General features: G+C 46.8%; 1 long non-coding RNA gene across 1 annotated transcript; it reads left to right on the forward strand.

Annotated features, from left to right (window-relative positions):
- Positions 1-66305: 66305 nt before the first annotated feature.
- LOC141156839 (uncharacterized) lies at positions 66306-121008 on the forward strand. The gene is made up of 3 exons (XR_012247721.1): positions 66306-66826; positions 112847-112967; positions 120983-121008. It is a non-coding gene; the product is annotated as an uncharacterized lncRNA (long non-coding RNA).
- Positions 121009-121896: the final 888 nt, after the last annotated feature.

Here is a 121896-nt window from a genome sequence, read left to right on the forward strand (position 1 = left end):
CCAGATAGTCACTGCGGCGGAAGAAATCCTAAATGGCTTTCATAATTTTTATAAATCTCTATATAAATCCCAAAGTACCCATAATAAACTAGAATGTCTCTCCTATTTGGCAGATCCTGATTTTCCCAAATTGAGTAACTCACAACAATCCCTTTTAGATGCAGATATCACTTTAGAGGAAATAAATGCAGCCCTGGCAGATATGGCCTCAGGTAAAGCTTTGGGCCCTTATGGCCTACCACTAGAACTCTATCTTAAATATCAAAGGGGCTTAATGCAACATCTTTTAGAGACTTTCTCAGAGGCGATGCAAAGTGGCTCTCTGCCTGAATCCTTTTATGACGCCAATATTACTGTTCTTATAAAGGAGGGGAAGGATCCTTTGGAGTGCGGATTATATCATCCTATTTCATTGTTAAATGTGGATTACAAAATTCTCACAAAAATTCTAGCTTTGAGACTTAATAAGGTGATACTTTCAGCTGTCCACCCGGACCAAACAGGCTTTATGCCAGGAAGAAACACTTCTATTATTAATATTAGAAGGGTACAATCAATAGCTCAATATAGCTCTTTGATACCAGGAAATGATTGGGCCTTGACTTCACTGGATGCGGCCAAGGCTTTTGATTCACTAGAGTGGCCGTTCTTATTTGCCTGTATAGAGAAATTTGGTTTTGGCCCTAAATTTCGGGCCTGGATTCAAATATTGTACAAGGCCCCTAAAGCCAAAATGACGATAAATAATTTATCATCCACATCTTTGTCATTGGAAAGGGGAACCCGCCAGGGATGCCCTTTGTCTCCGGCTTTATTTGCTCTGGCAATTGAAGCTCTGGCTATAAGATTACAATCATCTGAGGATATCAGTGGGATTACAATTGCAGACAGAACTGATAAAATTGGTTTATATGCAGATGACATGATAATTTTTATGGACAAGGTTAAAGATACCCTCCCATCTGTTATTTCTACTATTTCTACTTTTTATAAATTGGGATAAATCTTCTCTTATGTCTTTGTCGCCCTCTCCGAATACTGAATTGGAAATGTTATCTCCTCTACCTTTAGTGTTATGTTTCAAATACTTGGGAATTATAATTGTAAGGAATGATAGAGAGGACCTATCGAGTAATATTCTTCCTTTATTAGAATACGCAAAGTGTAAATTTTCCTTGTGGGGGAGATTACCGCTATCAGTGTAGGAAGGATTAACTTAATTAAGATGATCTTACTCCCTAAATTCAATTACATGTTACAACATACTGCAGTACCAGTCCCTACAAAATTTTTTACATCTCTTAACTCTTTGATGTCTACATTTATTTGGGGAAGTTCCAGACCAAAACTGAGGTTGTCTACCCTTCAAAGGCCTAAAAATATGGGAGGAGCAGCTTTGGCTGACTTCCACCTATACTATTTAGCAGGTCAGCTTAAAGCGATCCGTAGTTGGATGCCTGACTCCCAATTACCTAATTCTGAGAACCATTTGGCACAAGTATTAGGCACAGGTTGTTTATTGGGTTTTCTAGAATTAAATAAATCGACCCCCATTAAGTTGCTACCCTTACATAGATTAGCGAGAACGGTATGGAGACAGGCAAAGAAAAGAACCAACTTTACACATGTTATAGCTGAAATGCCTAAATGGGGTAATCCGTTTTTTGAGACATTAATGGAACATCCATCTGCCCCCTTTTGGATAGCTAATGGGGTCTGTGTGTTGAGAGATATTTATGAAAGATCTATAATGATGTCATCTGAACAGGTGCAAAATAAATTCAAGGTTCCAAGAGTTCAATTCTTCAGGTATCTCCAATTTAGGAATGGGCTTAGATCTCATTTACAAAACTATGAAATAAATCAAACTATTTCCTCATTTCCCTTAATAGGAATACTTAAATCTCAAGGCCCACAAGGTCTTTTATCTAGCTTGTATACATACAGTACAGACCAAAAGTTTGGACACACCTTCTCATTTAAAGATTTTTCTGTATTTTCATGACTATGAAAATTGTACATTCACACTGAAGGCATCAAAACTATTAATTAATCTTGAAGGAGTTCCCAGAGATGATTAGCACTTGTTGGCCCTTTTGCCTTCACTCTGCGGTCCAACAAACCGGATGGAATAGCATGCCGCTGCAAGATGCTGTGGTAGCCATGCTGGTTCAGTTTGCCTTCAATTTTGAATAAATCCCCAACAGTGTCACCAGCAAAGCACCCCCACACCATCACACCTCCTCCTCCATGCTTCACGGTGGGAACTAGGCATGGTTTGGGGTGAGCTGGACCGCCGAGTGAAGGCAAAAGGGCCAACAAGTGCTAAGCATCTCTGGGAACTCCTTCAAGATTGTTGGAAGACCATTTATGGTGACTACCTCTTGAAGCTCATCAAGAGAATGCCAAGAGTGTGCAAAGCAGCCATCAAAGCAAAAGGTGGCTACTTTGAACAACCTAGAATATAAGACACATTTTCAATTGTTTCACACTTTTTTGTTAAGTATATAATTCCACATGTGTTAGTTCATAGTTTTGATTCCTTCAGTGTGAATGTACAATTTTCATAGTCATGAAAATACTGAAAAATCTTTAAATGAGAAGGTGTGTCCAAACTTTAGGTCTGTACTGTATGTGGTAACCCATTTGACATGTTTACTTTTATATGTCATTCTTGAAGTATATATATATGTTGATGTGCTATCTCTTGATGTTTTCCGACACCAAATGTAATATATAATTGCTTATAGAATTGTTTAATAAACAAATCAAGTTTAAAGTTTTGCATACCCGTCCGTCTGGTCCTCTTCTTCCACTGCTTATTCGCAGCAGGATTTTATTACTGACCTACCTATATCTGCAGGCAAGACTGTGGTTTTGGTGGTTGTAGATAGGCTCAGTAAAATGGTTCATTTCATCGCATTACTGGCACTTCCGAATGTCAAAACTCTTGCTCAGATTTTTATTAATGAGATCTTGAAGCTTCACAGGGTTCCCTCCGATGTGGTGTCGGATCGGAGGACCCATTTTTTTTCTAAGTTCTGGAAAGCTTTCTGTACTCGATTGGGGGTGCAGCTGTCCTTTTCCTCTGCCTTCCATCCTTGGGTATCTTACTACTGTTGGCCGAGTTTGCTATTAATAATCATCGCCAAGAATCTACCGGCAGGTCACCGTTCTTGGGTGCATACGGTTTCCATCCACAGTTCAGTACTTTTAGTGAGGGAGGGGCTTAGGGAGTCCCTGAGGAGGAACATTTTGCTTCGTTGCTCTCTACTGTTATGGGAGATAGGTACAAATGTATGGCTGACAGGAAATGCTCGCCAGTTTCGGACCTAAGTGTGAATCACTTTGTGTGGTTGTCTACAAGAAATATCAAGTTGTAAATTCGTTCCTGGAAGCTGGGACCTAGGTTTATTGGCCCCTATAAAATATCCGTGGTCATTATCCCTGCAGCGTTTCGTCTTGAGTTACCTCAGGCTCTTAAAAACCACAATGTGTTCCACAGGTTTCTGCTCAAGAGATATGTAGAACCTCTTGAGTCCTCTCCCCTGCCGTCGCCCCCAATCATGGTTGATGGTAATTTGGAGTTCCAAATTTCGAGGATTATTGATTCTCATCTCCAGCGTCGTTCCCTACAGTCCTTGATACACTGGAAGTGTGACATGCAGAAGTAGTGCTGTTGCTTCAAAAGCATCCAGCAACTATTAGAAATAACACAAGCACAGGAGACAGGAAGTGTTATGCTTCAGAAGCATCCAGCTACTAGAGGGGTTAACACATTCACAGGAGACAGGGAGTGTTTTAGCAGAGCCCCAGGTTGATTGTGGGGAACTTGTTATTGTAGTCTGGCTGAAGCCGAAGAGAGAGGTGGTGTGTTATCTGTATCTGACAGAAGGCAACTGAACAGGATTCAGATCAGGAGAGAAACTAAACACAGGTCAGATAAACTCCCTGAACTAACAGTATTATCGAGCAGGAAGATAAGAACTGGAAGGAATTGTGTCATAGGGATCATCTCCCTCATCAAACCCTCCTCCCCTCCATCTCCACGCAGGATAAAGAATGCTGTGTACTATTGTGTCCTTGTGAAGGAAAAGCCTGTGGTTGTGAATGCATAGAAGTGTGCTGCTAAGAGATCTAATCTGTGCTGAATTATGCTACTGAAGTGACTGACGTTACTGTGCCTCCTTTATTAGAATGTACTATAATGAAGATTGTTGCTGTAATATCACTGAATTGCACTGGCCATGCTTCAGATTAAATTCCACTGTTAAACTGTTGAAAAAGACTCTTGTCAGATGTGTCTGGTCACCAATTGAATCTATTGTGTGCCTGAGAGAAGCTGCAGCCTATGGTCACCCTGAGTAACGGGTCCCCCAGGATTCCAACGAATTCATGAAACCCGTCTCGCCCTATCTGAACATAGCGGTGTGCGTCTAACAGAAGGGTTATGGTTCAGAAGAAAGGATGTGGGTTTCAGCATCAGAGGTGATGAATGCCCCTAGGCTGGTTCGTTTATTTCATGCCTCTCATCCTGAGAAACCTGGTCCTGAGTGTCCGGAGGCCACTCGTAGAAGGGGGGTACTGTCACAGGTGAGTCAGGTGTGACAGACAGTCGTTTTGAATCCTGCTGTAGAAGATCATTGCCCTTGGCTCTGCTGGCACCTTCTTGACCTTTTCATCTCTGTAGTGTAGTGATATCCTTCTCCTTTTAGGACCTAGCAGTGACCTCCACCTTCTGCTGCTAATTGACACACCCTTGCTGGATGTTTAAATACCTTCAGTCTCTCCTGAAAGTTGCCATGATAGCTTTATTTTCCTCTGTTCAGGCTTGAAGTACTGGTAGTCTGTTATTGTCTTCTTCGAGTTCCCTTGGAGGATAGTGTCACGCACAGTGTAGTAAAGACAAAGTGCGACACAAAGGGATGAGGGGAAGGGAGCCGAGACACTAGAGAAGGCGGGAAGTGGAGACCTCCTAGACTGATCTGTAATCACCCTGTCTCCCCTACCATCCCTATATTGTTTGCGCATCAATCGCCGCACAGGAACCTATCCCTGTATTTCCTTAGCGCTTGGCCCTGGATAGGGAAGGTGGGGGATGAGCACTAGTCGATCCCCACTGACAACTAAAGACATCAAGGGGAGACAGACACGGGGGGAAGTAGCTTATCTTTAGTCGACTTCAGAGAGATGGCATACATGTTCTCTTAGCACCAGACAGGAAGTAAGAACTGCACTTGCTCCAAGCCTTCACAAGGGGTCATGTGAATATCACCGGCACCTCCCTCTAGCAACAGCCAGTATTTAAACATCCAGCCTGAGTGTCAATTAGGAAGCCACTGGGTCCTAGAGTGAGACGGCTAAAAATATGTATGTAATGCCAAACGAAGAGATCTTCTGCAACCAACTGCAGGATGACTGTCTATCACTTCTGACACACCTGTGACAGTATCACCCCACCTCTATGAGTAGCCTCTGGACACTCAGGACCAGGTTTCTCAGAATAAGAGGTGTGGAATGAGCGAACCAACCTGGGAGCATTCACCTCTGATGCTGAAACCCACATCCTCTCTTCTGGGCAATAGCCCTTCCAGTGCACCAAGTATTGTAGGGAACGACTTTGGAGACATGAATCTACAATTCTCAAAATCTGAAACTCCAGATTACCATCAACCATTATTGGGGGCAGCAGTAGGTGTGAGGGCTCAAACGGTTCCACATATTTCTTGAGTAAGGACCTGTGGAAAACATTGTGGACCTTAAGGGCCTGAGGAAGCTCAAGACGAAACACTGCTGGGTTAATAACGCCGTTTATTTTATAGGGACCAATAAACCTAAGTCCCAGCTTCCAAGAAGGAACTTTCAACTTAATATTCCTGGTAGAGAACCACACAAAGTCATTCACATTCAGGTCCGGACCTGGCAAGCGTTTTCTGTCAGCTATGCGTTTATACCTGTCTCCCATGATTTTTAAATTACTCAGAACTCCCTGCAGAGAGTGACGAAGCAAAACGATCCTCCTCAGGAACTCCCAAAGCTCCTCCCCCGCTAAACGTACCAAACTGCGGGTGGTAACCCTATGCACCAAAGAACACTGACCTGCCAGTGGATTCTTGATAATGATTATTAATGGCAAATTCTGCCAGCGGAAAGTAGGATGCCCAATACTCCTGATTTTCTGTGACAAAACACCTGAGATAGGTCTCCAAATTCTGATTGAGACGCTCGGTCTGTCTATTCAACTGAGGGTGGAAGGCAGAGGAAAAGGACAGCTGCACCCCCAGTTGAGAACAGAATGCCTTCCAGAACTTGGAAACAAACTGGGTCCTCCGATCTGACACTACATCAGAGGGAACCCCGTGAAGCTTCACAATCTCATTTATGAACATCTAAGCAAGTGTCTTGGCATCTGGAAGTGCAGGTAATGCGATGAAGTGAACCATTTTACTGAACCCATCTACAACCACAAAAACCACCATTTTGCCTGCAGAAACCGGTAAGTCAGTAATAAAATCCATGGACAAGTGTGTCCATGGCCTACTAGGGATAGGTAGCGGAAGAAGAGTACCAGACAGATGGGTATGCGAAATCTTAGAACATGTGCAAATACTACAAGCAGATACATGTTCAATTACATCCCGATACAACACTGGCCACCAAAAACGACGAGAGAGGAAGTCCGCCGTTCCCTTAACTCCTGGATGACCAGCAAGCACAGTTATGATGTTCCTTAATTACTTTGCGGTGCAGATTAGATGGTACAAATTACCTTCCTGAAGGGCAGGAGGCAGGGACGTCCCCCCCCTGAGCCTCCAACACGCCACCCTCCAGTTCAAGATATAATGCCAAAATGACTACTCCCTTCTGTAGTATTAGGACAGGGTTCTCATGGTCACCGCCACCAGGGAAGCTCCAGGACAAAGCATCAGCCTTAGCATTTTTGACCCCTGGACGAAAAGTGACAACAAAATTGAACCTAGTAAAAAACAGGGACCATCTGGCTTGTTTAGGGTTGAGATATTTAGCTGACTGGGATATGACAGGTTCTTATGGTCAGTAATAACAGTAATAGGATAGACAGTCCCGTCCAACCAATGTCGCCATTCTTCAAACGCCAATTTGATCGCCAAAAGTTCCCTATTACCCAAGTCATAATTTCTCTCAGCCGAAGACAATTTTTAAGAAAAGAAGGCGCATGGATACCATTTACCAGGGGACGGACCCTGAGACAACACAACCCTAACCCCCACATCCAATGCATCAACTTCCACAATAAAGGGTTGAGAAATATTGGGTTGACTGAGTATAGCTGCAGTGGCAAAATAATTCTTTAAGGAAGAAAAAGCCTGGAGGGAGGCATCTGACCATTTGGAAAATTCAGACCCCATCTTAGTCATGTCAGTAAGGGGTTTCACAATTACTGAGCAATTTTGGATGAATTTCCGGTAAAAATTAGTAAAGCACAGAAAACGTTGTAGATCCTTCAGGTTCTCAGGACGGTCCCAATCAAGGACTGCACGGATCTTATCCAGATCCATCCGAAATGCCGAAGATGACAAGTACCCCAAGAACTGCACCTCCAGAACAGCGAAAAGTTTAGCATAAAGTTTGTGATCCCTTAATATCTGGACCACCTGTTTAATATGCCCCAATGTGTCTCAAAATCAGGTGAGTAAATTAAAATATCGTCCCGATAGACCACTGCAAAACTCCCCACCAAATGATGGAAAAAATCATTTATGAAATGCTGGAATAGTGCAGGTGCATTGGTCAAACCGAAAGGCATAACCAGACTCTCAAAATGCCCTTCAGGGGTACTGAACGCTGTTTTCCATTCGTCCCCTTCTCTGATTCTAACCAGGTTGTAGGCTCTCCTTAAATCCAACTTGGAGAATACCTTAGCTCCTACAATCTGGCTGAACAAATCAGGAATCAGAGGAAGAGGGTATGGATCTCGGATGGTAATTTGATTTAATTCCCGGAAATCTAAACAGGCCACCATCTTTTTTCTTCATAAAGAAGAACCCTCTCGCCACAGGTGAAGATGAGGGCCTAATGTGTCCCTTTTCCAGACTCTCCACAATGAAATCCTTCATGGCTTGTCTCTCAGGGCCAGAAAGATTACACAGTGTGGACTTTGGTAGTTTAGCTCCGGGGGTCAGGTTAAAAGGACAGTCATATGCACGATGAGGAGGCAAATCCTGACACCCCCTCTCAGAAAAAAACGTCTTCAAAAGCAAACAGAAAAGCAGGTAATATTTCTGAAGTTACAGTAGCAAGGGAAATATCTAAACAGTTCTAATGGCAGTAATCTTCCCATTCAATAATCTCCCTGGCTTGCCAATCCATCAACAGATTATGTTTCACCAGCCAGGGAAGGCCCAACACAATTGGGGTGGGAAGACTGTCCAAGACATAGCAAGAGATTATTTCACAATGAACTGACCCTGCCCTCAGTTTTACATTATGTACAATGTGAGTAAATGCTTTCTGTGCAAGTGGCACTGAGTCGATGGGGAAGATGGATATAAGTTTAGCTAACGTACAGCAAGCAAGACCATGAGTTTTCACAAACTCAGCATCAACCATGCTGACTCCGGCTCCACTGCCAAGGCATCTTTCAACCTTTCAGTAAGATTCTCACAAAATTGACTTCTAAGAGCTGAGTCATTCAATTTAGAATCCCTTGCCCATCTACGGAATTCAGAACTGTACGTCCACACTGACCGATTTCCCTGCTGAAGGCGACGTAGCCTAGACTCAGCTAAGGCGATTCGGTCAGGGTCATCATAGATGAGGGCCAGAGCCCCGAAAAAAACATCTGCAGACTGGAGACAAACCGAATCCTGCGGTAACGGACGCCCATGATTGAGGATCTTCCTACAGTAGAGAGATCACAATTCCAACCCGTTGCTCCTCATTTCCAGAGGAGTAAGGACGAAGTTTAAAATACAGTTTGCACGCCTCCTTGAATACAAAAAAACTTGTCTCTACCTCCTGAAAACCTGTCCGGGGGGGGGGCAACCTTGGGTTCAGGCTGGACAGGACTACCTGCAGAGACCCTTACATTAGCGACCTGTAGCCGGTGATGCTGTTGCTGAATCTCATCACGGAGGTCATTCACTTCCAGAGACAGACTGCGCAGCCACTCTGCGAGCTCAGCAACTGAACTCATACCAAGGGAGAAAGGAAAAAAGACAACCACACCCGAAAAAAAAAACACACAATTAGGCTGTGTGCTCATGATGCGTTTTTTAATAGTTTCCGCAGCGTCAAAAATGCTGCAGAAACACTTAAAAAAAACGCATGGTAGAAGGCCTGCCATGTTCTCCAATGATAATCCGCATGTGCTGTGCACATGCCGCAGAAATTTCCGCTGCGGATTATCATTCCGGAAAAAAACCCAGCACTACCAATTATTTTGCGGAAGTGCTGCGTTTTCGCCACCATTGACTTGAATTGAAACGCATGGATTACGCATCACTGCATATGTAGATGCGCATTCCATGCGTTTCAATGTGCAGATGGTACCCGGGTCTAGAGGACAGGAGACTCTCCTCCGGACCCGGGTACCATAGAACCTGTGGAAAAAAGAATGAAATAAAACATAAATATTATACTTACCTTCTGATGGCCCCCGCTGCGCTCGTCCTCCCTTGCCGGCAGATCACGGTGGACTGAAGGACCTGCGCTGATGTCATAGTCATGTGACGGCAGGTCCTTCAGTGTACCGCGATCTGCCGGCAGCCAGGACAGAGCGAAGCAAGACTGCGGGGGCCATCAGAGGGTAAGTATAGATTTATTTTTTTATTTTTAACCATTCTTTAAGGTCACACTACAGTGGTGGCCAAAAGTATTGGCACCCCTGCAATTCTGTCAGATAATACTCAGTTTCTTCCTGAAAATGATTGCAATCACAAATTCTTTGGTATTATTATCTTCATTTAATTTGCTTGCAAGAAAAAAACACAAAAGAGAATGAAGCAAAAATCAAATCATTGATCATTTCACACAAAACTCCAAAAATGGGCCAGACAAAAGTATTGGCACCCTTTGCCTAATACTAGGTTGCACAACCTTTAGCCAAAATAACTGCAAACAACCGCTTCCGGTAACCATCAATGAGTTTCTTACAATGCTCTGCTGGAATTGTAGACCATTCTTCTTTGGCAAACTGCTCCAGGTCCCTGATATTTGAAGGGTGCCTTCTCCAAACTGCCATTTTGAGATCTCTCCACAGGTGTTCTATGGGATTCAGGTCTGGACTCATTGCTAGCCCCATTAGAAGTCTCCAGTGCTTTCTCTCAAACCATTTTATAGTGCTTTTGGAAGTGTGTTTTGGGTCATTGTCCTGCTGGAAGACCCATGACCTCTCAAGGAGACCCAGCTTTCTCACACTGGGCCCTACATTATGCTGCAAAATTTGTTGGTAGTCTTCAGACTTCATAATGCCATGCACACGGTCAAGCAGTCCAGTGCCAGAGGCAGCAAAGCAACCCCAAAACATCAGGGAACCTCCGCCTTGTTTGACTGTAGGGACCGTGTTCTTTTCTTTGAATGCCTCTTTTTTTTTCCTGTACACTCTATGTTGATGCTTTTTCCCAGAAAGCTCTACTTTTGTCTCATCTGACCAGAGAACATTCTTCCAAAACGTTTTAGGCTTTCTCAGGTAAGTTTTGGCAAACTTCAACCTGGCAATTTTATGTCTCGGGGTAAGAAGTCGGGTCTTCCTGGGTATCCTACCATACAGTCCCTTTTCATTCAGACGCCGACGGATAGTACGAGTTGACACTGTTGTACCCTCGGACTGCAGAGCAGCTTGAACTTGTTTGGATGTTAGTCGAGGTTCTTTATCCACCATCCGCACAATCTTGCGTTGAAATCTCTCGTCAATTTTTCTTTTCCGTTCACATCTAGGGAGGTTAGCCACAGTGCCATGGGCTTTAAACTTCTTGATGACACTGCGCATGGAAGACACAGGAACATTCAGGTCTTTGGAGAAGGACTTGTAGGCTTGAGATTGCTCATGCTTCCTCACAATTTGATTTCTCAAGTCCTCAGACAGTTCTTTGGTCTTCTTTCTTTTTTCCATCCTCAATGTGGTACACACAAGGACACAGGACAGAGGTTGAGTCAACTTTAATCCATGTTAACTGGCTGCAAGTGTGATTTAGTTATTGCCAACACCTGTTAGGTGCACAGGTAAGTTACAGGTGCTGTTAATTACACGAATTAGAGAAGCATCACATGATTTTTCAAACAGTGCCAATACTTTTGTCCACCCCCTTTTTAAGGTTTGGTGTGGAATTATATCCAATTTGGCTTTAGGACAATTCTTTTTGTGTTTTTTCATTGAAGACAAATTAAATGAAGATAATAATACCAAAGAATTTGTGATTGCAATCATTTTCAGGAAGAAACTGAGTATTATCTGACAGAATTGCAGGGGTGCCAATACTTTTGGCCACCACTGAATATAAATCCATGCCGTTTGCATGGATTTATATAGTGTGACCAAGTTGACAAGCACTTTCCAAGTGATGCTAAAATCGATTGGAAAGCGCTTGTCAACCCGCATGCGGAAATGCATGTGAAGAACGCTTCACATCCGCATGTCCCTGGCAGGAAAAACACATGTACAATCCGCATGTACAATCCGCATGCGTTTTTTTCTGCCAGGGAGATGCAGAAACGCTCAGGAAAAATCCGGAGCATTTCTGCATCGTGGGCACATAGCCTTAAACCCAAGTGTCAAGTTGTTGTTTTTTCTCTAAATGTGCACGGCCGATGATAATGTCACGCAAGGTGTAGGAAAGACTGAGTGCAACACAAAGGGAAGGGGGAAAGGGAGCCCAGACACTAGGGAAAGGAGGAAGTGGAGACCTCCTAGGCTGATCTGAATCATTCTGTCTCCACTAACGTCCCTATATTGGTTCCTCACCAATCGCCGCAAGCGAACCTAAACCCTGTATTTCCCTAGCGCTTGGCCCTGTATAGTGAAACGGGGGATGAGCGCTAGTCAGTCTCCACTAAACACTAAAGACAGCAAGGGGAGACAGACACGGGGGAAGTAGCTTAGCTTGAGTTGACTTCAGAGAGATTGCAACACATCCTCTCAGCTCTATGAGGAAGTAAGCTGACTGAAACAGCTCAAAGCCATCACAAGGGGTCACATGTGAATATCGCCGGTGTGCAGCGCTGGAAGCCCTACCCTGGGAGACGGGGACTCGGAGACGGGTCCTGTGTTGTAGATGGGGTGCAGCCGCGGCCCAGACCCGCTCCGTGCCCTGGGCCGTCGCACTAAAAAGGATGGTATGGGCTTATCCGGGTTGAGTGGCTGATCTCGACGACGCCACCTGTGGCACCTGGTGAAGGCCACCAGCTCTGCTGCAGTCCGCTGAGGCAGGGTGTTATTGCAGCCATCGTTGTTACTACTCCCCACAGGCGGAGCAGGGCCTCAGGACAGAGGACCAGGATGGAGGGGGTAGTAGTCTAGGAGGTCTGGTGCTGCGTAATGCGGTGTAATGCAGAATAAAGAGTCCGGAGGCCATAGGGGTTAACTTCCAGGGTTTTTTACTCACGGTGGAGATTGCGGTTGGAAGGCTTCTCCCTGCTCCTCGCGGAGTTCTGTGGTCACCAGAGACGAGGGGTCCGGCAACCTCCGAGTAAGTCCAGTGTTCAATCAGGACCCCGCACCAGAGTGTTCCTAGACTTCAGACCGGGTCCTTTCCTGTCTGTGTGTGTGTGTAGATAGGCCGGGTCTCCCTTTGAACTTCACTCAGAAAAAGGGTACGGGTGGCAGTTCCGCTCTTTCCGTTACCCGGTGGGATCCTCAGGGCCTACCAGACTTCCCTGACCAGGACGTAGAGTGGCAAGGTCAGGTGTCGGGGGCTGCTACCCCTCTTGCTGTCGGAATCCCTCTGAATAAATCAGGTTGGCGAGGACAGGTGGCGTATACCGCTTCATCTGCATCCCCCTGGGATCCATTTGCGGTGGAGCTACACTCCTAAGCTCCGGGCCTTCTTGGTCATGGTCCTTGACCGGGCTGAGACATACATTATCTGCAACCTGCCCCTCGACCCCAGGCCAGGGTACGGGGGCCGTGTCTCCGTCCTCTGCAGGTCCACACAGGATCCACGCTCAGGGAGGAAGGTCACGATGAAAGAACGATCAAAGAACCCAGAACCAAGATGGCTGTGTATTAAATATGAAATTTAAAGTGTCACTAAAATGTGAATCCTCCACCCTCACCCACTAATTGGTTCCCCTATCTCTTGGTTCCCCAGTCTCCCAACTTCCAGCAGGGGCAGCACCTAGTGCTTACTAGCCCCCTCTGGTGGGAGAAGTGTGGTGTTGGTTGTGGAGGTAGGGTCCTGACCATCGCACTTTTCTTACCTCAGAGGAGGAACACTACACCCCATTAAAGAGGTGCAGCATCCCTGTGGCGGACGAACCCTCAGGGGCGCCACACCGGCACTTCCCTCTGGCAACACCCAGTATTTAAACATCCAACCAGGGTGTCAATTAGCCGGAGGGAGGTAGCCACTGGGTCCTATAGTGAGACAGCTAGGAAGGTGTCTATAATGCCAAACGAAGAGATCTTCTGCAACCAACTGCAGGTAGACTGTCTGTCACTTCTAACACACCCGTGACAATTATATGGGGCCCATTCTGTATGGAGCATTATATGGGCCCATTCTGTATGGAGCATTATATGGGGCCCATACTATATGTAGCATTGTATGGGGCCCATTCTGTATGAAGCATTGTATGGGGTCCATTATTCTGTATGGAGCATTATATGGGGCCCATTATTCTGTATGGAGCATTATATTGGGCCCATTATTTTGTATGGAGCATTATATGAGGTTCATTATTCTGTATGGAGCATTATATGGGGTTCATTATTCTGTATGAAGCATTATATGGGGTCCATGTTTCTGTATGGAGCATTATATAGGGTCCATTCTGTATGGAGCATTATATGTGGTCCATTATTCTGTATGGAGCATTATATGGGGTTCATTATTCTGTATGGTGCATTATATGGGGTCCATTATTCTGTATGGAGCAATATATGTGGCCAATACTGTATGAAGCAATATATGGGGACCATAGTGTATGGAGCATTACATGGAGCCCATTCTGTATGGAGCATTGTATGGGGACCATTATTTTGTATGGAGCATTATATGGGACCAATTTTTCTATATGGAGTATTAAAAGGGGCCCATTATTCTGTATGAAGCATTATATGGGGCCCATTATTCGGTATGGAGCATTATATGGGGGATATTGTTCTGTATGGAGCATTATATAGGGCCCATTATTCTGTATGGGGTATATGGGGAACATTGTTCTGTTTGGAGCATTATATGGAGTTTATTATTCAATATGGGGTATTATATGGGGTCCATTATTGTGTATGGAGCATTACATGGGGTCCATTTTTCTGTATGGAGCATTATATGGGGTCCATTATTCTGTAGGGAGCATTATATAGGGTCCATTATTCTGTATGGAGCATTATATGGGGCCCATACTGTATGGAGCATTATATGGGACGCATACTGTATGGAGCATTATATGGGACGCATACTGTTTGGAGCATTATATGGAGTTTATTATTCAATATGGGGTATTATATGGGGTCCATTATTGTGTATGGAGCATTACATGGGGTCCATTTTTCTGTATGGAGCATTATATGGGGTCCATTATTCTGTAGGGAGCATTATATAGGGTCCATTATTCTGTATGGAGCATTATATGGGGCCCATACTGTATGGAGCATTATATGGGACGCATACTGTATGGAGCAATATCTGGTGCCCATACTGTATGTAGAATTGCATAGGGCCCATTCTATATGATTCATTATACATTATTCTGTATGGAGCATTATAGTGGGTCCATTATTCTGTATGGAGCATTATATGGGGTCTATTATACTGTATGGAGGACTATGTGGTGCCCATAATACTGTATGGAGGACTTTGTAGTGCCCATAATACTGTATGGAGGACTTTGTGGGACGGCTTGTATACTTTTTTTGATCAAAAATAGTTCACTAAGTACCCTATATTTATTATGCAACTTTCCTTTACATTTATATATAATGATGGTAGGGTATTAGATATATTTTTGTCTTTTGTAGGTTTTGCTTCTTTTTGCTAGTGTGAACATGCTCCTATTTCTTGCATGTCTACCATCTTAGACCTCAGTTCACATTGCTTGGTTTTTTGTATGGAGGACTATGTGGTGCCCATAATACTGTATGGAGGACTTTGTAGTGACCATAATACTGTATAGAGGACTATGCTGTCCGGTCTCAAATTAAATCTTTTGAATCCCCCCAGGGCACACACTGTGCGGTGCGAGGATTCGCCGGTTTCTGAACTATTGTAGAATTTACATTAGATATCACTCAAGTAATGTAAGAAGTGACATCTTTACATTGTACTATATATATATTTCTGCCGTATCTGTGCATCATGAACCGTGGTATGTGTTAAAGGGGCCCGCTGAGATGCTTTTGCCCGGGGCTCACGAAAACCTGGAGCCGGCCCTGAGTCACAGAACACAATTCAGACACTTCTCGACGTACTCTGTTTCTGGCCAAAGACAGGATGGAATCAGAAGGCCTCACTTCTGCAAATAGACCCTACTGCTTGGCTAAACCTTTAGACATGTCATAAATGTCCAAGGTAAGAATAACCATTCAACAGGAATTTGTCACCAGGTTTTTGCTGCCCCACCTCTCCTGTTGATAAAATAGTAATTTCATCAAAACTGCAGCAAACAGCCCAGTAAGTGGTAAGTGATACATCATTGGAATCAGGGTTTCTGCCCTACATCAAGGAGCTCTCAGATGGGGTAGTAAAAACCTGGTGACAGATTCCCTTTAAAGAAAGTGTATAGAAACAGTAAAGTCAAAATCTGTGATTCAACTTTGCACAAATATGCTCGAGGGTTAATATCATTCCAAATCCTGATAAAATAGAAGATGCAGCAATAAAGAAATCTCCGTCACTTTTATTCCATGTTGCAGTAAAAAGTAACAAGAAAACAGGAGTCTCTGGTCACTCCAATATTTTTTGGTAATTAAACCATAGTCATGGCTGAGTGCAAACTCCTACACACCCCTATACCTTTTATTATGGCAAAGAAAAAATCATAATCTATTATATTACAGATATTAAAGGGAATCTATCACCAGGATTTCATCAACCAAACTATGTATATGCACGAGGCTCTTTCAAAGACAAGTCCAGCAGTACCTTTACATGGTAAGTCCGTTCCTCCGTTCCTGAGAAATCAGTGTTTGAGGCTCAAAAGTGATTTGTAGATCTGAAGCCTCTGTCACTCCAGCTCTATTCCCCGCTCAGTGCAGCCTCCGCCTGCTTGACTGACAGCCTCTATGCTGAGCGACTTCAAGAAAAAGAAGGTGGCGCTGGGCAGGGAATAGAGCTGTAGTGACAGGCATCAGATTGACATATAGCTCTTTAGCCTCATTTACATATCAAATCAACACTGAGTTCTCAGGAACGGAGGAATGGACTGGCTGTGTAAAGGTATTGCTGGACTTGTCTTTGAAAGAGCTGCATGTGAAATGAGGATAGGTGGCATAGGTCATCAATATAAGACTGATGAGGGTCCTATACTCAGGGGTGAATACATATCTGCTCACAATGTTTCCGTTTTTAGTTATCTTCTTAGTGGTGACCACTAGATGGCAGAATAAAACATAGTTTGATCCCACAACTTTACAAAATATGCAAAATTTTAAAGGGAACCTGTCGGGCAATTCATGCTGCCCAAACAATTTCTGCCAGGTGTATTTTTCTCTGTGTTTTACAGAGGACATACTTGAAAGATTCAGCTGGCGACCAGGGCATGAGAAGAGATTATTTCAGTGCTGTGTCTGGCTGGTAGAAGTACAGCCCCTGATGGCTTCCCCAGTGCTGCTAGTGGTGATTGGCAGGACATCACCTGCAGTGGCCTTGGGCAGATCCTCTAAATATACAGTGGGTACGAAAGTATTCAAACCCCTTTAAATTTTTCACTCTTTGTTTCATTGCAGCCATTTGGTAAATTCTAAAAAGTTGTTTTTTTTTTCTTATTAAAGCACCCCATCTTGACTGAAAAAAAAAACAGAAATGTAGAAATTTTTGCAAATTTATTAAAAAAGAAAAACTGAAATATCACATGGTCATAAGTATTCAGACGAGTGATGGACGAGCACTAAAATGCTCGGGTGCTCAATGCTCGGGTCGAGCACATTGGAATACTCGGGTGCTCGACCCAAGCAACGAGCCCAATGTAAGTCTATGGGAAACTCGAGCATTTTTCAGGCAGCTCCCCCACAGCGGTCTGTAGAGGGACTAAAAATTGCCTAAATCGATGGGAACAGTGCTCAAATGACATGGGAGCAGCATGGGGAAGACCCCTGGAAGCATTTCTGACTCCAAGGTCACTTCTGTCAACAACGTTGTCAGAGTATTACGCCACTTTTACGGACTCACAATAAAACATACAAAAACGAAAACATAATGGATTTTCCTGGGAAATATGTTAAGGAACATCCTTTCCAGGGTAATGACTAGAGATGAGCGTTGTTCGACTCGAACTGTTCGCCAATCTCAAATTCGAGCTGTTTTGGGCGGTGTTCGAGCCGTTCGGCGAACACGAACGATTTGAAAAAAATTCGGCTGTTCAAGGTTATGTTCGATAACTGTTCGTGCACCAAAATCATAACTGGATTTTTTGTCAGTAATGATGAAAATTAATGTTAATACGCAGTTTGAGTGTACAGCGGGGCGGGGGGGAGGGGCAGGGGATGGATCTCTGCAGGAATAATGAAGATCTCCATTTTTTTTTTCTCTTTCCCGCATTTACAGTGGGGAGGTGCAATCTGTCAGCCTATCAGCAGCGCACACACGGAGCGAAGTGCTTTTTTTCACACAAGCAAGGGCATGTGTCATTGGCAGTGTATGTCACATGTCCTTGCCCTATAAGACCCAGCCATTTTCCCCGTCGCCACCATTTTCTCACTGCTGCAGCTGCGTGTTAGACGGCACCGCTGTTGCTGTGTGCGCTATACCTTGTTAATTTCAAGCCAATTTTCGCACAAATCTACAGATAGCTTGGGAGTAGGGAAGAGTTGTGATTGCAGTCCTTTTAAGGACTAGGTTACAGAATTTCCTACGACTTTTATCAGGCAGGTCTGTGCTCTTAAATAGATAGGTTGGGAGTAAAGACTAATTGTAATTGCAGTCCTTTTCAGGACTAAGTTACATCAGTTCCTATCAGTTTTTGCCAGGCAGGTCTGTGCCAGTGCTGTGCAAGGTTTTTCACAGCATTTGGCTGAATCTAGCAAAGCTAATCCTTTTTGGCCTATTGCAGAGTGTGTTAGTCAGTGGAGTAGCATATCTGTGTTGCAAGCTACACCACCTGTGTATAGAATACCAATTTTTTTACTGCACCTAGTGAAGTAAAACCTTTTGGGCATAGCATCATTCTATTAGTCCATCTATACTGACCTCCATCAGGTTGCAAATTGAATATAATTTTTTTCTGCATCTAGCTCTGAAAAAAAATTTGGGCTTCTAGCAGTGTGTGGGACTTGTTCTATTAGTCCATCTATACTGACCTCCATCAGGTTGCAAATTAAAAATAATTTTTTTCTGCATCTAGCTCTGAAAAAATATTTGGGCTTCTAGCAGTGTGTGAGACTTGTTCTATTAGTCCATCTATACTGACCTCCATCAGGTTGCAAATTGAATATAATTTTTTTCTGCATCTAGCTCTGAAAAAATATTTGGGCTTCTAGCTGTGTGTGGGACTTGGTCTATTAGTCCATCTATACTGACCTCCATCAGGTTGCAAATTGAATATAATTTTTTTCTGCATCTAGCTCTGAAAAAAAATTTGGGCTTCTAGCAGTGTGTGGGACTTGGTCTATTAGTCCATCTATACTGACCTCCATCAGGTTGCAAATTAAAAATATTTTTTTTCTGCATCTAGCTCTGAAAAAAAATTTGGGCTTCTAGCAGTGTGTGGGACATGGTCTATTAGTCCATCTATACTGACCTCTATCAGGTTGCAAATTGAATATAATTTTTTTCTGCATCTAGCTCTGAAAAAAAATTTGGGCTTCTAGCAGTGTGTGGGACTTGGTCTATTAGTCCATCTATACTGACCTCCATCAGGTTGCAAATTAAAAATAATTTTTTTCTGCATCTAGCTCTGAAAAAATATTTGGGCTTCCAGCAGTGTGTGGGACTTGTTCTATTAGTCCATCTATACTGACCTCCATCAGGTTGCAAATTGAATATAATTTTTTTCTGCATCTAGCTCTGAAAAAAAATTTGGGCTTCTAGCAGTGTGTGGGACTTGGTCTATTAGTCCATCTATACTGACCTCCATCAGGTTGCAAATTAAAAATATTTTTTTTCTGCATCTAGCTCTGAAAAAAAATTTGGGCTTCTAGCAGTGTGTGGGACTTGGTCTATTAGTCCATCTATACTGACCTCCATCAGGTTGCAAATTAAAAATAATTTTTTTCTGCATCTAGCTCTGAAAAAATATTTGGGCTTCCAGCAGTGTGTGGGACTTGTTCTATTAGTCCATCTATACTGACCTCCATCAGGTTGCAAATTGAATATAATTTTTTTCTGCATCTAGCTCTGAAAAAAAATTTGGGCTTCTAGCAGTGTGTGGGACTTGGTCTATTAGTCCATCTATACTGACCTCCATCAGGTTGCAAATTAAAAATATTTTTTTTCTGCATCTAGCTCTGAAAAAAAATTTGGGCTTCTAGCAGTGTGTGGGACTTGGTCTATTAGTCCATCTATACTGACCTCCATCAGGTTGCAAATTAAAAATATTTTTTTTCTGCATCTAGCTCTGAAAAAATATTTGGGCTTCTAGCAGTGTGTGGGACTTGTTCTATTAGTCCATCTATACTGACCTCCATCAGGTTGCAAATTGAATATAATTTTTTTCTGCATCTAGCTCTGAAAAAAACTTTGGGCTTCTAGCAGTGTGTGGGACTTGTTCTATTAGTCCATCTATACTGACCTCCATCAGGTTGCAAATTCAATATCATTTTTTTCTGCATCTAGCTCTGAAAAAAAAATTGGGCTTCTAGCAGTGTTTGGGACCTGTTCTATTTGTCCATCTATACTGATCTCCATCAGGTTGCAAATTCAATATCATTTTTATCTGCATCTAACCCAGCCAATACTTTTGGCCTAATACCACAGTTTGGCCACTCAGCTATGCTCGGTTCCCATCCATTGTTTTTTGTGCACACAACTCCAGAGTTGTGAATTAGTTAACCACCAAAATGAGTGGAAAAAGGCCTGCTGCTGGTGGAAAGGGGAATAGGCATGTTGGGAAGAGGAAAAAAGGTTGTGTCCATGGGGTAGGTGTTAAAGCAACAGTAACATCTGCAGAAGAAAGACCATCTTCCAGCCAAACTAAAATGTCTACTTCTTTTAGCGGACAATGCGATAAGATCCCTTTCTTACAGCCACGCCAATTGCTACAAATTCCAGATGAGGCACAAAAACAGCAGGTGCTTCAACGGATATCAAGTGCTCCTTTAAGTGGGCTCTCCTCCACCTCAACTTCAACATCACAAATACTCCAGTCCTCAGAGGTGTCACCCCAATCGCACTTGCTTCTTCACAGCTCCCAAATCTCCAGCTGCCCATCTGAGTATGGGGTAGAACAGATGGTTGAGTCTGCAGAGCTGTTTACTCATACTATAGCCTGGGAATCAGAGGTCGGCTCCAGAGCTTCTGTGAATCCAGACGAGGAAATAATCTGCACTGATGCCCAGAATCTTTATGAGTCGGATCCAGGACCAGACGCAGAAGGTTCTGACCATAATGTAGACCCTCATTCCCAAACTGTAACTCCTGTTGGTGGAGACAATGAGGAAGACGATGATGAGACTCAAATACCTGATTGGAGCGACAACTTTAGTTTTTTGTCAGGGCAGGAACAGGTTGGCTCTGAGGACGACGGGTGTGATAACACACAGGGTGATGATGATGAGGTTGGAGATCCCACTTACTGTCAACCCACAGTCAGCCAAGAGATGAGGTCAGCAGAGGAGGTGGAGGAGGATGCTAGTGACGACGAGGTCAGGTTGCGCCTTCCTGGACAGAGACGTAGTACTGGAAGCACGTCAACAACTGCATCCTCAAACACAACTCTGCCTCTGACCACAAGTCGTGGTGGCTCTTCAGGTCGCATGGGTGCTAAGCCTTGCATAGCCTGGGCATTTTTTCAGATCGATAAAGATGACCCAACTTGTGTTATCTGTAACATTTGTCAGCAAAAGCTAAGTAGAGGCCAAAAAATACATAGTTTGAGTACTTCATGCATGAACCGGCACATGGACATGAAGCATAAGTTGCAGTATGAAGCTCACTGTGCTACAATGTGGCCTAGCCGGCCGGGCCAACCACCGTCTGCCACATCTTGTGCATCCGCGGCCTCTTCATCCTCTGTGACTGGGGGGACAGCAGTCACACCTGTTTTGGGACGCAGACCTGCCACCTCTTTACCCGCAACAGCCAGCGTGATTGGCAGGTCATCATTTTCTTCGGAGGTGGTAACACCAGCTGGTGTTGAGCGCTGTCCGACATCGATAGCACCACCTTTGGATCAAGGCAACCTAACATGTCCGCCTGCATCTTCCTCACAGACCGGCAGTTTGCCGGGGACACCCTTATCAACCCCGTCTAAGCACAACAGCCAGCCCTCGGTCCCTCAGATGTGGACAAGTAAAAGACCATTTCCTCCTAGCCATGAGAAAGCTAAGAGGTTGAATTTCACCATCTGCAAGCTCTTGGCTACAGAAATGCTGCCTTTCCGCCTGGTGGACACAGAGGATTTTCAAGAACTTATGTCCGTCGCAGTGCCCCAGTACCAGATGCCCAGTCGGCACTACTTCTCAAAGAAAGGTGTGCCTGCGCTCCACCAGCATGTCGCACACAACATCACCGCTTCTTTGAGAAACTCTGTGTGTGACAGGGTGCATTTCACCACAGACACTTGGACGAGTAGGCATGGACAGGGGCGTTACATGTCGCTGACTGGGCACTGGGTAACTATGGTGACAGCAGGACAAGGGGCTGCTGTCCAAGTCTTGCCATCCTCACGAGTTGTGCATCAATCCTCTTTATCTCAAAGTTCCTCCACTGCTTCTGCCTCCTCAATCTCCTCTCGGTCCTCCACCTGCACCCAAAGCCTGTCTGGTCATGCCACAAGCTTTCTAACTGCACAGAAGGGATTCTGCACACCTCCTTACTATGCTGGCAGTAGGGCTCAACGTCATCAGGCGGTTTTTACTTTGAAATGTCTGGGAAATGTGAGTCACACAGCTGAGGAGTTGTGGTCAGCTCTTGGGAACCAATTTCATGAATGGTTGTCTCCACTGGACCTGAAACCAGGGAAGGCCGTGTGCGACAATGCTGCAAACCTGGGTGCGGCCCTTCGCCGGGGCAATGTCACACACGTGCCTTGTATGGCTCACGTGTTGAACCTGGTTGTCCAGCAATTTTTAGCCCACTATCCCGGACTAGATGGCCTTCTGCAGAGGGCACGGTCGCTGTGTGCTCACTTCCGCCGTTCGCATCCCGCAGCTCAGCAACTTACATCTCTACAGAAGTCGTTGGGACTGCCACTTCACCGGCTAAAATGTGATGTGCCTACCCGGTGGAATTCAACTCTGCACATGTTGCAGCGACTGTGGCAGCACCGACAAGCCCTGGTGCAATACGTTCTGACGTATAGCCTGGGCCAACGAGATCCAGAGGTGGGGCAAATCACGCTGGAGAAGTGGTCTCAGATCAGGGACCTATGCACCCTTCTGCACAGTTTTGAAATGGCGACGAAGATGTTTAGTGCTGACGATGCCATTATCAGCATGACTATTCCGGTGATTTACATGCTGGAGCACATGTTAAACAGAATTCGGAGTCAGGTGGTGGCACAGGAGGAGGTGGAGGAAGTAGAGGAGGAAGAGTTGTATGCGGAAGGGCTAACATCTGCAAGGTCCAGATGGTCGGCAGCACCAAGGCGGCAGGCATTTGAGGGTGGGGGAGATGGTTTTACCAGGGCGCATGGTAGCAGCCAAACTAGTGAGGAAGGTGCAGGTGCCCAGGAAGAAGTGGAGGACGAACTGATGGAAGACTCATCAGATGAGGGAGACCTTGATCACATTTCTGTTGTGCGAGGTTGGGGGCAGAGGACAGAGGAAGGAAGCATGATTGTTACCTCGCCACCAACACAACAAGGACTTGGTGCTCCTGGATGCGCAAGACACATGAGTGCCTTCTTGCTGCACTACCTGTAACATGACCCTCAAATTGTGAGAATTAGAAATAATCCTGACTACTGGGTTGCCACACTGTTAGATCCCCTGTACAAAAGTAAATTTGCAGAAATTATTCCTGCCATAGAAAGGGATGCACGCATGCAGGAGTATCAGCAGAGACTGTTGCAGAATCTTACATGTGCTTTTCCACAAAACACCAGTGGTGCATGTAGTGAATCTCACAGTTCCAACTTACCAACCATGGGACCGTTGAGTGTTCAGCACTCAAACCGTAACAGTAACACAGTATCTGCTGGTAACATCAATTTTGCGGAATCATTTCACCACTTTTTTAGCCCATCCTTTGCAAGGCAACAGGAGACAAGAAGTCTGACACATAGTCAACGCCTAGAGACTATGGTACAGGAGTATCTCCAAGTAAACATTGAAGCCATGATTGTGTCACTGGACCCTTGCTCTTTTTGGGCTTTCAATCTGGATAAATGGTCGGAGCTCGCCACTTACGCCTTGGAGATCTTGTCATGCCCTGCAGCCAGCGTTCTGTCTGAACGTGTGTTCAGCGCTGCTGGTGGTGTGCTGACAGATAAGCGCACGCGGCTCTCCACAGATAATATAGACAGACTCACGTTCATAAAGATGAACAAATCATGGATGGGCTTTGTAGCAGTGTGCAGTACTGATTCTATTAGGCCATCTATACTAAGCTCCACCAGATTTAAAATTACTAATCATGTTTATCTGTATCTTGGCTGGAAAATAATTTGGGCTTTGTAGCAGTGTGCAGTAATGATTCTATTAGGCCATCTATACTAAGCTCAACCAGATTTAAAATTACTAATCATGTTTATCTGTATCTTGGCTGGAAAATTATTTGGGCTTTGTAGCAGTGTGCAGTACTGATTCTATTAGGCCATCTATACTAAACTCCACCAGATTTAAAATTACTAATCATGTTTATCTGTATCTTGGCTGGAAAATAATTTGGGCTTTGTAGCAGTGTGCAGTAATGATTCTATTAGGCCACCTATACTAAGCTCCACCAGATTTAAAATTACTAATCATGTTTATCTGTATCTTGGCTGGAAAATTATTTGGGCTTTGTAGCAGTGTGCAGTACTGATTCTATTAGGCCATCTATACTAAGCTCCACCAGATTTAAAATTAATAATAATTTTTAGCTGCATCTAGCCCGGAAAATAATTTTGGGGCTCCTAGATGCGCAAGACACATGAGTGCCTTCTTGCTGCACTACCTGCAACATGACCCTCAGATTGTCAGAATTCTAAGTAATCCTGACTACTGGGTTGCCACACTCTTAGATCCCCCACACTCTTTGATCAACCTTTTCATTTTAATAAAGAACAAAAAAATGGTCATTTTTTAAATTATAAGCATTAGCAGGTTATTAGAAACTGAAATCAAACAGTTTTCAACTCAAAACTTTATTCTAGGTGATGTTACATTTGCACATAGGACCCCTTGTTCGAAAGGAACTTCTGAATTCTCTCGTCCATTGAATTTGTCAGGTTTTGGATGGTTTCTGCTTCAATTGTTTTGCATGAGGACAGAATACCCTCGCAGAGCTGTTGCTTAGATGTGAACTGCCTCCCGCCATCATAGACACTCCTTTTGATGATGCTCCAGAGGTTCTGAATGGGGTTGAGGTCAGGGGAGCATGGGGGTCACACCATAAGTTTGTCCCCTTTTATGCCCATATCAGCCAGAGATGCAGATGTGTTATGTGCAGCATGAGACGGTGCATTATCATGCATGAAAATGATCTTGCTGTGGAATACACGGTTCTTCTTCTTGAACCATGGTAGGAAGTGCTGTTTTGAGAAACTCCACATACATTATGGAGTTCATCTTTACCCCTTCAGGGATCCTAAAGGGGCCGACAATCTCTCTCCCCATGATTCCAGCCCAAAACATTACTCCACCTCCTCCTTGTTGGTGCTGTAGTCGTGTTTGCGTGGGGTGTCCATCAACCAGCCATCCTCCACTCCATCCATCTGGACCATCGAGCGTTGCACGGCACTCATCCGTGAACAAAACAGTTTTGAAGTCAGTCTTCATGTATTGTTTGGCCCACTGGAGCCATTTCTGCTTGTGTGCAGTGGATAGAGGAGGTCGACAGGATGGCTTACGCACAGCTGCAAACCTCTGAAGGACCCTGCATCTTGTTGTTCGGGGGACGTTGGAGGCACCAGCAGCTTCAAAAACTTGTCTGCTGCTATGACAAGGCCTTTTTGTCACTGCTCTTTTAACCTGACGTAATTGCCTGTAGGAAAGAGTCCTCAATTTGCCCTTATCAGCACGCACACGTGTGTACTGTGAATCAGCTACATACTTCTTGATTGTGCGATGATCAGGATGAAGTGTCTTGGCAATGTTGATTGTAGTCATGCCTTGACCTAAACACTCCACAATTTGTTGCTTCTCAGCAGCCGACACATCCTTTTTCTTTCCCATTTTGGCAGAAAATGTAGGCTGCTTAATAATGTGGGACAGCCTTCTTAAGTAGACTTGTCTTTCATTGGACACACCTGCCAAACTAATTAGCACAGGTGTCTGCAATTGCTTACAGTGATATAAAGAGCCCTGACACACATCACCATCAATGAGTTTAACTGACAAACAAACAAATTCTTCCCATATCACTCCTAAACACTTTTTGCATAATAATTTGGAACACAGTGTACATGTGCTTTTCCACAAAACACCAGTGGTTCACGTAGTGAATCTTACAGTTCTAACTTGCCAACCGTGGTCTGTATGGAGTTGTTCAATAAAGGGCCCAAAATTAAGATAACATAGACGGGAGAGGTCTCTATGAATAGGAATTCCAAAGTATTTGATACCCTGTGAGGGCCAGGCAAAGGGAAAGTTGGACTGGATGGAATCCTGTATGGATTTGGGGAGGGAGACATCGAGGGCCTCAGACTTCGCTGCATTGATTTTAAATATGACCATGTAACAAAGTGATCTATTTCAGCCATAACAGCAGGGATGGATATATGTGATTGAGGGATATATACTAGGACATCATCAGCAAATAGAGAGCACTTGTACTCGGTGCCTCCCACCTCAATCCACCTAATATTGGGGTTATGGCAAATTGATGAGAGCAGGTGCTCCGTCACTAGGATGTATAAGAGAGGGGACAGAGAACATCCCTGCCTTGTCCCATTGGTGATTATGAAAGGTGATGAAAATGTTCTGATGCGCCCCCTGGGCCTTGGGCACCCGGAGCCGGACCCTTTTTGGTGAATGCTGGTGGTTGTAGTCTCCGTGGCGGCGACCCGGTTCCGTGGCTCAGGGCGGTCAAACCAGTGGCGGAACTATTTATGTGGTTTTGATGTTTAAATGTCCGACTACGCCACCCGTGGATTGCGGTCAGAGTGAACCGCCGCTGCAGGGCAGACCGCTGAGGCTGGTGTTGTGGGTGCAGCAGAGCGTAGTATAACTCCCCACGGGAGGAGTATAGCCTCAGGGCAGTGTATGCGGAGGATGGGGGTGATGGTGCAGGGCAGCAGCAGTAACGACACGGAGTCAGTGATGCAGTCCAGGGCCTTTACTCACAGTTCTTATTATCCAGACCACTTCTGCAGGTAACGGCTGCCCACGTCGTACTGTGCTCACCAGGTGAGGGGCTCAGACAACTCCCAGATAACTTTGGAGCGCTTCACAGGACCCCCTTTGTGTGTCCTTTGTCTGGCCTTTCTTACCAACGCTTCTGTCCGGCTGCCTCGGGCCTCCTCTTGGTAAACTTGGTGCCAGTTTCCCTGACCCTATGTGGTGCCTTCCTAGCGGGTGTAGCGAGGGGCTGCGCCACATAAAATGTCACAGCCTCCGGTTTCTAGCTGAGGGTCATTTCCCGCCTCCACTAGTTTCGGGGACCGGTCTCCCCCTTTGGCCTGACCCCTCCACGCAGGTGGATTCGGGCGTGCGGTGGCGACTCGCCCGTCCGCACCCCTGGGATCCCTTCGTTCCTCATTCCTGGAGCCTTCTCCACTCCTCTTCCTTCCTTCTCCCTCTTCCAGGCCTGGGCCTCTGTTACTAGGCCCGCCTCCGGAGCAGAGCTCATGCAGAGCCCCTGCTCCCTGTCACTTCTGCTCAGACTTCTCTGCACTGAATTAAGATGGTGCCCACCTTTTATACTCCCTTCTCAATGCACCCAGGAACTGCTTCCTCCCTGCTCCTGCACTACAGGGTTCCCCTTCCTCGGTGTTCCCTCCCCCCACTCCAGCCAGGGACAGGGACTGTCGTGCCCATCTCAGGGGCATATTGGTCGCCCTGCCCCACGGCAATGTGGTGTAATGCATGCAGGTGTCGGGGTCCTGATCCACACTCCATCCTTACCTGAGAGTGAGATATCACACCTCTGGGTGAGGTGCAATACCTCTGTAGCAACCGAGCCCTCGGTCCAACCCCCCTGCTTTCAGCAGGGGGTTGGACCAGATGACCCAGGAGGTCCCTTCCAACTCTACCATTCTATGATTCTATGATTCTAGTTCCATTTATCTTCAGCCTAGGTGACGTATTGCGATACAGGGCCGTGATTTTGGCCATAAAAGGGTCCCCTAGACCCTTACCCCAAGCTTTTTAAGAGAATAATATATGGCGTGCCAGGAGACTCTATGGAATGCTTTCTCAGCATCCAACGAGAGTATCTAATTACAAATTTTTAACTGCATCTAGCCCAGGAAATACTTTGTGCCTAGTAGCAGTGTCTGCTAGTCAGCGGATTATCCCAGCTGTTAAGCAAGCTACACCACCAGTAGTTTGGACACTTAATTTTTTCAAAGGAAATGCTTCGGGACCCCGGGATACTCAGTGAAGAGCATCAGGAGGCACCCCAAGGCATAGGGGCTGGGACTGGCGGTAGGACGCCTTGCGGTGGACCGCCGAGCTCGATCCTTATAAAAGCTTTTTAACTGCAGCAGCTTTAGTGGACGCTACTGGAGCTGGAATTACGCGGCTGCTGGCATGAGACTTGCCCTCCAATAGATCCTTGTAAAAGGATTTAAAGTGTATTCATTCAAATTAGAGAGACAATTTAAATTAAAAAGCTTAAAGCTGCCTCCACCACAGGGGGGCTCGCTCGACCCACCAGCGGACAGGCACCAGTATTGGGAGAGGGGGGCTGGCCGTCAGGGTCCACCGCAGCTCTGGCACAAACCCGGCGACACGGAGGTGGCACGGGCAGGAACGGACTGGCCGTGTCGGCTTCTCACTTTTTGGATTTTAGAAGGGCATGACATGCCTATATCTGTGTCTCCCCCTCCTTTTAATCCTCCACCTCTTTTCTTTTCACATGACTATATGTACTTGTCACTTTTCCATGTGTTAGTTATGTCTTCTGAGCAGTTTGTCAGCTTTTGGACACCTTTGAAGGTGTTTTCTATGTGTTTCTATGTGTTTTTGTTTGCCTGCCATTGGTTTTAACGGTGTTCGAAGGTGTTCGACGAACAGTTCGACGAACAGTTCGGCGAACACAAGGGTGTTCGACGAACCGAACCAAACTCGAACACTACGGGGGTGGCTCAACACTAGTAATGACTTGTATATAAAGCAAAATAAATAACCAAAAACAAAAATGCTCCTCCACACCTCGGGCTATGTTCACACGTAGCGTTTTTGATGCGTTTTTGCACTTTTGCATTGCTTTCAACCGTGACAAATGCATTCACCAGAAAATGTAATTTTAACATTTTACAACCTTATCTGGCCATGTGGTGTGTGAGACATGATCAGACACATCGTGTTTCATTTATGAATGATGGACTCTGAAAGTCACAAAGCCTATTTTTATAGGGCCATCAGGCGGCCTTTGCTATTCTTAAAGGGCCAGCAGTCAGCCCTCACTATTCTTAGAGAGCCATCAGCCGGCTATGTTTTATTGTTCCCATTACTAAAGAGTGGGTCTCCTATCCTGTTATTGCATATGCAGTGAGTGGCAGGGCTACCCAAAATTTCCTGATGCTGCTACTTGAGAGTGTGCAACGAGAGGTGCAGGGCAGGAGGCATCTTCACATGCACCATGGACAGGGGATTGGCTTGCATGCACAACAGCGAAGAAGCAATGGTGCCACCCGCAGACACTGTTACTGGACCCTTGGGTTCGGCCCACATAGTCGGGTGCTTTGCTCCCATATGCCTGATCATGCAGGTGGTGGTCAGGCAGGTTGTTTTGCCACCCCTACTGATGCTGTCCTGGCAGGTGGTGCAAATGGCCTTTTTGGGATTATCAGCAGAGTCTTTAAAAAATAACCAGACTCGGGAAGACCTAACAGTTGTACTGGCAACTTCCTTAGTGTTGGCGTTATGGGGAATGGTTGCCTGCCTTCTGTCTGCGGCCACCACACTGCTTCTTCCTGCCTGTTGGGGTGCTCTGCCTCCCTCCCCCTGTGTACTGCTGTCCTTGCTCTGCATGTCCTCCTGACAGGTTGGGTCAGTTACTATATCATCCACCACCTCGTCTTCCACTTCCGCACCTTGGTCCTCCTCCTGACTTTCTGACAATTGTGTCTCATCATCGTCCACCTCCTGTGACACTTTCCCACCGTCGCCTTCGTGTGAACGTGGCTGCTCAAATATTTGGGCATCGCTACATGCGATCTCCTCTTGCCCCGCTTCAAGTGGACCAGGCGAGAGGCCCAAATCTATAAATGGAAAAGTGAACAGCTCTTCGGAGTGTCCAAGTGTGGGATCAGTTGTCTCTGGGCACTCGGCATGTTGGGAGGAAGGAGGAACAGGGTGAGGAATATGCAGTCCAGACTCATGGCTACTGAGACTCGACCGTGTGTTAGACAGGGTGGTGGTGGTGATGGCTAAGTGACTGGAAGCATTATCCACTATCAAACCAACAACCTTTTGACACTGCCCTGGGTTCAATAGTGGTGTGCTTCGGTCCCCTAGGAATTGGGACAGGAAGGTCGGGCGAGATGATGTGGGTGTTTGTTGTGGCACAGTTTCAGCTTGCCCACGGCCTCGGCCTCTGCCTCTGCATGCACCATCACCATCACATCCAGTTCCCTGTCCCTTGCCACGCGCCTTGCCCATTTTAAATGGATGACAATATCTTCCACGCTCACTACAAATGGCTGAATTTGGAGCAAAGTTATATGTAATCCGTGTGATGGAGAAACCACAGTTTTAAATACCTGGCCTGTAGGTAACTATTTTGAACAGCAAACCGGTGTCGAAAACTTTGCTGACACACTGAAAAAAAATTAGAATGGAGGCCAGAAATGGCAGAATTTTCAGAAAACGTATATGTGACCCGTGTGACGGACAAACCACAGTTTTAAATACCTGGCCTGTAGGTAACTATTTTGAACAGCAAACCGGTGCCAAAAACTTTGCTGACACACTGAAAAAAAATTAGAATGGAGGTCAGAAATGGCAGAATTTTCAGAAAACGTATATGTGATCCATGTGACGGACAAACCGCAGTTTTAAATACCTGGCCTGTAGGTAACTGTTTTGAACAGCAAACCGGTGTCAAAAACGTTGTTGACACACTGAAAAAAAATTTGAATAGAGGCCAAAAAATGGCAGTATTTTCAGCGCAATTATATGTGATCCATGTGACGGAGAAACCACAGTTTTAAATACCTGGCCTGTAGGTAACTATTTTGAACAGCAAACCGGTGTCAAAAACTTTGCTGACACACTGAAAAAAAATTTGAATGGAGGCCAAAAATGGCAATATTTTCAGCGCAATTATATGTGATCCGTGTGACGGACAAACCACAGTTTTAAATAGCTGGAATTTTAGCACTGTAATATGGAAAGGACCTGACTGTATTCTGCAGTGCCAACAAGCAAATGGCGCAAAAAAACAGTGTTCTCTGGATTGTTTTTTAAGCAAATAATGAGGATTAAGATCCCCAAAAAATTATTCCTGGCCCCTGAAACCTGGGCCTTTGTCTAGAAATATCTAACAGCAGCCGAAGGCAGAACTGGAATGGAGCCTCTTCTGCTATATGCACTGCAGTCTGCTATATACACTGCCTGCCTGCCTATATACACTGCCTGTCTGATATCTCTGCAGATGGATTAGTCCTCAGAAGGACTGTTTGTTGAGATGAATATGTGTAATGTACTTGTTTTCTCCCTACACTACCTAATACACAACTAAATCTCTCTCTAGCTCAGCAGCACCTCTCTCTATACTGTCTGATTGCGGAGTAGACTGACAAGCACAGCGGCGCCAGGTCTGATATAGACATGATGATGCTGTGCGGCCAGCCACTCACTGTAATGCCACAACCAACATGGATGCGGCATTACAGTGAGTGGCAGGCAATCCTTACATGTTGATTGGCGCTCTAAAGAGCGCCAAACATGCAGGGAGGGGACCCGAGCATCCACCCAAGCATCTCGCAAGTACTCGGCGAGCTCCGAGCATTTCGAGTACTGAGATGCTTGGGCAAGTACCGAGTACTTGCGAGTATGCTTGCTCATCACTAATTCAGACCCTTTGCTCAGACACTCAGATTTAAGTCACATGCTGTCCATTTCCTTGTGATCCTCATTGAGATGGTTCTACTCTTTCATTGGAGTTCAGCTGTGTTTAATTAAACTGATAGGACTTGATTTGGAAAGGCCAACACCTGTCTATATAAGACCTCACAGCTCACAGTACATGTCGGACCAAATGAGAATCATGATCTCAAAGGAACTGCCAAAGGAGCTCAGAGACAGAATTGTGGCAAGGCACAGATTTGGAAAGGTTACAAAATAATTTTTGCATTACTCAAGGTACCTAAGAGCACAGTGGCCTCCATAATCCTTAAATGGAAGAAGTTTGGGACCACCAGAAGTCTTCCTAGACCTTGCTGTCCAGCTAAACTGAGCAATTGTGGTAAGAGCACCTTGGTAAGAGAGGTAAAGAAGAACCCCAAGATCACTGTGGCTGTACTCTAGAGATGTAGTAGGGAGATGGGAGAAAGTTCCACAAAGTCAACTATCACTGCAACCCTCCACCAGCCTCTGCTCAGTCTAAGACATATGAAAGCCCGCATAGAGTTTGCTCAAAAACACATGAAGGACTCCCAGACTATGAGAAATAATATTCTCTGATCTGATGAGATGAAGACAGCACTTTTTGGTGATAATTCTAAGCGTTATGTGTGGAGAAAAAAAGGCATTGCTCATCACCTGCCCAATACAATCCCAACAGTGAAACATGGTGGTGGCAGCATCATGCTATGGGGGTGTTTTTCAGCTGCAGGGACAGGACCACTGGTTGCTATTGAAGGAAACATGAATGCGGGCAAGCACAGAGATATCCTGGATGAAAACCTCTTCCAGAGAGCTCTGGACCTCACACTTGGCCAAAGGTTCACTTTCCAACAAGACAATGACCCTAAGCACACAGCTAAAATAACAAAGGAGTGGCTTCAAAACAACTCTGTGACCATTCTTGACTGGCCCAGCCAGAGCCCTGACCTAAACCCAATTGAGCTTCTCTGGAGAAACCTGAAAATGGCTGTCCACCAATGTTCACCATCCAACCTGATGGAACTGGAGAGGATCTGCAAGGAAGAATGGCAGAGGATCCCGAAATCCAGGTGTGAAAAACTTGTTGCATCATTCACAAGAAGACTCATGACTGTACTAGCTCAAAAGGGTGCTTCTACTCAATACTGAGCAAAGGGTCTGAATACTTATGGCCATGTGATATTTCAGTTTTTCTTTCTAAATAAATTTGCAAAAAGTTCTACATTTCTGAGGGGGTTTCAGTCAAGATGGGGTGCAGAGTGTACTTTAATCAGAAAAAAATGAACCCTTTAGAATTTACCAAATGGCTGCAATGAAACAAAGAGTGAAAATTTTAAAGGGGTCTGAATACTTTCCGTACCCACTGTAATTGTTCTGAAACAATGGAGCATTTCAGAAAAAAATATACCTGGCTGCAATCGTGGAGCCAGGATCTGATTCATGCTGTCTGCGGTTTGGGCAGTATGAATCAGATAAGAGGTTCAAATATAAAGTATTTAGTATGAAGACATATGACGCGCCCCCTGGGCCGTGGGGTACTCGGTAGCCGGGCCGGTCGGTGCTGGGGGATGTCACAGTGGCAGTGGCCCGCTACGTCACCCAGGGCGGTCAATAAAAGGGGATTATAGCTTTTATAGCTTAATGTTCGTGACGCCACCAGTGGTATGCGGCTATATGGAGCCGCCGCTGCGGAGCAGATCCCTTGGAGCTGATGGTGATGCAGCAGAGTTGGTTCAGCTCTCCACAGGTAGAGCTAAGCTCCAGGGCAGTGCAGTGATGATTAATGAGGTAGATGTTGCTGTGCAGTGTAGTGCATGGGATGGCGCAGATAATAATTCTAGGACACAGTGGGGTGCAGTCTTCAAGCTTTACTCACAGTTGTTCAAGACTCCAGGTTACCAAGGCCAGTGTGTAACCTCCCACGTCGTCCTGCGTTCACAAGGAAGGACAGACAGCCATAAAGGGGTGGCATGCACTGGCTTGCCATTCAAGCAGAGCCAGTAAACTTTCAGGGCACCAATGACCCTTTATCCTCACTTCTGTGCTTAACCACTGTGCCCACCCCTGATTGATGTTACATTTACAACATCATTGAGGCTGGCCACCAAAGCCGATCCTGTTCACCACCATGAGGTTTTACATCCTCTATTAGTTAAAATGAGTCCACATTCACTTGGCTGCAACTTCCACTTGACTCCTAAACCGCAAAGCTGTGACGGGTTATAAATTCCAAGCCACATATGACACTTTTAGTCTTTTCATTTTTATTTTATAATTCACTTTGGTAAACTTACAAAGTTATTGCCCCATGCAAAAGGCAAACTTGGCAAACCTCCGACTCACAAAGAGTCATCCTACAGCACTCAGGAGACGAAAAAAAAAACTGTGGAGGAAATCTCTAGGGAACCATGGCTGAAGGATTGCCCTTCCCTTGGGCTTAGAAAGTTAATGTTAATCTTAACTTTTTATAGCCATGATAAAATTGGATATGGTACAAGATATACAGTGTCTAATTAAAAGAATACAATAAAGCATTCCTCAATATACAAGTTATGGTTGAATAAAGTGTTGTAGGACAGTAATTATAATAGGGCGGGTGATGTTTCCTCCAGTTCATCTGGTGAGAGAGAGAGAGAAAGAAAGACAAGTCAGAGAGATACCTCCTCTATGTAAGCTCCACCCTCCTCACAGTAAGACAACAAATAATACTGTGATCCCTCCTCTTAAAGCAGAATCACTCTTGCTTAAAGTCTGCACAGCTATACAAACAAAATTGCAGGCGTTAAAGATCCACCCCTCCCAAAGTCATGTCCCCCTCTGCTTAGTGCTCCGGGGGTTTCTTTCTCACTCCTGTACTCATATACGGGCTTTGTTGTTGACGCGACCAGGGGATGGGGATGACTCGGTACCCGGGCCTTTACTTGGTTTGGGGATGTCGCGGTGGTCGGCTCCCGGGCCCGTACCCTGGAGTCACTCTTGAAAAAGGATATTGGAACTTTGATAAAATAAATAAGTAAATAGTTTGTGACGCCACCTGTGGTTTCTGGTAATTTGTACCAGCGCTGCTGCAGACCTCTGAGGCAGTTGATAAGGCAGCTGGGATGGAACGGCTCCCCACAGGTGGAGCGAGCCTCAAGGCAGGGTAGAGTTTGATGGTGGGTGGTGATGCTGGGACCTGTAGTGCAGGTGGAATAGCGCAGCAAGAGTAACTGACAGAGACAGGGGATTCGCTTCAATACCTTTACTGGTGCGGATGTCAGGTACGGTCCAGGGTACTTAGTAGGATGGGTGCACTTCAGGACTCCTCCCCAGTGAGTGGGTATAAGGCCTCCTGGTCTGTGTTTCCCTCTCTCTAAGCTCCTGGCCAGCCTGCAACTGGGTCTAGCTTATGTGTCGTGCTGTTCCTTCACCTGTCGCTTGGTAGTAGGACCTTCTGCTGGCAACCACTATCCCTGGTAACGTTGGGGCCTTCGTGGTTCCTGGTCCTGTTAAGGGTTTAGCTTCAGGTCGGCCAGGGACTTGTAGTCCTCCTGGTATGCCGGTGATCCCTACTGGGTATAAAGGACCCTGTAGGCGCGGACCCGGTGTCCGGTTTGTATCTTAGGGTGAGCCTATGATGCTCCTCTGCCCCCTCAACTCCTCTCTCCTCTCCTCTTTGCCGTCGGCCACACTCGGGGCCCTCAGAACTCAGCAGCAGACGTGCTGCGTCTTCGCTGCTCTCAGCGTCAGCACGCTCCCAGACTCTCTGACTCTGTCTGACTGACTGAACTGCCTGGCTTCACCCTTCATATATATATCCCTAATGGGCTCCCTCTGGTGGTATGAGGCGGAAGGGTGGAGGTGTTTGTATGTAGTGAGGGCCTCTTGTGGAGAAGTCCATCCATACACACTGGGTCCTGTGGTACCTGTGAACAGCAGGGCGCCACATTCCCCCCTAATACAATTCAGTACTCCCAGACTGAAGCATTTTGTAAAAATAGGTTAACAACAATAACAAAAATAATTACATTTTCTTATATAAAACACCCTTCTTAGAGTCTCAGTGTGATCCATTTCTGGTGTCCATCTCACTTGTGAAGGTGTAACAAGTGTAACATGAGGGACCCGCCAGAAAACCCTCAACGTAGGCCCTGGGCGTGGCTACAGGGCATAAGTGATCCAGGTGCTGGACCACGTCTTCGGCCACACCAAACGGGTTTTTGTTCTGTGGTCATTTAAGGGCGCACTTTGATAAGTGCAAATGTTTACAGGAACAGTTTTTGGCTGCTCACAGTCCTCAGTCTACAAGTCTTTGTACCCTGATGAGTAACTAAATGCACACATATTATTGATAGTTTTTATAATAAATAATAGGCAATACCCAACTGGGTAACTATTTACATGGTAGACACTTCGTGCTTATTCCCTAAACCTGGCAGGGATTTGTCCTTGTGTGCTGCGTGTGGACCTTCGTAGCACTGGGGTGTCACTAGTGTCTGTGCATGCACTCTCTGTTAATCTAGCAGGTGTACGTGCTGGTAGATTAAAGAACTGCCTTAATCTCTCTATGGGACTGGCAAGTACACTGTCCACTGGGCCGTCAGGCTCTGTCTCAACGGGTGATCCTCCTCTTACTGGGGACTCTTCGTGTTCCTGAGCAGGTTCTTCTAGAGCGCTCACAGGTTCTTCTTGTGGCTGATAGAAGTGTATTACGGGTATAATCACTGCTGCATCAAGTTGAGGTCAGTCCGCAGAGAAATCTCCTAGAACTGTGTGAAGCACATCTTCCTTGGGTTCTTCTGGTGCTAAAGGAGGTACTTCTTCTTCCGTTGTCTTCAGTAGACTTGGGCACACTTTCAGATTGTCTCTTGAGACTGTTGCAGTTGTTTTACCTCCATCTTTGCTAATCTGGCAGGTTTTACTGTTGTCAAATTTGGAGTTCAGCACTGTGTAGGGCTCTCTTTCCCACTGGTCATCAAGTTTGTGACCTCTCCTCTTCCGCTTTAGCACTATCTCTCCAGATGCCAAGGGTTCTGCTGGTGCATGTTTATTGTACTGTTCTTCCTGTCTTTCCCTTACTCTGTTCAGACTGTCTTCGACACAGGCCTGTACTCTCCTGTACTGCTCTTGCTGATTTGTATCCTTCAGTGGACATATCTGCTTCTGGTTCTACCACTCCGAGTTCCAGGTCCATGGGCAACTTTCTGGGTCTTGCTCTCATGAGGTACGCTGGGGTACAATTAGTAGAACTCACAGGTATGTGATTGTACAGATCTACCAGGTCAGGTAGTTTGTCTGGCCACTGGTTCCTTTCTTCCAAGGGTAAGGTTTTCAGCAGATCTATGACGATGTTGTTCATTTTCTCACACAAACCATTGGTCTGAGGGTGATACGGCGTAGTCCAGATCTTCTTGCACCCATACAGATGACAGAATTCTTTAAACAGCTCAGCTTCAAAGGCAGGGCTTTGATCCGTCAGCACCTTATCCGGGTATCCATGGGGCCTGCAGAAGTATGCTTGGAACGTTCTTGCTGTAGTTTCTGCTGTCAGGTCCTTGACAGGGGCTACCACCAGGAACCGGGAATAGTGATCCACCATGGTCAGGGCATAGGAGTAGCCTGACCTGCTGGGTGACAGCTTGACGTGATCCAGAGAGACAATCTCCAGGGGCTGGGTTGTTTTGATGGACTGTAAGGGTGTTTTCTGGCTGCCATAGTCTTTCCTTCTGAGGCTACAGGGCCCACAATTCCGGCACCACCTTTCTATGGAACTCCGCATTCCAACCCAGTAGAACTGGTCCTTCAGCAGGGTTTCCAGCTTCTTCCAGCCAAAGTGACCCGCTTGATCGTGGTAGGCCTCTAACACCATCTGGATATCTGTCCTGGGTACAACAATCTGCCACACCATTTCATGGGTCTTGGAGTTAACATATCTTCTGCACAGCTTCTCTCTGTAGATGAACAGCCGGCTTTTTTCATTCCACAGGTGTTTGGCTTGTGGGGGAGCATCCTTCTCCAGGTGAGAACCTTCCTGAGTGATCAGTCTTTTGATGAGGCTGACAACCGGGTCACTGTCTTGAGTCTCCTTCCAACTGTGGTGGGGTAGAGGATTCAGTGTCCTTCCATGACGTCTTCTGGAAGCATGCTGTTCATGGACAATTCCATTTCTATGGAAAGCAGGCAGTTCAATTTCTTCGAGATCATCAACTTCATCCTCAGTGTCTGACTGGTGGGGCATTCTTGACAAGGCATCAGCATTGGTATTCTTGTGACCTGCCCGGTACTTGATTGTAAACAGATAATTCGACAGTCTTGCCACCCAACGCTGTTCCATGGCTCCCAACCTGGCTGTCTCCAGGTGTGTCAAGGGATTATTGTCAGTAAAGGCTGTGAATTTCGTTGAGGCTAGGTAATGCTTGAACCTTTCAGTGATAGCCCAGACCAAGGCCAGGAACTCCAGCTTGAAGGAACTGTAATTCTCCGGGTTCCTCTCAGTAGGGCGAAGCTTCCTACTGGCATACACAATTATCTTTTCTCTGCCATTTTGCTTCTGGGATAACACAGCTCCCAGTCCCTCATTGCTGGCATCGGTGTACAGCAGGAAAGGCTGGCTGTAGTCAGGGTAAGCCAGGATTTCTTCACCAGTCAGGATTTCCTTCATTACTGCAAAGGATTCAGCCTGTTCTTTCCCCACTGGAATGGGGGACCTTTTCCTCTTTTGGACTGTCCTACCAGGAGGTCTTGTAGAGGTGCTACCTTTTTGCTATAGTCCTTTATGAACCTCCTGTAGTACACGACCAGTCCCAGGAATTGCCGTACTTCTTTGATGCTTCTCGGTTCAGGCCTCTTCTGGATGGCAGTGACCTTCTCCGGGTCTGATGCTACTCCCTCCGAGCTGACTACGTGCCCCAGGTACTGAACCTTCTGCTTGAGCAAGTGGCATTTAGAAGGCTTTAGTTTCATCCCATACCAGGACAATGCTTTAAATACCTCCGCCAGGTTCATCAGATGGTCCTCATACGTCCTCGAGTACACGATAACGTCATACAGGTACAGCAGCACTGTCTTGAAGTTCCGATGTCCCAAGCAACATTCCATCAGCCTCTAGAACGTTCCGGGTGCATTGCAGAGTCCAAACAGCATACTGTTGAACTCGCACAGTCCCATCGGGGTGGTGAAGGCCGTCTTCTCCCGGTCTTCCTCAGCAACAGAGACTTGCCAGTACCCGCTAGTGAGATCCAGTGTAGAGAAGTAATTGGCAGATTTTAGTGCAGCCAGGGATTCCTCTATACGGGGCAAAGGGTATGCATCTTTATGTGTTATGCGATTAATCTGTCTATAATCTAAACACATCCTCATGCTACCGTCCTTTTTCCTGACCAGGACCAGGGGAGCTGCCCAAGGGCTACAGCTATCCCTTACTACCCCTGCCTTTTTCATATCACGAAACATTTCCTTGGCTTTCTGATAATGTGCTGGTGGTATGGGTCGGTAACGCTCCTTAATGGGTGGATGGTTACCGGTGGGTATGTGGTGTTGTACCCCATTAACCCTTCCAAAGTCAAGTGTGTGTTTACTAAACACTTGTTCATATTCCTGAACCACTCTGTAAACACCGTGTTTCTGATGGACAGGAGTGGCGTCAGTCCCAACATGGAGCTGTTTACACCAATCCTCCAGCTGAGCTTCAGAGTCGTTGTCCTCCACTGCATCTGGTGGGGTCAAGGATTCCACTGTGTGTATGGCATCATCATTCACAGTATACAATCTAGCAACAGTGGCATACCTAGGCAATTGACTTTCTCCTCCCCACAATTTAGGAGTCGTACGGGCACCCTCCCATTGCGTACGTAAACTACCCCTCTAGCAGTTAGGAGTGTAGGTCTGTGCTCTGAGCTAATGGGCTCCACTACCGCCTGGTAGTTCTGTCCCTTGAGACCTATTGCTGCCCTACACCAAATCAGCATCTCACTCATTGGGGGAATCACAATGGGTACCGGGTCTGTCACCCGAACCTTACCAATCTCACCACCTGTTAGCTTTACCTGTTGCTGGTACAGGAGGGCTCGAATTTCTCTCTGGAGCACCTTCCTCTGCCCTGGCTTAGCAGTGTCAGCAATCTGTTGGAGCAAAAACAACACTTCTCCCAAACAGTTACCAACAATATTTGTACCAAGTATCATATACAAGTCTGTATCACCAGGGTTAGATTCTATGACAATTAGTCCTTAGTCCTTTAGTTCCACTCTCCTCGCATTCACTGTCACGTCCTTAACCCCTACTAGGTTAAGAGGAAGGCCGTTAGAGGCATACACAGAGAGGTTCGGGGCTGGCGGGTGGAGTTCATCTATGGACCAGTACCTTTTGTAGAGGACATCAGGTATGATGGTTACCTGTGAGCCAGTGTCCAGTAACGCAGGTGTTGCTATGCCGTCCAGCATGATGGACAGGAAAGGCCTTCCTCCTACGAACCGGTGGTACCAGCTTGATGGGCTTGGTTGATTTACTCCTGGGTGTCGGCCCTCGGCCCCAGGGTTTGACCGTTTAAAGGACAGTTCCGCGCGGTGTGGCCTGCCTTATGGCAGCAGTAGCAGATGAAATCTCCTGGAGGGCGACCTTGGTTGTTGGTCCTCCCACGGGGTTGCGTTGTCCTCCTACAGGGTGGTGTCGTCCTCCTACGGGGTGGTGTCGTCCTCCTTCTTCTCCTCATCCAGGGGACATCCTCAGTACTGTCGGCGAGTAGGATCCTTCCTTCCGGCTCGGGCTCCGCCTGTAGCTGCAGGGTGCTCAGGACAGTGGCCAGGGTTTTACTCAGCTGACGCACTTCAGAGCACAGGTTGTCCAGCTCGCTAGGGGGCACTGTTTGCATCTTTGTTTCAGCCGTTAATGAAGGAGCAGTGGGTGCTGCGGCCACTGGGGTGGCCCCACCCTGGTAACGCTGGATAGCAGTATCTGTTGGTTCCAGGGGCTGCAGACCCTTAATAGCCATGTCCTTCAGGGCGTCAAAGGTGGCATTTGGATGATCTAAGGCCCACCACCGTACGGTTCTGCTCTCTTCCTGGGACCTCAACCCCCGGATGAATTGTTCTGTCAGCATTTTATTCTCATCTTGTATGCTGGCTGGACTAACCTGTTTCAGGGCCTGCAAGGCTTCCTGTAAGCACCAGGCGTAGTCCCGGCTACTGCCCTCAGGTTTCTGGGTACAGTGGTAGAACCTCATCCGGAGATCTGTCTCAGTGCTGTTTTCAAACACAGTTTGCAGTCTCTTAAAGATAATGGATACTGATTCCTGGTCTGCGGCTGGCCAGGTTTCAACTTCCCGCTCTGCAGCACCAGTCAATTGTCCCAGCACAACAGCGGCTCTCTGTTTACCAGTCATTGAGTACATATCCAGTACACCGCGTATTTTCCTTTTGAATCCAGACAGGGTGTCTGGTTTGCCGTCATACTGGGGAAGCCATTTTGCTCCAGGGATATACGGCAGGGCCATGGGTATCAACAGAGTCATGACCCCTGCTGGTGGGGCGGCCGCTCCGGCCTGAGCAGCTCCGGGCGCAAGTTGAGCATCGGGAGCGTTATCCGGTGCTCAGGCGGCTTGCTGGTCGACGGCCATGGTTGCGCCCCCCTAGTAAACCATAGCCTACCTCCTGTTTCTTTAATCGGGTAGGCCGCAGCTCTGCAGAAGACGGTCTCCTTCCAGGACCTGACGCTTCCTGGTGCTGTGTCAGAGCGCGAGGCGGGGCTTGAGCTTCACGAACTTCCAGCAGTGACGGCTCTCTGATTTCTGTGGTTACCCCCCTCTTCTTCCCGCGCGGCGACTCGAAAAAGGCGGGCAATGGCGGTAAACAGCGGCAATTGGCGGGAAAACTTCACCACGGTATGTGACACAGTTCTTTAAGGCGCACAGTACCCGGTGGCAATGGGCACGAAATCCTGTTCGTGACGCCAGGAAGAGTATGACGCACCCAGGGGATGGGGATGACTCGGTACCCAGGCCTTTACTTGGTTTGGGGATGTCGCTGTGGTCGGCTCCCGGGCCCGTACCCTGGGGTCACTCTTGAAAAAGGGGATTGGAACGTGGATAAAATAAATAAGTAAATAGTTTGTGATGCCACCTGTGGTTTCTGGTAATTTATACCAGCGCTGCTGCAGACCACTGAGGCAGTTGATAAGGCAGCTGGGATGGAACGGCTCCCCACAGGTGGAGCAGGCCTCAGGGCAGGGTAGAGTTTGATGGTGGGTGGTGATGCTGGGACCTGTAGTGCAGGCGGAATGGCGCAGCAGGAGTAACTGACAGAGACAGGGGATTCGCTTCAATACCTTTACTGGTGCGGATGACAGGTACGGTCCAGGGTACTTAGTAGGATGGGTGCACTTCAGGACTTCTCCCCAGTGAGCAGGTATAAGGCCTCCTGGTCTGTGTTTCCCTCTCTCTAAGCTCCTGGCCAGCCTGCAACTGGGCCTAGCTTATGTGTCGTGCTGTTCCTTCACCTGTCGCTTGGTAGTAGGACCTTCTGCTGGCAACCACTATCCCTGGTTATGCTGGGGCCTTCGTGCTTCCTGGTCCTGTTAAGGGTTTAGCTTCAGGTCAGCCAGGGACTTGTAGTCCTCCTGGTATGCCGGTGATCCCTACTGGGTATAAAGGACCCTGTAGGCGTGGACCCGGTGTCCGGTTTGTATCTTGGGGTGAGCCTATGATGCTCCTCTGCCCCCTCAACTCCTCTCTCCTCTCCTCTTTGCCGTCGGCCACACTCGGGGCCCTCAGAACTCAGCAGCAGACGTGCTGCGTCTTTGCTGCTCTCAGTGTCAGCACGCTCTCAGACTCTCTGACTCTGTCTGACTGACTGAACTGCCTGGCTCCACCCTTCATATATACAGTACAGAACAAAAGTTTGGACACACCTTCTCATTTAAAGATTTTTCTGTGACTTTGAAAATTGTACATTCACACTGAAGGCATCAAAACTATGAATTAACACATGTGGAATTATATACTTAACAAGAAAGTGTGAAACAACTGAAAATATGTCTTATATTCTAGGTTCTTCAAAGTAGCCACCTTTTGCTTTGATGACGGCTTTGCACACTCTTGCCATTCTCTTGTACTGCCGCGCATGCTCAGTACTGCTCCATTTACAAAAGGAACTTAAAACCCCCATTCTCAGGATCTCTGGATGTGTCAGCAGCCTGACCCTTAGCAATTAAGCACTAATCATTTATGCTGTAGATATGTGATAAATTTTGTTCATGGGACAACCAAAGAAATAACTATTACTGGAGACATTGCAAAAAATGGCTTTACCGTAGGATTTTCACAGTATCTTGATTGATTGATTACATTGTATTTGATGCCCCGTTGGATTGAGGTGAGAGCTAAGTACAGTGAATGGTTAGATTTGAATGTACCAATTACATATAGATGTACGAGACGCGCTTCCTTAGTCTGACCTTTCTCTGACCCATAGTCCTAATCTCTGTTGCATCCTATTAGGATGAAAGAAGCCAGGCTCGGCCCTCAGCTACCAGCCATATCCATCGCCTTGTACAACCTGGATAATCACTTACATTTTCTGGCAATGAACAGAAAAGGAATTGTGCCAACGTGGGTAAGTAGCATGTCAAATCGAAATCCAGCAGGCAAATTGTGTCATCTTCCTGGATGCTAATTCTAATACATGTGAAATAATATTACCTTTACTTACCGACTCCAAATGTCGCCTTTAATAGTAACAAATCTATCTTGATTTCACCTTGCAGAAACAAAAAGAATAAGAGTGGACGGCTATTGGGCTTTGCATGCATTAAATATCATATCCGATATAGAGGGGTGGATTTATACCTTGTGCCTGTGGGGATGCATTTTGCTGCACTTTTAAAGAAAACTGAAGCAGAAAAAGCATCATATGTGAACCTACCCTTACAGGATCAAGAACAGTGAGGCAGATTTATCAATACTGTACATATGTGACAGGTTGAAGCTGCACTGGTGATTTAGAATCATCCAGCATCTGGAGGGGTTAACAGAGTTGCAGTAGACAGGGAGTGGTCAGCCCTGCCCCAGGGGAGACTGGGAAAGTTAGTCAGTTGGTGTGCTGGAGGGTCTACAGAGAAGATGCAAGTCTGGACACCGGGCTAATGGAGGTGCTGAACCTCTCTGGCTGTGAGGGCAATCTAGTTGGGAGCAGCGACTGTCCAAAGTGGAGAGCTAATAAGGAGAAATCTGTTTTGCAACAGGAAAGGAGTGAGGGCCATGACTAAGGGCCGGATTAACCCTTAGGCTATGTGCGTTCATTATTTGATTGCAGAAATTTCTGCAAGGTTTCTGCATCTCTTGGCAGCAAAAACACTGTGGCAAAAACGAGCGTTTGAAGCAATTTTTGTGTGATTTTTTTTTATGCTTTTTTATGCATTTTTGTACAGGATTGAATGCTTTTTGGAGCTAAATAAAGATATTAAAAAAAGAAATGTGAGACGTCACTTTAACCCTTGGATTGCTGTCAGACCTGGGGTGAGCATATTGGTTAATTTAAATGATTAAAGAATGTGTCTGTTTTATTTCAAATAAAGTGTTTTACTCTCAGTGTGTGTGTTTTATTTAACTCTTTACTTAGTAGTCTGGCTGACACCTCTTCATTACTAAAGCTAGGGTTAGGTGTCAGTGAAAATCTGCTACAGAAATTGACATGCTGCGGGTGAGTTTGAGTATGTGCCCATGATCAGGAAATGCTGTGGGTTTTATGCAGTGTCAAACCTGCAGCAGCTTGATGTTACAGCATAGTGGATGGGATTTCTAGAAATCCCATGTCCACTATGCGTGCATCTGAGGCTGCGGATCACCCCCGGACACTGACATGCGACATGTTTGTCAAGACCGCAGCATGTCAATTTCCCTTGTGGAGTCACTAGTCTCCGCAACAGAAATTTGACCACTAAAATGTATTGAATGTGGTAAAGCTGCATGTTTCAGTGAACAAATGCTGATTTACCCATGTTCAATAGAACGCAGCATTTTGGATGCAGCAAAAATATGCTGCGTCCAAAGCGCTGCTATGTCCGGATCGTGGGCACATACCCTTAAATTTAAAAAAATGGCGTGGGCTCCCGTGTCATTTTCATAACCAGCAGAGGGAAAGCCAACCACTTTGGGCTGATATTACTAGCTGGGGAAGGGACCATTAGCCAATAATGTTTTTTGGCTTTTAATAACAGCCCACAGCTGTTTGCTTAGCATTTACTGGATAGATTACAGGGGGACCCCAGAAAAAAATTGACATGTGGTCTCCCTATAAAATCTAACAAGAAAAGGCTAGGCAGACAGCTGCTGGCTGATATTTGATATTAATAGCTAGAGAAGGGGCAATGGATCTTGGCTCCCTCCGAGGCTAATAAAATCAGCTCTCAGCCGCCCCAGAAATAATGCATCCATAAAATGCGCCAAATCTGGTGCTTAGCCTCCTCTCTTCCCGCTTGTCCTGTTGCTGTGGCAAGTGGGGTAATAGGGTTGGGGTGCATGTCAACCTTGTATTGTCAGCTGACATGAAGCCCAGGTTAGTAATTGAGAGCATCTAAAAGACGGTGCCAGTTAATATTAATTAACACTAACCCCATAGTAAAGTTTTTCAAATAAAGACATGGCCAGAATAAACTCTTTTATTTTAAATAAAATTCCACACAGTTTTAATCATTTATTTAAAAATAATAAAGTTTTAATCATTTATTTAAAAATAATAAACACCATATACTAATGCCTAATGCCCATTCCGCTGATGCCATTGTCAACTGTAGAAAAAACAACAACCATATCCCTCAACTGTAATGACATAATCTAGTGTCCCACAACGATCTGGGTCACTTCTACAGCAGTCATATCAGCAGTCAATGGTGTGACTGCTGTAGAGGACATCTCTCTATACACTGACAGGAGTGTAATCACTCCTGTCAGTGTATAGCGCTGAGCTGCTGGGAGTGAGGTTACTGGAGTTCAATCAGCTGCGAAAATGCACCAAAAATGTGCAGTGTGCACATAGCCTTATGTCCCCCCCGCCCACCTCACTGAAAAGAAGGACTGTAGTGTATGGACATTGTATGGAGAAACGTGATTCTGTGTGATGGAATTAATCCTGAATAAAACCACTGTGATTAACTTCAGCCTGGAACCCTGTCATAGCTGTATGTGCCTGGAGGCTGATATACCTCATGACTGTGGAAGCACTGATTAATGGTCTCCCTGAGTAAGATTCCTCCAGGATTTCAAAGAATTCATGTTTTTTTGTACTGCCTCTATATACCTATTGGCGTGCATGCAACACATATTGTAATTACATACTAAATTGTGCAGATTTTGATACAGCTCTTGCTGCTGAGTTAGCATGCAAAATAAAAAATAATGTTTTACTTACCTTTCTTGCGTTTTCTGTGACTCCCTTTTGCCTGGTCCTCCACTGTTCAATGTACAGCGCAGCCTTCAATGTGAATATCTCCATTGATGTGATCCACTGACTTTTATCACTAATCACTAGTGATGAGCGAGCATGCTCGCTACTGCTCGGTGCTCGCCCGAGCATCTCACTGCTCGAGATGCTCGGTGCTCGCCGAGTATTTCCGGGTTGCTCGGGCGGGAACTCGGGTCCCCTCCCTGCATGTTTGGCGCTCTTTAGAGAGCTAATGAACATGCAGGGATTGCCTGCCATGCACTGTAATGCCGTAGCCATGTTGGTTGTGGGCATTACAGTGATTAGCTGGCCACACAGCATCATCAGGTCCATATCAGACCTGGCGCCGCCATGCTCGTCACAGTCACTCCGGATCAGACAGTGTAGGGAGAGCTGCTGCTGTGTCAGGGAGAGATTTGCTTGTGTATTAGGTAGTGTAGGGAGAAAAACCGTACATTACACATATCCATCTTAACAAACAGTCCTTCTGAGGACTAATCCATCTGCAGAGATATCAGGCAGGCAGGGTGTATAGGCAGGCTGTGTATATAGCAGACTGCAGTGCACATAGGACAAGAGGCTCCATTCCAATACTGCCTTCTGCTGCTGTTAGATATTTCTATACAAAGGCCCAGGTCTCAGGGGACAAGGAATACTTTTCTTTGGATTTTAATCCTCATTATTTGCTTAAAAAGCAATCCAAAGAACACCGTTTTTCTGCGCCATTTGCTTGTTTTGGGAGATGTGCTGCTGCGTCAGGGACAGATTTGCTTGTGTATTAGGTAGTGTAGGGAGAAAAACCGTACATTACACATATCCATCTTAACAAACAGTCCTTCTGAGGACTAATCCATCTGCAGAGATATCAGGCAGGCAGGGTGTATAGGCAGGCAGTGTATATAGCAGACTGCAGTGCGTATAGCACAAGAGGCTCCATTCCAATTCTGCCTTCTGCTGCTTTTACATATTTCTATACAAAGGCCCAGGTCTCAGGGGCCAGGAATACTTTTCTTTGGATCTTAATCCTCATTATTTGCTTAAAAAGCAATCCAGAGAACACCATTTTTTCTGCGCCATTTGCTTGTTGGCAGTGCAGAATACAGCCAGGTCCTTTCCATATTAGAGTGCTAGAAATCTAGCTATTTAAAACCGTGTTTTCTCCGTCAAACGGATCACATATACGTTGTCAGAAAATACTGCCTTTTCTGGCCTGCATTAAAAAATTTCCTTTAGTGTGTCATTGAAGCAATTCACCGCAGTTTGCTGTTCAAACTACTTACCTACAGGCCAGGTATTTAAAACTGTGTTTGCTCCGTCAAACGGGATCACATATACGTTGTCAGAAAATCCTGCCATTTCTGGCCTCCATTAAAAATTTCCTTTAGTGTGTCATTGAAGCAAATCACTGCAGTTTGCTGTTCAAACTACTTACCTACAGGCCAGGTATTTAAAACTCTGTTTTCTCTATCACACGGATCACATATAAGTTCGCTCCAAACTCAGTCATTTGTAGTGAACGTGGAAGATACTGTCCTCCATTTAAAATGGGCAAGGCACGTGGCAAGGGACGGGGAACTGGACGTGATGGTGATGGTGCATGCAGAGGTCGAGGACAAGGCCGTGGGCAAGCCAAAATTGTGCCACAACAAACACCCACATCTTCTCGCCTGACCTTCTTGTCCCAATTTCTAGGGGACCGCAGCACACCACTATTAAACCCAGAGCAGTGTCAAAAGGTTGTTGGTTGGATAACGGATAATGCTTCCAGTCACTTAGCCACCACCACCACCCTGTCTTCCACACGGTCAAGTCTCAGTAGCCGTGAGTCTAGACCGCATATTCCTCACCCTGATCCTCCTTCCTCCCACCATGCCGAGTACCCAGAGACAACTGATCCCACACTTCGACACTCTGAAGAGCTGTTCACTTTTCCATTTATAGATTCGGGCCTCTCGCCTGGTCCACTTGAAGCGGGTCAAGAGGAGATCGCATGTAGCGTTGCCCAAATATTTGAACGGTCACACGAAGGCGACGGTGGGAAAGTGTCACAAGAGGTGGACGATGATGAGACACAATTGCCAGAAAGTCAGGAGGAGGACCAGGGTGTGGAAGTGGAAGACGAGGTGGTGGATGATATAGTAACTGACCCAACCTGGCAGGAGGACATGCAGAGCGAGGACAGCAGCACACAGGGGGAGGGAGGCAGAGCACCCCAACAGGCAGGAAGAAGCAGTGTGGTGGCCGCAGACAGAAGGCAGGCAACCATTCCCCGTAACACCAACACGAAGGAAGTTGACAGTACAACTGTTAGGTCTTCCCGAGTCTGGTTGTTTTTTAAAGACTCTGCTGATAACCCCAAAAAGACCATTTGCACCACCTGCCAGGCCAGAATCAACAGGGGTGGCAAAACGACCAGCCTGACCACCACCAGCATGATCAGGCACATGGCAGCAAAGCACCCGACTTTGTGGGCCGAACCCCAGTGCCCAGATACAGTGTCTGCGGGTGGCACCATTGCTTCTTCCGCTGTTGTGCATGCAAGCCAATCCCCTGTACATGGTGCATGCCAAGATGCCTCCTGCCCTGCACCTGTCGTTGCACACTCTCAAGTAGCAGCATCAGGAAGCATGTCCATGTCCTTGTCCCAGCTCAGTGTTCAGTTGTCCATACCCCAGTCCTTGGAACACAAGCGCAAATATGCAGCCAACGCCTCACAGGCCACACTACTAAATTCTCACATTTCACGACTGCTTGCGCTCGAAATGTTGCCTTTTAGGCTCGTGGAGATGGAAGCATTCCACAACCTGATTTTGGCTGCCCACCCCTCGGTCCTCGGTCCCCAGCCGCCACTATTTCTCCCGGTGTGCCATCCCAGCATTACACAAGCACGTGTCCCGAAACATTAGCCGTGCTCTCAACAACGCAGTTACCGGTAAAGTCCACCTAACCACGGACACGTGGACAAGTGCTTGTGGGCAGGGACGGTACATCTCGGTGATGGCACACTGGGTTAACATAGTGGAAGCCGGGACCCAGTCGGACCTTGGGACAGAACACGTCCTCCCGACGCCAAGGATTGCGGGCCCTAGGTCAATCAGGGTTGCCCCCACGGTCTACAGCTCCTGCACCTCATCCTCCTCAGCCTCCTCCTCCTCTTCAGCCTCCATCTCCGAAATCACCACATCAGTCACAAGCTGGAAGCACTGCAGCACTGCCTCGGCCGTGCGGCAACAGGCTGTGCTGTAGCTAATATGCTTAGGTGAAAAACCGCACAATGCTGAAGAGTTGTGGACAGCTCTGAAAGAGCAGGCAGATCTGTGGCTCATACCGCTGAGCCTATAGTCAGGCATGGTCATGTGTGACAATGGCCGGAACCTGGTGGCGGCTCTGAGTCGAGGCGAGCTCACACACGTACCATGCCTGGCCCATGTGCTTAACCTCGTGGTTCAGCGGTTTCTCAAATCCTACCCGGAGCTGCCGGATCTGCTTGTTAAAGTACGCCGCCTGTGTGCCCATTTTAGAAAGTCAGCCACAGCTTCCGCCGTCCTTGCAGTGTTTCAGCAGCATTTGCAGCTTCCGGCTCACAGACTGGTGTGTGATGTCCCCACTCGTTGGAACTCTACGCTGCAGATGTTGGGAAGGATTTGTGAGCAGAAGAGGGCAGTTGTTGAGTACCAGCATCAACAAGGCCGTCGGTATTCAGTTCAGACTCCACGCATAAGACCTCAGGAGTGGACATGGATGTCAGACATACAGTACAGACCAAAAGTTTGGACACACCTTCTCATTTAAAGATTTTTATGTATTTTCATGACTTTGAAAATTGTACATTCACACTGAAGGCATCAAAACTATGAATTAACACATGTGGAATTATATACTTAACAAAAAAGTGTGAAACAACGGAAAATATGTCTTATATTCTAGGTTCTTCAAAGTACACAACTTCAATCCAGCAGAGGCAGGGGAACACTGTCAAAGTTCTGGGAGAGTTTTCTCAGACCCTCCCATCGCACAGGCCCTGAGGCGCGGGGTACTCTCACAAGGAGTGCAAAGTTTGGGAAGATGCTGAGGGAGTACCTTGCCGACCGTACCAACGTCCTCGTGATTCCTTTGTGCCTTATAATTATTGTGTATCCAAGCTGGATACGTGGAATGAACTGGCTCTCTATGCCTTGGAGGTCCTGGACTGCCCTGCCGCCAGCGTTTTATCAGAGCGGGTTTTTAGTGCCGCTGATGGAATTATAACTGATAAGCGCATCCGCCTGTAAACTGAAAATGCTGACAGGCTGACTCTTAAAAAAATGAACAAGGGCTGGATTGGGCAAGACTTCTCAACACCACTGAATGATAGCAGTGTAACATAAACTCAAATCCAGTGTCTTTTCTTGGGAGGTGTATTCCCATGCACACATGGGTATATGCTTGCTGATTTTGTCTATTTGCTCTTGTTCTCCTCCTTCTCCTCATCCTCCACCACCATATCATCAGGGTGATCCTGGTCCGTGATGCAACACCCACATAATTTTTTTAAAGGGTGTTTATGATGCCCGTGAAAAAAAATTTTTATACAGTATGTTCATGTATACCCCCCAGGGGTAAATGTTTGTCAGCCCATACACTTAGTGCATGGGCATTACAAGTATAGGAGGACCGCTCCTTTCTAATGGGAACATTCTTTTATGAGGCCCTCCTCCACGTCTCTTCCAAGGGGCATTGAAGTGCCTTCAAATTTTTGGCAGCCCTTGTAGTCACTGGATACGCAATAACACTATAGGAGACCCACTTGTTAATAATGGGAACAACAAAGCATAGCCGGCTGATGGCTCTCTAACAATAGCTATGGCCGACTGCTGGCCTTTTAAGAATAGTAAGGGCCGTCTGATGTCCCTGTAAAAATAGGCTTTATGACTTTCAGAGTCCCTCCATCATAAATAAAAAAGGATGTGTCTGATGATGTGTCACACACCACATTGCCAGATAAGGTAGTAAAATGTTAAAATGACATTTCCCGGTGAATACATTTGTCTTAAAAAATAACGTAAAAAAACCAAAATAATAGGATCTTTCTTTAGTATAAAAAACAGCGTCACCAATTTAACCTCAATGTAATCACATTGTTCAGCTCATGCACCTCCTCCTCCATCTCCGAAATGACCACAACAGTCACAAGCTGACAGCACTGCAGCACTGCCTTGGCCAAGCGGCAACAGGCTGTGCTAAAGATAACATGCTTAATGCTTAATTGACAAACCGCCCAGCGCTGCAGAGTTGTTGAAAGCTGTAACACAGCAGCCTGATCTGTGGCTCTCACTGCTGACCATACAGCCAGGCATGGTCGTGTGTGACAATGGGCGGAACCTGGTGACGGAGAAATGACAGCCGGGGTAGATACGGTTTTCCTCTATGCCAGCCCTTTCACCGAGCTAAAGAATATGGCTGTGGTGAAATACAACTCCCACTGAGTAGCTGTTTCAGATTGAAAAACATTGTGCCCACCAGAGGATTTGATTCTAAGGGCTAACCTTTCTCACCCGCTCAAGAGCCCCATAGCAGCTGCAAAGTTAGCGCTATCGTGAACTCTCCTGAGGTAGAAGCCAAGGCACACCGGAGGATTCTCTGGTGGGACCGTCCAACCCTGCTGAGAAGGAGTCCTGGCTAAGAAAAGTGTGTGGGAAGGTTCCTGGACACTCTATGGCAGCTTTTTTACTGAGGAAGAAACACACGCAAACACGGGGAGAACATACAAAGTCCTTGCAGATGTTGTCGTTGCTGGGATTTGAACCCAGGATCCCAGCGCTGCAAGGCTTCAGTGCTAACCACTGATCCAATGTGCTGGCGTTCACCCTCTAATATCTAACAGGCTGGAGAAACTTGCACCTACTGGTACTCTATCTTCATCTCCTTTGTGAGAAAATGTATTTGGGCAGCCACTAAGTCTATCAAATAAAATTCCTGAGAAGGAAATTGGGGATGGCTTTGCTACTGGTACTGGGGGCAGTGCTAATACCATGGCGTCGTACCATAGTTTGCTGGAAATATTCCAGGCTGGTAGGAGGCAAGCAAATTCCCACAGAAAAGTACCAGCAGTAATGTTCAGGCCACATTTCAAGTGCAAGCAGCTTTAGAGGACTTCCTGGGAGAAATGACACACAAGGTAGATACGGTTTCCCTCTATGCCAGTCCTTTCACCGAGCTAAATACAACTCTCAGCCAAAAAGTTGTGGACTGGCTCCGTACCGTCCCTGGCCACATTCACCTGTCCACATGTTTGTGGTTAGGCGGTCCTTCCCAGTAAGTGCACTGGGGAGGGGACGGGTAATGTTGTGGGACCCGTGCTTGTGGAAGGCGGAGGCGATACCGGGAAATATAGTGGCGGCTGGGGACCGAGTATGGACACTCGGCCGCCGCCGGCATGAGGTGGTGAAAAGCTTCCACGAGCCTAAAAGGCCACATTTCAGGTGCAAGCAGCTGTCAAAAATTTGGCAGTATAGTATTGCAGCCTGTGGGTGGGTGGCTGCCTGCATACTTAATAATAATAATAATAAATTTTTATTTTTATAGCGCCAACATATTCCGCAGCACTTTACAAATTTTAGGGGGGACTTATACAGACAATACAGAATACGCATATCTCATATCGAAAGGAGTGAGGGCCTTGCTCGCAAGCTTACAGTCTATGAGGAAATGGGGGAGACACAAAAGGTAGACTGTACATATATTGTATAATGCAGCCTTGATATACTAAATAGGATAAATAATACATGGACTGGTCGCCTGCCAGTATGTGTACAGTCCTGACCGAGGCTATTAAGTGCATGGTTGGTATGAACCTGAAATTGAAGAATATTTTAATATACAGTACAGACCAAAAGTTTGGACACACCTTCTCATTTAAAGATTTTTCTGAATTTTCATGACTATGAAAATTGTACATTCACACTGAAGGCATCAAAACTATGAATTAACACATGTGGAATTATATACTTAACAAAAAAGTGTGAAACAACTGAAAATATGTCATATATTCTAGGTTCTTCAAAGTAGCCACCTTTTGCTTTGATGACTGATTTGCACACTCTTTGTCTGCTCTCTTTTTATCAAGAGAGCAGACAAGCTGAAACTGTCCAGAAGAGGAGGCTAAAGAAAAATCATGGAAGAAGCCAAGGATTAGAACCTGGAAGAACAAACTGGAGCAATTGGTCAGACATAGAAACTCTAGGTAAAGAGGTCAAAATAATGAGCAACCAGAAACCAGAAACAAGGATACAAGAACCAGGAAGCTAGACTCCATTGACTGGCTGGGAGTCAAAACCAGGAACAAGGTAGACCAGATACCGCACAAGACACCGCAAACAAAACCAAAAAAGAACTGATCTGTGCAGGTTGAATTGTCTCATGGGCCGAGGATCGCATCAACAACCCTAAACACCAGTGAAAACAGTTCCCTTGTATGTGCGTGTGATGATCCCTCTGGAGCACTTTTCCCTAGGTGGCCATATACTTCCAGCTTCTGAGAAACCTTGCTGATGTCAGGACAAGAATGACTCCAGTATATAAGAATCAAGTATCTTTTATTGATAAACTTGATTAAAAAATATAATACAGTTGAGGCTGCAGAGGCTTGGGAACTGCTTTGACAGGCCCAGAGCATTTTAGTCAAATTTACATATTAATTAAAACAGCAACTTTTTAGTCAGTGAGCAACAGATTGAGTAACTAAAGCTATGAGTGACATTATCTTTCAGAAACAAATGAGAGACTTGGCACGCAAAGGTTGCAGTGAATAAAACAATATTTATTGGAAATCCTTTTATTTGTTAACGTTTCGGTCCTGAAATTGGACCTTCATCAGAACTGTAGAAAATACATAAAAAAGGACAATAATAAGTGATAACAACATGTACATATTTACATATACAAAAAACTTGTCTTTCGCCCGGGATTTTATAAAATGCAGGATACAACGATAATTCACTGTTGGATGCTGTTTTTTATATTTCTTAAGGAACAGTAATTTTCCATACACTGATACATATCAGAAATAAGAATTTCTATAACGTTAAAGGATATCTGAAAAAGGATGGTAGTGATAAAGATATCCTTTCAGATATCGAGCTGAAGACGTCAGACTAGACATGCTACTTCTTTAAACCGCTTGGTGTTTTTAGAAATGTGAAGAGATTAAAAGTTGTTGGAAAAACTGAACATTGCACAACAAGTAGAATTTACATAGAAATGCATATGTTCATTCTTTTGAACATTTTTTTCCAGCCAATTTCCGTGAACGAATCCACCGGAAAAAGACATTGTGTGCACATAGCCTTTCTGTAGTTTTTATGTGTTTTTGTGCTGTTTTTGAACTAAGGCAGAAAAGCGGCAAAAAATTTGCTGTAAAATAAAATGCTCTTATAAATTAAATTCACCCTTACTACTGTTGATAAAATGCATCTCAATACTCTTTGCAATGCTCTGTTTTAATAAACCAAGGCAGAAATATCAGGGGATTTTCTTTGGATTACCATGGCTGAGTAATTTACAGTATAAACAGTAAAATTTAATTATGTTTTGGGTACTCTGCAGATTTTCACTATTTACAAGTTAAAAAAAAAAAGATGAATATCTGAGCGTATCCTGCCGACTTTGTGAATTATATATTGCAAATGCTGATGCTATAATTGATTTTGCAGGTGGGGTGGAGATTGAAGACCAGACTGCGGCATACATGTAGTGCGCTCAGCACATGACACAACAATTCAGGCAGTACACATTAGTTTTCCAATCTAATTTCTGTTACCTCCCCAAAGCAAAAAAGCTAATTACACTGCACAGTACACAGCTGGGGCTCGAGATTATCCAGGATCTCTGTAATTACAGCACATGCCTTAATTTAATATCCAGCTTCATTATGTATGCATTATCCATTGTAGCCACTGCATTATTTAAAGGGGTTGTCCGGTCTAAAATGAAAAGTCTGCAGTTACCCTGTGTGACTGCAGACTCTTGAATCCTCCCGCGCACGCAGTGTGCGCTGCGAGGATTCGCTGGTTTCTGAGCCAGGAACGGTGGTAATGTATGTGATATGCATGCTCCTGGGCAGAAGCCATCTAGTGGGTATGGCCTCGTTTCACACAAATGTATAGAGCGAGGATGCGCCCATTAGATGGCCACACCCACTAGACTGTGGCACCCACTGGACGCCTGTGCCTATTAGATGGCCACACCCACTAGACTGCGGCACCCACTGGACGCCTGTGCCCTGTTTATGGCCACACCCACTAGACAGCGTCACCCACTGGACGCCTGTGCCCTGTTGACGGCCACACCCACTAGAAGGCTGTGTCCACAGGACAGCCCGCCCACTAGACGACCGCGTCCACTAGACGACCACTCCCATTGGACGGCCGTGCCCACTAGAAGGCTGCATCCAATGGATGGCTGCACCCACTACACCACCGCGCCCTCGCTCAACCCACTAGACAGCTAGACACAGAGTGACTGTAGGCTTTTCATTTTAGACCAGACAACCCCTTTAAGGTCTCGGGATAATAATTGCCTTGAATTGCTTACATATACCTGAAAGAGGTGACTTTCATTATTTTGCAGCTCTTTATCAGGCTACGTTCCCACAGTGAGCTTTTGGTGAGTTTTTGATGTTGCAGATATTCTGTACCATTTCTGCACCTATTAAGTAAATTAGGTTACTTGCATTTTTTTTCATTGTGTTTTTGAGTGCGTTTCTTTTACATGCGGTTTTGACGCTGTGTTTTTTGTCTCTTGTTGGTATGTTATGTTATAATTAAAGCTGCCTTGTTTTTGATACTTCCTGGTTTTTGACAAAATTTTATTGATACAGTCATGTGTGGATTACACGCGCTTTTTAGCTTTTAATGCGATTCCGCCAAGGAAACGTGCTAAAAACAAAAGTGTGTTTTTTACCTGCAGAATTTCCACATCTAATGCAAGTCTATGGGGAGAATCTGCACAGAAAACTCAGCGTACCCTCAAGAGAAATTGACTTGTTGCGGATTTTAAACACGCATTGCAGGTCAGTGTACTCTGAGAAAAAAAAAAGCCCAGTGGGCCTGTGAAGTCTATAAATCCCATCCACTCAGCTGGAACTGTAAGATGCTGTGTTTTTGACGCAGCGTAAATACACAGCGTCAAAAACTCATCATGAAAAAACAGGCTAATGCAACTTTCTTTTCTGGGAGAGATGAGCAGATCTTTTAAAATTTGAATTTGCTTACTATATTAAATGTTCTCCCAAAATTTGATTTGTGAATAAATTTGCACAAATTTCAATACTGCAAAGCTTGTAATTGCTTTGAAAATACTGTACATGTGACAGAGAGAGAGAGGGAGATAGGACCCCATTGATCATAACAGCTTACACTCTACAGGTTTTTGCTACACCATCTGAGAGCAGCATGATGTAGGGATAGAGACCCTGATTCCAGCGATGTGTCACTTACTGGGCTGCTTGCTGCAGTTATGATTAAAAACAGTTTTCTCTGCTGCAGATCTACCAGTTCTTTAAATGCTGAGCCCTTCATGGGTATTATACCAGAATGGGAACATTATACCAGGATAGGGGACATTATACCAGAATGGGGACATTAGACCAGAATGGGGGACATTATACCAGGATACGGTACCCTATACCAGAATGGGGACATTAGACCAGGATGGGAGCATTAGACCAGGATGGGGGCATCAGACCAAGATGGGGGCATCAGACCAGGTTGGGGACACTATACCAGAATGGCGACACTATACCAGAATGGGGACATTAGACCAAAATGGGGACATTAGACCAAAATGGGGACATCATACCTGGATGGGGATACTATACCAGAATGGGGGACAATATACCAGAATGGGAGTATTATACCAGGATAGGGACATCATACCAGAAGAGGGGACACTATACAAGAATGAGGTTATTATATGAGGATGAGGACATTATACCAGAATGGTGGATGACGCGCCCAGGGGATGGGGACGACTCGGCGCCGGGCCTTGTTGTTGCCTAACCTTGGGGGATGTTGCGGTGGTCGGCCCCTGGGCCCGTACCCTGGGGTCACTCTTAAAAGCAAAGGGATGGGAGAAGGTGTATAGGAAAGGGGGAATTGTTCGTGACGCCACCCATGGTTTCTGGTGAGGATCACCAGTGCTGCGACAGTCCTCTGAGGCCGGTGTTCAGGCAGCTTAGTTGGTGCGGCTCCCCATAGGTGGAGCGGGGCCTCAGAGCAGCGTAGGAGAAGGGATGCAGGACAGAGGGGACCCAGACGGGTCAGAGGAAGGGTAGAAGAATAGGCACGCACACCGGAGTTCACTTCAGTACCTTTACTGGTGGTGTTTCAGGCACGATCCAGGGCACTGTAGGGTGAAGGGTGCATATCAGGACTCTCCCCAGTGAGCGGGTGTGGGGCCTCCTGTTTCTTGCCCTTTCCTGATAAGTTTATGACCTGCCTGGAGCTACGCCTAACTTGGTCTCTGTCTTGCACCGGCTGACCTGGTGGTAGGGCCTTCTGATGGAGATCACCGTCCTCGGTCTCTTGGGCCTCCGTGACTCCTGACCCTGGTATAATGGTCAGCTTTTGGTGTTCCTGGGACATATAGTTCGCAAGGGGTTCCGGTAGTTTATGCTGGTCGTAGAGATCCCTGCAGACACGGACACGGTGTCCGGTATATGGTCTTGGGGTGAGTTGACTAAGCTCCTCTGCCCCCTATGTAGCTCGCTTACTCCACTTACCTTCGGCCACGCTCGGGGCCCTCACTAGGCTTCACACTGGCAGTACGCCTCGCTACTCTTCACCGCTCTTACGGCGTCGGCACACCTTAGGCTCACTAACCTGAGCTCAATGAGTCTGGGCTGGACTGCCAACCTCTCTGGCTGCAGCAGGCTAACTTTCTCACAGACTTCACTCTCTGTGGACTCCAGACTTCTTACAGACTAGACTGAACTGCCTAGCTCCACCTTCCCTTTTTATATCCCTATCCGGGCTCCCTCTGCTGGTCTGAGGTGGAAGGTGGAGGTGTGTGAATGCTATGAGGGCCTCTTGTGGAGGAATCCGTCCATGCACCCCTCTGGGATCTGTGGCACCAATGCGCAGCAGGGCGCCACATTCCCCCCTAACAAAGCTCAGTACTCCCGGACTGAAGTAATTTTTATAACAGGTAACAACAATAACAATAACTCTTCCCTTTATGGGAGGCACTTTGCTTAAACGTTACATATAAAACATTATAAATAATAAATAGATATGTACAATTCGATAAGCAACCCAGAATTCAAGTCTCTTCCGGTGAGGTTCCCCGACAGGATGTCCATCTCACAGGGTAGAGTACTTGGAAGCTTGAGGGACCTGTCCAAAGCAAACCCTCCACGTAGGCCCTGGGGTGGCTGCAGGGCATGGCGATCCTGAGTTGGACCTCCGCTTGTGCCACACCAGACAGGTTTTTGTTCTGAGGTTACCTAAAGGGGCACTCCAGGGAGTGCAATTATTTACAAGAAGCAGTTTTTGGGCTGCACATTGTCCTCAGCCACAAAGTTCTTGATGTACCCTTACGGGTAACTAGAGGCAACAAGGGAAAGTGTCCATTTCACTTAGATTGTCCATTAGTAAGGCAAAACACAAGTTAAGAAATTCATACATGAAAATACACAATATAATACCCCAGGGGCAATTATTTAAACTGTCAGAGTTTCCTTCTTTACTCTCTGTATCTGACAGGGGTCTGACCTCGTGTGCTACGTGTCGACCTACGTGGTACTGGGATGCGTGAGGCACTAGTGTTTGCACTACCTCCCATTCTGTCAGTTCTAAGTGTTAGGGAACTGCAGGGTTGCCTTAACCTCTCTACAGGACTGGCAAGTATACCATTGGCTGGGCCTTCTTGCCCTGCTCCAACCGGGGATCCTTCTTCCGGGGATTCTTCTTGAGCAGGCTCCTCTGAAGCACTTACAGGTTCTACTTGCTGTGGAGGGTCTTCTGGCTGTTGAAAGAAGTGGATCACAGGTATTATTACTGCTGCTCCTAGTTGAGGCCAATCTGCCGGGAAATCTCCTAAGTCAGTATGGAGTACTGCTTCTTTAGGCTCCTCCGGTACGGTGAGAGGCACTTCTTCTTGGGGCTTTAGCAGGTCTGGACACAACTTCAGATGGTCTCTAGATACCGGATACCGTTGCAGTCGTTATTCCTCCGTCTCTACTAATTAGGCAGGTCTTCTTGTTATCAAAACTTGAATTTAACACAGTGTAGGGCTCTCTCTCCCACTGGTCATCAAGTTTGTGATTTCTCCTTTTCCTCTTTAACACCACTTCTCCTGGTGTGAAGGGTTCTGCGGGCACACTTTTATTGTAGTGGGCTTCCTGCTTGTCCCTTACCCGAGTGAGACTGTCTTCGACACAGGCCTGTACTCTTCTGTACTGCTCCTGTCTGGTCGTGTCCCAGTCCTCAGTGGACATATCTGCTTCTGGTTCTACTACACCAAGCTCCAGGTCCATGGGCAACTTCCCGGGTCTGGCTCACATGAGATATGCTGGAGTACAATTGGTGGAACTCACAGGTATGTGGTTTTACAGATCTACCAGGTCAGGTAGTAGGTCTGGCCACTGATTTCTCTCCTCCAGTTGTAAGGTCTTCAGCAGGTCGATGACGATGTTATTCATCTTTTCACAGAGACCGTTGGTTTGGGGGTGGTACGGTGTAGTCCGGATCTTTTTACACCCGTACAGATGGCAGAACTCCTTGAACAGTTCGGCTTCAAAGGCTGAGCCTTGATCTGTCAGCACCTGCTCCGGGTATCCATGGGGCCTGCAGAAGTATGCCTGAAACGTCTTTGCCGCAGTTTCTGCCGTCAGATCCTTGACGGGGCGACCACCAGGAACCGGGAGTAGTGATCCACCATGGTCAGGGCATAGGAATATCCTGACCTGCTGGGTGACAGCTTGACATGATCCAGGGCCATGATCTCCAAAGGTCGAGTTGTCTTGATGGGTTGCAGGGGCGCCTTCTGGCTGCTGTAGTCTTTTCTTCTGAGGCTACAGGGTCCACAATTCCGGCACCACCTCTCAATGGAACTGCGCATTCCTACCCAATAAAACCGACACTTCAGCAGGGTTTCTAGCTTCTTCCAGCCAAAGTGCCCCGCCTGATCGTGGTAGGCTTCCAACACCATCTGGATGTCTGTCTTGGGCACCACTATCTGCCATACCATCTCATGGGTTTTGGGGTTGACGTACCTCCGGCACAGCTTCTCTCTATAGATGAACAGCCGGCTTCTCTCATTCCACAGCTGCTTGGCTTGTAGAGACGCGTCCTTCTCCAGGGAGGAACCTTCCTGGGCTATCAGTTCATTGATACGGCTGACAACAGGGTCGCTGTCCTGGGTCTCCTTCCAGCTGTGGTGAGGCAGGGGATTTAACTTCTTACCGCGATGCCTCCTGGAGGCTCGTTGCTCGTGGACCATTCCATTCCGATGAAAGGCAGGTAGTTCAAAGTCCTCCAGGTCATCCACTTCTTCTTCAGTGTCCGACTGGTGAGGCATCCTGGACAGGGCATCGGCGTTGGCGTTCTTGCGGCCCGCCCGGGACTTAATAGTGAATTGGTAGTTTGACAGCCGAGCCATCCATCGTTGTTCCATGGCTCCTAGCTTGGCTGTCTCCAGATGAGTCAAGGGGTTATTGTCAGTGAAGGCAGTGAACTTACTGGAGGCTAGGTAGTGCTTGAACCACTCGGTGATGGCCCAGACCAGGGCCAGGAACTCCAACTTGAAGCTGCTATAGTTCTCTGGGTTCCTCTCGGTCGGGCGGAGCTTCCTGCTTGCATAGGCGATCACCTTCTCTCAGCCATTCTGCTTCTGACTCAGTACAGCTCCTAATCCTTCGTTGATGGCATCAGTGTACAGCAGGAACGGTTGGCTGTAGTCAGGGTAGGCTAGGATCTCTTCGCCGGTCAGGATCCCCTTCATCACCTCAAAGGATTCAGCTTGCTCCTTACCCCACTGGAACGGGGGGTTTCTGCCTCTCCCGGACTGTCCTACCAGGAGATCTTGCAAAGGCGCCGCTTTCTTGGTATAGTCCTTCACAAACCTCCGGTAATACCCAACTAGTCCCAGGAACTGACATACTTCCTTGAGGCTCTTCGGCTCCGGCCATTTCTGGATGGCAGTGACCTTCTCCGGGTCTGGTGCTACTCCCTCTGGACTAACTATGTGCCCCAGGTACTGTACCTTTCACTTGAGCAGGTGGCACTTTGAGAGCTTCAGCTTCATCCCATACCGGGACAGCGACTCAAATACCTCCGCCAGATGCTTCAAGTGGTGCTCATACATTTTGGAGTACACTATCACGTCGTCCAGGTATAGTAGTACAGTCTCGAAGTTGCGGTGTCCCAGGCAGCACTCCATCAATCTCTGGAACGTTCCGGGGGCGTTGCAGAGTCCAAACGGCATACTATTGAACTCGCAGAGTCCCATCAGGGTGGTGAAGGCTGTCTTCTCCCAATCCTCCTCAGCAACAGCTACTTGCCAGTACCCACTAGTGAGGTCAAGGGTGGAGAAATAATTTGCAGACTTTAAGGCAGCCAGGGATTCCTCTATACGTGGTAAAGGGTATGCATCTTTATGTGTAATGCGATTTACTTGTCTGTAATCTACACACATTCTCAAGCTTCCGTCCTTCTTCCTGACTAGAACTAGGGGAGCTGCCCAGGGACTACAACTATCCCTTACTACCCCTGCCTTCTTCATGTCATGCAACATCTCCTTCGCCTTCTGGTAGTGTGCTGGTGGTATAGGCATGTAACATTCTTTGATGAGTGGATGGTCACCTGTGGGGATATGGTGTTGAACCCCCTTAATCCTCCCAAAGTCAAGTGGGTGCTTACTGAATACCTGCGTGTATTCCTGAACCACCCGGTGTACACCCTGCTTCTGATGGGCAGGAGTGGTGTCTGTCCCAACATGGAGCTGTTGACACCAATCCTCCACCTGGGTTGCCGGGTCATTATCCTCCACTTCATCTGGTGAGGTTAAGGACTCCGCCGTGTGTATGGAGTTGTTATTTACTGTGTACAGTTTGGCAACAGTGGCGTAGCGTGGTAATCTAACCTCGTCCTCCCCATAGTTTAGGAGGCATACGGGCACCCTCCCATTGCGTACATCCACTACCCCTCTGGCAGTCAAGAGTGTAGGTCTATGCTCCGAGCTAAGGGGCTCTACTACCGCCTGGTAGCTCCGTCCTTTGAGACCTATTGCTGCTCTACACCAAATCAGCATTTCACTCATCGGGGGAATCACAATGGGTACCGGGTCTGTCACTCGTACATTACCAATCTCACCACCTGTTAGCTTTACCTGTTGCTGGTACATAAGCGCTCGGATCTCTTTCTGGAGCGCCCTTCTCTGCTCTGGTCTGGCAGTGTCAGCTATCTGTTGGAGCAAGAACAACACTTCTCCCAAACAGTTACTAACAATATTTGTGCCAAGTACCATATACAAGTCTGTATCATCAGGATTAGTCTCTACTATAATTAGTCCCTGGTCCTTCAGTTCCACTCTTCCCACCTTTACTGCCACATCCTTAACCCCGACTAGGTTAAGGGGGAGGCCGTTTGAGGCATACACGGAAAGCTTTGGATCTGGTGGGTGAAGTTCGTCTATGGACCAGAACCTTTTGTAGAGGACATCAGGCATGATGGTTACCTGAGATCCTGTGTCCAGCAGAGCAGGTGTCGCGATGCCGTCCAGCACAATGGACAGGAAAGGTCTTCCTCCCACGAACCTGCGGTACCAGTTTGATGGGCCTGAGGGGTCTACTCCTGGGTGTCGGCTCTCGGCCCCAGGGTTTGCTCGTTTAAAGGACAGCTCCGGATGGCGTGACCTGTCTTGTGGCAGCGGTGGCAGACAGGGTCCTTCGGCGGGCAGCATTGGTCGCTGGTCCTCCCAGGGGGTGGCGTTGTCCTCCTCCTCCTTCTCATCCAGGGGACATCCTCAGGGCTGTCGGCTAGCAGGATCCTTCCTTCGTCCTCGGGCTCCGTCCGCAGCTGCAGGGCACTCAGTACAGTGGTCAGGGTTTTGCTCAACTGACGTACTTCAGAGCGCAGGCTGTCCAGCTCACTAGGGGACGTTGCTGGAACCTTGGCTTCAGCAGCCACCGGGGAAAAGGTGGACGCTGCAGGCACTGGGGTGGCCCCACCCTGGTAACATTGGATAGCAGTTGTTTCCAGGGGCTGCAGTCCTTTTATAGCCATGTCCTTAAGGGTGTCAAAGGTGGCATCTGGATGATCCTGGGACCACCAACGTACAGTCCTGCTCTCCTCTTGAGACCTCAGTCCCCGGATAAACTGTTCCTTCAGCATTTTATTTTCATTATTGATGCTGGTTGGACTAACCTGTTTCAGAGCTCGCAAGGCCCCTTGTAACCGCCAGGCATAGTCCCGAACACTGTCCTCCGGTTGCTGAGAGCAGTTGTAGAACCTCATCCGGAGGTCTGTCTCAGTACGATCCTCAAAGGCAGTCTCTAACTTTTTAAAGATTGCGGACACTGACTCCTGGTCTGCGGCTGACCAGGTTTCTACTTCTCGCTCCGCAGCACCAGTCAATTGTCCCAATACAACAGCAGCTCTTTGCTTGCCTGTCATAGAGTACATGTCCAGTATACCGCATATTTTCCTTTTGAATCCAGACAGGGTATCCGGTTTGCCGCTGTACTGGGGGAGCCACTTCGCTCCAGGGATGTACGGTAGGGCCATGGGTATGACAGGGGTTACAAGTCCTGCTGGTGGAGCGGCTGCCTCGGCCTGCTCGGCACCGAGCGCGGGTTGTACATCAGGACGGTTAACCGGTACTCCGGCGTTGTGCTGTTCTACAGACATTCTGGCGCCCCCCTAGCGAACCGTGGCCTACCTTCTTTTCTTTTCTTCCGGTAGGCCGCAGCTCCGCAGGTGATGGTCTTCTTTCAGGACCTTGCGTCGCTTGCGTCCTACGTCAGAACGCTCACCGGGGCTCCTTCCAGGACCTGGCGCTTCCTGGTTTGACGTCGAGGCATGGGGCGTGTCCGGGACTTCGCGCGTTTCAGCAGGTACGCCTCTCAGTTTCCTGCGGTTACGCCCTTCTTCCCGCTCGGCGGCACAACAATGGCGGCGATCTTCGCCACAGTTAAATACACAGTTCTGATTAAAGGCGCACAGTACCCGGTGGCAACGGACACAACACTCTGTCGTTGCAGCGGGCATGGAATCCTGTTTGTGACGCCAGGAAGAGATGACGCGCCCAGGGGATGGGGACGACTCGGCGCCCGGGCCTTGTTGTTGCCTGACCTTGGGGGATGTCGCGGTGGTCAGCTCCCGGGCCCGTACCCTGGGGTCACTCTTAAAAGCAAAGGGATGGGGGAAAGGTGTATAGGAAAGGGGGAATTGTTCGTGACGCCACCCGTGGTTTCTGGTGAGGATCACCAGCGTTGCGACAGTCTTCTGAGGCCGGTGTTCAGGCAGCTTAGTTGATGCGGCTCCCCACAGGTGGAGCGGGGCCTCAGGGCAGCGTAGGAGAAGGGATGCAGGACAGAGGGGACCCAGCCGGGTCAGAGGAAGGGTAGAAGAATAGGCACCCACACCGGAGTTCACTTCAGTACCTTTACTGGTGGTGTTTCAGGCACGATCCAGGGCACTGTATGGTGAAGGGTGCATATCAGGACTCTCCCCAGTGAGCGGGTGTGGGGTCTCCTGTTTCTTGCCTTTTCCTGATAAGTTTATGACCTGCCTGGAGCTAGGCCTAACTTGGTCTCTGTCTTGCACCGGCGGACCTGGTGGTAGGGCCTTCTGATGGAGATCACACTCCCCGGTCTCTTGGGCCTCCGTGACTCCTGACCCTGGTATAACGGTCAGCTTTTGGTGTTCCTGGGACATATAGTTCGCCAGGGGTCCCGGTAGTTTCTGCTGGTCGTAGAGATCCCTGCAGACGCGGACCCGGTGTCCGGTATATGGTCTTGGGGTGAGCTGACTAAGCTCCTCTGCCCCCTATGTAGCTCGCTTACTCCACTTGCCTTCGGCCACGCTCGGGGCCCTCACTAGGCTTCACACTGGCAGTACGCCTCGCTACTCTTCACCGCTCTTACGGTGTCGGCACACCTTAGGCTCACTAACCTGAGCTCAATGAGTCTGGGCTGGATTGCCAACCTCTCTGGCTGCAGCAGGCTAACTTTCATACAGACTTCACTCTCTGTGGACTCCAGACTTCTTACAGACTAGACTGAACTACCTAGCTCCACCTTCCCTTTTTATATCCCTATCCGGGCTCCCTCTGCTGGTCTGAGGTGGAAGTTGGAGGTGTGTGAATGCTATGAGGGCCTCTTGTGGAGGAATCCGTCCATGCACCCCTCTGGGATCTGTGGCACCAATGCGCAGCAGGGCTCCACATGGACACTATACCAGATTTGGGGCATTATACCAGAATGGGGGCATTAGACCAGGATGGGGGACATTATATCAGGAGGAGGCCAAGGATGAGGGAAAATGTTATAGCATGTGGCCCAGGATGGGGGTCATTATTACTAGAAGGGGCACAGAATGGGGGAGGGTATAACAAGAAGGAGCAAGGATGGGGTCCATTTATTACATGGGTTGCAAAAACATATGTCTTTATAGGATCTAGAACGCTACAAGGGCCCATACATCTGACCAACATGCGGGAGATGGCCCAGGCCCATCAGACTCTAGTTACACCACTGTGTACAACCACAATGCATGATCCAGTGCGCCCCAAAAGAGCTAACCTTTCCCTCCTAATCACAATTGTCCAAACATTTAGAAAAGAACTTTACACATTTATTAATTATTTATGCTATTTTTTTTCTGTGACTCTCCCGAGTTTTTTGGAAGATTTGCTGGCTCTAAACTGCAAAGAAAAAAATGTGAGTTACATCTCATGGTAACAGCTACGACATATTAGAGCCATTCTATTACACCCATTCCGCCTGGAGGGAGAAACCAAATGATCTCATCAAATAAATCACATGCATCATTTTGCTTGGATCAGGAAGTAGGACACAATTACACGTATCAATACAAGAATCGCTCAGGGACATTTCAGCACCGCGGACAGCAGACGCAGCGGATAGACTGTACATGGGTAAAAATAGAGCTTGCAGGCGTAATATTCATTATGTGGAAGTGACTACGCTGCACAAAATCCACCTGGATGTCTGACTGGCCAGTGATGCAAACACCAGTGGGATAGATAGGGGTCTGGTTTATGTACACGTGAAATGCTGGCATACGTCCCCGGGTTTGTGTATTGATGATTAGGTTGGTCGCTTGTGCTTGTGATAGGGTGATTGAAGGCCTTGCTCAGAGAAAGGGGATGATCTCTCGGCGTTTCTAATATTATTTCACTTCATTGGACAAATCCTAATGTTGGGGGAGGGGTGGAAACAGCACATTCCCATGTTTCTGTCTTCGGTGGATGTGGAAGCGGCTGTATACAGGAGGCTGCTCTCACCTCCCTGGCAAGAAGAGAAGCAGCAGACATTCTATAGATGCAGGTGAGGACCACATCTCATGAGGAAGCTGAGAGCCTGAGTGAGTTCATTTGTCTCTGCTTGTTTCTTCCACCATTATTTCATCCCAGCTTCCATTCTAACTGCTGTGCACCGATAGTGACATCAACCATTCACATCTGGCCTTATGCATTCACCAGACCCTTGTTACATGCATTTGCAGCATTATGTAGCCCCCCTCCCCTTGTAGCTATGCATCTGGATGTGTGTGCAGCTTAGGAGCTTGTGTGTTTTCTCCCAAATTAATAATTAACCTACTTAATTTGTGAAATGGTAAAGCAACAACAAAAAACAAAGTAATTATTGTGATTTCTGGATGAAATGTGTATGACAAATAGAGTTCTTGAGTGTAGTCGTTGTAGCAAAGATCGATACAAAGGAAGCGTGTGCAAAGGAAGTATGGTCTGGGCATCAGGAATCAATGGCACGGATACCTTGAGAGTGTGGAGTTTGTCTTCGATTTTCACATTCTTTCTTATTCCTTTGGTTTCTTTCATACAGATTTAATTTAACGGAAACAGCATGAACTGAAATCAAATGCACATTTTAGGCTCTTTTCTGTTTCAAGGCTAAAGATACCTTCAGGGGCAATTATTTGTTTATTTATTTTACTTAAGGAGTAAACGTTATTATAATTTTTATTTCATAAATCAACTGTACATATTAAAATAAGAATCATTGTGATATAGCTTATCAGAGAAATCTGCTTCTTTCACCTCCTGGATTGATCTTTCATCCTCAATTCATGGATAAAATCCGTATTCGATGAAGACAGATTTTCTGATTACGGAGACAAGTGATGACAGTTTGTGCTTTTGAACTTCTATGGAGTGGAAAGGGGGGAGCTAAAGACATACACAGACATTCTGCTGCAAGATCACCTGACATGACAGCTACAGTTCCTGCATAGAACTTTATAAGCACCAACTGTCATCTCTTTTCCCAATATCAATAAAAGACCACAGCCCCACTATCAGTATTTGATCAGCATTCAGTCAGTATTTTTTCTCAGGAGTGGGAACCAAAACCAGGTGAGGAACAATCAGAGAAAAGGTATAGTAGAAACAAGTCACCAATTCTGCATTTATCACCCACTCCTGGTTTTGGCTCCCACTCCTGAGAAAAAATACTGACCGAATACTGATAGTGGAACCTTGGCCTTACTGACAATCCATCAGTGAGCTCTTTCTGATTGGGAGTTGGTAACCCTTTTATCTGCCTTTAAGTAGGTGCACAAAACCATTTTCTCTCCATCCAAGTGAAACTGTCCGATTATTCCTATTCAGAGTTTGATCAGGGCGGCATAATTTTTTCTCAAAGGTGGAGAGAAAATAAAAAGTATCTCCACCTTCTCCATTCCGTCAGTCTGTGAAAATCGAACCACACTCAGATGTCACCCAAGTGCGGTCTGTTGTTTTCCATGGACCCGTAGACTTGTATCGACGACTCTTGATCCAACACCCGTGTCAAATTCGGACATGTTATATTTTTTCCTCTGACCACCTGGTCGGAGAAAAAAATCAGACATGTACAATCCCAGAGAGTATCATAGGTACGAGTGCTATCCGTGAAAAACACAGATAGCACTGATCCGATATAATCCATTGTGTGCAATAGTCCTTTTAATGAGTTCCTCTCAATTTATTTATGACCGTAGGCCACATCAAAGGAGAGTTGAACCATCAACTAAAAGTAGTTCAGAAAACAAGTAAGGATTACAAACGAGTTTACTGACGAATTCTTAGTTATCTCATTCTGCAGCTGGCCATGAGCAAGGAAACAAACAGCCTAGTAAGCCAAACGGTATCAAATTTTGAATGAAACCAAATTGTAAAAATGATTTTTAGCCCAAAATACATGCACTTAAGCAAAGAAATTGTCCCAAAGTCGTCTCTATCCTATAAGACTCATATTTTTTTAGCTGTTACTTGAGTAAAATAGTACGCCAATTTATAATTCCAATCTTGGTGAACCATAATTTAGTCAGCAATGGCTAAAGATTTCCAAAACATTAGATGTGTAGGCAATTATGTCGCTCATCAGTCATAGAGATGTTTTCATATGAAAGTTATATCCACAAGCAATGTATTTTTTTTTATATTTGTTTATTCTATCTTTTTTTACCTCTTTTTGATACCTATAAGGAAATGAGCTGCATTATCAGACACTGCCGCATGTATGGATATGGTAAAATGTTGGAATTTTGAACATTTTGCAAGACACGTTGCGAGTCCTGTGGGCTGACTCCCACCCACCACTCATTGATGGCTTATTGTAAGGATAGGTCAGCCATGCATATCCCTTTAAATCTTCAGAAATACAAAAGGAAAAGTGATTCCAAAAAAATAAAGCAACTTGCCTCTTCCCTAGTTATTATTTGGGAAGACACTTATTTTTCTGTTCCTTCCTTATGGACCAACGAATGATTTTTGCTCACTATGTCAAGGAGCGGAGTCATAGCACCCCTTAAAATGTGGGTCACCTTTGACTGCTGTCCCTTCCCTTTTGGGTCAATATTAGCCCCATGTGCCTCATTTTTGGTGCATATGATATGACCATAAATAACTGAATTTTTTAGTTATTCTGATCCTATAAAATTTAGGTTTATTTGGTAAGTATGGACTGGGAATCATGAGAATATGACTTTAATAATGTTGGTATATGCAACAGTTGTGGATTTCTTTGTTTGTGTGAAGGAGGACTTTATGCTGATCTGACAGTAGATTTCCATGTTGTGTAAAGTTTCCTTGTTTACTGTATTGTAAAAGAAAAAAATGTCTCTCTAGTACTTTCTGTTTTGTCCTTACTTCCTGGTGCAGTACTGCGTGACTGTGCGTTTTTTCCTTTACCTCATGTTCTGAGAAGTAAAAGCTTGTTATCCCATGTAATCTGCTCTGTGAAGTTTCTACTGCAACTGTGGGTATCCAGAAGCTGTGCAACAAATAAATCATGAGAGCGCTCTAAATGCACGGGTCATTTATACGGGTCACTTTTATATTCTGCTTTACCCTTTCAATGAATTGATGCTGTAAGTTCATGACTCTCTACCAGGGTTCATTCCTCTCCAGTGGATATAATATAGAATATGTATATCCTCCTTACAAGCTGCGGATTCTTGTGAGATGTTTCCGTGCTTCTTCCTGTGTTCCCCGAGCATCAGTATGCATGGCCAGATTTGCGTAGCTGAAGCCTGTAGGCGGCGGACATCCTAGTGCCCAAAGCCGTACTCCATGCCCTCGTCACACATGATGTATAGAGATGCAGCGTGGTGCTTGCTCCTTCACGTCACTGAGCAGAATATGCTCTTATCTTCCCACACACTCCGTCCACATTCAATGCAGCTTACATCGCTTTAATCAGTTCCCAGTGTTCACTCTTCTCCGCTGATTAAATGAATGTACAAGTGGTGACTCTGCCTCCATCTAAGCCCTCTAGGCATACTGTAAAATAGGAATTATGTATATGGCCCTTGAAGAATAACCGTCATTTTAATATGTTTTTATTTATTTATTTTATAATTCAATAGTTCACGTGAAAATAAGCAACCTGATAATATATCTTATCAGAGAAATCTACTTCTTTCTCCCCCCTAAATTGAGCATTCATTTTCAAAAATTCTCAATTCATGGGTGAAATCTGCTTTCAGCCTCACTAACCCCTTCATGCCGCGGCGCTTTTCCGTCTTTGCGTTTTCGTTTTTTGCTCACCTTCTTCCCACAGCCATAACTTTTTTATTTTTTGGTCAATAGGGCCCTTGTAAGGGCTTGTTTTTTGCGGGACAAGTTCTACTTTTGAACGACACCATTGGTTTTACCATATGATGTACTGGAAAATGTGAAAATAATTCCAAGTGCGGTGAAATTGCAAAAAAAGTGCAATTTCACAATTGTTTTTTTTTATTTACCATGTTCACTACATGGTAAAGCTGACCTGCCATTATGATTCTCCAGGTCATTACGAGTTCGTAGATACCAAACATGTATAGGTTCTTTTTTATTTAAGTGGTGAAAAAAAATCCAAAGTTTGTTAAAAAAAAAACAACGCCATTTTCCGAGACCCGTAGCGTTTCCATTTTTTGGAATCTGAGGCTGGGTGATGGCTTATTTTTTGCGAGCTGAGCTGACTTTTGGGGGTAGATATGATGTTTTGATTGCCTGTTATTGTATTTTATTGCAATGTTGAAGCAACCAAAAAAATTTAATTTTGGCATTCAGATTTTTTTCTCGTTACGCCATTTACCGATCGGATTAATTCTTTTTTTTATATTGGTAGATCGGGCAATTCTGAACGCAGCGATACCAAATATGTGTATATTTGATATTTTTAATTGTTTTACTTTGAATGGGGCTTACACTTTTAGATATTTTTTATTTTTTTCATATTTTTAAAAACTTTTTTTTTTTTACTTTTTACCTGCTTCAATAGACTCCATTGGAGACTAGAAGCTGCGATCATCAGATCGCCTGTGTGTAGCAGGAATGCTCACTTTCTGTGAGCGCTGACCGCTGGTTGGCGCTCATAGCATCCTGGCAATGACAACCGCAGGGGTCTCCTGCAGACCCCGGGTTGTCATGCCAACACATCGGCGACTTGCGGTCATGTGACACGGGAGCCAATGTGCGCGACTAGTGACGTCCTTCCGCCACAGCCATGTTAAATGCCACTGTCAGAGATTGACAGAGGCATTTAACATGTTAACATCCGCAGATGGATCGCAATTCCACCCACGGCTGTTAGGGGCACATGACAGCTGATCAGATCAGCTGTCATGTCCCCCGAAAGGTGCATGCTCAGCACCGGAGCCCACGCCAAAGCGGGAGACTTGATATGCGCTGTACATATATGTCGTGAAGGGGTTAAAGAGACAGGAAATGACAGTTAGTTCTCATATAGTTCTATGGAGAAATTTAATATCGTGCAACAAAATTTCTGCCTGCCTCTAGCTCTATCCTCCTTCCCTCCTCTCTCCATAGAATCTTAAAAACATCAACTATCTCCCATCTCAGTAATGGAAAATCACTCAAGGCAGATTTTACAGTTTTTACCCATGAATTCAGAGTGAAAAATTAATCAAGGAAGTGAAAGAATCAGATTTCTCTGATAAGATTTCTTAGAAAGTTACCGTACTTTGCGGACTATAAGACGCACTGGACCATAAGACGCAGCCCTCCTCCCAGCCCAGGGCCCGTAGCATTGCCCCACTCCTGCCGTCGCCTGCTTCCTGCCTCCTATGACCCTGCTCCACCATCACCACCCCCCCGGTAAGCTACATTCGGACTATAAAACGCATCGCCATTTTCCTCCCAAATTTGGGGGTGTCCTGTTGTCCGCAAAATACGGTACTTATTTTCATGACTCATTATATTGATTTATGGAATAAAAATTAAAACGACAGTTACACTTTACATAAATGTTTTTGGGGTTAAAAATTATTTTTGCAATCGGGTTTCATTAAATTTTTGTTGCAAAGTTTGCATTTAAATGGCCTTTGAATTTTACAGTCTATTACCGGCAGCAGAATGAGTAAAGGCCCCTTCACACTTAGCGACGCTGCAACGATCCCGACAACGATACGACCTGTCAGGGATCGTTGCTGCGTCGCTATGTGGTCGCTGGTGAGCTGTCAAACAGGCAGGCTCACCTACGATCAGGGGAGCAGCGACATCGTGGAAAGAATCTTTCCACGATGTCCTGCTCCTGGTTACCAGCCTGCTGAAGCAGGAGCAGGCTGGTAACTATGGTAAACATCGGGTTACTAGGGGCACACGCGCTCCTAGTAACCCGTTGTTTATCATGGTTACCACTCTGCTACAGTGAGCGGGAGGTTACCGCTCACTTTAGCAGGCTCGTAACCATGATAAACAACGGGTTACTAGGTGCGCGTGTCTCCCTAGTAACCCGATGTTTACCATAGTTACCAGCCTGATCGCTGCTCCCGCTGGTCACACACAGCGATGTGTGCTGACCAGCGGGAGAGCAACGACCAAAAAATGGTCCAGGACACTTTGCAGCGATCAGCGACCTCACAGCAGGGGCCTGATCGCTGCAAAGTGTCACACATAGCGACATCGCTGGTGAGGTCGCTGTTGCGTCACCAAAACCGTGACACAGCAGCGATCTCGCTATGTGAGACGGGGGCTTTAACTGAGAATCTGTCAGTGAGCTCATTTTGACAGTCTTGTGGGAGGGTTTTAGATCTTTATGTCTTTCTTTTCCGGGCGCCTCTTGGGTATGTCCACACAACGTCTTTTAAATTCAGGTAAACCTTGCAAGTTATTGAAGCAGAAGACACTTCAGTAAACTCTGGCTTTTTTGTTTGAGATGGGGGGGTTAGTTTCCTGTGTGTTTTTTCCAATTATCTTTGCCACTGACGGTTTTTGGAGGATTTTCCCATAGTTTTTAATGTGTTTTTTTTACTGTCACTTTCTGGCTGTTTTTTTTTTCGCTCCATTGAATAACGAAGTCGAAAAGCACCAAAAAAAACATCCAGTCGTCTTCTGGGCATTTTGTGACTTTCATACTGACTTGTATTGTAAAGTTCAGAGCATCTTCAGACACCATGTTGAAAACACCAGGAGAATGAACAGGTCACTTCTAACCACTTTTTATTTTTTTTTAAGAAATCTGAAGTGGTTGAAAGATGTTCAAAAGCTGAGGATGTGCACAGCGAGAGGGTTGTTACATAGAAATGCAGTTATGCGTTATTTTAAGAATTTCCTGATTGCTTTTTCAGGCAGTTTCAGCAGCAGAATCCACCTGAAAAAGCCACTGTGTGTACACAGCATTTAGCTGATTTATGACCACAGACCACATCAATGCTGAAGGTGCCTGGAAACAAAGAGTCAAACAATGCAACATTTTTAATAAATCCCAATTGCAAAAATAATGTTTAGCCCCAAATATGCAACCATTTAATTAAAAAAATAAATAAATAAAAAGATCCATGAAGGTGGCCAACCTCTTTCTTGACTTTTGGCATACATGTACTTCAACAGTCGTGTCCCTGGCTTTGATGCGGGCTCGTATGCCGTGCCTGCATCTTTCTCCGCACTTGATGGCTGATTTTGTATGGGTGCGTGTGAGGCGAGTCTCGCTGCCAATCACAGCACGCTGTGATTGCTTTCTCATGCCAGATCAGCATGAGAAAATAATCGCTGATCTGCATCGTCCCGTAGTATAACATTGGGCCGAGTAATATCCAATAAAACATCGGATAGCAAGCTAATGTTATCCTAAAAAAACGAGAGACAGGTACTAATAAATTATACATGAGTCAGTCATAATTTTAACAGTATTAAAAGTCAATATAATAATAGCCCATAGTACAAACAATCTGCAAATAACTAGAATTTATTAGCTTAGGTTCAGAAAAAAAGTCCTGAAGCTATGTGCACAAAAGTACATGGACAGGTGATAAACCAAAGACGATCTATTCAAAAAGATATATTAAATGCTAAAGGGTTATGACAGCCTGTAAAAATTAGCAGGCCCAGCTAAATACATAATAAAACTAGGCTGACATACTTAACTATATGACTCAATGTGGACCAATCAAACGTGCGCCCCAACGTACGTTTCACCTATCTTCTTCAGGAGTCGTTGTGATGTGTAATTTATTAGTACCTGTCTCTCATTTTTTTTAAGATATTCCTTGCTTAAGTGTATGTATTTCAGGTTTTTAAATACAGTATACTCAATAAAAGTTAAATTTTATTTATCTTTGGAAATATATTGTGAATCATTAAACATTGCATTACAATACAAATAAACCTGGTGGAAAAAAAATCATCTGATAAAAAAAAACACAAAACAAAATCACTTGCATATAAGGGGAAAACTACCACACATGAAAAGCTGACAAACTGTTATTAAGAGGTTAATGCCATGATTATGTCCGCTTTCATGCGTTTTTTCCGCGCATATAATTAGCTAAATCCAATACAGGGTCCAACTACAGAATTGCTATACATTATTAAAGTTGTTGTCATAATTAAAGTTCCGACATAGTTGCATAGTGAGAATTCCTCTCTGATGACCCCAGCGTGTTGGATAACGAGAGTATTTTGATTGGATGATCTTGACCTCTTTCAGCTATCGCTGCTTTTCAACAAACCACTGGTACAAGTCCCCAGACACAAGACAAGCTCGTGATTGATGTTATAGGAACGCTGGCATTTGTACCTTTCACTTCCTATCATGTGCCTGACCGCTTTCTCAATCCTCCTCTTCGACTTGCCCCGCTCGGAGCTCACCAGAGACCGAACAATCATTTAAGAATTTCTTTGCAAGCTTTCAAAAACATCATAGTTAATTTTCAACGCTACGCTACCATTCCTCTTACATTTTTTTACATCCACACTGGGATTTGTAGACCAGTACAAATTGGAGCAGCGATACGTTGCGTATCCTTACATGACGACGTAGAAATGCTTCGTTTGTCCTTCAGAATTCTTGATAATATTCTATTTTGCGGACCAGTTACCTGAGCTGTTACACAGAACACATAGACACCTGTACCGTAATGTACAAGGGCCAAAAACGTTATTACAATAAATAAGCTAAATAAATCCAAGACAGAAAAGTCATTATCGATGTAAGGGACTTTTTTCAACTTTTAAGCAAGGTGAGTCGTATCGTGCAGGGAGGTGCAATTAATCAGCAACCCCTCTTTTGACCTGGGGCGACGTCTTCTTCAGGTGGATTCTGCATGGAATCTGCATAAAAAGTGCAGCAAAAAGTGCCCCATAAAATAAACATAATGCACAGCAAAAAGACATTGCTGTCCAAGTGTTCTGTCTTATTTCACGCATTTTAAAGGGAGCCTGGTACGTGAAAAAACGCTATTAACCTACAGATATGGGTTAATCTGCAGGTTAATAGCATTCTGAACCTGCCCGGCGCCTGCACTTAGACCCCGCTGCCGGGAGGAAATGAACTTTATTCTTCGGGAAGTTGTCTATGGTGTGGGTTCAGTCACCGCTCTGTGTATAGACAGCGGTATCTGTAACTGTGCCACCGGCACTGACTAACAGCCAGCCCTAATACTGATCCTGCTGTCAGTCACTGATGGGGGCTCGGTTATATCCGTTGCTCTCTATACACAGAACGGTGACTGAACCTGCGTCGGAACCACCCCCGTGACTGAATGCCGAATGCTGCCGGGGGGAATAAAGTTCATTTTCTCCCGACAGCGGGGGTCTAAGTGCAGGCGCCGGGCAGGTTTAGAACACTATGAACCTGCAGATTAACCCCATATCTGTAGATTAATAGTGTTTTTTCACATGACAGGTTCCCCTCGACTGCTTCATGGTTCGGCTTAAGAGTGAAAGATAGCAGCGTTGCCAGAACCACTGCAAGAACGGCAGCAAAACCACCAAAAAAGCCACTTCAGCAAAACGACCGCCAGCGTCTTCCTGAAGTGGCGTGGCCTGGGATCTCTAGGTATATAAAATAGCCTTATAAAACCAACGTTTCGCTTTGTTTCTATGTGTAGTTATAAAGATCAGAGGGAAGAATTTTTTTTGTCTTTTATACTGATATAATAATTAGTAGCATTTTACGTCTTACACTTCATAAGAGAATTGTCTTAGGGCAATAATTCTCCTTCCAATGCAGACTATTAACATTTTTTTTACAACATGAGTCAACCGTTTTCTCGTGATATAAAACAGTCATCTCCTGTCTCTACCTTGGTTAGTGCCTGTTAAATGCAATCCTCTTTAGTTATGAGAAGACGAGTCAGTGAAAGAGGGTCTCCTCGTATCCACAGCAAATGGAGCTAAGAGATTTGTCCTGATTTTCTGCCCCAATGATTTCGCTCCAGCAATGAGAAATACCCATTTTCTACATTTACTCCCTTTAAAAAAAAAATCACTCTTACTACAGATGGGTAACCATTTATGCCAACATCCATAGGGTTACAAAGGTCGTACTTGCACCAAAGCCCTAGAACTTGTGCGAAGTCATAAACTAAACTACTGCAGAATAGCAGTGTGTAGTCCCTGTACTCTAACTGCACTTTTATTGTTATATAACTGTGTGCATTACCCCTGTGCTGTATCCTTACTGCATTAATTGTCCCTGTTATATGATGTGTTTATTACCTCCTTACAGTGACATCACTGTGTGCATTACCCCTGTGCTGTATCATTCATGCATTAATTATCCCTTGTAAGGTTGCGGTGTTCACACCGTGCAGTAACTGAGGCAGTGACCCAAACAAGTCCAACATAAGCAGCTTTTATTCAGCAACTCACGAGTAAACAGAAAGTCCTCCGGTTAACACAAGCCCTTAAACAACGGTTGCCGGGGGCAACGGCTGAGCTGGGCCGCTCAGAGCCTGACAGGTGCAGAGTCTTCCCAGGCGTGGGTTCAGCCACACTCAATCCTGCTGAGCTTTCCTGCTATGCTCCTAGCAGGTTCCAATACAGAACAACACTAATCCTTAGTGCAGGGTTTTTAAAGGACCTGTGGCAAGAGCCACTGGAAAACCTGGGTTGGAGGGAGGAGGCCGCCCCACTGCCTCCTGTAGCCTCCCCCAAGAAATGAAGGCCCTGCCGGGTTTTACTTAATCTGCTTAGCCAGATAGCCTGACCAGGTCATTGCTCACCTTCATTCCTACATTGCAGCCGCAGGTGAGTTTGTGACTGCAATGCACTCCAATGGATTTAATAGGTCTCTGTACACATTCTGGGGAATATATAACATCCCTCGTATACGAACCCGGTCACTGCCTCACATATCCCCCCCCCCCCTCTGTTCAAACTTGTGGGGTTGAACATTTGCCACCATACAGGGTGCCCGGGACAGGGCATCCGCATTTGCCTGCAACTTCCCAGGGCGATGTTCTACAGAGAAACTGAAATTTTGCAGTGACAGGAACCACCTGGTGACTCGCGCTTTTCTCTCCTTGGCATTTCTCATCCATACCAAGGGTGAGTGGTCCGTCACCAAGCGGAACTGACGCCCGAGTAAATAATAACGTAGTGATTCCAAGGCTCACTTAATAGCTAAACACTCTTTCTCTACCACGCTATAGTTTTTCTCTGCAGGGACAAGTTTTCTACCCAAGTAGGTGACCGGGAGCTCTTCACCATTCACTTTTTGTGACAATACTGCCCCTAGGCCTACCTCCGAGGCATCTGTCTGTACAATGAAGGTTTCCTTGAAGTTGGGGCTGATGAGGACCGGCTGTCCACACAGGGCCAACTTCATGGACTGAAAGGCTTCTTCTGCCTGAGGGTTCCACCGAACCATTACCGTTTTTTTTCCTTTCAAGAGATCGGTCAGGGCCGCCATTCTCCCAGCAAAATTAGGTATAAACCGGCGGTAATACCCAAGCATGCCAAGGAACGCCCTCACCTGCTTTGTACTTGACGGTTTAGGCCAATTTTTTATGGCCTCAACTTTATTGATTAGGGGCTTGATAACTCCTCGGCCAATGACATACCCCAAATATCGGGCTTCCTCTAGCCCTATTGCACATTTTTTTGGGTTTGCCGTTAACCCTGCGGCTCTGAGAGAATCCAGCACTGATTGTACCTGGGATGGATGCGTATGCCAGTCGGTGCTAAAGATGATAATATCATCTAGATACGCGGACGCGTACTCCTGGTGAGGCTTGAGCACTATGTCCATCAACCTCTGGAATGTAGCCGGGGCCCCATGTAACTCAAAAGGTAAGACCACATAGTGATATAGACCCTCCGGAGTTATGAAGGCGGTCTTTTCCTTCGCCGATTTCGTGAGAGGTACCTGCCAGTAACCCTTGGTGAGATCGAGCGTGGTAAAGTACTGGGCCTGCCCCAGTCTCTAAATCAGCTCATCCACCCTGGGCATTGGATAAAGGTCAAACTTCGACACTTCATTTAATTTTTGGAAATCGTTACAGAAGCGTAACGATTCGTCTGGTTTCGGAATCAGTACGATGGGGCTAGCCCACTCACTCCGTGATTCCTCGATGACGCCTAACTGGAGAATTTGTTTTACCTCAGCCGTGATGGCTTGCCTCCGGGCTTCGGGTACCCGATACGGTCTCATTCGCACCCTTACCCCAGGTTCGGTGACAATGTCATGTTGGAGAACTGTAGTCCTACCTGGTAGCTCTGAGAACACGTCGGTATTCTGCTGCACCAGTGAGCGAGCCTCCCGTCGCTGCTGTTTAGTGAGAGCATCACTTATCCTGACCTCTCCCCGGACGCATCCCTGGCTGAAGGTAGAGAACTCTCTGGTGATATGCCCAGAGTGACGTCTGTAACTAAACACTCTCGATCTTTCCAAGGTTTTAGCAGGTTTACATGATAAAGCTGCTCAGGTTTTCTCCTTCCAGGCTGATACACCCGGTAATTTACCTCCCCCACCTCTTCTCGAACCTCATATGGCCCTTGCCACTTGGCCATGAGCTTACTCTCGGATGTGGGTACCAGTACTAACACCCGATCGCCCTTGTTAAAATACCTGACCATGGCTCTTTTATTATATGTGTTCCTCTGGGCTGCCTGGGCATCTAACAGATGTTCTTTCACGATGGGCATGACCGCCGCAATCCGGTCCTGCATACTAGCCTCGTGTTCAATTATACTCCTATGTGGAGTCGGCTCTTGTTCCCATGTCTCTTTGGCTACGTCCAACAGACCCCTAGGTGTCTGTCGTACAATAACTCAAAGGGAGAGAACCCTGTGGAAGCCTAGGGTACCTCACGGACGGCGAACATCAAATAGGGTAGCAACATGTCCCAATCCCTTCCGTCCTTAGAAACCACCTTTTTTAACATGGACTTGAGGGTTTTACTGAACCGTTCTACTAGCCCGTCGGTTTGAGGGTGGTACACCGAGGTGCGCATTTGTTTAATTTTAAGCAGTTTGCACAGTTCCCTTGTCACTTTGGACATAAAAGAGGTCCCCTGATCCGTCAAGATCTCCTTAGGTAGTCCAAGGCGACAGAACATGGCAAACAGCTCCCGTGCAATCAGTTTTGCCGAGGTGTGGTGTAGCGGTATAGCCTCCGGATACCGGGTGGCATAGTCGACGACCACCAGTATGTGTTGGTGGCCACGAGTGGATATTACAATGTGCCCTGCCAAGTCCATTGCAATCCGTTCAAAAGGTACCTCTATCACTGGCAGGGGTACCAATTGGCTACGGAAACTGGCGGTGGGTGTGGTCAACTGACATTCGGGGCAGGATTCGCAGTACTTTTGGACCTCCGCGTAAATCCCCGGGCAAAAGAACAGCTGCAAGATACGCTCTTGCGTCTTTTTAACCCCTAAGTGTCCACCCAGCAGTTGTGTGTGTGCCAACTCCAGAACCGCCCAACGGTACGACTGAGGTACCACTAACTGTTCCACGACCTCGTCTACCCTATAGAGCAACTCACCGTTGACTACCATGCGTGGAAATACAGTATCTGCACCGGGATGTGGAGCTATGCCATTTACCTCTAACACCCTTTCCCGCGCCTGAGTCAGAGTAGTATCCTGTAGCTGAGCTGTCCCAAACGTGCCCCGGGACACTTCCATCTCGGGGATCGATGGGGTCTCCTCGACCTATCCTGCCAGCACCTCTAGGGGAAACCTATCAGGGTCACACTCTGTCCCTAGGTTGGACACTCCTACGGCAGGTAGCCCTGACTCGGCTTCGTTGGGTACAGCGCCTGTAACACATTTTACCGGGGGAGAGTGGATTTTGTTTTTCCAGAGTCCAGAACAGGGGCAAGTCTCTTCCCAACACAGTCCCATAGGGAAGAGTTTTTACCACCCCCACCACATGTTTTATGTCTCCACATGGCGTGGACAAAACTACCTCCGTGGTTGGGTACTCTCGGAGGTCCCCATGGATACACACAATCCCGACTGTCCATCCACTGGGGTTGTCTCCTGCCACCAGCGACCCATGTACCAAAGTCACTAGGCTCCCTGAATCTAGGAGGGCCTCCGTGGGGTACCCATTAACCAGTACCTGGCAGAGTTGGGGTTCACTGTCCGGGGGGGTCGGCGTTCGCAGTGCAGATGGCCTGGGCATACATTAAGACCCGGCGGTTATGCCCGCAGTCCATGGGTTCCGTAGTCAGGGGGCAGTTAGCAACCACATGTCCCGGCCCCTGATACCGCCAGCACCTAATGGTGGAGGTACTGTTAGGTCTTATGACCTTTTGGGAGGGAACCGGTCTCCTGCCACTCTCATTCTGGGGTACCCCTTCAGCACGGGTACGGTGCTGACTGTCCTCAGCAGAGGGACGCGACCCCTTTCCCGGTTCCTGGGTTGGCAGGGATCGGCGTGACATCTGCGAGGGGCTGAGTCCCGGATAAAGTCCTGAGTAGCCGAGTAGCGCTCGATCAGGCTGACTACCTGGTCGAGTATGCCGGGGTCCCCTCTCCCCACCCAATGTTGGATAGCGGCTGGCAGAGTCCTCACTAGCCGGTCAACCACCACACTCTCCACCATCTGGACTGGAGACAAAGTCTCAGGCTGGAGCCACCTCTTTACCAGCTGCAGGAAGTCATAAGCCTGAGACCGGGCAGGTTGGGTCTCCACATAGGCCCATGAGGCCGTCACGTATGTATTGACCCCCAGTCGGGCAAGGATATCATCTTTGAGCTTCTGGTAGTCCTGGGCGTCCTCCTGACTGAGGTTGAAGTAGGCCTTTTGGGCATCACCGACCAGAAACGGAGCCACCACTTCTGCCCACTGGCCAGCTGGTAGGTTTTCCCGCTCATAAATGGTCAGGAAGGCTTCCACATCGTCCTCCAGTCCAATCTTCCTCAACGCTGAGCAAACTTTGTCCCCGGCCTCGCAACGTTCTGGGGCTGGTGCTGTAAGCGTCTCCCGCAGGTCAGCAATTGTAACGGGTCTGGGAGGTGGAACCTCTGAGCTACGATACAAAGGGGCAGTCCTTGTAAGGAAGCGGGTGGCTCCCAGGGTAGGCGGGCAGATAGTCACGGCAAGTGACGTGGACAGTCTCTGGGTAGAAGGGCAGGAGGTCACGGCAAGTGACGGGGACAGTCTCTGGGTAGAAGGGCAGGAGGTCACGGCAAGTGACGGGGACAGTCTCTGGGTAGGGGGGCAGGAGGTCATGGCAAGTGACGGGAACAGTCTCTTGACAGGCGGGTGGTCACGGCAAGTGACGGCGAAGCCTCCAGATAGGCTAGCAGGCGGGTAGCAGGTGGACGCTCCCAGGTGAGCGGGCAAGAGTCTCTGGACAAGCAGGTGGTCACAGCAAGTGACGGCAAAGCCTCCTGGTAGGCTAGCAGGCAGGTAGCAGGCGGACGCTCCCAGGTGAGCGGGCAAGAGTCTCTGGACAGGCAGGTGGTCAGAGCAGGTGACAGCAGAGCCTCCAGGTAGACTAGCAGGCAGGTAGAAGGCGGACGCTCCCAGGTGAGCGGGTAAGAGTCTCTGGGCAGGCAGGTGGTCACAGCACGTGACGGCAGAGCCTCCAGGTAGGCTAGCATGCAGGTAGCAGGCGGACACTCCCAGGTGAGCGGGTAAGAGTTTCTGGGCAGGCAGGTGGTCACAGCACGTGACGGCAGAGCCTCCAGGTAGGCTAGCAGGCAGGTAGCAGATGAGCGCTCCCAGGTGAGCGGGCAATCAGATCCATAGACAGACTGGCAGGGCTGGTAGGCAGACTGTCGGACCGCAGGAATGCAAGTAGATAGACAAGTATCAGGCAGGTATCAGGCAGGAATCTGGCAGGTAACTGGCAGGTAACTGGTAACGGGACCTGAGGGCTGAAGCAGAGTGATAGACTATGCAACAACATTGCTCGGGCACCTCCATTTTGGAGGAGGTGCCTTATATATGGTGAGGTCCTCCGGCCATTGGCCGGGGACTCCTTAGGACGGCGCGCGCGGCCCCTTTAAGAGAGGGGGAGCGCGCGCGCCCTAAGCGCAGTGGCCGGGAAGCAGCGCGCGCTGCCAGCAGAGCGGGAGGAGGACGCCGGGCACGGAGCGGAGAGGTGAGGGGAACAGCGTCCCTGCCTAGCAGGAGGCAGGGACGCCGACACTACAGCAATCTGTTGCAGCAAGAGTTCATTTGTTTTTTGTTGCTGCTGGTACAGTAGCTGCTGCTGATTATGCTGCTGTTCCCGCTGCTGCTGTTGCCGCTGAGACGGCAGCTGCTGCTGCTGGGTAAATACCAGCTGCTTTAACAGCTCCTCCATTTTGTACACGGGGTGGGGCTGAAAGGTGGCAGGCCGGATTTTGGTCATGCAGCTGCCGGTGGGGTATGCCTCAGTCACAATGCCCGCTTTCTTCACCAAGTTGTTAGGCGGCGGTGTTCACACCATGCAGTAACTGAGGCAGTGACCCAAGCAAGTCCAACATAAACAGCTTTATTCAGCAACTCACAGATAAACAGAAAATTCCTCCGGTTCGCAGCCGGGTTAACACAAGCCCTTAACCCCTTAAGCCCCGCGGGTGGTTTGCACGTTAATGACCGGGCCAATTTTTACAATTCTGACCACTGTCACTTTATGAGGTAATTACTCTCGAACGCTTCAACGGATCCCCCTGATTCTGAGATTGTTTTTTCGTGACATATTGTACTTCATGATTATGGAAAAATTTCTTCGATATCACTTGCGTTTATTTGTGAAAAAAACGGAAATTTGGCGAAAATTTTGAAAATTTTGCAATTTTCAAAATTTGAATTTTTAAGCCCTGAAATCAGAGCGATATGTCACACAAAAGAGTTAATAAATAACATTTCCCACATGTCTACTTTACATCAGCACAATTTTGGAACCAAAATTTTTTTTTGTTAGGGAGCTATAAGGGTTAAAAGTTGACCAGCGATTTCTCATTTTTCCAACAAAATTTACAAAACCATTTTTTTAGGGACCACATCACATTTGAAGTCACTTTGAGAGGTCTTTATGACAGAAAATACCCAAAAGTGACACCATTCTAAAAACTGCACCCCTCAAGGTGCTCAAAACCACATTCAAGAACTTTATTAACCCTTCAGGTGCTTCACAGGAATTTTTTGAATGTGGAAGAAAAAAATGAACATTTAACTTTTTTCACAAAAATGTTAATTTAGACCCAATTTTTTTTATTTTCACAGGGGTAACAAGAAAAAATGGACCCCAAAATTTGTTGTGCAATTTCCCCTGGGCACGCAGATACCCAATATTTGGGGAAAAAATACTGTTTGGGCGCACGGCAGGGCTCGGAAGGGAAGGAGCGCTATTTGACTTTTTGATTGTAAAATTTGCTTGAATAATTAGCGGACGCCATGTTGTGTTTGGAGAGCCCATGTGTGCCCAAACTTTGGAGCTCCCCCACAAGTGACCCCATTTTGGAAACTAGACCCCCCAAGGCACCTTTCTAGATGCATAGTGAGCACTTGGAACCCCCAGGTGCTTCACAAATTGATTCGTAACAATGAAAAAGTGAAAAAAAAAAACACTTTTTCATTTTTATGAATCAATTTGTGAAGCACCTGAGTGTTCCAAGTGCTCACAATGCATCTAGATAGGTGCATTGGGGGGTCTAGTTTCCAAAATGGGGTCACTTGTGGGGGAGCTCCAATGTTTGGGCACACAGCGGCTCTCCAAACGCAACATGGTGTCGCTAACAATTTGAGCCGATTTTCCGTTAAATTTGTTAGAGGACACCATGTTGCATTTAGAGAGTCCCTGTGTGCCCAAACATTGGAGCTCCCCCACAAGTGACCCCATTTTGGAAACTAGACCCCCCAAGGCACCTATCTAGATGCATAGTGAGCACTTGGAACCCCCAGGTGCTTCACAAATTGATTCGTAACAATGAAAAAGTGAAAAAAAAAACACTTTTTCATTTGTATGAATCAATTTGTGAAGCACTTGAGGGTTCCAAGTGCTCACTATGCATCTAGATAGGTGCCTTGGGTGGTCTAGTTTCCAAAATGGGGTCACTTGTGGGGGAGCTCCAATATTTGGGCACACAGCGGCTCTCTAAATGCAACATGGTGTCTGCTAACAAATTTAACGCAAAATTTTCTCAAATTGTTAGCGACACCATGTTGCGTTTGGAGAGCTGCTGTGTGCCCAAACATTGGAGCTCCCCCACAAGTGACCCCATTTTGGAAACTAGACCCCCCAAGGCACCTATCTAGATGCATAGTGAGCAGTTGGAACCCCCAGGTGCTTCACAAATTGATTCGTAACAATGAAAAAGTGAAAAAAAAAAACACTTTTTCATTGTTATGAATCAATTTGTGAAGCACCTGGGGGTTCCAACTGCTCACTATGCATCTAGATAGGTGCCTTGGGGGGTCTAGTTTCCAAAATGGGGTCACTTGTGGGAGAGCTCCAATGTTTGGGCACACAGGGACTCTCTAAATGCAACATGGTATCCGCTAACAAATTGAATGGAAAATCGGCTCAAATTGTTAGCGGACACCACATTGCGTTTGGAGAGCTTCTCTGTGCCCAAACTTTGGAGCTCCCCCACAAGTGACCCCATTTTGGAAACTAGACCCCCCAAGGCACCTTTCTAGATGCATAGTGAGCACTTGGAACCCCCAGGTGCTTCACAAATTGATTCGTAATAATGAAAAAGTGAAAAAAAAACACTTTTTCATTTTTACGAATTAATTTGTGAAGCACCTAGGGGTTCCAAGTGCTCACTATGCAACTAGATAGGTGCCTTGGGGGGTCTAGTTTCCAAAATGGGGTCACTTGTGGGGGAGCTCCAATGTTTGGGCACACAGGGACTCTCTAAATGCAACATGGTATCCGCTAACAAATTGAATGGAAAATCGGCTCAAATTGTTAGCGGACGCCACATTGCGTTTGGAGAGCCCCTCTGTGCCCAAACTTTGGAGCTCCCCCACAAGTGACCCCATTTTGGAAACTAGACCCCCCAAGGCACCTTTCTAGATGCATAGTGAGCACTTGGAACCCCCAGGTGCTTCACAAATTGATTCGTAATAATGAAAAAGTGAAAAAAAAAACACTTTTTCATTTTTACGAATTAATTTGTGAAGCACCTAGGGGTTCCAAGTGCTCACTATGCATCTAGATAGGTGCCTTGGGGGGTCTAGTTTCCAAAATGGGTTCACTTGTGGAGGAGCTCCAATGTTTGGGCACACAGGGACTCTCCAAATGCAACATGATATCTGCTAACAATTTGAGCCGACAATTTGTTAGCGGATATCATGTTGCATTTGGAGAGTCCCTGTGTGCCCAAACATTGGAGCTCCCCCACAAGTGACCCCATTTTGGAAACTAGACCCCCCAAGGCACCTATCTAGATTCATAGTGAGCACTTGGAACCCCAGGTGCTTCACAAATTGATTCATAAAAATGAAAAAGTGTTTTTTTTTTCACTTTTTCATTTTTACGAATCAATTTGTGAAGCACCTGGGGGTTCCAAGTGCTCACTATGCATCTAGAAAGGTGCCTTGGGGGGTCTAGTTTCCAAAATGGGGTCACTTGTGGGGGAGCTCCAAAGTTTGGGCACAGAGGGGCTCTCCAAACGCAATGTGGTGTCCGCTAACAATTTGAGCCGATTTTCCATTTAATTTGTTAGCGGATACCATGTTGCATTTAGAGAGTCCCTGTGTGCCCAAACATTGGAGCTCCCCCACAAGTGACCCCATTTTGGAAACTAGACCCCCCAAGGCACCTATCTAGATTCATAGTGAGCACTTGGAACCCCAGGTGCTTCACAAATTGATTCATAAAAATGAAAAAGTGTTTTTTTTTTCACTTTTTCATTTTTACGAATCAATTTGTGAAGCACCTGGGGGTTCCAAGTGCTCACTATGCATCTAGAAAGGTGCCTTGGGGGGTCTAGTTTCCAAAATGGGGTCACTTGTGGGGGAGCTCCAAAGTTTGGGCACAGAGGGGCTCTCCAAACGCAATGTGGTGTCCGCTAACAATTTGAGCCGATTTTCCATTCAATTTGTTAGCGGATACCATGTTGCATTTAGAGAGTCCCTGTGTGCCCAAACATTGGAGCTCCCCCACAAGTGACCCCATTTTGGAAACTAGACCCCCCAAGGCACCTATCTAGATTCATAGTGAGCACTTGGAACCCCAGGTGCTTCACAAATTGATTTATAAAAATGAAAAAGTGTTTTATTTTCACTTTTTCATTTTTACGAATCAATTTGTGAAGCACCTGGGGGTTCTAAGTGCTCACTATGCATCTAGATAGGTGCCTTGGGGGGTCTAGTTTCCAAAATGGGGTCACTTGTGGGGGAGCTCCAATGTTTGGACACACAGGGGCTCTCCAAACGCAACATGGCGTCCGCTAACAATTTGAGCCGATTTTCCATTCAATTTGTTAGCGGACACCATGTCGCGTTTGGAGAGCCCGTGATGTGCCTAAACAGTGGAGCTCCCCCACAAGTGTCCCCATTTTGGAAACTATACCCCTCAAAGATTTTATTAAGGTGTATAGTGAACATTTTGAACCCAGAGGTACGGCACATTATTTGTTTACATTAGGTCATCATATTGAATAAGTTTTCATTATTCTTGAGCGCAAGTGCTCGCTACTTGAGTTTGCATCGGGTACTCAGGTATGCACCATGTACAGCGTGTGCTCGAGTGACATGCTCGAGTCCCTGCTCCGCATGTTTCACGGTTATTAGACACCCAAAAAAAAACATGCGGGGATCGCTCGTGCATGGCAGGCAATCCCCGTAAAGTTTTTTGGCCGCGAAGCATATGGGGCAGAGACTCGAGCATGTCACTCAAATACCCACGATACTAAATGCATACCAGAGCACCCGATGCAAACTCAAGTAGCGAGCATTTGCTCTCAACACTAGTCGCCATATCGTCATCTTTTTTTCTTACTTTTGAAAAAAATCCCAACCCCAGCCCTAACCCTAGCACAACCCTAGCCCCAGCACAACCCTAGCCCCAGCACAACCCTAGCCCCAGCACAACCCTAGCCCCAGCACAACCCTAGCCCCAGCACAACCCTAGCCCCAGCACAACCCTAGCCCCAGCACAACCCTAGCCCCAAACCCAGCCCTAACCCTAGCCCAATCCTAACTCAAGAGTTTATTTTTGACGCCGTTCCTTGTGCGGTATAAGTGATTAGACGACTTTATTCTTCGGGTCGGTGTGATTACAGCAATGCCAGAATCATATGGGGTTTTTATGACTGACAGCTGTCACACACTAAAAGACGCATTTTTTGTAAAATCTAGTTTTTGCATCGCCATATTTTGAGAGCTATAATTTTTCCAAATTTTGGCAGACAGTCATGTGACGGCTCGTTTTTTGCGGGATGACTTGACGTTGTTATTGGTGCCATTTTCAGGCACGTGACATTTTTTGATCGCTTTCTATTCCGATTTTTGGGAGGCAGAATAAACAAAAACCAACAATTCAGGAATTGTTTTTTTTTTTTTTTTTTTATTCTGTTCCGCGTGTGGTAAAATTGATGAGGCAGCTTTACTCTTCGGGTCAGTACGTTTACAGCGGTACCACATTTGTATAATTTTTCTATGTTTTGGCGCTTATACACAATAAAAGCTATTTTATAGAAAAAAATATTTTTTAGTATCGCTTTATTCTGAGAGCTATAACTTTTTTATTTTTCGGCTGATGGAGCTATATGGTGGCTTGTTCTTTGCGGGACGAGATGACGTTTTCAGCGGTATCATTTTTATTTATATGCGTCTTTTTGATCGCGTGTTATTCCACTTTTTGTTTGGCGGTATGGTGATAAAGCATTGTTTTTTGCTTGGTTTTTTTTTTTTTTTTTTTACCGTGTTCACTGAAGGGGTTAACTAGTGGGACAGTTTTATAGGTCAGGTTGTTCCGGACGCGGCGATACCAAATATGTGTACTTTTATTGTTTTTTTTTTATTTTTTTTATAATAATATTTATTGATGGGTACATTATATTTTTATTTTTGGTGTATTATTTTTTTTATTTTTTTATAATATTTTTGCACATTTTTTTTTTTTTTTTTTTTTTCCACTTTCACACAGTTTATACACTTTATTACTTTGTACCACTCTGGGACTTTCACTTTTTTTTTTCTGATCGCCTGCATGGCACAGGAATGGAGCACCATCCCTATGCCATGAAGGCTGTCAGAAGTGCACAGTGTGAAGATTGCTTGGAGATGCACTGCGCATGTCCAAGCAATCTTCCTGCTCTCTGGTGACCCGGATGTTGTCATGACGACATCGGGTCGTCATGGCAACACCCGGGAAGCCTTTGCAGACTGCGCTGGAAGCCGGAAGAGGAGGTGAGTATCGGCGATCACCTCCCCTTGCCCCCGCAATGCCGCGATCGACTTCGATCGACTTCGATCGCAGCATCGCGGGGGTTAATGTGCTGGGAGCGGTGCGTGACCGCTCCCTGCACATAGTACCGGGTGTCAGCTGTGACAATCAGCTGACACCCGGCGGCGATCGCGCCCGCACAGCCTGTGTGCGCGCGCGATCGCCATGACGTACTAATACGGGTCTGGCTCTTAAGTCCCAGGGCACAGACGCGTATTAGTACGTCAGATGTTATTAAGGGGTTAAACAACGGTTGCCGAGGGCGACGGCCGCGCTGGCCCGCTCAGAGCCTGACAGGTGCAGAGGCTTCCCAGACATGGGTTCAGCCACACTCAATCCTGCTGAGCTTTCCTGCGATGCTCCTAGCAGGTTCCAACATAGACACCACTAATCTTTACTGCAGGGATTTTAAAGGACCTGTGGCAAGAGCCACTGGAAAACCCGGGTTGGAGGGAGGAGGCCGCCCCACTGCCTCCTGTGACCTCCTCCAAGAAATGAAGGCCCTGCCGGGTTTTACTTAATCTGCCTTAGCCAGATAGCCTGACCAGGTCATTGCTCACCTTCATTCCTACATTGCAGCCGCAGGTGAGTTTGTGACTGCAATGCACTCCAATGGATTTAATAGGTCTCTGTCCATATTCTGGGGAATATATAACGTCCCTCGCATACGATCCCGGTCACTGCTTCACACCCTGTTATATGACGTGTTTATTACCTATCTACAGTGACATCACTGTGTGCATTACCCCTGTGCTGTGCAATTACAGCATAAATGATCCCTGCTATATGACATAGATGTGCTTATTACAGTAACATCACTGTGTGCATTACCGCTGTGCTGTGTCATTACTGCATTAATTATCCATGTTATATGACATGTGTTTCTTATTCATTATTGTCACATAACTGTGTGCATTACCCCTGTGCAGTGCTACTATGCATTAATTAATCCTATTATATATGACATACATGTGTTTATTAACTCTTTATTGTGACACCACTGTGTGCATTATCCATGTATTTCCCTCTGCTGTGACATTACTGTGACCTTTTGCCATTAGCAGTGATATCAGTACATAACATTATGTACATACGTATTAATTACGCCTTTACAATGATATCACTCTGTGTATAACTCTTGTGCTGTGCCATTACTGCACTACTGATATCCCTGTTATATGACATACATGTATTTATTACCTCTTTATTGTGACATCACTGTGTGTATTATCCCTTTGCTGTGACATCACTGTGTGCATTATCCATGTATTATCCATTTGCTGTGACATCACTGTGTGCATTGTCCATGTATTATCCCTTTGCTGTGACATCACTGTGTGCATTATCCATTTGCTGTGACATCACTGTGTGCATTGTCCATGTATTATCCATTTGCTGTGACATCACTGTGTGCATTATCCATGTATTGTCCCTTTGCTGTGACATCACTGTGATCTTTAGCCATTAGCAGTGACATCAGTACATGACATTATTCTCATGCTATGAGATCACAGTGTAAAATAACCTGTGGCATAACTATATTATATTATTTATTTTAGTTATTTTACTCACTTATATAGCGCCATTAATACCGCAGCGCTTTACACACATTATCATCACTGTCCCCATTGGGGCTCACAATCTACACTCCCTATCAGTATGTCTTTGAATTGGCATTTTTATTGTGATGTCGCTGTGTGCAGTGTGAAGGTGACGTTACTTTAGGCACATGCTCCTGCATAGAGACATCCCTGTATGCATTTTCAGGTGTGAATCCATGAGGTGCAGAGGTTGCCGTTGTTTTTGTGAACTGGCGCCTAAACTTGACAAATGGTTCTTCTACCATACACAGATATACTCACACAGGTTTTTTTAAGTCGATTTTGGAGCAGATTCTGCTCCAAGCTCCACATCAAAAACTGCTTTAAAAAACGTTTTAAATACGATTTTTCTTGATTTAAATGGGAAAACTACGTAACCGTTCACACAGGCAGTTTTTTTCTACAACATTTTAAAAATTGTGCCACACTGAAGTTTGTATCCTTTAAAAATGAACTTTTAATCCACTCAACATATGCAAATGAGTCAACTCAGAACTAGTCCATGCTTCCCCAGATCCTTTCATTACGTTCCCCCTAGGCATTATTGATTGTCCTTCGTACAATCCAAGTCATGGTAGGACCGCCTGAAATTTTGCACATGCGCGCCATGTCTTCCCTACCGGCAGTATGGAGGATGACAATCACACCAGGGAAGCGTGATTAGAAGATCTAAGGCAGGGGTCTCAAACACGCGGCCCGCGGGCCGCATGCGGCCCCTGAGGCTGCTTTATGTGGCCCGCAGGCACAGACCCCTTGACGATCCCGACCAGGTCCAGGAGGAGCCGCCGACAGCAGCGCTGCATTGCCACACAGAGACTGTCTCCCAGCACTGCATTTCCAATGTCAGCCGCCGGCCAATCAGAGACCAGCAGCTGATATCTGCGTGTCGGCGCAGCGAGTATGACGTCATTGCCATATGCAGATGTCAGCTGCTGGCCTCTGATTGGCCGACGGCTGACATTGAAACTGCTGTGCTGGGAGACAGTCTCTGTGCGGCAATGCAGCGCTGCTGTCGGCGGCTCCTCCTGGACCAGGTCGGGATCGTCAAGGGGTCGGACTCTGTGTTGCCTGCGGGCCACATCTGCAGGAAGGACGCCGAGGGAACGGAGGACAGGTGAGAATCATCTTTTTTTTTTTTTTTTTTTATGTGTGTGAAGAACAGCACAGGGGGCACATAGCCACAAGAGGGGACCTGGATGGGGCACAGAGCCACAAGAGGGGACCTGGATGGGGCACATAGCCACAAGAGGGGACCTGGATGGGGCACATAGCCACAGGATGGGGACCTGGATGGGGCACATAGCCACAAGAGGGGACCTGGATGGGGCACATAGCCACAGGATGGGGACCTGGATGGGGCACATAGCCACAAGAGGGGACCTGGATGGGGCACATAGCCACAGGATGGGGACCTGGATGGGGCACATAGCCACAAGATGGGGACCTGGATGGGGCACATAGCCACAGGATGGGGACCTGGATGGGGCACATAGCCACAAGAGGGGACCTGGATGGGGCACATAGCCACAAGATGGGGACCTGGATGGGGCACATAGCCACAAGAGGGGACCTGGATGGGGAACATTACTACAAGATGTTTGCCATTATTACTATATGATGCTAATTGTAAGACAATATTACTGAATGTGGCCAATTGGGGGAAACAAAATTGTAAAAATCAAAAAAATAAAAATAAAGCATGAAAAAATATTGTGCACTAAAAATGCTGTTTTATATGTAAACTAAAGTAAACACAAAAAAGTGCACGTTTATTATCGCCACATCCATAACGACCCAAGCCATAAAAAAATAAACACGGCAAAAATGTTCAAAAGGTGTATACAAAAAAAAATGGTATCACTAAAAATGTCACATTGAACAAAGAATGCGGCCCCCCAAATTCAAATTTTTTCCATGTGCGGCCCATATACCCAGCCGAGTTTGAGACCCCTGATCTAAGGCAAGAACAGTCTGGAGGAAACGACGCCCCACCGGACTAGTCCTGACTTATTTCCATACAACGAGCTGCTAATTAAAAGCTCCTTTTTTAAGGCAGAAACGTTACTGTGACGCTTTATTAGAACACATCAGCTTCTCTTTACATAATGCTTCTGCTAACAAGTCATCTTGACTTCAAATTATTGTACAATGAGTATCTAAATAATAAATAATTTAAATAAAATAGTAAATTCAATACTAAATAATAAATGTTGTAGCATTGGACTGATTGCTTATACTTGTTACAGAATTCATAGCCAGTTAAAGGGGGTAACCAGGACTTTTATTTTTGCGTATGGGGTTAAGAACTAGCAGGCAGGCAGTTTTTACCTAACTGCCTGTTCTGCCCGCCAACAATTTCGGACACAATCGGCTCCTGTCGGTGATTCTCCTGCTTCCGCTGACGTCATGTGAACAGAACAGCGTCTTCTCTTCCGCTCTGCTCTGTCGGTGTCATGCTGATTGACAGCCAGCTCCCTGCTGCTTGAGTGCAGAGAGCCAGCTGTCAATCAGCATGACATCTGTAGTGATGCCCCATCAACAGAGCAGCTCAGAAGAGGAAGAGCTGCTCTGTTGACAAAAGGTGAAATGAAGCGGGGAAATCACCGGCTGAGCCAGCAGAGATCGTCTTCATAAAGAGGTATGGGGCCTGTTCTTAGGCCTATACACAAAAAATAATAAAAGTCCTGGCTATCCCCTTTAAACAGAAACTTCTTGTTGATTTCGGCTTGCGTGGCTGGTATAATTTGATATATTATGTATGTGCTAACTAAGGGATATTTTGACTTCTTGTAATCCAGGAAATTAATTTCTTTGAGGCATCAATAATTAGATGATATGCCTAGCCAAGCAGTTCTCAATATAATTGTACAAATCGTGACGATGTATAAGACAGAGGCATCTTGAGAACAAGCGAGTGTCTTTAGTCTCACTAAGATACTTTTTTCCTTGTGCCGATCCAATAAGATGTAGGGAAACTTTACAGAAATAATACCTGGGGAAAAACAGTAAAGGGGTTATCCTCAAACAACAGTCATCACTTACCCCTGGAAGTCTAACCCCTGAGACTGCACCATCTATGAGAATGAAGGTCTTGTGCCCCTTACAGGAATCTGAGCAGTAGTGTACATGTATGACCACTGTACTATCTATGGAGGCGGTGGTCACACATGTGCACTACTTCTTCTATAAACCTATTAAAAATGGATTGACAGGTGGGCTTCTGTGCACTGCCACTCCATCACGAGGTCCCCCCATTCTTGTGATTGTTGGGAATTCCAGTGGTCATATATTTATTCCCTATACTGTGGAAAGGTGATTTATGTTTGCTGGATGCCTGACATTGTGTCACATGGAGGGGAGAGCTGGCAGAGGTTTTCTCCTTTTGAAAAACATTAATTAAATAGATGATTATAACACATCGCCTGTATATAAAGACGTGGCTTGCAGTGATCTTTGGCTGCAGTTTATATAGAAATGTTCCCAGAACTGCTTCTATGGAGAAGAGAACTGCACTGCAGAAGAAAAGGGGATGGCAGCGAGCAGAGGAATTGGAGGAGAAGTACATTAACCAGGCGTGCGCTGGGGAAGGACTGGTGTTAGCGGGAAGGTCATTGAGGGGATGCAGCAGTAGCCTAGAAAGGATATGATTAGAGAATGTTCAAGCATTTTTCTTACATTTTTCTTAAAGCAAAGATGAGAAAAGAATTACGGTATTTTTTTTAAAATGTTTTTGGAACGGGTGGAATCAAGAGTTATACAGATGCATTACACCTGTGAAACTTTAGACCCCCATACAGATTAGATGCTAGCTGAACCCGTCAATTTTGGCAGAACCGGGCGACCATTTAATGTGTAGGGGGCTCTTAACTTCCCAGACAGATGATGTTAGGGGAGAGAAGGATCTTGACATTACAATTTCAACGTCCGATCCTTTTGTTTTCCAGAAAGGATAAGACATGTGAAGGGAAGTTATCACCGATCCCAAGGTGCATTCCTTTTTTTCCGAAATCCCCATGAATGGAGATGCTGTCGAGCATGCGCACTGCCACGATAAAAGTGCCCCGTTCTACCGATTGGTGCTGTCGGACTCCCACCAATCAATAAGTTATCCCCTTTAGTGTGGATAGGTGATAATTTCTCTTCACCAGAAAACAATTTAAATTATCCTTCAACCAAACAACTATGTGACTCGCCCCCTGGGCCTGTGCTGCTGCTGCTGTGCAGGGGGAATACCCGGAGCCGGATCGCTGGGGGTTGTAGTTCTCCGTGGCGATGACCCGGTCCGTGCCCAGGGCGGTCAAACCAGTGGCAGTCTATTTGTATGGTAATAAGTGTCCGACTACGCCACCCGTGGATTGCGGTCAGTGGGGACCGCTGCTGCGCTGCAGACCGCTGAGGCTGATGTTGTTTGCGCAGCTGAGTATGGGTTGACTCCCCACGGGAGAAGTATTGCCTCAGGGCAGCTAATGTGGAAGATGATGGGAGTGATGGTGTGAGGGTCCCAGTGCTAATGGTGCTGGAGCGGCAAGGAATCACAGAGACGTGAGGTGCGGTTCAGGGTCTTTACTGATGGTACAAGGCGGACCCTCCCAGGAGTACTGGCTAGTATAAGGGGCCTGGTCAGTCTGCGAGCAAGCAGGAGTTCCCCTGGCCAGGTGGAGTTGTAGGCCTCCCCGTTAATCTGCACTCTTCCTGGCTACCTTGCTGTCAGCGGTTACAAGTAGCCCACGTCCCTGAGTATACCGTGTGGTGCTCACCCGTATGGCTGGTGACTTGGGGCCTTCTGTTAGCCTCCGCTCCTGGATGGCGGCGCTGGTCCCTTCTCTGTGACTGAGCCTCCGGGCTTCTATGGCCAGAGGACCTGGAATCCCCTGCCGGCTGGTTTCTGCTGCTGGGTGTATATCAGTCCCCACAGCCTTGGACTCCTGTGTCCGGCTTTAGTATCTTCGTCCAGGGCAAACTCTGCTCAGCTCCAGCCCCTGGACTTCTGCTACTGCTCCTACAGAGCTCCTGTTCTTGCTTTCCCTGTGTCTGGAACTGAACTCCAGGCTCTGACTGACTCTAATCCCGCCCCAGACCCAGTTTAAAAGGGCAGATTCCTCCCCTCCCAGGTCTGGGCGGACCGTGTTGCATGTTTAGGGATCCTGACCAGAGAAACCTCCCACTTGCTTTCAGACATAATATCTCTATTACTGTGGCAACCAGACCCCTGGGGTGTCACATTCCCCCCTAGTAAATTTTAGTACTCCGGGACTAAACACATTTTTAAAGAAATATAAATACAAGGTATAACAATAATAAGACAACATATTTACAAGAAGCTTTAGTCTGTAGAGGTCACGGCGTTTCCGTGACCGGGTGTCCATATCACCCAAGGTGAAGTTTATGAAACAAAGGGGGTGTCCATGTCACCCAACAAGGCAAAGTCTTGGCACAGAATAGGGGACCTGTCCAAAGCAAACCCCTTGCGTTGTCCTTGGGCGTGGCTGCAAGGCTGGAGCTAGCTACTTTGGGCCGCAAGTAGGCCACGCCAGACAGGTTTTCTCTTCCGCGGCCGTCTTCGCAAGAGGCACCAAGGTGCAACTATCTACAAAACTGTTCCGGTTATCCAGTGTCCATAACCTGTTAGTCCAAATAAATCTGCAGGGTAACTGAGAAACATAATTAGTAACAGGCAACAAACATAAACCATAAACATTTTTCAATAAACAGTCAACTTTACAGTGCATTGGTTTAGATTCTCCAGCGAGCGGGCATCTGACCTCTAGTGACTCTAGTGGACCTACGGAGCTCACTAACTGGTTCTGCACTACAGGGTGTAGGAGGTGTTATGGGCAAGCTGGGCAGCTTTCTGCGCACTCTTTGGCTCACTAGAGGCACGGCAGGCTCACTAATAGCAGAGGGTTGATCCTCCTGTACTGCTGGTGTGGACTCTTCTGCCTCTTGGGCCGGCTGCTCTTCCAGCTCTACCGGTTCCTCTGTAGGCATTTGCGGGGCTGGCTGGAGAAAGGTGAGGACGGGTACCACGGCAGCGCCGTTTACTTGTGTCCAAGACCGGGGGAAGTCTCCGAGTATGGTACTGATCATTTCTTCCCTTTCCTCTGCGGGTTGAGGGTTTTCTTGATCTTCTTCAGGGCTTTGCAGCTGCTCGGGACACTTCTTCAGGTGGTCTCTGGAGACAATGGCTGTGGCTTCTCCTCCATCCTTACTGATTACGCAGATTTTTGGGTTCTCATGGCTTGATGGCAGTACGGTGTACGGGTCCTTCTCCCACTGGTCGTCCAACTTGTGGAGCCGCCTCTTCCTCTTCAAGACCTGCTCTCCAGGTACCAGGGGAACAGCGGGAGCATACTGGTTATAAGCCTTCTCTTGCCTTTCTCTAGCTTGAGACAGACTTCGCTCGACGCTCTCCTGTACTTTCCGATACTGCTGCTGCCGTTCTGTATCCCAGTCTGCCTCTGGCGAGGTGTCCTCAGGTGTCAGGACTCCCATATCGAGGTCAATAGGCAGCTTACCAGGTCTTGCTCTCATTAGGTAAGCCGGGGTACAGTTGGTGGAACCTACAGGGATGTGGTTATACAGGTCCACCAGATCGGGTAGTTTCTCAGGCCACAGACTGCGTTCTTCCAGGGGCAATGTTTTTAGCAGATCTATCACCACCTGGTTCATCTTCTCGCAGAGTCCATTGGTTTGAGGGTGATAGGGCGTTGTTCTTATCTTCTTGCAGCCATACAGGTTGCAGAACTCCTGGAAGACCTCCTTTTCGAAGGCTGGTCCTTGGTCTGTCAACACTTGGTCCGGGTACCCGTGTGGACGGCAGAAGTGCTGCTGGAAGGCTCTAGCTGCTGTTTGAGCCGTTAAGTCCTTGACCGGGACCACCACCGGGAACCGGGAGTAATGATCTACGATTGTGAGGGCGTAGACATACCCAGATCTGCTTGGAGCCAGTTTCACATGGTCCAGGGCTACCAGTTCCAGTGGCTGTCTGGTGATGATGGGCTGCAAGGGAGTCTTCTGGCTAGCACGGTCCTTTCTTCTCAGGTGGCACGGGCCACAGTCTCTGCACCACCTCTCGATGGCTCCTCTCATGCCTACCCAGTAGAACCGTTCACGCAACAAGAACTCCAGCTTCTTCCATCCGAAATGCCCCGCTCCGTTGTGGTATGCCTCCAGAATCATAGCCGCGTCTCGTCTTGGGACCACTACCTGCCAGGTCAACTCATGTGTTCGAGAGTTAACCATTCTCCGGCACAGCTTCTCCCTGTAGAGGAACAGCTTACTTTTCTCCTTCCACAGTTGCTTGGTCTCCTCCGGAGGGTCTGGGTCAAGACTGGCATCGGCCTGGGTCAGCATTTCCTTCACCAAACGGACTGCGGGATCACTGTCTTGCGTCTCCGCCCAGTTGTAGTGGGGCAAGGGATTGAACGTCACGGAGCGCCTGTCCTTCACACGGTGGGAATACAGGGTAATCCCATGACGGTGGAACGCAGGGAGCTCAACTTCTTCCAGATCTTCTGGATCTTCCCCTACGTCCGGTAAGTTCGGCATTCTAGACAGGGCATCCGCGTTGGCATTTGATCGTCCTGCCCGGTATTTGATGGTGAATTCAAAGTTGGACAGGCGGGCCATCCATCTCTGTTCCAGGGCACCGAGCCTTGCAGTGTCCAGGTGTGTCAACGGGTTGTTATCCGTGTACACGGTGAATTTGGAGGAGGCAAGGTAATGCTTGAAACGTTCGGTCACTGCCCACACTACTGCCAGGAACTCCAGCTTGAATGAGCTATAATTCTCAGGGTTCCTCTCCGTGGGCCGTAGCTTTCGGCTGGCGTAAGCGATTACCCGTTCTTTCCCTTGCTGGATCTGGGACAGTACGGCTCCTAGCCCGATGTTGCTTGCGTCCGTGTGGAGGATAAAGGGCTGGCTGTAGTCTGGATATGCCAGGATTTCATCCCCTGTGAGGGCCATCTTCAGCTGGCAGAAGGACTCCTCTTCCAGCTTTTCCCACCTAAAGGGCGGCTTCTGGTTTTTGGCTTTCCGAGATTGGCCTATCAGGTCCTGCATAGGGGCTGCCATTTTGGTGAAACCGGGAATGAATCTTCGGTAGTAGCCTACCAACCCGAGGAACTGCCGCACTTCCTTTATGCTGGAGGGTCTTGGCCAGTCCTTAATCACGGTGATCTTATCAGGGTCAGGAGCCACTCCGTCAGCACTCACCACGTGTCCCAGGTATTGCACCTTTGGTTTCAGGAGGTGACACTTGGAGGGTTTCACCTTTAGGCCGTAGTTTTCCAGAGCTTCGAACACTTCTGCCAGGTGTTTCAGGTGGTCCTTGTAGGTCTTGGAATAGACGATGACATCGTCCAGGTATAACAGGACCGTCTTGAAGTTCCGGTGTCCCAGACAGCATTCCATCAACCGTTGGAAGGTTCCTGGTGCGTTGCAGAGCCCGAACGGCATACAGTTAAATTCGCTGAGACCCATCGGGGTGGTGAATGCGGTCTTCTCCCAGTCCGCCTCTGCTACAGGAACCTGCCAGTACCCGCTAGTGAGATCCAAAGTAGAGAAGAAGTTAGCAGATTTTAATGCAGCTAAGGACTCTTCTATCCTTGGTAACGGGTACGCATCTTTGTGTGTGATACGGTTGACCTTCCTGTAGTCTACACACATTCTCATGGTGTTGTCTTTCTTTTTCACTAAGACTAGTGGAGCTGCCCAGGGGCTACAGCTGTCCCTGATTACCCCAGCCTCCTTCATGTCTCTAAGCATCCCCTTGGCGTGTTGGTAGTGTGCCGGGGTACGGGTCGGTATCTCTCCTTTATGGGAGGATGGTCTCCCGTGGGGATGTGGTGTTCTATCCCCTTTACTCGCCCGAAGTCTAGCGGGTGTTTACTAAACACTCTCTCGTACTCTCGAACCACCCGATAGACTCCCTGTTTCTGGTGTGAGGGAGTGGAGTCAGTACCCAAATGCAGTTGCTGACACCAGTCCTCCATTGGTTTCTTAGAGCTGTTACCTTCCTCTGGTTGAGATGGAGGCAAGGGTTCCACGGCCTGTACAGAATTCTGGTTTATGGTGAACAATTTGGCTAGCGTGGCATACCGGGGCAGGTGTACTTCTCTCTCCCCGATATTTATGATGCGAACGGGCACCCTCCCATGGCGTACATCGACCACCCCCCGTGCTGTCAAAATGGTGGGCCTACTGTCTGAGTAGACGGGTTCTACCATTGCTTGGTAGTCTCTACCTCTTAGACCAATAGCTGCCCGGCACCAAATCATCATCTCACTTTTTGGGGGCATGGCAATAGGGAACGGGTCACACATTCTCACGCTACCTATCTCACCACCAGATAGTTCCACCTGTTGCCGCTTCATCAGTGCCCGGATCTCTTTTTGGAGCACACGCTGCTGGCCGGAACTGGCGTTCTTGGCAACCTGCTGTAAAATGAGAATCACCTCTGCAAGACAATTTTCAATCACATTAGTTCCCAAGGTTATTCTAGGGTGACTCTCATGACGGTCTATGTCCACTATTATCAGTCCTTGTGCCGCCAGTTCGACTTTACCGATCTTAATGGTCACCTCTTTGAATCCCACCTGCGGCACGGGCTGACCATTGCTGGCGATGATACTCAGGTCGTCATCTGGGTAGCGGGTTATGTCCGAGTCATTCCAGTACTGTTTAAAGAGCACGTACGGGATGGTGGTCACCTGTGACCCAGTGTCTAGTAGGGCACTCATAGGAATGCCATCCAGTACCACAGGCAAGATTGGACGTCCCCCTACGTATTTATCACGCCAGTTCGATGGGCCTGATGATCTTATGCCTGGGGGCTGGCCCTCTACCCCAGGTTGTGCCCGTTTAAATGACAGTACCTTGCCACATGTCCGGGTTGATTGCAGCGGCGGCAGATGGGTCGTCCGTCCTCGTTGTATCTGTCGCTGGGTCTTCCTCTGGCCGGTGGGGTCCTCCTCAGTCGGCGCCACGGGACGTCCTCCGGTCCGGATGCCAGCTGGATCTTTCCTGGAGAAGAGACCTGTAAAGACTGCACAGTTCTGGTTAGCGCGGCAACGCTCTTAGTCAGCTCTTGGACCTGATGGTGCAGGTCTGTAGCCGGGTCACTGTTTAAAGCCTGCGCATCAGCTCCAACAGGCCCTGCAGACAAGGGCGCCGTCTCCTGGTGGTAAGTGATAGCAGGGGGCCTGTGGGTCACAGCGCCACCTGGTGCCGGTTCTCGGAGCACCCGGATGGCTCTGTCCTTGAACTGTGCAAAGTCCAGGTCAGGGTCCTGTAAGGCCATTGCCCGCAACTGGGTTCGGTGGGCATTGCACAGTAGACCCTCAATAAATTGTTCAGTCAACAGCTTATCTTCATTTCCCACGCTGTCAGGGTCTGCCTGCTTAATGGCTCTCAGGGCCTCTTGTAGGTTTAGAGCATAGTCTCTTATACTCTCATGTGCCCGTTGTTTGCACCCATAAAATCTTAGTTTTATTTCGGCTGAGGTGCGGGTGTCAAATGTGTCTTTTAGCCGGGTTAATATGTCTCTGACAGTCCTCTTCCTCCCAGGTGGCCAGGACTTTACCTCCTTTTGGGCTGCCCCGATTAATTGTGCCACCAGGATGCTCACTTTTTGCTCTTCTGTGAGGAGGTACACCTGGAAGAGGCTACCCAGTCTTTCTCTAAAGTCATTTAGAGTATGTGACTCCCCTGAGTACTGGGGTAGCCAGGTTGCCCCCGGGATATAGGGCATGGTGAATGGCATGACTGCTGCAGCGGTTGCGCTGGCGGTGGCTGTGGCAGTGGAGCTCCCATCGGTATCCGGCATCCTCCTCCCCCCTAGTGGACCGTGGCCTAACTTGTGATGCTCTTTTTCCGTAGGCCGCGGTTCCGCAGTCGATCGTTGGGGTTGAGGACCTGGCGTCACGCTCCGATGACGTCAGCGTCGCTCTTCCTCCCTTCCAGGACCTTGCGCAGCGTCAGAGCGTGGGGCGGAGCGTGGGGCCGAGCTTCGGATCTCGCGCGCTTTCGGCGTCCACGCCCCTCTTCTTCCCGTGCGGCGTCCCGAAGATGGCGTCCGAAGGCGGGAAGCAGCTGCGGATGGCGGGAAGAAGGCAGAAGACGGCGGGAAACGGTCCAAGATGGCGTCTGATGGCGGGAATCTGCTCCGGATGGCGGGAAACGACTCCGGACGGCGGGAAACTTCACCACAGGTAAGTATAAAAGTCTCTTTTTCAGGCACGCAGTACCCGGTGGTTGCGGGCACGAAATCCTGCCGACTACGCCAAAGTTGACGCGCCCCCTGGGCCTGTGCTGCTGCTGCTGTGCAGGGGGAATACCCGGAGCTGGATCGCTGGGGGTTGTAGTTCTCCGTGGCGGTGACCCGGTCCGTGCCCAGGGCGGTCAAACCAGTGGCAGTCTATTTGTATGGTAATAAGTGTCCGACTATGCCACCCATGGATTGCGGTCAGTGGGGACCGCTGCTGCGCTGCAGACCGCTGAGGCTGATGTTGTTTGCGCAGCTGAGTATGGGATGACTCCCCACGGGAGAAGTATTGCCTCAGGGCAGCTAATGTGGAAGATGATGGGAGTGATGGTGTGAGGGTCCCAGTGCTAATGGTGCTGGAGCGGCAAGGAATCACAGAGACGTGAGGTGCGGTTCAGGGTCTTTACTGATGGTACAAGGCGGACCCTCCCGGGAGTACTGGCTAGTATAAGGGGCCTGGTCAGTCTGCGAGCAAGCAGGAGTTCCCCTGGCCAGGTGGAGTTGTAGGCCTCCCCATTAATCTGCACTCTTCCTGGCTACCTTGCTGTCAGCGGTTACAAGTAGCCCACGTCCCTGAGTATACCGTGTGGTGCTCACCCGTATGGCTGGTGACTTGGGGCCTTCTGTTAGCCTCCGCTCCTGGATGGCGGCGCTGGTCCCTTCTTTGTGACTGAGCCTCCGGGCTTCTATGGCCAGAGGACCTGGAATCCCCTGCCAGCTGGTTTCTGCTGCTGGGTGTATATCAGTCCCCACAGCCTCGGACTCCTGTGTCCGGCTTTAGTATCTTCGTCCAGGGCGAACTTCTGCTACTGCTCCTACAGAGCTCCTGTTCTTGCTTTCCCTGTGTCTGGAACTGAACTCCAGGCTCTGACTGACTCCAATCCCGCCCCAGACCCAGTTTAAAAGGGCAGATTCCTCCCCTCCCAGGTCTGGGCGGACCGTGTTGCATGTTTAGGAATCCTGACCAGAGAAACCTCCCACTTGCTTTCAGACATAATATCTCTATTACTGTGGCAACCAGACCCCTGGGGTGTCACATATGCACTCCCACCCCCTCATATGACCATAAGGACAGGTGTACACAACCGCGTATCCAAGCGATTCGGGTTGATTATGCGAATGACACTGATCAAACTCTGATCACAGTGTCAGATTCTCTTAGATGTCTCAAATGAAGAGAAGGCGCAGAAAAAAATGTATCTTTCTTCTTCATTCTGAGAGGCTTCAGAAATCGGACTACATTCAGATGTCATCCAAGTGCAGCCCAATGGTTTCCATGCACTCATTAGCTTACATGGCTGAGTGAGATCCAACTATTGCATCAAACTCAGACATGCTACAATTTTTTTCCTTGGATCGGCTCGGTCCAAGGAAAACGATGGACGTTTGTGTGGCCCCATAGAATAACATTGGTTCGAGAGCTATCCAATGTTTTGTCGAATCACACTTGGATGGAAAATACAGTGGTGTGAGCGAGCCCTAAAGGGGAGGGGTAGTGTTAAATACAGTTTTAACTCTTCATAAAAGGGGAAAGTCGCAGTAAGATACTATACATGTATCAGAGCGGCAATGGACCATTCATTTTAATTCTGGTCTAACGTAAGGTGTGATATTGACATATTGTGGCAGGTACAATGTCGTATAGACTTTTTTCCTATACTCAGGTTATCTGCCTGTTTAGTGATAGAATATATGAGCACCCTGAAAACTAATATTGAAAAATTCCGATATTTACACTGACATTATTGTTAGCTCCTATTTTACATTCTGTCTGGCTCACCAGGGATCAGCAGGAGGAGCTTCTACCCTTTGCTCACAACCAATGCAGAATTTCTATGGGGTGGGAATTGGCTCAGCTATCCTTTTACATATGCTACAGACCAACCACAAACCAAAACATGCTAGTGCAGTGAAAAACAACAGACTCAAACAACTGCAATCAACTTCCTGGGAAAACAGCGTCATTTTCTCACATATCAAATCTTTTTATACAGGATAACTGACTGGACTTAGTATACAACTCACCCGGTCTTAGAAAGCATCACAAGGAAGGAACAGATAAATTGTAACAAAAAGTTTCTTTGCTTTATCTGTTCATTCCGGGAAATATCAATCAAAAGTAGTCCGTATGGGAGTAGTTGTTGTGCGGTCCCTGTTTTGGCGCCATATTTACTGTGGGTGCAACAGGACCACCAGAGTTGATGTGCACGGCCAGATTAGAGGTGTTGTGATGAACGAGCTCGGAGAATCAATATAGTACACGCACACACGTAGTGTCCAGCATAAGATTCCACTTTAATTAAATGCAGGTGCGTTTTATATACACCACTGATAGAAAGGTGTGAGGCAGTGACTGGGATCGTATACGAGGGACGGCATACTGTATATCCCCCAGAATGTGTACAGAGACCTATTAAACCCATTGGACTGCATTGTAGTCACAGACACAGCTGCAACTGCAACGCAGGAATGAAGGTGATTAGTGTTGAGCGAGTATGTTCTGTTAACCCTTTCGCCGAGTATGCTCGGGCCGAGCTCCGAGTATTTACAGCTGCTCGGTGATATGGTTGAATCGCTCCTGTGTGCATGATTTGCAACTGTTTGACAGTTTTATTACATGTGAGGAATGTCTATTTCTTACACATTCCTCACATGTAATAAAGCTGCCAAACAGTTGCAAATCATGCACACGGGAGCGATTCAACCATATCACCGAGCAGTTGTAAATACTCGGAGCTCGGCCCGAGCATACTCTGACAGAACATACTCGCTCAACCCTAAAGGTGAGCATTGACCTGGTCAGGCTATCTGGCTAAGGCAGATTAAGTAAAACCCGGCAGGGCCTTCATTTCTTGGAGGAGGCTACAGGAGGCAGTGGGGCGGCCTCCTCCCTCCAACCCGGGTTTTCCAGTGGCTCTTGCCACAGGTCCTTTAAAAACCCTGCACTAAGGATTAGTGTTGTTCAGTGTTGGGACCTGCTAGAAGCATAGCAGGAAAGCTTGGCGGGCCTGTGAGCAGCTGAACCCACGCCTGGGAAGGCTCTGCACACGTCATGCTCTGAGCGGCCCGGCGCGGCCGTTGCCCCCATAGGCGGATTATAATGAGGGCAATCCGGGCGACCGCCCGGGGCCCTGAGCCGGCAGGGGGCCCGCGGCTCCAGGCGGTTTGTCTAATGCCGGATTGCCCTCATTATATGTGCGGGCCGCCGCGGCACATAGCGGTAGCAGTGGCGGGAGGGGGGGGCCTGGACCGCTCCACCAGCAGCGGCCGCCGCTACTTCTTCATCGGCCGGGCCAGCACTGCAGCAGTTAACTTCCCTGTGCTGGCCCGGCCACGTCACTGCTAGGAGACACGGCCCTGTGTGCGGCTGTGTCTCCTAGCTGTGACGTCACGCAGTGCGCCCCGGCCTGCAGTGCTGCACCGGAAAAGAGACAGAGCAGGCAGGAGGAATGGAGCCGGGGGATGGTGAGTGTGTGTGTGTGTTTGTGGGCAGGTGTCTGTGTGGGCAGGTGTGTGTGGGCAGGTGTGTATATATGTGTGTATATGTGTGTGTGTGTGTGGGCAGGTGTGTGTGTGGGCAGGTGTGTGTGTGGGCAGGTGTGTGTGTGGGCAGGTGTGTGTGTGTTTGCGGGCAGGTGTCTGTGTGGGCAGGTGTGTGTGTGTATATGTGTGTGTGTGCGTGGGCAGGTGTGTGTGCGTGGGCAGGTGTGTGTGTGTGGGCAGGTGTGTGTGTGTGTGTGTGTGTGTGGGCAGGTGTGTGTGTGTTTGTGGGCAGGTGTGTGTGTGTGTGTGTGTGTGGGCAGGTGTGTGTGTGGGCAGGTGTGTGTGTGGGCAGGTGTGTGTGTATATGTGTGTGTGTGTGTGTGTGTGGGCAGGTGTGTGTGTGTGTGTGTGGGCAGGTTAGAAAGTCTTGCCCTGTTGAACACTACACCTGACTTGAGGCCACCACCTCTTGGTTGTCCAATGTTCTTGCTTCTCTAGGGCTCTTCTCAGATATTCATTATACCAGCTCCCCAGAATACCAAAGCTAGGGTGGGTGACCGCGAGCCCTGGTGGTGGTCATAACTGCGGCCACCCAGAGGCAATACTCCATAACAACAATCCCCTGAGGTGGTGTAGGATGTAAGGACCTATTCACACTACATTCAGCGCTGCATTCAGGTCTTTACACAAGGCTTACAACTGAATCCCCGAAATTCAGGATTGTGCTGTCTAAAATGAGACATCTGAAAGCAGAGCAAATGGAGCCTAAAGATTCAGACTTTAGCCTCGGTTTGCCTTTGTTCAAATCAATGGCTATGTCAAGGCCCATCTGAATGCCATTTTTCAGGGATTTAGATAGAAGCCTGGAAAGAGGAGACGAATGCATTGCAAAATTCAGTGTGAATAGGCCCTTATATCTGGAGTCTTGATATTGATGCCACATGCATTTTACTTGTTTTTAACTTAAAAAAAAAAAAATACACACACACAAATTATACACACACACACTATACATACACACACACTATACATACACACACACTATACATACACACACACTATACATACACACACTATACATACACACACATTATACACACTATACATACACACACACTATACATACACACACACACTATACATACACACACACTATACACACACACACTATTCATACACACACACAGATGTGTGTGTGGGCAGGTGTGTGTGTGTGTGTGTGGGCAGGTGTGTGTGTGTGGGCAGGTGTGTGTGTGATGTCTGTCTGTTTGTGTGTGTGTGTGTGGGCAGATGTCATTGTGTGATGTCTGTTTGTATGTATTTTTGTGTTTCAAATGTGTTTATGCGTGTCTGTATATGTTTGTGTGTGTGTATGACTGCATGCGGCCTCCTGCTGAGTATAGTTGGGGCCGTGCGGCCTCCTGATGTCTCTGGGGGGGGCGCCGTGCGGCCTCCCGCTGTGTATAGATGGCTACGTGCAGCCCCCCACTGTGTATAGATGGCTATGTGCGGCCCCCCGCTGTGTATAAATGGCTACGTGCGGCCCCCCGCTGTGTATAGATGGCTACGTGCGGCCCCCCGCTGTGTATAGACGGCACCGTGCGGCCCCCGCTGTGTATAGATGGCTACGTGCGCCCCCCACTGTGTATAGATGGCTACGTGTGGCCCCCCGCTGAGTATAGATGTCGCCGTGTGGCCTCCTGCTGTGTATAGATGGCTACGTGCGGTCTCCCGCTGAGTATAGATGGCGCTGTGCGGCCTCCTGCTGTCTCTGGGGGGTGCGCCGTGCGGCATCTATACTCAGCAGGAGGCCGCACGTAGCCATCTATACACGTATACTCAGCAGGAGGCCGCACGTAGCCATCTATACGGTGCCATCTATACACAGCAGGAGGCCGCACGGCGCCATCTATACGCTGCGGGAGTCTCAGTGCTTTGCAACAGCAGTCAATAAATTCTGCTTGACTAATTCTGAGCACCATAAAGTCTGGTTCGCTTCTAACCTGCTGTCTTCATTTTCAGCTTGCTGAATTCTAGCTCATTTACTGTCATTCGAGACGATGCCTTTGCTGGTCTCTTTCACCTTGAATACCTGTAAGTGCTCCACTTAATGTCATATTTTTGATTCTGTTCTTCTTCATCTTATAGCATGTCCAATTGTATGAGCAAGTATTCATATGAATTTATGACCTACTTAAACCTTGGAGGACCTTAAATTTTATTCAATCAAATTTTTTTCCAGTTTAAAACTATGGGACATATATGTGCCTTGGTCCTCAAAGGGTTTTTAAAGGGGCTACAAACATAAATACGAAAAAAATAATTCAATTAGTGCTTTTTGTGTTCATTTAATTTTTATTTGAAGTCCATTTTTTTATATACCTTGAAATTAAGCCCTACCCCATGGAATGAAGCCCTACCTACATGACATCTGAGAGCTACATGGATCCCGCTTGTGAGGTGCCTGTCCGTCACTACTATTCAGTTTTAGGGTCCACTCACTAAGCCATATATTCTCTCATGTAAGAGAATAGGGCCAATTATGCTAATGACACTCGGCTCAAACTCTGTCAGAGCTTCAACTGAGTGTGATCCGATTCTCTCGCAGCACAGATATGGAGAAGATGGAGAACTTAATTTCTCCATCTTCTCCATAGTCTCTGTGAGTGTTCATCGGACTGCACTTGGATGACATCCGAGTGCAGTCGAATGTTTTACGTGCACCCGTAGACTTGTATGGGTGCACATGGTCCGAATATCGAATGAGATTATTTTCTCATGCCAATAATCGCAGATCTGCACTATCCCATAGTATAACATAGGGCCGAGTCCTATCTGATAAAACATCACATAGCATTCGGCCGTGTTATACGACAGTGTGAGCGAGCCCTTAGAGTCAAGGAATATTTACATGCAGATGATGATATTACTCTCCAAGTGTATATTTTTTTAGGCGAGTTCATAGTAAATGCTTTGTCTTTTTGACATGTGATCAACTAAAGAACAAGAAAGATTTAGGACCTCCCCTATAGAGAAACGGAAAATAGTTTGGAGGACTTGCATGTCCTTTTTTATTTATTATGAGAAAATCATAAAATATCCCGTTTTTTAACCATGCTGTGACTTTCTGCTGAGGGAGAGGGAGAGAGCTGCCCTATTCAGAGTCTGTAATAAGACCTGCTGACAAAAGTGTTGAAGATACAGTCTAATGTGAATTAACAATGAAAAAAAGTTAATTTCACAAATGACTTGTATTTTTTTTAATACAAACTTTTTTGTGTTTACAGTTCCTTTAAAGGGAATCTGTCATCAGGTTTTTGCCACCTAATCTGAGAGCAGCATAATGTAGGGTTAGAGGCACTGATTCCAGTAATGTGTCACTTACTGGGCTGCTTAGTGTTGTTTTGATAAAATCATTGATTTGTCAGAAGGTAATTATCACTAGATGACTAGTAAGTTCTGTAGGACCCCACCCCCATCACTGATCAGTAGATTTCTGTGTACACTGAGCATGGGCAGAAACCTGCCAATCAGTGGTGTGGGTGGTGCTATACAGAGCGCAGCATTCAGAGAGCTGCTAGATCTGCAGCAGATAAAACGGTGATTTTCTCAAAATGACAACAAGCAGCTGAAAAAGTGGCACATCGCTGGAATCAGGGTATCTGCCCCAATATTGTGCTGCTCTCAGATGGGGCAGCACAATTAATATTGTGAACTATCACATGATCTATCACAGGGGATCATGTGACATGTCACTTGATAAATCAGGTGTGTGGGGGGGGGCCCCCGCGCCTTCTAAACTGCCCGGGGCCCTTGCTACTCTTAATCCACCCCTGATTGCCCCCAGCAACCGTTGTTATGGACTTGTGTTAACCTGGTTGCGTACCGGAGGACTTTGTTTACCTGTGAGTTTTGCAAAATAAAGCTGTTTATGTTGGACTTGCTTGGGTCACTGCCTCAGTTACTGCACGGTGTGAACAACGCCGCCTTACAAAGGGTTTTATGCCAGAAACTGTTTTGTGGTATTCAGAGATAGTTGTGTCTGTTTCGATCCAGAAACTCCGGGACTTGGAATGTGTAGGGGGATGGTTTCTGTGTAAAAGTGCTGCGTGATAGATTTAGAGCATAAAATGGGACTGAGAAGACAAAATGGATTCTGATTTCCCCCAACACCATAAAAACATTGTGTCAGACACATTATTGTATGCCAGTTATTCACACATTTGAGTTTACTTCTAGCTTATATACGTGAACAATGTGGCATTGTTCTTACGATTCATCTGCACTGCAGAGCTCTGAGCAGGTAGGCTGTACAGCGACGCAAGGAGGCATTACAATAAGTCACATGGAATTATAGAGTAATAAGGTATAGAAAAAAAATGGAAAAGGTATAGCAGGATTGTAGGACCACAACTGTAATGAAAGTTGGGGGGGCAGCCGCGTGGTTCACTGTTTGCTTGTAGTGCCCTGTTTTGAATCTTAGGACAAGATCTGCATGGAGTTTGTATGTTCTCCCTGTGTCTGTGTGGGTCTCATCCGGGTAACCTGGTTTCCTCCTAGACTTCAAAAATATAAGAAAATGATCCCTTAATGCAGAGGTCCCCAACCGCCGGTCCGCGGACCAGGACCGGGCCGTTGGGGTTTTTCAGCCGGTCCGCGGCGCCGCTGACCAGGGCCGGCGTCAGCACCCGGGCAAATGCCGGGGCTCTGAGCAGGCAGAGGGGCCCACTGGCGGTCGCGCACCCCGCTGGGCTATGGGCGGAGGAGAGCGGTGTCAGCGCCCGCCCTTCTCCGCCGCTTGCTCAGGGCCCCGGCAGCTGGATACTTACCTCTCCCCGTGCCTCCGCAGATCAGCTGTCTTCCTGCTCTGCGCTCCCTGTGACGTCTCAGGTGAGAGGGCGCGGTGACGTCTTTACACCGCGCCCTCCCCTGAGCCGTCACAGGGAGCGCTGAGCGGGAAGAAACGACAACGCTGGAGTTCGGAGCCGAGCAGCGAGCGGCGGGCAGCAGGTGAGGAGAAGGGAGGTGAGTATTTGATTTTTTTTTTTTTTTTAATGTATGGAGGCATGGGGCAGTATAAAGAGGGGAGGGGGGGGGCATCCTGCTTGGGGCATTATAAAGAGGAGGGGTGACAGCCTGCATGGGGCATTATAAGGTGGGGAACAGCCTGCATGGGGCATTATAAAGAGGGGGGGATTCCTGCTTGGGGCATTATAATGAGGAGGGGTGACAGCCTGCATGGGGCATTATAAGGTGGGGAACAGCCTGCATGGGGCATTATAAAGAGGGGAGGGGGGGGGGGCATCCTGCTTGGGGCATTATAAAGAGGAGGGGTGACAGCCTGCATGGGGCATTATAAGGTGGGGAACAGCCTGCATGGGGCATTATAAAGAGGGGGGGATTCCTGCTTGGGGCATTATAATGAGGAGGGGTGACAGCCTGCATGGGGCATTATAAGGTGGGGACCAGCCTGCATGGGGCATTATAAGGTGGGGAACAGCCTGCATGGGGCATTATAAAGAGGGGAGGGGGGGGGGCATCCTGCTTGGGGCATTATAAAGAGGAGGGGTGACAGCCTGCATGGGGCATTATAAGGTGGGGAACAGCCTGCATGGGGCATTATAAAGAGGGGGGGATTCCTGCTTGGGGCATTATAATGAGGAGGGGTGACAGCCTGCATGGGGCATTATAAGGTGGGGAACAGCCTGCATGGGGCATTATAAAGAGGGGGGGATTCCTGCTTGGGGCATTATAATGAGGAGGGGTGACAGCCTGCATGGGGCATTATAAGGTGGGGACCAGCCTGCATGGGGCATTATAAGGTGGGGAACAGCCTGCACGGGGCATTATAAAGAGAGGGGGGGACATCCTGCATGGGGCATTATAAAGAGGAGGGGTGACAGCCTGCATGGGGCATTATAAAGAGGGGGGGTGACAGCCTGCATGGGGCAGTATAAAGAGGAGGGGTGACAGCCTGCATGGGGCATTATAAAGAGGGGGGGCAGCCTGTATGGGGCATTATGTGGGGGGTAACAGCCTGCATGGAGCATTATAAGGGGGGGACAGCCTGTATGGGGCATTATGTGGGGGGTAACAGCCTGCATGCAGCATTATATGGGGACCGGTATCCTGTATGGAGCGTTATATGGGGGCCAGTATCCTGTATGGAGCGTTATATGGGGGCCAGTATTCTGTATGGAGCCTTATATGGGGGCCAGTATTCCGTATGGGGTCTTATATGGGGGCCAGTATTCCGTATGGGGCCTTATATGGGGGCAAGTATTCCGTATGGGGCCTTATATGGGGGCAAGTATTCCGTATGGGGCCTTATATGGGGGCAAGTATTCCGTATGGGGCCTTATATGGGGGCCAGTATTCCGTATGAAGCGTTATATGGGGGCCAGTATTCCGTATGGGCGTTATATGGGGACCAGTATTCCGTATGGAGCCTTATATGGGGGCCACTATTCTGTGTGGAGCGATTCACCGGTTTCTGAGCTATTGTAGAATTTACAATAGATATCACTCATGAAGTGAAATCTTTGCATTGTACTATATATATATATTTCTCCGCCGTATCTCTGCATCATGAATCGTGGTATGTGTTAAAGGGGCCCACTGAGACTCTTTCGCCCGGGGCCCAGAAAAACCTGGAGCCGGCCCTGCCGCTGACAGCTAGCTCCGCGGCCCTGCGCCTGGTCAGAGCTCGCTCTGTGTGGATTTATAATGTTTTCTGCCATAGCCGTGACAGCTCGCAGCTCCCGGCAGAGAACATTATGCAGGACGGGGTGGGGCGTCGGGCGGGTCTTAGTGACGCAGCCCTCCACAGCACAGCATGGTACCTGTTGTACGTCACGGGGCGGGTCTTAGTGACGCGGCCCTCCTGCACAACATGGTGTGTTCCTGACGGGGTGGGGCGGCAGGCTCTCCTCACTGACACACCCCCGGCAGAACATGTTATGTGGGGCGTGCTGGGGCAGCAGACTGGCTTCAGTGACGCGGCTCCCGGTACCGGTGTTCAGTGTGTAGCGCTGCTAAGCAGCAGCGCTGTATACACTGACGCTCAATGTACAATGCTGCTACTTAGCAGCGCTGTACACCGAGGTCCCGCCAGCATCCTCCCCATACAGCTCCACCCCTCCATAACCCCACCCCCATATGACCAAAGCCCCGCCCCCACCCCCACCGGGCCATGGAAAACTGGTCTTCCTTATAGCCGGTCCCTGGTGCAAAAAAGGTTGGGGACCTCTGCCTTAATGTGTGATAGTATATTGTGGGTCCATTGGTATTGGGACTGATGGGACTAAGCATTAGGCTAACAACATGAGACAGATATCTCACATCATAGATAAATGTCCATATTATATCGTAGCTGAGACGTATTTGTAACATGTTGTAATACAAAGCTTTTATATTGCTTTATAGAACACACCTGGATAGCTGAATTCAGCGGATGTTTTACGTGTCCCAAGAAAATCTAACTGCTCTGCTTTTGCTACATAGGAGATCCAACCCATCTGCTGGACCTTGACCTACAGTATTTGTGGTATGACTCATTTCTGCAGCAACTATCATGTATCTTTATTATGGTACAATGTAATTATCCAGTGTTTATTACGCTAACATATTTAACCCTAACAGTGACTGCATGTTCTGCGCTTCCGAGACAAGCTGGTAGTGAGACTGCAAAGCACACACTGAGGCTAAATCTGTGAAGCCATGGAGAAAAACTACATCTTGGATTATGGGACATAATGACATTTTTTAATGCAGGGCTGTATTCACTTAAACTGGAAGAGGGTGAGACCGCATGCAGAATGAGAAGTGGGAAGACTGCACTTGTCCTTGAACTTGGCAGCAGTGTTGTCAGGGACATCTTCATAGATGCTAACAAAATATCAGCCGTTAAAGAGAACCTGTCAGCAGGATTTTGCTAAGTAAACTACAGGCATTGTTATGTTGGGGCTGCTGCACTGATTACAATAATACCTGAGGTGAAGAAATCTGTTTTGTGTTTTTTGTGTAATCCGTGTTTGCAGTTTTGAGTTAATGATATGCCCGTGCTCTGGGGCGGGACTGTGGGCAGGGTCTTATCCTGGTGCTCTAGTTCAGATCAGCAAGAAAAAACCTGTCCACAGGCCCAGAAGCACAAGTATGTTCATCATCATAGAGACAAAGAGAGACAGACAGAGGACTCTATCTCTCTCTGTCTGTGTCTGTCTCTCTCTTTGTCTGTCTCTGTCTGTGTCTGTCTCTCTCTGCCTCTCTTTTTTGCTCTGTCTGTCTCTCTCTGTGTTTTTCTCTGTCTGTGTCTCTCTCTCTGTGTCTGTCTCTCTCTGCCTCTCTTTTTTGCTCTGTCTGTCTCTCTCTGTGTGTTTGTCTGTCTGTCTGTGTCTGTCTATCTCTGTCTCTATGATGACTAACATGCTCATGCTTGAGGGCGGGCCTGTGGGCAGGTCTTTTCTTGGTGCTCTGACCTAGAAGCATGAGCATGTTCATCATATAGACAGACAGACTGAGAAACAAAGCGAGATGGACAGAGAGGCAGACAGTGGACTCTGTCTCTCTCTTTGTCTGTCTTTCTGTCTATCTCTGTCTTTCTCACTCTGTCTGTCTCTCTTTGCATCTCTCTGTCTCTCTGTATGTCTCTCTGTCTTTCTCTGTCTCTTTGTCTCTCTTCCGGTCTCTCTCCCTGTCTGTGTCTTTCTGTGTCTCTGTCTGTTTCTCTCTGCCTGTTTCTCTCTGCCTGTTTCTCTCTGCCTGTTTCTCTCTGCCTGTTTCTCTCTGTCTCTGCCTGTTTCTCTCTGTCTCTGTCTGTTTCTCTCTGTCTCTGTCTGTTTCTCTCTGTCTCTATGATGGCGAACATGCCCGTGCTTCGGGACGGCCTGTGGACAGATCTTTTCTTGGTGCTCTGGCCTAGAGCACCAGGATAAGACCCTGCCTACAGTCCCGCCCCGGAGCACAGGCATATCATTAAATTAAAACGTCAAACACAAATTAAACAAGAACCACAAAGCGGATTTCTTCACTGCAGGTATCATTTTAATCAGTGTAACAGCGCCAACATGACACTGCCTGTAGTTTACTTAGCAAAATCCTGCTGACCTGTTCTCCTTTATGAAATGCACTACACCACGTGTACATTACAGTGACAAAACCCTGGCAATGTTCAAAAGAAATTCAGATGTCCTCATGTCTTCATGCACTCAGTTATCCTCAGCTCTTCATGCCCTCAGCTGTACTCAGGTCTGCATGCAAGCTGCTTTCAAGCTTTTAAGTACTCAGTTGTCCTCAGGTCTTTATGTACTCAGTTGTCTTCAGGACTTCATGTTCTCAGCTCTTCATGCACTCAGTTCTCCTCAGCTCTTCATATGCTTTGTTGTCCTGAGCACTTAATGCCCTCAGGATTTCATGCACTTCTTTTTTCTTGGGTTTTTATGCACTCATTTTTCCTCAGCTCTGCATACCCTCAGCTGTCCTCACTTCTTGATGTCCTCAGCTCTTCATACACTCAGTTGCTTTCAGGTCTTCATGCACTCAATTGCTCTCGGGTCTGCATGTCCTCAGCTGTCCTCAGCTCTGCATGTCCTCAGCTGTCCTCAGCTCTGCATGTCCTCAGCTGTCCTCAGCTCTGTATGTCCTCAGCTGTCCTCAGGTCTGTATGTCCTCAGCTGTCCTCAGGTCTGCATGCACTCAGCTGTCCTCAGGTCTGCATGCACTCAGCTGTCCTCAGGTCTGCATGCTCTCAGCTGTCCTCAGGTCTGCATGCACTCAGCTGTCCTCAGGTCTGCATGCACTCAGCTGTCCTCAGGTCTGCATGCACTCAGCTGTCCTCAGGTCTGTATGCACTCAGCTGTCCTCAGCTCTGCATGCACTCAGCTGTCCTCAGCTCTGCATGTCCTCAGTTGTCCTCAGCTCTGCATGTCCTCAGTTGTCCTCAGCTCTGCATGCACTCAGCTGTCCTCAGGTCTGCATGCACTCAGCTGTCCTCAGGTCTGCATGCACTCAGTTGTCCTCAGGTCTGCATGCACTCAGCTGTCCTCAGCTCTGCATGCACTCAGCTGTCCTCAGCTCTGCATGTCCTCAGTTGTCCTCAGCTCTGCATGTCCTCAGTTGTCCTCAGCTCTGCATGCACTCAGCTGTCCTCAGGTCTGCATGCACTCAGCTGTCCTCAGGTCTGCATGCACTCAGTTGTCCTCAGGTCTGCATGCTCTCAGCTGTCCTCAGCTCTGCATGCACTCAGCTGTCCTCAGGTCTGTATGCACTCAGCTGTCCTCAGGTCTGCATGCACTCAGTTGTCCTCAGGTCTGCATGCACTCAGTTGTCCTCAGGTCTGCATGCACTCAGCTGTCCTCAGCTCTGCATGTCCTCAGTTGTCCTCAGGTCTGCATGCATTCAATTGTCCACAGGTCTGTCTCTTACATCAACTTGAGTATTGTGTAATCTAATTAATGGTGACAAACTCCTGAAAGCAAAACTCATTACACATCCTCTTGTATGTGACATATAACTGGGTGTGGTTTAAGCATATTGGAAATCTGATTTTTTTTGTAAAACATTGTAAATATGAAGTATTTGCATAGATAGATACAGTAGATAGACAGATAGATAGACAGGACCGACAGATCGATAGATAGATAGTCTAAATTTACCAGATGGTACCATTGTAATGTACCAATTTTCAGATGATTCATAAATTCTGATTGGCCAAAATGTCCTTATACAGGTGACTCATCCCTAATGTTTTAATCTCATCTAATATATTGTGACTCAGTGATCATTCTTAATGGACATTTAATAGAAATTACAGATTATTATAATCCTAGACCATACAGTAGACCATAGTAGAGAAATACTATTAAGGATGTGTTTGAACTTTCCAGTATTTAGGCTATGTACCCACGATGCAGAAATGCTCCGCATTTTTCCTGAGCATTTCTGCATCTCCCTGGCAGAAAAAACGCATGCGGATTGTACATGCAGATTGTACATGCGGATTGTACATGTGGATTGTACATGCGTTTTTTCAGCCAGGGACAAGCGTTTGTCACACATTTTGCACATGCGATTTCGCATGCGGGTTGTCAAGCGCTTTCCAAGCGATTTTAGCATCACTTGGAAAGTGCTTGACAACTTAGTCACACTATATAAATCCATGCAACCGGCAAGGATTTTATATAGTGTGACCAAGTTAGTTAAAAAAAAGAATAAAAAAAACACCATATACTCACCTTCCGATGGCCCCTGGTCTCCTTATCCGATGCGTCTGGTGTCTCGTGGTGGTGTAAAAGGACCTTTCATTACATCATTTAGTCATGTGACAGGTCACGCGACTGCTGACTTCAGCGGTCGCATGACCATCACATGACTAAATGACGTCATGGAAGGTCCTTTTAGACCATCGCGAGCCGCCGGGGAGCCAGGACGCATCAGAAAGTAAGTATAATGTATTTTTTTATTTTAAATTCTTTTTTTTTTTTTTTACAGGTACTATGGTACCCGGGTCTGGAAGAGAGTCTCCTCTTCTCCAGACCCGGGTACCATCCGCACATTGAATCGCTTAATATCCGCTTGTGCACATGTAGTCATGCAGATATTAAGCGATTCAATGCAAGTCAATGGCGGCGAAAACGCCACGATTACGCAAAATAATTGGTAGTGCTCAAGATTTTTCCGCAATGATAATCCGCAGCAGAAATTTCCGCAACATGTGCACAGCACATGCGGATTATCATTGGGGAACATAGCAGACCTTCTACCAAGCGTTTTTTAAGCGTTTCTGCGTCGGAATTGCCGCTGTGGAAATGCTTAAAAACGCATAGTGGGCACACAGCCTTACTGATGTAGATAAGAAGTAACTCCTGTCTCTTCCGGTGCTCACGCTCTTGATTGAGCGAGCATTCCGCAACAATGCACTTATTCCCCAATCAGCCTATGGTTGCCACAAACGCAAACCTACATGAGAAGCAAAAACCCAAAATCACCAAGTGTAAAAGCCTACAAATATAACCAGATTATAAACCTACAAAACCTATATTCAAAAATTAGGCAATAAAATAAAGCCGTACAAATAATGTTTCTTTATTAATCATATTAAAACATAGACCACAAAAATATAAAAAAGGGAAAGAGGGTGTAGGAAAGAAGTAAAAAGGAGGAAGGAGATGAATGTTCAGAGTGTATATAATATATTAATGGTACATAAAATTCGCTACCACTTCCACTTAGTTCGCGCGTTGGAGTAGGTGAAGGGGGATGTGATGTGCTTCTGATGGTCAGTAAATGGTTACATCTTTTACATCTTTTCGGCTTTATCAAATCTATATCCTTTTTTTATGGGAGTCATACATTTCTTTACTGTGCAATATTTATTTATTCTAAATCATTTATTATTGCTTATTGATTATGCATTGTTGCACAGTGCACTTTCTTCATTGCATTATATGTTTAATTGAAATTATAAATGATATATTTACATGAAATGTGATTTCTTATATGGTGCTATATTGTGTCACCCAAACATTTTTGGCCATTTGATTGTCATTTAATTGTATGCACCATTAATATTATATATACACTCTGCACATCCATCCCCCTCCTCCTGTTTACTTCTTTTCCCACCCCCTTTACCTCTTTTTTATCTTTATGAGGTAATAACTCTGGAACGCTTCAACGGATCCCCCTGATTCTGAGACTTTTTTTCGGGACATATTGTACTTCATGATAGTGGTAAAATATCTTCGATAATACTTGCGTTTATTTGTAAAAAAAAAAATGGAAATTTGGCGTAAAATGCCCTTAAATCAGTCATGTCACATGTCACACGAAATAGTTAATAAATAACATTTCCCACATGTCTGCATCAGCACAATTTTTTAAACTAATTTTTTTTTGTTAGGAAGTTATAAGGGTTAAAAGTTGACCAGCAATTTCTCATTTTTCCAACAAAATTTACAAAACCATTTTTTTAGGAACCACATCACATTTAAAGTGACTTTGAGGGGTTTATATGGCAAAAAATACCCAAAAGTGACACCATTCTAAAAACTGCACCACTCACGGTATTTAAAATCACATTCAAGAAGTTTATTACCCCTTCAGGTGCTTAACAGCAATTTTTGGAACGTGGAAGAAAAAAATTAACATTTAACATTTTTTTTTAACAAAAATTTTACTTTAGGCCCATTTTTTTTATTTTTGAAGGGTACCAGGAAAAAATGGGCCTCAAAATTTGTTGTGCACTGTTTGACTTTTTGAATGCACAATTTTCTGGAATAATTAGCGGATGTCATGTTGTGTTTGGAGAACCCCTGATGTGCCAAACAGTGGAAACCCCATACAAGTGACACCATTTTGGAAATTAGACCCCTCAGATAACTTATCCAGATGTGTGGGGAGCACCTTGAACCCCCAGGTGGTTCACAGAAGTTTACAATATTGAGCCGTGAAAATAAAAATGTCACATATTTCCAACAAAAATGTTTTGGAGCCCCAAATTTTGCATTTTCATAAGGGTAACAGGAGAAATTGCACTGCACAATTTGTTGTGCAATTTCTCCTGAGTACGCCGATACCCAATATGTGGAGGAAAACTACTGTTTGGTCGCACAGCAGGGTTCAGAAAAGGAGTGGCAGTTTGGAACGCAGACTTTACTGGAATGGTCTGCTGGTGTCATGTCGCATTTGGAGAGCCCCTGATGTGCCTAAACAGTGGAAAACCCCCACAAGTGACTTCATTTTGGAAACTAGACCCCTAAAGGAATTTATCTAGATGTGTGGTGAGAACCTTGAACCCACAGAATTTTGCAACGTTGATCTGTGAAAATGAAAAAATATATATTTTTCCCACAAAAATGTTGTTTTAGCCCCCAATAGTTTCATTTTCATAAGGATAGCAGGAGAAAATGGACCCCAAAATTTGTTGTGCAATTTCTCCTGAGTACGTCGATACCCCATATTTGGTGGAAAACTACTTTTGAAGCACAGTGCAAAGCTCAGAAGGGAAGAAGCACCACGTTGGAGTTCATATTTTGCTGGGCTGGTTTGACGGTGCCATGTCACATTGGCAGAGCCCCTAAGGTGCCAGAACAGCAGAACTCCCCATAAGAGACCCCATTTTAGAAACTACATCTCTCAATGAATTCATCTAGGGGTGCAGTGAGCATGTTGACACCACTTGTGCCTCACAGAATTTTACACCATTGGGCAGTGAAGAAAGAATAATGAAATTTCTATCACCAAAGTTTTTTTAGCCCCAGATTTTACATTTTCACATTGGGAAATGGGTAAAAATGGCACCAAAATTTGTCCCACAATTTTTGCTGAATGTAGAAATACCCCATATGTGCCTGTACAGTACTGCTTAGCCACACGGTGAGACTCGGGAGGGATGAAGCGCTATTTGTCTCCTGGAACACATATTTTCCTAGAATAGTATGCAGACTTCATATACAGAGACCCTAAGTGCTAAAAGAGCAGAATCCCCCCCTTAAGTGACCCCATTTTGGAAATTATACCTCTTTGGGAATTTATCTACAGGTGTGGTGAGGATTTTAACTACATGGGTGTTTTCCAGAAACAAGCAGCGGTGGATGTTGCTGAGTGAAAATTGAAAACTGCCGTTGTAGTGACCAGTACGTTGTAGTGACCAGTACGTTGTAGTGACCAATACGTTGTAGTGACCAGCTCATGCTTCTGGAGATATGCACCCGTAAATTAGGCGGTGTCTCACCGCTACAGAAATGCCAAACTTGTGGACGCTAACTGCGGTTTAGGCACACCGTGGGGCTCAGAAGGGAGGTGGGCATTTGGATTTGGGAGCACAGAATTTGCTGAATTTCTTTTAGGGGGCAAGGGCAATTTCGCTTTTCCAGAGCCTTTGTGCTACTAGTAACGTGGAAGCCCCCTATATTTCCATTAACAGATGACGGACCTGAGTGGGGACTTGCTTTTTTTGTGGATTGAGTCGAAGCGTTTATTGTGATCCAAAATGTTATGTGAAAAGAACAAAATGAGCATATGAGGAAATATCAATAGTACTTGTAAATAGCCTTGGGTACTTAGTTAACGCTCTTTTGATTAAAAAAAAAAGCATAAATAGAAAAATAAAGGTATTCCTAATAAAATAAATTCTGAAAAACATAAATTATATTTAGTAAGTTAATTATTCCATTCTGATAATATTTCCTTGTCTTGGTGCTTTCTGTAGTTTGACACCCACTGAGCACAAGTGTTGCCCTTGCCACATACTACTCATACAGAAGTAGTTGGGGCTCTGTCTCAGTAGATCCATGCTGAGATAAATCTCTGGCTCTGAATGCTCAGCATGTAAATTACCGTATCAAAGAGCAGCCATGTAAATTGCCTTCCCACCTCCTGCAGTGAAGCTGCAAATTTGTGCATTACATGAAATCATCCTTTTTTTGCGGTAATTTAACATTAATGTTGCACCAATAATTCAGCCAAGACATGCTGCTTCTCCTTTGTTTTTCACTATCTGCCGGAATGCTATAGATAATGTAGGTTAGGTATATTGTTAAATATTCATTTTTCATCTTTTAGGTTTGATGGGGGATTGTTCGGATGACAGCTGGAACTGTTGTGATCACAGGAGGAATCCTAGCAACTGTGATACTTCTATGCATCATTGGAGTACTGTGCTACTGCAGACTTCAGGTGAGAGCAGAACCGAGGACTAGATGCCTTCAAATATTAATGTCTTGTATCATGAATAAGTCTGCAATGTTTTGCACAAGTAGTTGACTGATTTCTATTAAACAAAAATTCTATTTTCCATATAGTATTACTGCTGTAAGAAAGACGACCTAAATGGGGAGGCTGAGGAGGACTCTGGTCACCGGCCTCACTCACACTTTCCTTGCCATGACTGCTCTTCATCCCACCTGGATGGAGGGTTCCCTCCATATGCAGCTCCAGCCTACTCTCCATACGGCTCACCATATATCATACGGACCGCAGACACCATGTGCAATGGAAGAGAGAGGGATTCATACACTCCAACTCACTATGCAGAAGCAGGACCCCTTCTTGTGATGGGGGGTACCCCCAGCCTCTCTAGAGGGCTGCACGCTCTCAGTACCCAGGTATGAACTGGAAATGACCAACGCAACCCTGAAGTTCTAAACCTGCCAAGGATTTTACACCACTACTGTGGATCCACATAAGCCAGCCATTTTTAGTCACGGGCATTCCCTGAACCGTTTTGGAGCAAAAATATTACAACATAACCTGTAAAAAAAAATTGGTAAATGTACATAACGACTTGTTTATTGTAAGAGGGGCATCATGCCGAAGATCAGTTGTGGAGAAGAATGGGGGATAATGCCTTTGCTTGAACAACTTGTATTTCACTACCAGCTTGTGTTTGACTTTATTTTTTCATGGAAGAAAAGAGGAAAAAACATACAATATTTATGGGGTTTTTAATTCTACATCATTGCGGGTGTATATGAATA

Source organism: Phyllobates terribilis, unplaced genomic scaffold (genome assembly GCF_046119375.1).
Source record: "Phyllobates terribilis strain yellow unplaced genomic scaffold, ASM4611937v1 Scaffold_8__6_contigs__length_399053987, whole genome shotgun sequence".
In the NCBI taxonomy this organism is placed as follows: domain Eukaryota; kingdom Metazoa; phylum Chordata; class Amphibia; order Anura; family Dendrobatidae; genus Phyllobates; species Phyllobates terribilis.